At 39.8% G+C, this 101,632-nt stretch overlaps 4 protein-coding genes across 15 annotated transcripts; 2 read left to right on the top strand and 2 right to left on the bottom strand.

The window, feature by feature from the left end:
• Positions 1 to 5,936: 5,936 nt before the first annotated feature.
• Positions 5,937 to 42,107, top strand: IRAG2 (inositol 1,4,5-triphosphate receptor associated 2). Of its 3 annotated transcripts, XM_062008870.1 has the most exons (40): positions 5,958 to 6,540; positions 7,155 to 7,265; positions 7,974 to 8,154; positions 8,374 to 8,435; positions 8,515 to 8,593; positions 9,544 to 9,702; positions 10,863 to 10,980; positions 12,189 to 12,239; positions 12,987 to 13,064; positions 13,472 to 13,528; positions 15,577 to 15,636; positions 15,743 to 15,807; positions 15,890 to 15,989; positions 17,576 to 17,716; positions 18,025 to 18,126; positions 20,380 to 20,543; positions 21,438 to 21,552; positions 21,979 to 22,141; positions 24,156 to 24,217; positions 25,163 to 25,228; positions 25,635 to 25,637; positions 26,151 to 26,256; positions 27,552 to 27,684; positions 28,519 to 28,600; positions 31,965 to 32,011; positions 32,094 to 32,158; positions 32,280 to 32,396; positions 34,260 to 34,342; positions 34,482 to 34,554; positions 35,314 to 35,368; positions 35,455 to 35,482; positions 36,139 to 36,279; positions 36,706 to 36,840; positions 37,674 to 37,821; positions 38,648 to 38,685; positions 39,400 to 39,477; positions 39,583 to 39,647; positions 39,961 to 40,062; positions 40,244 to 40,348; positions 41,415 to 42,107. In XM_062008870.1, exons 1-40 carry the CDS (start codon positions 5,958 to 5,960, stop codon positions 41,656 to 41,658), a joined length of 4,365 nt encoding a protein of 1,454 aa, XP_061864854.1. In that variant the 3' UTR covers positions 41,659 to 42,107. The 3 variants fall into 3 exon arrangements, with proteins under 3 accessions (XP_061864864.1, XP_061864854.1, XP_061864871.1); XM_062008880.1 differs by lacking the exon at positions 25,635 to 25,637 and having other exon boundaries at positions 5,937 to 6,540; positions 17,576 to 17,689; positions 26,127 to 26,256; positions 38,648 to 38,691; XM_062008887.1 differs by lacking the exons at positions 5,958 to 6,540; positions 7,155 to 7,265; positions 7,974 to 8,154; ... (12 more) ...; positions 20,380 to 20,543; positions 25,635 to 25,637 and having other exon boundaries at positions 21,450 to 21,552.
• On the bottom strand, positions 41,985 to 63,080 carry DNAI7 (dynein axonemal intermediate chain 7). 6 transcript variants are annotated; one of them, XM_062008911.1, is made up of 15 exons: positions 62,670 to 62,805; positions 61,326 to 61,346; positions 57,854 to 57,945; positions 56,515 to 56,616; positions 53,486 to 53,623; positions 51,723 to 51,869; positions 50,473 to 50,576; positions 49,864 to 50,149; positions 47,988 to 48,090; positions 46,232 to 46,398; positions 45,147 to 45,288; positions 44,165 to 44,379; positions 43,357 to 43,524; positions 43,147 to 43,260; positions 41,985 to 42,391 (listed from the first exon to the last, which is right to left on the bottom strand). In XM_062008911.1, exons 3-15 carry the CDS (start codon positions 57,872 to 57,874, stop codon positions 42,116 to 42,118), a joined length of 1,983 nt encoding a protein of 660 aa, XP_061864895.1. In that variant the 5' UTR covers positions 57,875 to 57,945; positions 61,326 to 61,346; positions 62,670 to 62,805; the 3' UTR covers positions 41,985 to 42,115. The 6 variants fall into 6 exon arrangements, with proteins under 6 accessions (XP_061864895.1, XP_061864884.1, XP_061864903.1 ...); XM_062008900.1 differs by lacking the exons at positions 61,326 to 61,346; positions 62,670 to 62,805 and adding an exon at positions 62,963 to 63,079; XM_062008919.1 differs by lacking the exon at positions 61,326 to 61,346.
• Positions 63,077 to 64,342, top strand: ETFRF1 (electron transfer flavoprotein regulatory factor 1). Its single transcript, XM_062008960.1, has 3 exons — positions 63,077 to 63,148; positions 63,866 to 63,961; positions 64,070 to 64,342. Exons 2-3 carry the CDS (start codon positions 63,917 to 63,919, stop codon positions 64,283 to 64,285), a joined length of 261 nt encoding a protein of 86 aa, XP_061864944.1. The 5' UTR covers positions 63,077 to 63,148; positions 63,866 to 63,916; the 3' UTR covers positions 64,286 to 64,342.
• A 1,768-nt stretch (positions 64,343 to 66,110) lies between these two features.
• KRAS (KRAS proto-oncogene, GTPase) lies at positions 66,111 to 92,048 on the bottom strand. 5 transcript variants are annotated; one of them, XM_062008854.1, is made up of 7 exons: positions 91,919 to 92,048; positions 90,640 to 90,882; positions 84,432 to 84,610; positions 82,393 to 82,552; positions 75,820 to 75,935; position 73,324; positions 66,111 to 69,802 (listed from the first exon to the last, which is right to left on the bottom strand). In XM_062008854.1, exons 2-7 carry the CDS (start codon positions 90,748 to 90,750, stop codon positions 69,686 to 69,688), a joined length of 684 nt encoding a protein of 227 aa, XP_061864838.1. In that variant the 5' UTR covers positions 90,751 to 90,882; positions 91,919 to 92,048; the 3' UTR covers positions 66,111 to 69,685. The 5 variants fall into 5 exon arrangements, with proteins under 5 accessions (XP_061864838.1, XP_061864831.1, XP_061864815.1 ...); XM_062008831.1 differs by lacking the exon at position 73,324 and having other exon boundaries at positions 69,731 to 69,802; positions 75,812 to 75,935; positions 90,640 to 90,762; positions 90,865 to 90,882; positions 91,919 to 92,046; XM_062008821.1 differs by lacking the exon at position 73,324 and having other exon boundaries at positions 69,731 to 69,802; positions 75,812 to 75,935; positions 90,640 to 90,762; positions 91,919 to 92,046.
• Positions 92,049 to 101,632: the final 9,584 nt, after the last annotated feature.

Raw genomic sequence — 101,632 nt, 5'->3', positions numbered from 1 at the left:
CTAGGAGACTGACAAGAACAAGGTCTCTGGGGCACGAGTGCAGGTGGTTGAGACCAAGCAGCATGCAGGGGCAGCAGAAAGTGTTTTGCCATGGAGTGACAGCACCTTCTTTCAGAGAGAGAGAACACTGGTGGGGGGGCAAAGGACAAGGGCTTTGCCACGGAAAGCACAAAGTACAAGAAAAACTGAGAACAACTGCCAAACACAAGCAGCTTGTGAGGTACTCTGTGCAGGAGAGGAGGCATGGTAATTCTTGGGAGAGAAAACACAAACAGGGAGAGAAACTCACAATAACTATTTTTATTACATTACAATAAATAGGAGCAGTACAGTTTGACAAAAAAAATGACAAATTCCAGATCACCTCACGGCACATACTCCTAAAAACATTAAAAACTTTAAAACAAACAGTGGTCTCTTTTTTTTTGCCTTTTTTAAAACTTAATGTCTGGTATGACCAACATTCCCAGGTCACGCAACCAAATGATGGAAAAAACTGGATCACACTGCATATATTCCACATCCAATAAAGCACAATGTACAAAATGTGCATGTTTCAGTTTACACTATACAAAAATAGTTAAAATACATTCCAGGTAAACATATTACATTAAGAAGTCATTCTAGAAAGAAGTTGGCACTCAAGAGGAAAAAGCAGAAGTATTTTCAACATGAAAACACAAGACAGTGGAATAAAGAAACGTTAGGAAAGATTTACCATCTATGTAGCTTTATGTAAACTTGAGACAAAATGATTTGTTTACAGTTTGATGGTCTTTGAAGGTAATCATTGTATTGCTTCATAGCACAGACAAGAGCAGAAGATTGTGTATCAGCATTCACCCATTACAGAGATCCCGTTATTGTAGCAACGTCTAGATGGTGCAAAAACTTTGGGGCAATGAGACTTGGTGAAAAGGAGTAAATGTCAAGTTTGAGAAAACCAGTGATAAAAGTTGTTTACCAGAGTTACATAAAGCTACTGTAAGAAGGTGTTGCTCCCTGACACATGGCAATTTCATGTATTAACGTGGGAAGTGATTCACATGTTCATTTAGTAGTTGCTATCAGAACAGACAGCAGCCAGGTATGTTCTTTGAAAGCATTTCAAATAGGAAAAGACAGAATAATTACAAGATCAACTTGTGCAAGTTGCAATCCAACATGCTTCACCAAATCTCAACAAATACCGAGACGAAACTGCACAACAGTGGCAAGGATGTGAGTTTTTTTTTTAAAAAAAAAAAGAAATAAAGGCAATTGTACTAATTTAATTGGATTGGTAGCTATAGATCACATGAACTGAAAAATAGAACTGTTATATACAGCTTTATATTAGAGCTATATAAACCCATATTTGATTATTAAGACATTTCAGCTAAAACGTCTCCAAAGAGTGTTCAGTTAAATTAATGTAAGAATTTTAGACCAGCCCTAATTTTACATGCAGTGTGACTCAGTTACCAAAAATCTTAAAAGTAACCTTAAGATTACCTCCATTTGCATATATTTTAATCCCACCATGCAGAAAACAGGAATCATGCTAAAATAAGAGTAGTTAATTGTTTTACACTGTTGTAACCATAATCATAATAATTTGAAACAAATCTTGCTTCTAGAGGCAAAAGTCCAATTGAGGGAAAAATAAATATCCCTACTTGATGTACCAGACCATCAGAACTGACAGATACTTCAGATGTTCCTAAAATGGGTGGTAAACCACCTCAACTGTGTCTGTCAGTGCTTACCTGTCTCAGCCCACAGTGAAGCTCTAAGCAAAACACAGTGTTGCCCAGCAAAGATGGGCCATAAGCCACATGTACTTGAACTGCACACCAGGAAAATGGAAAGAGTGCAAATTTCCTGCTGCTGGATCCCTCCCACACCACTGAAGTTCCACCTTGTTTTTCCAGAGACCAGTAAAATAGCACAATATCCAAGCTGATGCACTTTTTGCATGACTCTCTGATTCCACCTATGCTGATCAAATAGAGAGGAAAGGAAACTTTGTTGTGAATTTTATATGACAAGAGTTTGTATCCAAGCAGCTTAACAGCTTAACTGTTACATGGTTAGACCCTGTTCACAAGGTTCTGTGTCATTTGTCATGTGAAGCAATGCAAAGAGAAGGCAATCTACGTTTGATGACACTTCTGGGAGTGTATCAGACAGTTTAGATGTCAGACACTGTTGAATGCAACATTCCTTTCTGTTTTTCTCTCCATCTTCCTCAGTTTAGACTGCAAAGCCTATAGACACAGGCCGTTTGCTCTTGCCCCTGCACACTGCCTACCCTGCCAGCTGTACAGTAGCACATCACCCTGAGGGATGTCCCTGACTAGACGTCATTAATCCTTTCGAGAGTATAGGGGCACTGTTTTAACATGGGAGGTTTTAACTTCAAACCAGTAAATTAAAAATCTTCCCATACACATAAACCTCTCAAAGATAAGAGAAGAACAGAGATCCTGGATTCATCTCAGAATCATTACCTCTACATTATTATCAGCTTTACTCCTGGAAGAGAGTGTCTAGCCAGAAACAGCCATCTGCTAATAAACCTAGAACGAATTGCATCAGCTCCATGGTCTTTGGTAATGCTGCTAGATAACAGTGCCAGGTTTTCACTTTTATTTAAATTTTTCCCCAAAAAACAGAACAACAATATCAGATCACTTCCACATTTTGAGTTTTAATCAAAAAGCTTCTGTGAGGGCACTTATTCCTTTTATTTCTAGGACTGCTGAAATATCCTGTACTAGATCAGGTGTCATTTCTCCAAGTGTTTGGAGAAGTCTGGTGAGCTGTGCAGTACTGGACAGGGAGCAGCATTCCCTCAACAACTATATTTCCAGGTTTTTTTACAGTCTATACCTAAGGATCCACACTGTTCAAATGAAAATCTTGTTTGACAAGACTAATACTAATACTGAGGTTAACAGTCCTAAGGACAACTTTTTTTTTTTTTTTCTCATAGAACCAAGTGCAGAGCAGACAGTAACACAGAGGCTCTTTAATACACCATCAGCCCAAGAGAATTCAACATTTGCTTTCCTTAAAAAAGTGGCAATAGCTATCAAATTTATACAGTTTCTGAATTCTCTGTTCTGTCACAGAAGAAACTAGGAGAGGTCTTCTGCTGCCTAAACTTTTGTTTTGTAGTAAGTGGGAAAAGTAAGAAAGAACTGCTAATAGAGGTGAGAAACATCTCAGATACCTAAGTTATATCAGTATTTTCCTCATTGTTAAAAAAAAAAAACAACATAGAAAAGGGTAAGATATCAGGGAGACTTCAGGATGTATTAAAATTCCAGATAATTCATTTAACAGCTGCAGTGGAGATACAAAAAAAGAGAAAAAAAGTAGAAGGGCTAGAAAGCTAGAGAGTGATGCTTGATTTGCACCTTCTTGCAGCTCATTGCCCCTCTCCACCTTAGAGAAGGATGGTAGGCAGCAACAAGTGTACCTCGTAAAGCTGATTTTTTAGTAATTGGAGTACCAAAGTTTATCCAGTTGGCCCTCTTCAGAGGAACAGCTAAAAGAGCTTTTGTTGTGGTATGCTCTCTCTGGTGCAGAGGAAGTAAAGGTGCTTTTCCATGTGCTAGTGTAAGTATAAGGTCTTGGATTATTGGCCCGTTTGGGGTTTTTTTGGATGGGGAATTACAAGCAATACTTAAAAATGTATTGTAATTAAAAAGACTAATATTTGAGGGTTGCTTATATCTCCTTAAAGGCTCTTGTGTCCTTCTGCAAATTGCAATGTTTTAAAGTTTTTCTTTAAAGAGACAATCTACATCTCTAATATATGAAGCTGCTTCAATTCCTTGGCACTTAGTTTTAAGGAATAAATCTTTTTAAACAGCTGTAGCAGTAAAAAGCAGCCTCTTTACAAGATTATGCAAGTGTCAACTACTGTTAAATGCTGGTAAAGTATGTTGCTATTTTTCAGAAAATCACTGAGGTTTTTACCATCTAAAAGAAGGGAGCTAACTTCTTGGGGAGGTTGCTTCATTTTGTTTCTGGGTGCACAGTTTGAGTAGAAAGGTATAGTTGACTAAAGTCTATATCCTTCTGGGGTCAAGTTGGTGTTTCTATCATACATGGGGAAATCCCTTCAGGGTACAAGGAGGTGTATTCAGCTTTTGCAGGCAACTGAACTCACATGAACATCCTGTCTCTTAAGCTCTAGTTATAAAGCAATGATTTAATTTTCCTCTCTTCTAACCTGAAGAGAAGGTTGGCCTGTGATAGTGCTATTTGCGGGCTTGGCTATGAGTAAAACCCACTCTTGGAGCACCTGAGGAAGGTTCTTGCCAGTCATGTAGTTTATACAGTTGACATAAACTGGACTCCTCCCTGCTTCTCTGCTTCTTTCTTTAAAGCAAGTGTTGTGTTTTGTGAATAGTTTGGGTTTTTTAACATTGTATGTAATCGTGTGGAGAGAAGCAATACAGTGTATTTTCAGAGCTGAGAACTTGAAAGTGACCGAGTGGGAAGATATGTACGTAACTGAAATATTGAGTGCGAATGGTCACTGAAAATCTGATTCTTGGGATCTTTAGCTATCTTTATCTGGTACTCTCATTTTTAAAAGTAATATGTCTCTTATAATGATCTAGATGACATATCTAATTTCTAATAGTATTGCTTGTTTTGCTTTTACTTCTTTCCAATGACAAAAATTCAGTTAAGCTGCTAATGCCCATCACAGAGCTTTGATAAGTCCAACTGCACTCACTGGGTTGCACTGGCTGGTGGATAGTCTTTCTCACTGCTGGTGAGATAGCAGATACTTTTTGAAGGTGAGAAACTGCAACAGAAGTCCACAGGAGGATTGTGTTAGGTGAAAACTTACAACTACTCAGTTTAGAGAAAATGATTGCAAATTGCATGCTAGAGATGCCTGTCTCACTTGAAATGTGGCTCTGTTCTCGCAAACTGTACCTTCCATGACTTGGTCATACACACACAAGCTCATCTTATTGGAAATACCTGTTCTCCCAGGCAATGTTTTAAAAGACACAAACACAAGTAGAACTGAAGAGCATGTTTCTTGGAATTCCCTGTGTGATAGCATGACCCACTGTAGTTGTGGTTAAGTAGTAAAAGAAAGAACTGGATTTTGGGTTTTTGTTCTTGTAGGCTCACTGAAATTCTGAAACCCTTGTGCTTGCTTTTCCTGCCTCCTCACACCCACCAACCCAGTACCAACAAAGAGCAAACACAAAAAGACACTAATATTTTCCTGAAAGAAAATGTCATGTGAATCTTGGCTTCTGAAACCTGTCATCATGCAGCTCCAGAAAAGCTGCTGGCTCAGTACTTCAACTGATTTGTGTAACTGTGGCTGCAGGGTCACTTGGCAGCTACCAGAAGAGATCAGAAACTGACAGTGTCTAGAGCTGTTGGAGATAACTGTCCAGCTATTTACTGAAGATATTGCTGTTAGATGTGAGCAAAATGCCATGGAACCAGGGAAGGAAATATGTGCTACAAATGTCATCAGAGATAATAGTCACAACAATTGTGTGAGGCTTCTATTTCTTTTTAACACTTTTTACGCCAAAAAAAAAAAAACCACCAAAAAAAACCAAAACCAAAAGTCAACTCAAGGAATCCTCAGTAAAATTCAATTTGGGATAAATTGTTCTGCGCGGCAGTGCTTCGTCCTTCCTTTAATCTGAAAAGATAGCTGCTAGGCTGCAGGGAGTTCAGGATTATTTTTTGTTTCCTCTCCGCTCCCTGATGTAGTTATTGTGTTTAAGAATAAACAGTGAGATTTCTGAAAGTATTTCCTCTGGCATGTGGACCAAAGTTTTTGAATCCCCTTGGTACCAAAACTCTAAGTTGCTTGTTGAACGGAAAAACTGCTGCAAAGAACAAGTGTATGTTGATCCTGCTGACTCATATATTGCTGCTGTTCTTTCCAGGTACTGTGCAAGAGAGGGGAATTTATAATGTCTTCAGAACATGGAGCTACCAAACGGCATCATAACCCAGTGAATAGTATATGCAGAAAGATCAAATCTATCCAAATGATGGACCAAGTCTCTAACTCTGCTTTTCAGATACCAAAATTTCAGTCCCGCAACTTTGACCACCCACAGTGCAACACCAAAAAAGATCTAGAAGAAATACTGAAGAAAAGAATTTTTAGAAGTAACAATAGTACTACTACGTCCTTAATCAGTCTCAGCAGTGACAATGTTTTCTCTGCAGACTTGCCATTGTCGCCTTGCCTTGGGCGCCTCTCTGACGTCTCTTCTGCGAATGATACCTATTCAGTCATTAAAAGCGAAGAGAGATCCGGCAACTTGTCGATGCATGTATGCCCCACAGAGAACTGTTCTTCATCTTACCTCATATGCAGAGAGGCCAACAACCAGAAGAAACTGCATGCTTTATCAAATATAGAATCTAAAGATTTGCCTCATGAACAGAAGTACCTTACATCAACTCCAAATTTATGTTTCTTTACATCTGATAAAAAGTCAGAAAGTGCTGTGATCCAATCTCCTGTGTCAAAGAGATTATCTTTTGGTACATTTTTTTTTGTTTCTTTTTCTCTTTTTTGTGGTGGCTTTTTGGTTCTGTTTTGTTGGGGTGGGATTTTTCTTGTTTTGGTTTTTTGTTGGGTTTTGGGTTTTTTGTGTTTTGGTGTGTTGTATTTTTTTTTTTTCCTTAAAGGATTGTTTTCTTAAGAACTTGATCTGTCTGTGGTGATTCCTCTGCAACGTATCTGGAGAGGGAAGGAAAAAATAGCTAGCTGCTTAAAATGTTCTGATTTTACTTTTACTTCATGCAAGAGAATAGCTGGCCTTGCCAAACACGCATGTCTGAAGTAGATGTATAAACCAGGTCTCAACTTGGAGACTCCAACTAAGACTAGTTGTTGGTGTTATTTGGCACTAAAAGTGCTGGTTTTATTGGCAGTGGTGGAGATCTGTTTGGTTGGTTTGGGTTTTTAATAACTTTTTATTAAAAAAAAAAAAACCAAAACAAAACAGCCCTAAGCAAAGTATCCTTCAAGCTGTGGTATGCTATGTGGATGCTGTGCTTGGAATAGCACAAGCTATTCCACAATAGTTAGAAGCTGTAGCGCATGACAGTTACTATGACCAAATAAAGATGGGCAATAAACTTCCTCTTCATAGGATGGAAGCAGTTCCTGCGTTACAAAGCTGACAGCATGGCGAATGTGAGCTGGATCTGTGAACAAGACCTACTGACCAGTATCTTCTGTGCATGTGATACAGACCATACAGGTTTACCAGTGGCTCTTCCTTACTCTGTTTTATTCTCCCCTCAACAAATTTTCAAGGCTGAGATTTTATTACAATTCCTGTGTCACGTCAGTCTAAGCATATCACAGTCTGGCTGGCTCCCTTAGCTACATGGCTGTTTGTGTGGCAGACGTAGAATAAATGTCTGTGCCTCTTTTGTGTGATGCCTGCCTCTTCCCTTCTCCTTCCCCTTCCACCTATTGATGATCTTTGCTGTACTTTAGTGAAGTAGTGGAGAGTTGTGCTTCAACAAGCCATCAACCTCATTGGAGATGACTGTTTGTTTCTTTTAGGCTTTTACCTATTAGAAAAGAGAACTTTGGGAACATCCTCTGAATTCTGCCTGAAACATGACTAAAAGTGGTCGATAATGGAATCCATTTAGCAGAGTAAGATCATGTCAGTCACAGGATTTGTCCAACTTGATAAGAGATCCGGAACTGATAACATAGCAAATGTGTCACTTCTTAAACTGAACTTTTGCCCTTCTGTCTTAGAAAAATTGAACAAAAGCTCCTAACTATTCCTTTGCAGGTAGCCTTAGGTCTGCAGGGATCAGTTGTTTGTCTACAGTTTTCAAAGGCAATTGAATAAATGTTAGTGCAGCCCAGTAACATGCCTTTTTACAGCTCTTTACAATGGCCTACAAGACTTCAGAGTCTGGCACGTCAAGACCTGTATCTATTTTAGGAAAAGTAGCAGTTTCCAAGATAGCTGATTGCCTGAGACAAACAATTAGTTGGGAATCAGAAGACAGTGGTCTTGAAGAACTATGCAACATGCTTGACCCAGAGCAGAAAGATGTCTCCGTGGATCTGGAAACTTATCATGCCATTATGAAGGAGTGGATCGAAGACTATAAAAAAAAATGGTAATAGCATTATGTCAATCTATCTCATAAAGGCTTTGATGAAGACAGGAGAGTAGAAAGTTCTTTTGTGGCTTGTGATTCTGTAGTCTGGAACAAAGATGATATCGGGACATTGTGACATCAACATGGATTTTGACTGAAAGCTTTTAGATGTTATAAAGTTGGTAAGCAATCCAGTGTCGTAGTGATCTTGTGACTCTTGATGCTTCCTTGTTTCAGGGAGGAACCGGCAGCAAGCATGGAAGGTCTAGAACTGAAAGTGCCTCAAAACACGCCTGAAGGTGCAGACCATTTTATTCTGTTTTTATTCAGGAAAACTCCAATTTCTTACTCTAAAACAGAAAACCTTACCTGTTTCAGAGAAAGAGACACATGTCTGGATGAATATTACGTCAGGAAGCTTAGAAGCCTTTGGGGGTGACGTGTCTAAAGGAGACATGTAAGTCCATTTAAGCAACTCTTTCTCAAACTCTAGTGCTCTCAACTTTGAATTACTTGAAAGCAACTCACAAGACCACTGTTTCAGCAATCTTGGCAGAATTTCTAATGCTGACCTCAATCTGCACTAGTTCTTGATACTATCATGATCTTCCTCACAACTTTTGCACAAACTTTAAAGACACACCAATATCTTTTTCCTGCTGGTTATTTTGTGTCCATTTCCTTTCTTAATTCGCTGTCATTAGACTTTTGCCACGGGGTTTTGTTTCTGTTTTTACTTTTTAAACTGATTCCTTTCCTTCACAAAGTTATTAGGTGTGTGGCAATAGTATCACCTGAAGATGTGGTCCTTGCTTTTGGGTTTTTGAGTTTTTTATTTTTTCTTAGTCACAGCTCTGACTTGGATTCTGTTTAATAGGAAAGCACTTAAACACTGGAAGTTTCAAAGAGAAGTTTTGCATTTTCTATGTAGTCAAAAAAACCTTATGCCCCTCTTTCTGATGCTTCCCTGTCATTTCTCAGGATTTCAAAAGGGCAATCCATGTTCAAGTTGCAGTTGGAAACCTGAGGAGAGATGGATTAGGGGAAAAGAGAGGATTCAGAAATTGTGGAGTTAATAAAGGAAGTATTAGTAGTGGCCTAAGGGGTGATCAGGAAAAGCTTAAGATACTGTCCTACAGACATACAGATGTGGCACTTGTGTGGTGGCATAGTGCAATTGCAGGGAGCATAAAAATCCCTAAGTAATTAAAACAGCTCCTGGTGTCCATAGAACTAGAGAATTGATTTGAAGATCATCTCTGTGCAGAGCAAAGACACTGTACACTGCAGTCTTAACAATCCTCTGTGGGCTCAACTCTTGCCTCCTTGAGTGCAACATCAGGACACAAATCTAAATATAAATCAAAACACATTTCTTAATCTTTTCTGGTTTTGTTATTGGAACAGGGAGACTTCTGACTTGATAACCTGTATTGCGGACCTGCAGTACAACAATCAGAAGCTTCAGGAGGAGAACAACAAGCTGAAGCTCACCCTGGAAGCTGTGGATGAGACCAACACCAAGACACTGGCAGATAACGAGCATCTGCTTCAACAAATAAAAAGGTAGAACCCTGATGACACCAGTGTTATGGCCCTTGGCAGATCTGTCTTCTTCCATGTGGTTCAGTCTTGCTTTATACTCATAAATGTTTCGTGACAGCAGCTTTCTTGGTTTTCATGTAGTATCTGTGAGGCTTAACTCCTTCACCTGATTATTCTGCTCTGTACCTCCTGGTCCTTACCATATTAGTCATCTTACAGCCCAGCTCTTGCAGCATAAGGTGCTGTGGGTGCACGAAGGCAAAATCTTAGAGTAAAACAAAATCAAACGAAAAACAGTGGTTTTTGGATGTGTGGCTTATGGTTTTAGGGCTTTTTTTTTTAATAAAGCTTAATATTACCAAGAGAGTAGTCAAGCACTAGAAGATTTCTAGTCCTACACCCCTACGCCACTCACTCGCTGCCAAGCAGAGGGAAAATTAGCTCATAAGCTCTTCAAGGGACTAGAAAAATATATCTTAAAGTGAGCTTTCTCACCAGTTTAGTATTACTGCAGCTTAGAGACCTATCTAATACTATAATTTTACAGTGAGTTCATAATCCTCGTGTGGCCTAATTAATTCAAATTTGATATGGTTATGTTTCTGTGGAAATTAAGGGAAGAGTCCTGGAATGTAGCTATCATGGGATATGTGCCCTCATATTTTGACCTCATGCTTTGGAGTGCTCTGTAGCCTAGAGCTATCCAGGAAAAGAGCCTTGCCCTGTGGGTTAAATATACATGGTTTAGAATATCAGGTCAGGATAAGAAAATGATGTTGAGTTTATCCTTGAAAACTGAACACTAATGGTTTCCATAACTACTGACAATGAAGTATTGTGAAGATGAGTTTCTGTGCTCAGGTAACCTGATATATTTGACTGTAACAAGCTAGGTTTTTAGGTGGTTGCAAACACAAGTGTGCTATCTTGGATGTTATGTTTGCCCAGGGTTTCATCATTTACTAAGAGCGGCAGTGAGTAATACATACAGGGTAAATCTGTGAACCTCTACTTACTGGGCAAAAATGCTGGACTTAATCTTGATTGTTGTTCTTCTATCTGTGCCAAAGAATAAATCTCTTGTGGCTTCTAAAAATACCTTTTCTTGGTATTTCAAGCCTATTTAATGTCCAATGGTAACTTGCTGAAGTTTCTCTGGATTTACTTCTCCCCAAACACAGCATCCAGCATTCTGTGCTGAAAGCCAAATCACTGGAAGAAGAACTAGAAGAAGCAAAAAGCAACCTGAACCTGTCGGAAGAGAAGAGACAGCAGATTCTCTGCCAAAATAAACAGCTAGTAGGTGCTTTTGTTTCTTAGTTGTGTTGTACAGCATTTTGTACCCTGCTGTAACAAGTGTGACCGCTCAGACTAAAAATCAGTAGTATGACCTTCTCTGTACCAGGAGGTACTGAGACGTTTTGAGGATGTTTGAAGTGTGATTCTTTAGTGTTACCACAACATTGTGAAGTTTTTGCATGGAAGTTTCTTTAAGCTATTGTCAGTTACAATTAAGAATACCATTTAAAGGAACAATTTGATGTGTATTTATGCTTAAAGGCAGCAATTGTTATGCTGCCATAACTGAGCTGTAACTGTTCTGCTATTGGTGTTGTCCTGACAAAAATTCACGTGATTTTCCGGAACCAGCCGGGACAGGAAACTAGGTTCAGATGCCCACACAAAAGGGCCATTTTGGAAAACAATTCTAGATTATTGTCAACGTCCATAGGGGCTGGCAGTTATGACAAAGGCCTGTCAGAAACTTGTCCATTCTGGCTGACTGATGGAAGCCAAGCAGTGCACACACGTTGGTGTGTCTCAAACAGCACGAGTTGCCTACATGAGATCATCTGAATGGCACCCCAGGTGTCTGAGAGGCAAAGTCTGTCAGAGGCAGAAAACAGATGGGTAATGAGGCTGATGTGGCTGTGGATTTAGCAGGTGCTGCCAGACACCAGAGCGCAGGCTCTCCAGAGAACATATGTTTGTGTTGCTGCCATGCATGTTGCTCACACTACAGTGGCAGTGCTGTGTCTGGCTGTGTGGGCATTTCTGTAAATTGGTGGTCCTTTAGTTTAGTTCCCCATGCAGTGAAGACCCAGAGTGAAATGTGTCTTCCTTCATGGCTGATATTAAAAAAAGTGTAGTGTGGCACATATGCTTAATGCAAACTTAGAAAGCACAACTAGACTGGCTCACGCTGGCCTTAAATACCTCCCTCCTGTCATCTAGTGGTCCAAGTTTTACTCTGATTCGAAATGCCTGCATCGAACGCTTCAGTTAGGGTTCATGAGCTGGATCAGTCTCAGCACTCACCTTTTTGTCCTCCTTTCTGAAGCAAAGGTTGTGCATTGCCACTGCTGCTTATTGGGATCTAGATATTTTCGTGGTCTGTTGTTTCTTTGGCTTAGCTTGGCTTTGAATGTTGAACTTGATGTGCTAAAAACTGATTTTTTTTTTTTCTTCTCTCTCTCTTTTTTAAATTTTTTTATAAACCCGATCAGGAAAAAGAAAATCGGTCTCTCATCGTCAAAATTGCTTCTCTCCAGGAAGAGGTAAAATAAATAATGGAAATACATGTTTGTGTTTAGCTAAAAGCTCATCATGAAGAAACTAAATGTCAGGCTTTGAATTCTGATGTGCTAATTTAGGTTTTCAAAATATCTTGCGTTTTACAAGGGTGACTTGGGGGTTCCGCTCACAGCTGGATCCATTGACTTTGGCCAAGGACCTATAGGAGGCTTTAGGGAATGTACTGCTAATGAAGGTGTACCTCTGGGCTACTTTATTTCATTAAGTTGCTATTAGGTGACAAAATGTTTAATACTTGTTTACAGCCTGTGTTTTAGACTATTTAGGATGAAATAGAGAAACAGGTTAAATCATACGAAGAAGCACCTCATGGATTCAGGACTCTATTACCTAACAACATGGCAGTAATCGTTCTCTGCACGTTTACCATGCTCAAGATTAGTCTTTCCAAACAGCTGTTAAACTCCATGTTTCCAAATAAAATTCTCATGCTACAGGCCTTAAAAACTTTTCTTTAGATTTGCAGGTGTAGTAGCGCCTATAAATTACATTTCAAGGTTTTCTCTTTTAACAGTGCACTGGAGAAAACAGGGGAGGAAACAGCAGAAACAGTTTCAATGGGGCATGCACATACAATGTGTGTGCATAAATGCTGGTAGTGCTTTAGAGTAGGCAGCATGTAGGGGGTGGAGATGTCATCTTGCCTGGTTTCTTCAAGGAAAAGCTGTCAATCCATTCAGCTGTGCCGAAATACTCTGTATCTTGTTCAGGATATTAGGAGTAGCATGGACACCGATGGACTTGAAAAGAAGATTTTGGAGCTGTCTGAAAACGTAGCAGAACTTCAAGTAAGTGTTTCAGCTCTAGGAGGAATAAAAAGTCAGCCTCTACTTTACTTGGATCTAGTGATGGGAATATCTGCTTCTGGAAGACAGATGTCTCTGAACCTGTCTGTATTAAAGAACCACAGTGCAATCGCAGCTTGGACAATGTGACAAGCTTTACTAAGAAAGTTGCTTCTGGAGGGTGTAAACTAGACTAATTAAACAAACCCCATTTTCATCCTTTCCAGTAAGTTAATTGGATGTGAGGTTGGACATTCAAAACACATTATCAGGTATCCAAAGGAGGAATCCCTTTTTTTCTAAGCAAAGAGTGCTGGTACCCTTTTCCTCTTCCAAGTAGGAGACAGGAATAGACTTGTGTTATAGTACATACTGGTGACTGGAATGATATTTGACTTTTTGTTCTTTAGATGCAGGCACATATCTATGAGAACACCATGGTAAAGAAAGAGGCAAGTTTGATCCAGGTTAGTTGCTTTACTTTGTTACTGTCTTGACTGAAAATACGGACTACGAGATGATTTGTGAAAAGATGATGCTTCACTGTGGTGCTTTTATTTCTACTGTTCTCACACTACAGGACCTGATCCTATAAATGGCTTAAAGTAGGCGAGGTTTGCTTTAGGACCTGGTTATGAGTCAGCATGATTAAAGGTTTCAGGATTCTGCCTTTTATTTTAAAAAAAAATTAAAACCACACTATATTAAAACAAAATAAATTTGCAAACTTCAGAAAAATATACAGAAACTTTTAATGGCTGCTTCCTTCAACAGTGGGCAAAAGACTACCTGCAGAAGATCCTTTCTTCACCTTCACGTCTTTGACACAAAATTGAACAACCAGTGCAACTAGAAATAGTTATGCAGAACCCACTGCAAAAGCAAATTTCTTCTTTCTCATTACTGAGGTGTAATTATCTAGGCTTTGCTGAGGAAACGTTTCTGATGGTGTTTTTAAACTCTTGTTTTGTATTATAAAACAGAGACGTAAGACTACACAAGGGTATTGACATTGTCTGGATTCATGACCTATGCAAATAGGTTCTAGACTAATTGAGTTTTTATTCAGAGGAACATGTTCTAAATCTGCTCATTAAATATTTGACTATGAGTCTGTCTGCAAAAAAAGGAGTGCAGCTGAATTCAAATAGTGACAAGAGAATCTAATTTCAATGTGATGTAGCTAGGGGGCTTTAATAGGTGGTTTGGGGTTTTTACAAGAAGCAGTTAAAGGGCACAGATTAACTAGCTTAAACCCAAACCAACCTGCAGCTTCCACTTTCTTCTCCTTTAATGATACAACGCTTATGTGGTCTCTTGTAGTATCTTTTTATTTTGAAAAAGCATTTTTATTCCATTGACTAAACATGAATACTGAAAGCAGACTGCTAGATTGCACGTTCTTGTAGATAAAGGTGACTGATTTGTATAATCTTGAAGAAATTGGCGTGGAAAACTGACTTTGCTTGTTAACAAGCCTTTGGGAGAAGAAAAAACCTCTCTCATAGTTCTTTATCCAAAGATAGATTGGATAAGATTGATGGTAGCTGAAAATTATTATGGCAACTTTTTTAGGCCTGCAGAAGGTACATGAAGATAGAGTAACAATTTTAATTTTCTTTTTAAGGAAAAAAACCTTTCTCACCATCCTTCAGTTGTCTCTGCTGAGGCTGGAAACCTGACTCTATAACCTCACTTTTAGTGCTTTACTTTATGTATGTTTCATCTCTTTAAAAAACTTCAGTTATTTTTAGAGAGAAAGAGTAGGAAAAAGTCATAAAAGGGATGAGAGGATCAGAGTTCCCACCTGAAGTTCCGGTTTCCTCTAAGAAAGGCTCTGTTTGTCTGTGCAGCCTGTTGTGACAGTGTAATGTGACTGAATCACAGAAGCCCATTGCTAGTCTGTGATGCTAAGAAAGCTAATACTTCTGCTAACCCCTCAGTCTTACCACAAAGGTTGGTACGTTTCCTATCAGCCCTTCCATTAGGTGGTGTTTAATCTGCAGAGCCTTGCACTCTGTGCCTTTAGTCGTGAAACTTAGAGCAGTCTCTGAACACTGCAACTTGTTTTAAGGGTCAGCTGGGACTAAAACTCATTCTAGGCATACTATAGTCCAGGTTTTTCAGCCAAAACCAGAGTGCCTCTATCTAGCTTTATCTACTAGTGCTGGTACAGTACAGAAACCAGGTAAGTCATAATTTTAGACACAGTACCTAGAAAGAGTTTTTCTGTCTCTTAATTTAAGGAGTTGCATAGAAAAGGCCTTACGAGTGCTCTCTGTTAGCCAGTATGTAAGGCAGTTGACTGTGTTCTTTTATATTTGCAATTGTCTTTAGGTTAAGTAATCAAGTTGCTGCTCAGACCTAAGTTGTACAGCTTACTGCTGTGACGTAGGATAGGGAACAGTGTTATTTTGGTTACAAAGTATCATAATACCTGTATTACAAATGCACTTCAACGCGCCAGTTGTCAGGTTCTGTATCTTAAAGGTTCTTTTCTCGACGATCTCTGCAGAAGGAGCAGGACATCAAAGAATTGAAGTTAACCATTGCAGAATATTCCTCAATAATAGAGGTACAGGACTGAGTTTAGTTTTTTACTCTAAGCAGAAAGCATTAATATCCTGTGCGGATTCTGCACGACAAACTAACATTCTGACCACATCTGATGTATGTTTTAGACTCTGCGGGCAGAAAAAAATAAGCTACTGGAGAACATGCACTACATGCAGCAAGAGCTGATCTCGTGAGTATTGTGAACAAGTCCCAAAAAATGCAGTTCATCAAAAATAAAAAAGGGCTGATATGTTTTTTTCTGTTTCTTTTAGAAATGAGTTGAGTTTCCCATTGCTGTGTAAATTTACCAGTAATGTCCCTGAAGGCATGAATTCGCTGCACTGTGAACTGGAACTTGCTCAGTCTTCTGAGGTATGAATCAAATGTTTATTGAATCTCATTCCAGTTGTCTTGCATGAGTAAAGGAATAACAAAGCTCACTTACTGCAGATCCTTGGTCACTCTGGAACTCAAAGCCATTAATGCCAGCACACAAGCATATACTGTGAAGATTACAATACTCTTCCAAGTATGTTGGAGAACGTCCAAAGAAAAGCAAGCAAAACACTCAAATGTAAAAAAAGAGACCTACAAAGTAAATCTATCATGCGTTTAGCTGGCAGAAGAACAGACTGATAGAAGATAGGAGTTTTCAAATATATAAGGACTATTATGCCAATAGTAGAAGAAAGAGTGACCTCTGTGTGGACATAAACAATGATTTTTTCAGTTTCAAGTGATGAGAATTCTTTTTCCTTGAAGTTTAATATAGTGAAAAAGAGAATGATGCTTTAGAGTAGGCATCCTGACAAGCTTTTAGAGCTTGTAGAACTTTGAAATTTATTCTTTAGAAACTCAGATTCTGTAGATACCATTCCCTTGTCCCTCAGCAACTACAATGGAGATTGATCTTTAGAAAGTCCTGTCCCTTTCTTCCCCTTCTTTCTCCTCCTCTCATGAGGTCTTTGGATAATGACTTTAAGGACAACAGGAGAGGTGTGCTTCTGAGTCTGACATAGCCTGCAAAAATCTTAGAACTGCAGTGAAGCCTGTTGGTTTGGAGTTTTAGTGTCTTCCATGTCCTCTGCAGAACAGGTGGTTTGGTGACTCTTGGGAACGACTTCTTTTTTATTAGACATACTTCACACAACACTGGAAGTGTGGTCTCTAATTTACTGTTGTCAGCTTTTCAGCACTCTAATGGAGAACTACTGGGGGGAAAAACTGTTTACGTTATGGTTTTGGTTCAGATTTCTATCTGGACTATCTGTGCCCATTTCCCTAAAGACAATTCCATGAAGTCCCATCCTTCCTTACTGTCCTATGTTTCCTTCAGATGTAAGCTGTACAGCAGAGATGATGATAAATATATGCTATTGCAGTGATGTATTGATTTATAGCATTGTAAGACTTCACTGTGCTGCTACTTGCTTTTGTATGTGTGGTGCATTTGCAAAGAGTTTGGATTTTGCAGCTGAAAACATCTACTAACAGACTAAAAGTACAGGCCTAGAAATGAGGTATATTTGGCTAGGCAGCTCTGTTTGAAAAATAATGTGTTCTCTGCTACTACAGCTCCCTACAGCCACAGTGAATCGTCATGTTTAACTCTCAAATGAGACCAAATTCCAACAAATCACCTGTAAAGTAAGTAAGGGCTCTGCTTATTCAGAAGAGACCTTACCAAGTGATGAAGAAAGATAACTAATTATTTACTTCCTCTTGCCTACTCTTGATGTGAACATTTGCATTGGATCACTCAGAAGCTTGGCTGGCTTTTCTTAAATCCCCATGACATGATGGTTTTGAAAAGCTTTTACAAATTTCAAGTTTCAGTAGCTCTGACCTTCTGGTAAATACGATGCAGGGATACTTCAGAAAAGTCTAAATGTCACCGATGCTGGTTTGTAATAAGGAGATGTCAAAATAAACTAGCTGGCTCTTCTCTCTCTTCAAAGATAACCAAGACCGAGTGGACATCCCTGGATGAAACATTGGACCGTGAAGTGCTGATTTTACTTCAGGGACCTGAGCATGTGGGAGAAAAATTTAAGGCTGTCATGCAAAACCTGGTCAGTGGCAGAGCTTACTTGAATAAAGTTGGGATCTTCTATCAGCCTTTTAATTAGGATTTCTCCAGGCACCGATAATCGGATCATATTTATTCTTTTTGAAAAAATAAGAATAGCTTATTGAGGGGTGAGAGCAGATGGGCAAATATACTATAACAACATTACTTGACATCTACTGTAACTTATGAGCTGAGTAATTCTAGACAGTGTTCTGTCAGACTAGTACTGGAAGTGCTAGAGTTTGGGGTGTTTTGTTTTTTTTAAAGGAAAGAGGTGGTTGTTTTATTTTGAGGTATTTGGTTTTGTTTTTTGTGGGACTTGTTCTTGTTTTTCAGCAAGAGGAAGTCTCTGAAGCAAAGGAGCTTGTCATTACTTATTTACAATGGGTAAAAGATACGGATGGGAACATGCAAAAGGCTTGGGAAAGAAAACTTATGGTAAGTAACTGTTCTCTGAAGCTTTTTTATGAAGTAGTGAGGATTTCACAAAACTCAAGGTGAGTTATCGTACAGCTTCAAGTTTTATAAACTAATTGCTTGACCATAGCAGTCCATTTAAGAGTCAGGGGGTTGTATAGAGAGAAACATCTTGTGTGGATTTTTTGAGGAGGAAGGGGATGATTAGTTTTCACTGAAAATGCTGTACCTTTCATGACTTCTCTTTGCAAGATCTCACTTGTCTAAAGCTATCCTTGCAAGAAATGGTAGGTGAAGCAAATCAATTTGAAGAGGAAAAAGAGGTCTGATGACAACCTTATATTGTGTGAAATATGAAGCTTTTCTGCCTGCTGCATGTTTCTGTGTACCAAGAGCCCGCATTTTTCCTTGTGTTCTGAATGTGACTGGTAGTAGATGCTAAAGAGATTAGCTTCATAACTGATTTTCTAAATCAAAAGCTTCAGAGGGTTTGCTCCCTTCTAAAAGGCAAAGCGTTCTCTTTTGCTAGACGTGCTCCACAGGAAAAGTTTCTGCAGAAATATATTTTACAACTTAATCATGCATGATCCAGCTCTAGTGCTGAAAAATGTTGTAGCTTGCCCTCTTCATCTTTCCTGGGCAGGTGGGAGCAATGATTGGAACCAAGCAATCCTGCAGTCAGCATTGGTTAGTTTATTGCCAAACAGGACTCCTAGGTCTCTCTCTGCAGAGCTGCTCTCCAGCAGGTTAATCCCCAGCCTGTACTGGTGCATGGAGTTGTTCCTTCCCAGGTGCAGGACTCTGCACTTGCTTTTGTTGAACCTCATGAGGTCGAAGCTGGTCTCTCAAGATGGTTGAGATCCTGCTGAATGGCAGCACAGCCTTCTGGGGAATCGGCCAGTCCTCCTAGTTTGGTGTCATCAGCGAACTTGCTGAGGGTACACTCTGTCCCCACATCCAGATCGTTGACAAAGATGTTGAACAAGACTGGTCCCAGAACTGATCCCTGTGGAACTCCACTGGCCACAGACCTCCAACTCGATTCTGTGCCATTGATCACCACCCTCTGGGCTCTGTCATTCAGCCAGCTCTTGATCCACCTCACTGTTACCTCATCCAATCCACATCGCCTGAGCTTTCTGATGAGGATGTTATGGGAGACAGTGTCAAAAGCCTTGCTGGAGAAAAATAGATGACATCTGCTGCTCTCCCCTCATCTAGCCAGCCAGTTATGCACTCATAGAAGGCTATCAGGTTGGTCAAACAGGATTTCCCCTTGGTGAATCCATGTTGACTCCCCCTGATAACCACCTTCTTCGTATGTTTAGTGACTACTTTCAGAATGAGTTCTGCCATCACCTTTCCAGGGATGGAGGTGAGGCTGACCAGCATGTAGTTTCCAGGGTCATCCTTCTTGCCCTTTTTGAAGACTGGCGTGACACTGGCCTTTCTCCAGTCCTTGGGCACCTCGCCTGTCTTCCGTGATTGTTCAAAAATGACTCAGAGCATCATCAACTGCATCAGCCAGCTCCCTCAGCACTCTTGGAGGCATCTCCTCAGGACCCATTGACTTATGATATGAAACATAGTTGTTGTTGCTGTATCTGGGCATCTTGAGGTGGAGTTTTTGTGGGGGTAAGTTGTAAAGGTTCTGTCCTGCTCTCTGTGATCTCATAAATACTTGCTAATGACATGTTTCCTTTACAAGAGATAAGGAGAAAGAGGGCTATCTGTGTACCCTAGATATGCCCAGAAAGAAAGACTGAGTGGCTTTTGGCTTAGAAGTAACCTTTTGAAAAAAGTGGGAGCCATTTGTCAAACTGAACTAGCATAGGTGAGGTTTACATTTGCTTATGCAAACCATTATGTATTTCCTCATCTGAAAAAGAAAACAAAGTCTCAAAGCATTAACATTGGGCAAGAGTCTAGCCTGTTAGATTCAGGAGTTAGAGGGCATAGGTATGAAGTTTAGGAGCTTTTTTTACCTATTAGACTAAACAAAACTTGGTTTTGTACAAAACAACCACGTTGTAATTTCTTCCTTATTAAAACTTACTTTTTCCTCATTTTTTTTCTCTCTCCCCTTCCCCACTCTAGTGCAAAATATTGTCAATTGGCCAGCTTTTTAATTGCTGATAGTGTTGGATGCAAGAGATGGTACTAAAACAATGGAATAGGGAAATCAATTCTCATTGTGTAGATTGGGGCTTTGTTTTAGTTTCTGGCTCTGCTCCTCATCCAACCACATGACAACTCAGTTTCAAAATTCCCTAGGCTCTCAAGCAAGAACTTGGAGAAAAGATACACCTTTGGACCCAGAAACTTCATCTCCTGGAAAAATATAAGGAATCCCTAGATAAGGATTTTATTCAAATGGCAAGCAACCTGAGGACAGCCAAGACACAGAAACTTCACCTAAGGAAAGAGCTCTCTGCCAGGTACCTCTTCAAAGCCCATGTGGTATTCTTTTGTTCATTTGGGTTTCTTGTTTGCTTAGTTTTGGGGGAGTGGGTATGCCAGAGCTAGTGCATAGCAACTGTATTGCACTTTTGCCTGGCGTATCTTCCACTTAATGTTGTTAATGTAGGCCTCCCATAGGCTCTCCCTTCACTTTGAAAAGAGTTGACAAAAATACTGATGGCTTGGTTTCTTAAAGCTGCCTCTCTATCAGTATTGTTTTGTGGTGGTAACAAGAAAAAAACATATACAAAGGTGAGTTAGATAAGAAACAGGCAAAAAGTTTCTGCTGTGGAAAAATAAGGGGTTCCTTGAAAGCCGTCACCTTCAGCACTGGTTCTAATGGCATCTGCTTGCTGATAAATGAAATGCCTTCTGAAACACTAGTAAGTCAATCGGATGAAGCTATGTATCTGCAGTAATAGCTCCAGCCTATCTTTTCCAGAATTATTGACTTTGGGAGAAACAGTAATTGGATACAAGCCATGAGACAATACATTCTTTTGAGCAAATCGCAAAAGCTTGCCCCTCCAAGCTCTTGCCCTGATTGTCCTCTGCATATTCCACAAGCTTCCACTAGGCTCCCCAGCTGACCAGAGCTGGCATAGCCACTGCTCAGCTGCGGAGAAAGCAGGGTAAAGCTCCATCTGCTTCCTAATTGTGGAGCTGTTATAGAAATGCTTCTTTTGCCTACTAGGTTGAACTGTGCTTGTCAAGAACCAAGTCCCTGAAGCTGGATCCTGGGGAGCTGCAATATGTAGCAGCTGAATGTGGTTCTCGATTCATGTCTTAACAATTAGTATGTGTCATCTCCTGGGCACGCCTGCTCTAAAATGTCAGTAAAGGATTGTGGTTTGTGCTCTCTCACTCTGCAGGCAAGATGAGATAGAAACTGTCAAACAGTTACAAGAAGAAACTGCTGGCCAGGTGGAAGCCCTTGGTTTAGAGCTACAAAAAGCTACAAAGCGGCTTGAGGATGCCAACAAACAGGTAAGTGAGGGTCTAGTCCTTCCACGCAGGAAACAAGCAGATGCAAAAGGCTGGACACAATGCATCGCTGCTGTTGGGAAAGGAAATTGCATGTTCAGAATGAAGTGCCTCGCTGCAAAAGTGGAACCAGCAGAGGAAGTAAAATTTGAGGGGGTGGTGACAACAGTTTGCTGATGAAAGAGGCAGCATTGCATATTTGTGGTGGCTTAAAAAAAAGAAAACAGAAAACCCCAAAAATAGCTTCCATACACAGTCCACTCCAACGTAAAAATGCAGAAGTTCAGAGGGAGCTTTATCACTTCCTGAGAAAGAACAGATGCAGTTTGGTTTCATTTAGATGAACTGTAGAGGCTCATCGCGTTAGCCAGGCTGCTTTCTTTTTTTCCTTCCTTTCTTTTTTTCCTTTAAATATTGTTTTGTGCTTAGGCAGAAGATCAAGTGGAAGCCTTTCGCTCTGCTTGTGAGGAAGCTGCATTCTTGAAATGCAAGTTAGAGGAAGCCATTTCTGAGCAGCAGAAGCTCAAGGATGTGAATACAGATTTAACAAGAGCTTGCCAGTTGCTTGAAGAAAAAGTAGAAGACCAGAAAAGTGAGTAACTACTGGCAGTGTGCCAGCATTCAGTCTTGCATGGGCAAATCCTTTACAGCAAGGGAAGAATAGGACCGATCTGTATGTCATCCAGTAAATTGGCTCGTGGAGTCTTCTGGTATTTTCAGTCTTTCTGTTTTCCTTCTCTTTTAAGTGATCTGCGACCATGGCATCTGGGCTAAGAATCAGGTGGGATCCTGAGGAGTGGGTGTTGGGCTGGCCCGAAGCTGTAGAACCTCCTAACAAAATCCTCCAGTCCTAGGAGGAAGGGTAGTGCCATGGGTGGAACTGCTACACCTTTACCAAATAACTGCACGATATTAGGCTGCTCTTCTTAAGAGAAAGCAATTGTGTCATTCTGTCATACAAGTGCAACGTCTGCTCCAGAACTATAGAAAGTTCATACCACCACTTGTTCACTTGCTAACAAGAGCACTCCAAATCTTGGGCAATTTAAAGAATACAGGAGACCTGATTCTAGCACATGGGGCTTTTTCTTTCCAAATTCTGGAGTGTTTCTAAGTTCCTTATAGGAAAAAACCTTGACTGACTTAAGCCCACTGAATGTTTGGCCTCAGGCATGCATTTCCCAGGGAAATGTGACTGATGCTCAACATAAAGTTGTTTACAATGCACAAATATATGAAACTATGATTTGTCTTATACGGAAAATTACAGCCCCCCCCGCGCTTTAGCTCTAAGGCACAACTGTTGTGTGTTGATGTGACAGAAACATCTCCAGACTGTGCTTCCTGACTTCTGAGCAGTATTTTGGCAATGTTTGTGTGTATATACTCATGCTTCTTTCATGCTTACTCCTTACTTCAAACTCTGGAGTCGTTTTGGTTTTTTAGCAAGCGGCATAACGACAGAATTAGTGTGTCATTTTCCACCTCTGAATAGACCAAACTCTTCTGCAAAGTGAGCTTGGAGTAAATGTAAGAAGAACCCCAGATATGTGGAAGAGACCAGTGCCACTGTGACCCAAAGAAGAAAAAAAGTAAACTCCTAAAGAAGTCCCCTCAAAACCACACCACCCTGAAATTGGCAGAGACCTTGGCTTTAAATGAGCCCAGGGAGTTTGCAGAAATATCTTTCTGTAGATAGAGGCAAATGGGTAGATGTGTAGAGAAAAGGCAACAGGTTATGAAGGACTGAGACAAGGTTAGGGAATGGGGAAGGACAATGCTTTGTGTTGGTTCCTGCAGAAAGCCAGGCAAGTGCAGTGCCCCTTCTGACTCAAGTGCTAGGCTCTTGTCTCTTCCCTACCCACTCCTTTCTTCTGCCTCCTTCCACCTGCATGGTAAGAGATGAGAAATCAGGGAACCTGTTGGCTACTGAAGCTACTAAACCCAAGACAGCCTGGCACAGCTCTTTGTGTTTCATGCTATGCCACTAATTGCTACAGTCATCACCTAGTGAAAATGGTGAACAAGCTCCTGAGAGCTGCCTTTGGTTTTTGCTTGGGCCCTGAAGTGGGAATGTTACTGAAATCTCTTGTCATCATCTCCCAACCAATATTGCCTATGGCATAAAAGCTACGATAGACTTTTTCCAACGTAGAAGTCACCAGAAGCAGGCCTTGCCGTTACCAAACTTGAACAAATATGTTTTGAAGTATGACATAAAGCCCATTGACTTTAAAACTTCTGTGCTTGATGTCGAAGTGGAAGAACAAATGCTTCTCTTCTGTTAAGTCGTAATGGAGTTGTCCATTTCCACAGGGAGCTGTGTCACCTTAATGCTGATGATGTGGAGAAGCATTGCTGCCTGTTCCCCCTTCCTTGTCATAGCAAAACAAAATGTAACCACAGGGAAGAAAAGTGCCCAGTGTTTTCTGTGGGCCTGCAAAACAAAATGCACTTGAACCCTGGTAGGTTCTAGTAACTAGGCTAAAGCAAAGTACAATGAATTTGTGATAGGCAATGGTCAGGTTTAAAGACTCTATAACAACTGACTACTTGTTATCAAAGTCTGAGAAACCCCGTTAAGACTTGTAAATGTCTCTTCTTAGCAACTGCTAATACACTGAGATGGGAACTGCTTCAAAGGCGACTCTGTGAATTGCTGTGTCAGGTATGAAGCTTATTTGGTGGGAGACAAAAAGGTAGGCTGGCACAAGAGGTGCTCTGGTGGAAGGGGATCTACCCGCTGAGAGGGTCTACCAGTAACTCGGCAGCATCTGATTTCCTCTTTCCTAATGTGTATGTGCCTGGAAGCAGCAAACTGTATGTACTGATCTGCACACTGGTATTTTTCCTCTTCAGCCTTCTGGAAGAAATGGGCTAGAACTTGCAGGTGTGGTGTCGGTCTTCACTGTAAACAGTTGTTGGTCGTTGTATGAAATGGGGCTGAGTGGAGCTTCCCTGATGCATTGGTTTGATTTGTCCCCCACAGTCAGCCCTTTCTTCAGACAACAGTCCTAAAAGCAAATGTTTAAAATCTAGTAGACTTTTCAGCATCCCAACATTGGAATAGGCAGTGAAACAGTTATTACCTTTGTGCCCTTTGGTGGAAATACGTTTGAAGTTATATAACTCTGGAGTGCTTTGCTTGGAATAAAAATACTTTCTTCAAGTTTGGATGGGGGTGGAGGGGGAGACATTATGGGAACACTTTTTTTCCAACCAGCCGTAGTAAGAAACGCTATAGCTCAGGATCTGAACGGTCTGGTTTTCACACGGAATAACAAGGCATTTATAAAGACAAACAGAAGATCTTAAAACACATCCTAGGCTGTAGCAGGGGCTTCAGAAGAGCAGAATCAAAACTGAACCAGCTGCATGCAACTAAAACTTGTATTTGTGCATGAAGGTTGGCAGAATTAAAGGCTGAATGAACAAAGGGGAAATTAAAAACTGCATGAATTTCCTGATATACTTCAATATCAGGAAATACTTCAGTGAATATACCTCAATTGGATAAAACTGTTTTGTTTGTAATTGATAGCAGTGCTTCTCTTTTTACCTATTTTCTTCTACGTCTTCCTGCCTGCCTTAAACTATTTCTCTATTGCAACAGTGCTGTGCAGAGTTAGAATCTGACCACAGTCTGCTGCCCACATCAGCTGAGCCGTTAAAAGGGAAGGTAAGTGCTTGCGATGACTGTTGCTGAGCCTATGAAAACATGACACTAGCTTTGTTCGTATTTTTTTTAATGAACTGAGGGAAAGAGCTTGCTGGGAACTTTGCTGAGTTAAACAATCAACAAAAAGAATTAGATATGCACACATGTATACAAGTGTGCATACACACGTGAGGTGTATTCAAAACCAGTTTCCTGTTGCTTTTAAACAGCCACTGTAAAAAAATGCAGACATTTGATAAATTGTACTTTGAGAAGGATCAGATGCTGAAGATAGGGCCACCTCTTCCAGTTTCTTTTGCTGTTCATCACTTAAAGGACGTTAGGTCCAGGAGAGCTGCATAAGTGTCACTTCAGAAGTTTCCTCTAGCTATCTTCAGATGATACCTCTTCAACACTCAACAGCAAGCAAGTGGTCTGCATCCAGGGGCAGGGGATGGCAGGGGCTGTGCTTTGTCTCCATGCAGCTGAGATGGAGCTGTGCTCCTGCTGAGGATAGTCTGACCTTTGTAGCAGGTGTTGGACATTGGATGAATGTTCTGCTTTTCAGCCTGTCTAATTGGTTTGGCTGAAAGGGTTGAGGGTTGGTTTTTTTGGTATTTTTCTCATAAGGGTAGGGGGGGAGGGGGTTGGTTCCCCTGTACTGCTCATCTTGCCTAGTTTTGTAGTATCTAGTCCCAGACCTAGCTGAAACAAACCCATCTTTTGCAAATGTAAAGTTGAATTATTCTCCCTCTTCGTGTATCTGTTCTGACCATCAGAGATGTGAGCTTTTCTAGACACAAAAGCAACAGATGACGTATTTGTAAAACTGTTAGTCTTACATTATGCAGATGCAACCATGTGGGTGTGTGGAGAGCTGGTGGCATTAATGTATTCAGAGTGATCTGAACAACAGCAGCGCTTTCTATTTCTCAATTGGCAGCTCTGTTGCTCTAAACGACTGTGGAGTGAAGGACTCTTCTTGCACACCGAGCTTCCCAGGACACTGCCCTCGGATATTTCACACTGGCATGGTACACGTCTGCTAGGTAAGACTTAGCGGTATCAGCCATTTTTCTGTCTCCCTCCTGAAACATAGAGATGATAAAACAGCATCAAGGATGCCAAACATGCTGGTAGAGAGTAAAATCTATTGTTGCCTTTGGCCTATTTCTGCATGAGATCCAGGAGGCTGAATCCTGTTTACAACACTTGCAATGAAAAGACAACTGCCTGTCAGCACAACAGCAGTCTCCAACACCTTAACAGGGTATTGATATAAATCACACATCCCAAGTATATTTCTGATGAGATGCTTGCTACTCTGAATTAAGAGGGCTTAATTTATGTCCTTCCCATTCCCTCTGGTTGACACACACTAAGAAAGCAAGCAGTGTCCTCCTACTTTGCTGCTGAGATCAGTTCTGGCTTAAGAGCTTGAGCAGGTAACATAGCTACTCAGAAACAATTACTTTTATGAAGTATTAGAAGCAATCCCTGATGGAAATGCATTTTTCTATAGTGGCTAGCAATAGGACAAGGAGTAATGGGATGAAGCTGGAACACAAAACGTTCCACGTAAATACAAGAGAAAACTATTTCACTGTGAGGGTGAGGGAGCAGTGGCACAGGCTGCCCAGAGGGGTTGTGGAGTCTCCTTCCTTGGAGGTCTTCAAGACCTGCCTGGACATGTTCCAATGTGACCTGATCTAAGTGAAGCTGCTTCTGCAGGGGGGTTGGACTAGATGATCTCTAAAAGTCCCTTTCAATCCCCACCATTCTATGATTCTATGATTTATTGACAAAACACTGGTAATCTGGTGCAGCACGGTGTCAAATCTTGGTGCATGCCATATTAGAGCAAATGGAAGCTGATTTTGCTTGATTGCACAGGTTGCTTAGGGAAGGACTCTGCTGCTTTGAAAGGATTATTTCAATGGGCCAGCTCAAAGTGTTCTTGCATCTTACTGTTCTGTCACAAAAAAAGGCAGGTGTTCTCAGCCTGCACCAGTTAAGTATTGATACAGCAAAAAGATGATCTAATTCCCAGCCCTCTCTGCCACTCAAAACGATTCCCTGTGACAAAGCTGTCTTACGTGGAAGTTTCTGTAACCTGATTGATGGAGAAATCCCCATTCACAGTTGCTGTGGACTCTGAATCTACAAAATACATTAAGACCACGTAACCTAATCTTTTCATACCAAGATGGAAGCTGTCTCGTTATAAATCCATGGTTGGTTGTTCGGCTTCTTGATTATCTTAGACTTAGTAAAACACTGACACATGACTAAATCCAACTTTTCTGATAACTGCCGCTCTTGACGCTTGTCTCTCTCTTAACAGATGCTCTGACCTTGGAAACTTCATGCCCAAATAACTCTTCTGTGCACAGCTGGGACCGAGCTTGTAGCCAGAGCTCTGACAGCTGTCATCTGGGACATGTGTCCATTTCAAATGTGACATCAGTGGAGTGCAAGTAAGATGGTCAAATACCCTCTTTGGGGTGAAAGGGTCCCTGGGATCTAGCAGGTTCCAGGGGAAAGCTGTATCCTCAGGATATGCTGAGTTTAACAGCAGCTTATCTTATCCAGAAGATTTTGGACACTAAGTGGTCAGCTAATAGTGTTATGGCATCAGCTAATAGTCTTATGGGGTGACGCTTTGCTTTTGTCACAAAAGTAGTAGTAAACTTTTTACTGAAGCTATTGATATGTCCACCAGCCAAACACAGTAATCGTGTCTCCGTCTCATCCTGGTGAAATTGAGGTATGGCATAGGTGTTATTCTTGTGTTTGTTTTGCAGTATTTAATTAACAACTGACACTCCCGTTTAGGACCCAAAATCCTGCTGGCTTTGAGCAGTCACTCTTTTTTTACTAGAATTTAGAGCAGGAGTTCTGAGGTCTTTGCTTATCAAACTGCCTCCTTTAGATCTTTAAAATAGAGATTGATCTGCTTATGATTATGAAAGCTAGCTAACAATTGTCAGTGAATATTTTAAAAGATAGGGATATTCCTAAAGCTGCAGAGGCAAGCAGTCTGCAGCAAAAGACTCAGCAGCTCTTGAAGCTTTTGCCACTGGTTTTCTGTAGAATTGTGCAGTGTGGAGGAGGTTGGGAGAAGGACTGGTGGTGGTTCTTGCTGTTCGGGGGAGGAGAGATCGATGTTAGTGATGAATTTGTCTTTCTCTGAGAGACCAGCTGGCTGACTGTGCAGATACTGGTGACTTCAGTTGTTGTGTGCTTAAGGAAAGTCGACAATATATCTCACTGTTGTTCGGGCAGTATGCAAATAAAACGTGTATTGCCAGGTGGAAACTACGCACTGCTGGCAACTATACTGATGCAGACCTTCCTGTTTCCATTACAATGATGGACTCTTCACTTACTGAGGTGAGTGCTGTCTCTGATGCCAGAGGTGTGGTTATGAATGGGTTCAAGTCCCTTAGATCCAGACTGAGCAGCTATTAATCAGCACTGCTCCAAGGAGAATGGAGCTGGCAACAGTCACCAGGGTGCTGTGACTTCTTGTCCTGTGTGGGGTAGTCTTTTATATGGGGGCATGTTTTGAAATGCTGTAGTTACAGACTTAGATGCCTTGATGTTCACACGTAGCTAGCTCATGCTTTTAGCCGAGGAGCATTTTAAATGTGGGTTTAAGGCCTGAAGCAGTGTTGCTTCTGCAGGAATGCTCAGTTCTGCCAGCTAAGTCTGAGTGATCTTTTTTTGCTCTTTTTATCCACCTGCAAGAAGCCACAAGATGTTTTAGTCGCGAATGCTGCCTCTCTCTGTACTTTCTCCCACGGCTACTGTGTAACAGCTGAAAAATGACACCTTTTGCTGTGTGAAAACTTTCCTTCAGCTGGTGTGCTCACATAAGCCTTTGATGCTGCAATGAACCCTGCATCTAAAGCTCAAGCTGTCAGTTGGCTTTCTCATGACAACAGCAAGATGTGCTGCAGCTCAGCACCCCCCCATGTACTCTGTGCTACAATGCCAACTACTGAAGTCTAGACCTGTAATTACTTTTACAAGCTCCAGTATTATTGCTAGTAATGGTGCTGATGATGGAAGAATGTTAGTCAGTGGTTTCTGTGAACCTGGAAATAACCTTTTCAAGGCTGATGAGGAGCCCAGCTGCTGTGCAATGCCCGCAAGTGCAGCAAGTAGTTTGTAGCAGCAAATCAACACAGAAAGTGCAGTGAGGGTAAAAAGTAAGAGTGGTGAGAACTGTTTGTAGCTTCAGTACGCTGCCTGGTTGGGATAAAGTGGGCAAGGAGCTTCTAGCTTGTGCTGCTACTACTTAAGCTACCTTGAAGAGAAGAATCTCCAGGGCTTTTGCTTTATCCAGTCCTTCTGAAAGGCCACAGCCTTGCAAAGTTGTTTGAAACACCTGTGCTTCACTGCTCTGGAGCTTTCTGTAACTGTGATTGAGCTCAGAAATGTCACGTTCCATTTTTGCCCTTTTATCTTTAATATAAAATTTCCATGTGAGTGTTCTAGAGGGGGGAAATGAGAATGCTAAAGCTTGCCCCAGAGTAAAGGAAATCAGACTGTGTCCAGTATCCGTTCTAAAAATGGTGATGTGTAGCAAAATTTGAATATCCTTTAATAGGAAAAGTCTCTCTAGGTTTTTTTCAATTATACTGTAGCTGCAGATGTGTATGAGCAGATCAAGCCCTTCAGCATGTAAGTAACTCAAATTATTTTGTCAAAGTGTTGTCACCACAGGAGTTCAGGGATAGTCTGTTTGAAGGAGCTCCTGTAATAAACAGGTCAAGCTTGGGATTTTTATACTTGTTTAGATGTATAACGTGAGAGCTTTATCCCAGTCTAACCCCAACTGATAGGCCTTCCAAATGTTAATGCTTGTTTGGCAGGAGTTGTTATACAAGACTGGGGACAGAGATTGTCTGTGATAGAGACGCTCATCAAAGGGATGGAAGGGGCCCAAGTAATAAGAATGGTTCTTCATGATCTTTGATTCCATACCTTTATTATTAAGAACCACCATTCTTTAATTACCCATGAAACAGACTTTATTAGGAAACTTAGAATGTGAGGAGTTTTGTTGTTGTTATTTCCCTTTACATGTACTTTGTGCAATCCATGGGAGCCCACAGTCAAAAGTGTCAGTTGGGTTTTAAAAACTGAACTGAGGATTTTGCATCATAACCAGATGTGATTACCTGAGGCGGGCGAGGACATGTAGAATAACATATTGCTTTAGTCAGTTCTAGGTGATACAAGAGTTTTCTTGCTTGCTTGGGTGATGTGTGGAGGGAGGTAGGGGGTTGTGGAGGGGTATGTTAAAAGATCTTTCAATTTATTTTGTTTTATTACACTATGCTGTTCACTTTCACCTCCTCTTTTTCCCAGTGCTCCTATAAGCCTAATGGCCTGAACAAGGCAATTGCAATACTGTACTTCCTTAAGCTTAAAAAAGAATTCAAATAAGAATAAAAATAGCCTGGATTTGCATCAGAGGAAACATCCGGCTGGCCGGGGAAAGGCCCTGAGAGTGCAGGCGGGCCCTGATGGGTGGCTGACTGGAGAGGAGAGAGAAAGGGCTTACTAATGCTGGGAAGCAGTCAGTTGTTCTCAGAAGGTGGTCGGGAGGGCTTGGTCACCTCCTTTTCTACTTGACAAGATTTCTTGGGTCCTCTGAGGTCACTTGAAGGAGAAAGGAAGATATGACAAGATAGGGGATACGTTTTTCTGTTGACACCCCAATTTAGTAGTGCTCTTTGGACACTCGATTTCTAGAGAGCTATCCAAAGCTGACTAGCCTTATACCCTCTCTGTTTGGAGACAAGTTTGAGTTTGGATTCTGTTCAGCACTCCTCTTCAGTGGTTGGAGATCATCACAAGCCATGACTGACTTTTAACCCTTTAAACCTCTGCTTCACCATGTATTTCTTTAACCCATCCAGACAGGCTGATCTATTAATTGAATAAGCAAGCTGGAGTTTTTCAGAGTGAAATGAGAAACAGGAATATTTCCCATTCAGGGTCTCTCTTGCTATATTAAAAGACTTAAGAGGATGTTGGTTTTGCCTGTGATGTGATAAGACTCGGGTCCAGAGCAGCACTCTAGCGGCTAGAGGAACATGACCAAAATGATAGATCAGCCTTTAACTGCTGAATTCCTCTCTGCTGTTTGCATACAAAGGAAGAGGCCTGAAGTATAATTGTTAAATACAACGATGAAAACTAGAAAACTGCTGTCATTCAAAGTCAGATGCTAAAATATACTCTATAGTGTGCAAGTCTTCTGATTTCTGAATCATCTGCTTGGTTGAGCTGTTAATAGTAATGCTTTTATTGACTCAGATGAGTCTGAAATCTCTACCGAAGTAAAACTCGGTGGCTCTCCCTTGTAGGATTCGAGGTAAAGATCTTGCAACTTAAGATATATTAATGAGCAGCATCAAGACAGAACAGTGGTGTAGTAACACATATGTTGGCCCTTTGAAAATGTGCATTAAAGCAAAACATTAAATTGGAAACCAAAATATATCCCTAAGTATGAAATTACTGAGATACTGCTCTTAATGATGATAACGTGCTAACCTATACGCTGTATGCATGGGTGGCTTTAGGCTAGCAGGTGAAGTTACAGGCACTTACCATCTAGTTCTTCACCACTGAAATCATTTAAATGTGGTTGGGGGAATTATTAAAACTTTGACATACAAATTTTCTGCTCATGTGACAACTCATTCCCTGGTACTAACTCTTCTCTCTTTCCCTTAAGATCGACTGTGCAGAGACAACACTAACAGGCAGTCTCATCCCATCCAGGTCAGGTTTTGTGTGAGCTTTTAAAAGCCTTTATCAAGATTATAAAATATAGATGAGTGTTAAAGAAATTTTGTTTTGGCAGTGATCGTTCAAAGCCACACCAAGAAGTTCTCACATCCTCCTTGGAAAGCGCTGCTCCAGCATCTGGTAAGCCCTTAATATGGGGCAGATGTGTGAAATCTATCAGTGCTTCAAAGTCTTGGATATGATATACTCAAGTCTGCACGTTTACAAAAGAGTAAGAACTCTTTGTTGTCTGACATTGTAGGCTGCCTTGTTATGGAGGAAAAATCACTCAAACTCTCACGTGAAAAAGAGGAAGATGTGCCGACTTCCGTAGCAATGGAGAAAAATGACGATAAGGATCTGCCTGGTCCCATATCAGGTACGGTAACTGCTGCGGCACACAGTGAGGAAACAGCTTGCTCCCAGTACATCTGTGAAGTGAGGAAACTGAATGAGAAAAGTAACTTACGATTTTGGGTTGTTGACCACACTTCTACCAATAAGCCCTCTCAACCCTCCCTGAGACTCGGAGGCGGAATAAGGCTTTACCTACTTGCAGGAAGCTGGTAGCCTACAGTACTGCAGGAAGTAAACATGAAATAACTTGATGAAATCTTTGTATCTGCTAGACTGGCAAAATGTTGTGAGGGTTTAGACTCTAGGCAATTTTGGGAGGAAACAATGTTTTCATCATTTAAAAAGTTTAGCGACACACCCTAAACCACTTTTTTCTCTCTCTCAAAACTGCTCAGCACACAATAAGCTAGGATGGAGTCAAGAGAAGAGATGGGGATAGAGATCTTTGTGTATGGCTTTGTCTTTTTGCTATAGCCATAAACAACCCAAGGAATTATTATTACCAGATCTGATGGTGCTTTTTCACCAAGCAAAACAAAGCTGGAGTAATTTGCACAGTGTATTTAAGCTATTTTTTAAGAAGCTGACGTAAATAAGCAGCACTAAATATGTGTGCATGCGTGTTTAACTTTTTAACCTTTACCTAAAGAGAAGCCTGTTGTTGGCAGTTCCTTTTTGGTTTTGCTGCTTTCTTTAGTAGTGTCTTCCTGAAACCTAATTCTGTTCATTACTTAAATGCATTTTCTTTCTACTAATTTGCCTCTGCTATTAATTTTCATATGTGCTCTAGGTGTCTTTGGCAAGGAGGAAACAGATATGCAAAACAGATCAGAGAGTCCAAATAGCTTTAGAGTCTGAGTCCTATTGCCTGTTGTGTACCTCAGAATAGAAAGTGTTTCTAGTATTGGAACAGAGACCCTGATGAATCTCTTCAAATTTAAGGCTAGTTGTTGTGCCATTCCTTTGGTTTGTGTCTTTGGTTGAGTCTATGACCATGTAAATGGCCCGGGAAAAAAAAAAAAAACATTCTAGATGCTTTGAAAGGTATAAATAGCTACCAGAGTTACTGCTACATAAAAAGCTAGTGAGACTGTCAGACTTTCTTCAGTTTCTTATACATTTTCGTTTTAGAAATATATTACTTATTTTTTTTTCCTAGTTTCTGTCTTTCTGGAGATTATTTGTACTGCCTTTAAAACTTTTCTAAATTGAGGCACTTGGAAGTTTGGGCTTCATTTGAAGTGGCATCATCAGTTCCTGAACTTGATAGTTCATTACCACTTCTTTTCTGACAAAGAAAGTACCTTTTTTTTTTTAATTCTGTCATCACCCTGATGGTTATGCTCAGGCTCATCTGTAACAGCAGCTGAAGTAGCGTCTGTCCCTTGACTTCATCTGATATTCTGTAACATGAAAGAATATACTTACAGATACTCACTACTACTGTTGGTTTGTGTATGGAATTTTTTACATATTCCTGTGCTTATAGAATTGCAAATAACAATGATAAACTGTATCTTTAAATGGCAAACAAACAAAATGAGCCCCATGCTGATATCAAAAGAAGGAAACTCATCTATTGAAAGGACTATTACTGTAACTCATGCAACTTCAACTAGAGCAATTATAACCAGGAGTAATAATCTCACCTGTAGACTTGTATCACTTCTCACTGGGATTTCTTTTTTCAAGCTGAACACAATTATTTTCCCCCTTTTTCCTTTATGTCTTCATCTCATTCTTTGCTGCTGCTGCCTCTCCTTCTCACATGCCTTCTCCTGGCATTTGCTGCAATTTCTTTTATCCTTGTCAGTCCACAGCCTGACTGTTGAGGATTGGCTTTGTTTTTACCACTACCTTCGATTTCTCCAATGTTTCTTCCCAGGAGCAGATTTAACCAAGAAGGAATTCTGCCCTGTGATGGAGGAACACAAAACCACGTTTCAAAATGTCTTGAAGCAAGACTCGGTAAGAGACAGAGTGACAGTGAAACACAGAAGTAGTTTGGCTGAGCAGAGACAAAGAAAAATACCACAGGAGAGGACAGGCCCCTCTGGGGGTAGTGTGTCTCTTCCCTTGCTATAATTGCTCTCTGATATGTTTTTAGAGTGTGGACCTGGAAAAGAAACATCATAAAGAGCAGAGTGAGGAAGCATCAGCTGTAGTTCCCAGTAGGAAAGGTAAGATGTTTTGCTGAACACAGCCACGTAACTCACTGGAGCCTCATGTGTTGGTCACCTGAGCTAAGAGCTGTGCAAAGAGATGCACAGAGCTACTTGACCCATGCCAGTTACTGGGGGAAGAGGGGTATCTTATGGAATAGTAACTGTAGTTAAGAGACCAAAATAGATCAGCAGTGGAGAGAAGGAAGATGTTACCATGCAAAATCTACTGCTCTGATTTCTACAGATACCGATACAACCAGCTCTATCTAGACAGGAGGGAAAATGCCTTCAAAGTTGCAAAGGACTGGCAGTATGTGAAACAATTTGGATGCGCCTACCCTCCTCAGAGGCTCGTAAAGCAGCATCTTCTATGCTAGCCAGAGTTGAGGGCAATAGGACAGAGATAAGCAGCGTGATGGTTTCTACTGAACTGTTTTAGTCATCTCTAGTTTTCTAACCATCTCCCCTTCTGCCTTTGGAGCTCATTAAAAGATAGTGAGGTACTAATATCTTGAGTCTGCTGGCTGAGATAATTAATCATTCCTGTACTAATTAAATAACCCAATAACTAACTCTTGGGGCCTTGTATGAGTGTCAGTGCTATGCAATGCTAACCCTAATGTACTCTGAGGTACACAAATCAGTTTTATCGGCAAGAGCTTAGCACTGGAAATCTTTAACAGCAGCTTCTATTGGAGCTTAAGAGACTTTCCCAAGCTGTTTTGAGGAGGCAGGTTGTTTTCACTTCTGAGAACTACTTTTCTTTCTTTTCAGGGAGTTCACCCACCGTAGGTGGCATTAAGGTGGATAAAACAAAGCAAAGTGAGCCGTAAGTGTTTTTACTGTCAACAATTACTTGCAAGTATGAGTTTAAAGCTGCAGTCTGTTACATGATTGCTGCTTCTTATCCTACAGTGACTCTCCCAATGAGAAAGAAGTGGAGGTAAGTCTCAACTGCTTGTATCCCTGACTGTCTTGTACAATAGAAAGATCTTGTCAATAAGCCCTGATTAGTATCTTGTCCTATGTAAAAGAATGTCTCTGAATAGCTTAAACCAGAGGTATTCCTGTAAGTTCTGTAAGTCTTTCCAAGCCCAATCAAAACTTGGAAGGGATGGGATGGGAAAAGGTGAAACTGAACTAAAGGTTTGTCACTACTAAAACTTTTGTTTGGAAGCTTGAAGGAACATAGCTGTGACCATCTCAGAGGCAGATTGTGCTGGTTTAAGGTAGTTTTGCTGAAAGACACGGATGGTGCACTGTGTGCTGCCAGGGTCACAGAATCATAAAAAATGTCTTTTCCAACCAAAGAGTTCTAAGGTCGTAGAGTCCAATGACTAACCTAACACTGCCAGGTGGACTGCCAAGGATATTGTCTATTGTGGCTGCAGAGTATTTTCCCCCCCCTCGCTGCAGATGCATAGACTGGCTTTAGGGAAGTGGGCTTTTGTTCACCTTCTCTTTTTTCTCTCTCCTATAACTTTGTTCATGAGGTGTAGTCCCAAATGTATCCAAATACAGTAGATTAGTATCCAAATCTACTTTAAAAACTTCTGCATTGTTTGAGTTATTCTGAAATCTTCTCCTCTCCCATAACAGGCTGAATTCCTGAGATTATCTTTAGGTTTTAAATGTGACTTGTTTACTTTGGACAAGAGAGTGAGGCTTGAAGAAAGATCCCGAGACTTGGCTGAGGAAAACTTGAAAAAGGAGATCACAAATGCTCTAAAGATGCTGGAGGTTGGTATTGTCCAAGGCTGGTAGGGATGAATGGATGGAATGAACTGTTGTCAAAGTGTCTGTCTTAATACATCTGGGTTTAGGATGAATATGAGAAATACATAAGCAAATCTAGAAAAAACTGATGCAGTTTGAAATATTGAGAGAGCATTTGAGGGGTAACCTTCATCTTGAGTATCTTGTGCACTCCGGCAGTAGTTGCACAAACATCTGGCAAGAACTCCCGTCTTCCTCTGATTTCTATACTAGGTAAGCTGAAGCCTCTGCCCACTGGAGATCCATATCCAAGTTACGGTGATCGAGAATGTAGATGATGACCTATGACTCTTTGGGTCTGAACACAAATCACTAGCGTCGTCAGCTGCGTTCACCCTTCTTTTCTTTACTAATAGCTCACACTGGTTTTCTTGCCAATATGCCTCTTAGGCTTTAGTTCCTTTGTGTGAAGAAGATAACCAAGCACAGGAGATCATTAAGAAGCTGCAGAAAAGCTTGCAGTTCCTTAGCCAGTACGCAGCCCGAGTCGCCAGTAGAGCAGAGATGTTGGGAGCTATTAATCAGGTAACTCTTTCTATGTAAATGTGCCTTGTACCAAGTTTTAAAAGCTTTTAGGTGTAGAGAGACAGCAGTATCTGTTTGCTAGGCTTCTGATTCCAGAATTCAATTTGGGAGTCTTGTGCATGTAATATAGACTTGACTGGTACAACTCTGGGCTTTCTCTTCTTAGATCATTGTTTGTGTCGTTACAAGGACAGGCCCAGGCCCTGTGAGAGCACCTACATTGCACTGACACTGTGCAAAAACACAAATCAGGACCATATTTCTGTTTTAAAACAAACCAAAAAGCCCAAGTGAAGAAAAACTCAGAAGAAACTTTACATCAGAGGGATGTATACAGTAGGGAGCACAGAATGCAATGTGGTAACAATAGTCTTGCTGCTGTAATGGTAATTCTGTGCCTTATGAAAAGGACAGTTAATAAACTAAATCTGTGGAAATTTACAAAGACCTGCTGTGTGTAATTGTGCATAATGCCAAAGAACAGCATGAAAATATGACTTGGCAATACTAGCAAATGCGTGGTGACAGCTGAGACTGTAGATGAGAGAAAGAGATGAGGAGGAGTTGTAAGGGCTCAGAAAATGAAGGCTAATTTATTTTAGGATAAGAGTAATCACTGGAGAAATGAGACTTGTGTCACTTGGGCATGTGTTGGGAGATGGGTCGTAGTGAAACTTTGAAAGGTGGACAAAAAATGAGAGGATGTTTCATCACTCATGTAAGATGACAGCATATGGCTAAAGGGAAGACAAAATGCCTCAAAACTCTAAACACGATACCATTTATCACAGAGATGCTTCTTTTTCTTATTCTTGATGCGCTTGCTCTGCTAGGAGAGCCGTGTCAGCAAGGCTGTGGAAGTGATGATTCAACATGTGGAAAACCTGAAGCGCATGTATGCTAAAGAACATGCAGAACTTGAAGAGCTGAAGCAGGTTCTGATCCAGAATGAGAGGTCCTTCAGTACCCTTGGAGATCGAGGTAACGAAGAAGAGCTGCTTTAACTGTCCTCGTTCTAGCACCGGCCGGATAGACCCTTAAAGCTGAAGCACAATTTCTTGGGTAGAGGGGTTATGTGACCTTTAGAAACAACTCTCTGAAATTAAACTTGTGTGGAAACTGTCACGAATCTCAGGGCGTGGAGAAGCATTACAAGTGTGCAGGAACACTGGCTTTTAGAAAAGTGTGTTGCGTGTGGTGGGTGATAATCTTATTCCTTGTGAGCAGTAAATTTGGTTGCTCGTTCACACTGGAGCATTCCCAGTAGCTATTTCTAGGTAGGTGAGCTTTGACTGATCTCTACAGATGCTCTTTGCTCTCTTCTCTGCATAAGTAACGGACTCCTTAAGTGCAGGTGCTCTGAATTGCCCCCTCTAAGCAGATGGTACAGTGGTCAAGGCTTGCGGATGGCACTGTGCCCTTGTGGTTTGCCAGAGAAGTATTAAGTTCTTCTGAAGAAAGAAAAAAAACAAACACGTGTTTTAAAAACAGAAGGGTGGCTCTACTAGCTCCCAGGAGCCCTCTCAATCCCAAGTTATTAGCTCCTGGCTAAAAGACTATCCTGTAACAGGATGCTGGACAATAGAAGAATACATTTACTGATAGCAACAGAAATGGATGCTTGCAGAGGGTGTAAAATCTGTGAATGTTATGAACTTACATCATGAAATAGAAAGCTTAATCCCAAAATCTTATTTCTGCTTTCTGAGAGGACTCCGATACATTCTTTGCTGCAAAGAGTTAGACCTTTAGTTGCAAATAAAGCTCACTGCAGTCCTGTAAGCCTTTCTGTTTGATTTCTTCACAGATGAATCTGCAAACAAGAAGCTACCAAATTCTTCTAAGGTAGTGGTCTTTGCAGCCTGACAAAATATGAATTCTCATATTCAAGTGTTTGTTTTGAGTCTCTGTGTGTTCTATGTGTTTTTTTCTCTTTGCTTTGTCATGTGCCGGTGCTCTGCTGCATGTTTAACTTGCTGTTTTTTCGTCTCAAAGACGGGCTGATGTCATCAAGCACAAGGACATATTTTTCAGTTGTTCCTACCTCTCTTCACCAACCCATGGGAACTGCATGTGCTCCCTCTTCAAAGATGAAGCATTTATAGAAGCTGAAATGGCTGTGCTCTCACGCAGTTGTTAAGAAATATTCTTCACATGTGGCTCTCTCCTTGGCTTTACAGAGGAAGGGTTTAGCACTGAAGGATGAAACACAAAATAAAATAGATGGGAGCAATTTAAATTGGCTGGAGGAATGCCTGTGAGCACCATTAGGGAAAATGAGGCACATTCAGCTTTGGTATTCTGTCAGAAGCTCTGCAGCCAGTCTCACTTCAGATGTTTGCATGGGGAAAGCAGTCACTGTGAGAAAGATTGTTGCTTTAAAGAACAGATTTGGGCTGTTCGTATTACTTGGTGTAGTTCTTTGTGTGTCACCTCAAGCAAAGTACCAACATCTGTTTTTCTGTATACCGTTTGTATAAAAATAGATGGTATTTCATGTGATCAGTGAGTAATCCAGTCATTCCTTGGTAGAGTCAGTAATACCTCTTATTTGTGTAGCCATCATCATCCCTACGAAGAGTTAGCATTGCCACACTGCCTAGGAGTGCTGGAAATGCAGGTATTGGGTTGCCACTGGTAAGTAAGGGTTCCCAGGTGGTGAGGTGCTTGACCTTCTCACAACTGGCTGGGCTGAAGCCTGAAAAATGTGAGTGCAGTAACTGTGTCAAACTTCTTCTCTAGGCCCAACTCCAGGAACCTGATGGAGATGAAAGGAGTGAAAAATTCAACAGGAGATCAAGCAGTTGGTAAAGTTACTTGGGCTTGTCTTCTGAATGGGATTAAATATTTAACTCAAATGTGCCTTTATTAAGTGGTTTATGGAGAATCTTGAGGTGGAATATCGTTTAGGCTGCGTGTTTCATACAGACTTTACGTGCCTTGGTAGGTAAATGAGCCTTCATGACTAAATGTTACAGGCTTGTTGTTTGTCTGCTTGTTTCAATTACATTGTTGTGCTTTGTAACTAGACTATAAAAACTAGGCAACTGGCCTTGATGGATTTGGGGTGGTTTATATCTGAAGAGGAAATCAAGGGAAACTTTCTTGAATATATGACAGGGGGCAACTAGGAGCAAAGCAAAATGAGAAGCGTCCTTCACTACAGCGGTTCATCAGCACCTATTCCTGGGCAGAGTATGAAGATCAACATGCTGAAGCAAAGTAAGCTCAAGAGCAACCTCCTCCAAAATGCATGTGCAGGGTGGGTTGGTTGGTTTGTTTTAAGTGTGCTCTTGAGTGCCCAACACCTGAACAAGGCTATGAAGACAGCTTCTTGTGGGTTCTCTCAAACTGAATGCTTGATTGGAAAAGAAGCTTAAGAACTGCTGATTCTTGCTTTCAGAAATGAGCAGTCAGAATTGCCCGCTGAGGTACAGGGAGCACCATCCAGGAAAGAAAGTATCGCTGAAAAAGGAAAACATTCATCAAAATGGAGCCTAGAATCAGTGTAAGTTTTTCTCGCATCATTGGGCAGCAGACACGGCAAGTAGAAGTAAAGCTGTAGTTTTGGTTTGGTTGTTAATGCCCACTGTTTAAACCAACCAGGAATGAGTAATTTCAGGTGCCAGAGACTGATTCCTTACTAACTCTAGCTGGTGAGGTAAAGAGGAGCCTTATGCTATGATCTCACCTCTCCTGTTTCCTCTGCCAGCTGTTACAGCTAGGCTACTAGGTCATGCTAACACGTACTCTTGTGAAAATGATTAAGAATTTGAGGTCTGTGCAGAACTTGGCAGCAGCTTGGCACACCCAGAGATGGATGTGACACGTTAATATACACATCCACTACTAAGGAACTCTGGACTATTCCAGATAATTTCTCTGACTATCTCAGGTCAAGGAAGAGATTGCTCTCCTAAACAAGTATCCCTCGGAAGCCCTTGTCTTACAGGAAAGGTCACTTGCTGTCTCTGCAGAGAAGCTGTTTATTCCACGTGAATATACAATGCTCCACTGTGAGCATTCCTGATCAAGGGGGGAGACAAGATAAATATGCTGGTGTGTAAAACTGAGAAGATAGCAAGAATAAACACAACCCTTTTCTATTGTTTGATAAAGGGTGGAGGCACCCAGGATCTTAACAGCTCTAGGATTTGGATAGTTAGTGAGGCTCAGACTTCTCCCCAACCTCAAAGGCGGCACCAAAGCCCTAGAAAACAATAGAACACAGGCCAGTACTCTCAATGTTTGCTGCAAGCCAGACTTACTGATGATCTGAAAATCAGCTTTTCTGGATCCTCTTCAGAAACAGGGTTGTGGTGAGGGAGCAGGGGTGGGCTCACGAGTTCAGTCAGTCACCTAAACAGCTTATCAAGCACTTGCTTACTGAAGCATAAGCTACCACCCTGTATAGCTCCCAATACAGCACCAACCTTGCCACCTCTGATGGTTAAGGATCTGAACGTTTGTTTGTGAGGTCTGGTTTTCTTGAGGGTTTTTTGGGGTGGGGGAGTGAAGAGTTCCCAGGTGTTGAAGAAAAACTAAACCACTCTCTGGCTTATTCTTCTGTGCAGGTGCAATTTAATATCATCGTGGGCATCCCATTTCAAGGCTTCCTTTTCCAATGCTAACAAAACTCTGTGGGTTTCTGTTTCTATCCTGGTGCTGCTTGCTGCTCTCACAAGCTTCCTCACTGGGCTCTCTCTTCAACGGCCAGCAGACGCAGCACCTGTAGGAACTGGGGACGCGTGGACTTCACTACAGCAACTGTTGTGGCCATATACAGGACTTCAACACCATGGGCCACCCCCAGTATAACAAAGGCTCTGACTTCTGTAGTTCCACTTCCAAGTTCTGGATGACAACGTGAGAAACTGAGAATAGCGTATTTAAGGTTACATGTTTGGGGTGGTTTTGTTGAGTTGAAGGTGTGTTTTTTGGTGGGGAGATGACTTTTTTCTTTCTAAAGCATGACTTGAATATTTGTTTTCTCTCCCCATTCTGACAAAAGTAATCCTTACAAGTACCTAAAAAGGTCTCAGTTTTGTTAAGGTGTACAGTAAAACAGCAGTTTTTGAACATAGCTAACAATAAATACGACTGTGGTCTAGCCACAAGAGAATAAAGAATTTATTTTGCTTTAACAAAAATGAAATGTTTGCATTTTAGTCATTGAAGCTGTTCCAATGATTTGAACAGAAAAGAATTCAAGACTTGAACTGTAACTTTATTGAAAGCTTTTGATAATAAAGGTCTCAAGGCAAGCATGCGGTATTTAAGAGTATGTTAAAACTCGTGTGGCAAGGAGCAGCTGATACACACTATCAATAAACAGGAAGTTAGCTGCCTCTACTTTAGCAATTGCATCTTTGCTGGCAAAATCCTTCAGCATATGGTAGAGAGTGGAGTGAAATTCGGCACCTTCTTCTAGCTCATCTGAAAAAGCTTCACTCGTTTCACTGATCTTGAGCTTTTGTGCTTTCTGACCATTAAACATACAGAGGCACCAATCTTTGTCTTTCACAGAATCGGCTGTAAGATGCTCACTTACCTATTGAAGAAAAGATGGCGCTGTAAGGTGAAGCTCGTGATAGAATATACATTCTAGTATAAAGTTCTAAATTCTAGTATACTCCTGTGTGTAGCACCCAAACAAAATCAAGGTGCAGCTTTGAACTCTTAAAACAATATTATGTCTCTGCCTAAGAGAACTAGATACTGGATCAACACAAAAATCTTCCATCCAGTTGGCCCCTAAAATGCAAGGTTTGACCACTCCAGATGCAGCTGGAAACAGTAAATAAGTGCAACAGGCAACATTTCTTTTAATTCTTGCTCCTGGCATTAAAGTGTTAGGATAAGGATTTGTTCCCTCCTTAGGAGCAGAATACAAATGAAACCTCCTAGGGTCAAGGATGAAATTTTGACATATTAGTTTTAAAACTTTGCTATGGGTAGGGCTCCTCTGATTAGCAGACTTCATGAAAATCACCTCTGCTTCTATCATCCCAGCTTTGCCTAAAACCTCCCTAGGTGAACTATCACTTATGCAGTGCTTGTGTTATGGAGATGTGCGCCCCAGGAGAGAGATCACAAATGCATGAGCTGTGAAGCAGGGGAGAAGCAGGCTCTCAGGCTTTAATGACACACACTGAATGCTGTTAAGTAGTCAATCCAAAATCTGAAAACTGCCTCACTATGAGCTTGAAGACAATGACTGTAACTTGCAGAAGTTAACTGCTTCTGTTTCTAATGGTGGTAGGCTTCTGTGTTGTTCTCTAGAAGTTTTGGTTTAAATCCACAAACCTTGAATACTACTTGCTCATGACCTGCTTCTGTGTTCCACTTGCTCCAAGCAAAAGCAAAAGCCGATGCAACCAGTGCCATCTGTTGATAGGCCCTAACTTCTGCTAGGGCAGCCTGTAGTGCAACAGCAAAAGTTAGAAAATACAGAGAGCTAGAAGTGAAAAAATGGTGGAAAAAACCAAGAAGAAAAACATCCACTCTTGCACTTACTTTCTTGTTCATGGAGACATACTTGTGAGAATACTCTCCTGGGAAAATATTCACACCAGCTTTTTTTAAAAGTGCTCTTAGGCCCACAGGACTTGTCCATTTCCCTGTGATGGAGGAAAGCACATCCTTCTCTTCTACCATTACTGAAGACAACATACACTGATGATCCTGTTGTACAAACCGGGGACAGCAACTTACTGGTCCTGAAAACTCCTTATTCTGCTTCAGGCATCAAATGTTAGTGTCTTTGCTATTCTGGATATTGTATGCATTAGTGACTAGGCTGGGCTGCAAACTTGCATTCACACATCCTGAAGAAAGGGACACTGGTCTACCGGTGCAAGCTTATGCACATCCTGGCTCTTAAAACCATGCTACTGCCTTATAACTCAGTTCAATGAGACACGTGAGGATCCACGTGAACTTGAAGCTTTAGAAGAAATGAGTAGCGTTAGGAGCAGGTTGCTTGAAATGCTTTTATTTCTCTTGGCGTAGGGGGGAAGAGAGAGGAACAATGTTTAAGTTTCAGCTGGGTGAAAGACTCTTGAATTCAGCAAGGTGTATCAATATCAAAGCACTTACTGGAGCTTTACAGACAATCAGACAGATGCTTGCTTCGGGACAGATCAGAGGAAAGAAAGAATAGAAATTAAACCACCTGTCCTGTTCCTTACACTGCTTGGAAAGGAAGAGATCCTCCCTCATTTGCTGCTGTGGAAGCATCCCAAGTTCTTAACAAAGGACACTGTCATAATTCTTCTTTAAAAAAAATCTGCAACTATTATCTTTAAAGAATAATTTACAGTACCTTAATTTGTATCTGAATCACTGCAAAGCTTGTAGACACTGTAAGAAGGGCTTCATCAGTACCAGTAGGTTGCAGCTCCCAGGCCTGATAAGGCACGTTGAGATGAGCATTCTGGAAAAGTGCTACTGTGTAAAAAGCACCCATCTCAAAGGTGATGCTCTTCTCTTGCCTTGCATATGTTATGTTGCTGATACCATCAGTTCTCCACTGTTGGCCTATACCAAGAGGATGAAATAATACAAAATTGTGTAGGTAAAGCTTCTGCTGTGCAAGAATTAGTTAGTAAAGACAGCCTAGGTTGAGTAATATTCACAGTTAAGGTAAACAATCAGGCACAAAACAAAGGTAACTGATTTAGGGCAGAAACTAACCTCATTTTAATTATCCTTAGGTATGAGACTGGGCTAATTTTGCCAGGAGAGCTTCTCCTTATCCTCAAAAGAAAGAAATACAAATACTAATGTAGCTATCATTTCTTACTGACCATATAGCAGTCAATAAGCTCATTTTCAAAAGCAAAATCAAACTGTTTTAATAGGTTTATACTCTCAGAAAAGAAAAGTCAGGTTGTATTTAATAACTAAAATTCCACATTTTGTTTTTAGCACTGAACGTTCACGTTTTAACTTAATAATACTGATACATGTAGTCAAGAGCTAATTTGACTCAGTGGACTTTACATGGCTTCACCCTAGCACAACTTGTTCTGTCGTACACAGTTGTACTATCACCCATTAAAAACTGCATATTTTATTCCACTCATGTTGAAAAAAACTATAGTCCAAAGCCTCAACAAGCACTATTAGGTAAGATGCAGAAGCAAAACCAGGAAAACCCAAAGGAATTAACATTGAAGTCCCCAAATTATTTCTGGGCTCCAAATCAGCTTTATGTTTCTACAGCTGGATTCTGGAAACAGTCAAGCTCAGATATAAATTCCACTATTCCACTTAAGACATAAATTTATGTCTGAGGTACCTACCTGCAGCATCCCATCGGGCTATCACAGGATCCTCAAAATACATCACGTTGTCAGGAAGCCTAAGGGTGATCTGTAGTGGTGGACATGTGGCATCTTCAGCAGCTTCTGGGGGGTATGAGTATGACTCCAATCCATCCTGTAACTTTACAAAGATGGGAAAAGGCCAGATGATATTTCTATTAGGGAGTGCAGTACCCTACTTCTGTTTTTCTTTCAGTCTACCTAATCACTTGCAGAATTTAACAACGCATCAGTTAAAATTTGTTAGTACTAATGGTTTGCTAATGTTGCACAGTGCCAACTACAATGTTGAAGATGGTAGAAGGGTGACTACCACCAGGCCTTTGAACCCTTCATGTCCTGTCAATAATACCCTGAATACAGTGCCACACGGTAAGCACAGTCGTTTTTCACAGATCCACAGTCTCTACAAAATAACCTAAGAGGCAAAAGCAGATTAATTCTGCTTTGTCCACACAATGTCAAAGGGACTGAAAGAGGTTGCATCTGGCTGATAAGGTAGGTCTGTACGTGTGAGTGGGAATGAAGATCCCATGTCTCTTGATCTACCCACAGTCTCCCTTTTCTTAGTTTGCACGGGAATTTCACTTACCATAGACTTTCAACTTCAAATTAAAAACTATGATGCAAGTTAGCGCTGCACCAGGCTCAATGAGTGGAAAAACTAGACCACATTGGCTATAGTCCCCAAATATCTTGCAGAGGCTGGAATTGAACTGGTGGTAGTTTTGTTACCATCCTTCTTTAAGTCTACCTTTTGCATAGGAAAAACCTAAGAAATTCTTCCGTTGCTTGTACTTTGGCCAAGAATCTTTTCCAGCACAATAATCTGTGCAGCCATGCTGATGAGCACTACCTGAGCACATACCTCTCAGCGCACCCCCCAGCTGCTCCAGAAATTGGCCAAGTGCAATTGAAAAGTTCTTTGAAAACTTGGTCCTTTAAGTCTGCTGCTCAAGAAATCATCTACACTGCATACCTTCAGTGGTGGCACACCTCAGGAACAGCTCTTCAAGGATGACAGGGAAGAGGACTGCATGGGGTGAGTTTCTTTCATCACTTACCTCCACCATACTCCAGTCCTTGATTTCTTTGACCTGAGGTGGAAGCTGCAGTGCATCAATATGGTACACACCACCCACTGGTACAAACTGCTGCAAATCAACTATGCTTTCACCAGTTATTGCCTCTCTTTTTTCACTTCTCTCTTCCTTCACCAGCGGATCCTGAGCTAAAAAATAAAATGATGTGAGTCAACTTCGTGGTTAAACCAAGACTCTGAAATTTCCCACTTGCCTGATTTTTCACTTTGGCACAAAACACCTGCGTGCTGGAAGCACTTTATGCTCTGCAGCATTTCAGCACCACCTACTGGTGTTCCCCAAATCTTTCAACAATTAATTGAAATGTGGGAACAGACAGACAGATGGATAATGAAAAGCATTTCTTGTTTTGGTACTGAGCATTTTAAACAATTGGTTAATCTCTGCTCTGACTTTGTAGTCAATTCAATTTTTTTTATATAGGAATAAAGGTTTACTGGCAAAAGATATCACACAAGAATTTCACAAATATATAGTACAGTAGATTTTGGGCAGGTTTGGTAAGATTGTATTGCTATGAAAACAAATGAGGCAAATAAAAAGACAGGGCAGGTGCTGAAGGTGAAAGATTGTATTTGTAGCAGTCACAGCTGTAGCTTCCACTTTAACTTGCATTTTAAAGTAATCATACAAAGCCATTAAAGTCTCTTGTAAACAAAAACCATTTTTCCAAGCTAAATGAATTTCCTGTCAGTGGTGAAATTTAGTACAAGGAACTGCAGTACTTTTCATCCTCTTCCCTCTTTTCACCTATCTGCCTTCCTGTTTTCACTGCATTTGTGGGAACTAAATATCCTTTCAAACTCTATTCTGAAAAGTGGTGGAATGGGTTGAAAATCATTAGCATGCCAGCAAAAGCATCATTACATAATTGTTCTCTTCTTAGTAGGCAGATAAAAACATTCAGGTGTAATTAGGACACTTCTGTGCACATGCATTGCACTCAACACTACGGTAGGGATTTTCAAGGTCCTACCAAAAGAAATAATGCCCAACTTCTTTATATTCTCTTGAAATCCATCTTGTTTGGGTGACAACTGGTTTCTTGGACTGTGCTCAGCAGAAAGTGTTGTGGGGTGGGGTTTGGTGGTTTTTCTTACACGGGAAAGCCTGTACAGTGCAGTTAAACTGCGCAGAACAGTTTGCAGTTCTATTTAAGAGTACTACAAGAAAACTCACTCTTATTATAAACTGTAGGACACCACAACGCTTAAGAAAGTTGTAACTTAGCTCATGTGGGACAGAAAAACAGGTTTAGTTCCTGGAATCAAGGCCCTCTTTTTTTAGCAAAGTGTGTCAGCATGTCTCTCACTTTATGCATACATTTCAGTAATACCCACACTACCTGAGTGTCTATGGCTACTTGCATTTGAACCTTTTTTCCCTGAGGAAGTCAGTCTCACCAGAAAGTCTGTCAGATTCATAAAGACTGTGTCTCATCCAGAAACATACACAAACATATGCAGAATCATACACAAATGTACACAATCATTAACCCCCCCCAACAACGTGGGAACAAAATCCATTCTCCTCTCTTACTTTCTCCCTGTATTTAACAATTATTAATAGCAATGCCAATAAAGTTTGGATGTAATAATCATCACTGTAGAGACTTTGTTTCATTTGCACAGAGATCTAGATCACAAGTTTCCATACATAAAATAAAAACAGAATAGGTAGTTTTGTAACGCTGCAGAAAAAAAGCCTAACCAAATACCTTGTGATGGTATGTCCAAGATTTCTGATTTCTTCTCAGTTTCCTCCTCTGTCTCGTTTATATCAGCTATGCTATTGCTATTTTCTTCGAACAAGATGTTACTCTATATAAAAAGCAGAAGACTTCATTACTTAGAGATAGATACAATAAAGAAGAGGGTATCACCCCCCTTGAGGAGGCCCAAGAAGAAAGTGTGGAGTCCCACTCCTCCAGCAACATTTGTACCAATCTTGCTATAGGGTCAAGGTTTTCAGAGAAATCTTTTCTACCTAGCTAGCAAAAACAGTTTTGGTTAAAGGTACTCTCCTACTTTAGGAACAGATCTACAAATAGAGTTAAACATAAAATAATTACTTTGTTCCCACAGTAAATTCCATCTTGAGCTCCCCAAGTACCACACGAGGATGTCACCTTTTTAGCAGTATGTGCACGCAAAAGTCATGTGTATGCTGGCTTTACAGCTACAAGAGAACACAACACTTAAGCCAACGTTGAATCCAAAGTCATACTGAACCCTTACTTTCAGTCTCAGCCTACACCTTGCCCATGATATTTATTCCCTTTCTCAGTGGTTGCTTTGTTTTCAAAACATTACCCGAGGTTTCCATCCAAATTTACAACCCAGATACAAATTAATTCGCATCATAGCAGGCTTCTCTGGAAGCCCAGAAGTAGCCAAAGGGCAGGTCAGAGCACGAGCCATCCATTTGGAGGCACAAGCACCTCCCATGCCCTGTGCTGTGCATACCACAGCATGGGAAGAACACGCATCTCCTGAAACAGGACAGAAGAAGGTGAAGGGAAAGAAGTATTTGCATACATCAGTGTGGGCGAACGCCCGGCAGAGCCAGACAGGAGGAGAGACTGCAGGAGCCGAGAGAAGTGAAGTCTTAAGAGGGAATACGAAAATTCACAAAAGTGGACTGAGAGAGTGAGCCCTGGGAAAGAAAAAGAGAAGGAATGAAAGGAAGAGCTTGAAGAAAAATCTGAAAATCTGAAAAAATGTAGGTGAAAATTGGCAAAAGACAAAATTTAGCCTATAAAAAAGCAAAAAAGCAAACCAAGAAAAATGGAATTCACTGATTCACTACACAAGCATCGGGGACTGGAAAGGAACAAGGCAAAGATCGTTGCTCCAAACATATTAAGTAGACATAAAACAGGATGAGTTACAATTATTTGTGCAGAAAGTTTTGATAGAAAACACGAGTCACTTATCTGCAAGTCACAGATTACATTAGAAGTGAAAAACCCAAACCCAGTAACAAGATTACAGAACCAAGCAAGCTCCACAACCCCAACAGCCAACGTATTTCACTGAGGAGTGCTCATGAGGGGAAGTCAGCAAGCAGCAGCACTATTGGGAAAGCTCTCCAGTGGCAAAACCATCAGCACACAGACATCGAGCAACCATGAAACTGCATGACCAAAACCTGCTGAACTCTGAATCCTATTCAGCATGCTGTGAACTTTATTAATATTGGATTCCCATAGTGATTTTATGTAGCTGTCGCTTTCCCAGAATCAGAATCCATTCATCTGCATCCATGTCACAGACTTATGGAACTATCTTACAGCAGCCCCTGACATTCTTCACGGCTTCATCCTACTGTCAAGCACCAACTCACAAACGCCAACTGCACGGTGACTACCACACCTCATCCAAACCTTCCCTGGTCCTTGGCCATCCATCTTTCCATTCCCTTGAGAAGATCTGCAACACAGTACTAACACAAGTTGCCTTTTCTAGAAAACATTTAAGAACACAGTGCTCTCAGGCCCAGGACACACTAGGAAGCTATCACACTGTGACTGGGCCTCAAGTAACAGCAACACTGTCGAGTATCCTTTTATGAGGGACTTTTGTTTTACTTACCTTTCTCCCATCAGAACACACTTCTTCCATTTCTTCCTCAGCAGACATGTTGGGCTCTCTGGATTTCTCTTCATCCTCTTCTGGTACTTCTATGTTGTCTTTTGAATCCAGAGTCAACTCTTTGCCATCTGAGACCTCCAATTTTGGCACACCCTGATGCTGCAGCCAAAGTGGAGACACGTGGTCATAATGAGTGTGCAATATGCGAACAGCAACACTGCTGACAGCCAGTGGCTTTGGAAGATCAAATCCATGCTGCACATCGCTAAACGTGTGATTTTTCAACCTGTAAATGACAGTTAAAAAAAACACCAAATGAAACAAAAACATTCCCTGGTAAGTTTGGCAGTGCTTATTTTTATTTCTTCACAAGTATTCTTCAAGTTGAAGTTCTATATTAAAAGTCATCTAAATTTTCTTTTGTTACATGGCACAGTCTAAGAAACAGCGGGATGTCATGATGTACTGCCTTTCTTGTACTGACAGCTGTCTGAGTTTCTCCAGTAGAGCTGTAACTGCATTAAAGGGATCAGGAGCTGCAAAAAGAATGGTCCTGATAGGATGACTTTGAGACGGAATCAAACAGCAGCTCATTTCAGTATACTGCACCTTACTTTCTTCTTCAGGTTGGCCCAAATACAGAAAGTAACATTTTTGTCCTTTATGACAGCCTGCATGTTTCCAGGGTCAGAATCTTCGTGCACATGAGCTGTCTACCATGCAAAAAAAAAAAAAAAAAAAAGATTCAATCACGTTTTCTTCTTATTTACTTATTTTCTTCTTACTTTACTTACATTTACCCTGGAATAAATAAAAAAAGGCACGTAGGAATAAAAATACACCAGACCAAGCTCAGGCATGTTGCATTTATGGACTAAACCATGACAGTTAAACTCAAATCCCTATGTTAAAATTCCAACTACTCTCTTTTTCTGACTTCATCAACTCTGTCAGTCAAAATGCTGCCAAATAATTATCCCTTTCAATGGTACCACCTCTCTCCCTTAATCATTGGCCCTCAAAAATGCTTCTCAGGACAAGTCAAAAAATAAACCCCTCAAAAAGTTCCTGAGCAATAAAGCACAGCCCACAGCCACAGCACAGATTAGGTTATATTTTTGTCAATATAAAACTTGTGAAATTATAACTACATTAGGAGTTTCAGCCCAAATTTAGCAAAGACAATCAAGAATTTAAAACTCCTTTATTTACAAAGGGTTTTGACTGTGAACAAACATACAACTGGTTTCCCTTTCCTTCACTCCTTTCCCTTCTTAGCTTCCTCTAGCAGTATTTACAGATATTGTTCATATACTTGAAATAACAAGCAAGATCACTATACATGCAACCCAGAAAACAGATTCCCAAGTACATTTTCATTTTCTTGATTAAGTACTCTTTACTCTTCCCAAGATCTTTGTTTAAAAGTATTTTAATATTTTAATTTTCAGAAGAACTTGTATTAAAAACTCTGTACAAGCCAATCATATGACCTACTTTTAAGATTGGCGCTTTTCTGTAGAGCCAACTAGCTTTAACTTAAATCACCAGGACAAACTAGGAAACAAGTTTCATACAGCACCCCTTGTTTTCCACATCTCCAAATCAAACAAGACCTCACCGTGACTTGTTATTAAACGTCTTCACAATGGTAATTTCCACTATACAGCTAAGATTTGCAGTTTTGATGAAATACAAGTCTGGCATCTGCTAGAAACGTGATTTGAAAACTCAAATATTAAATTTGGAAAACAAAACACTAACCTCTGACAATTTCAGAACAAACAAAAGCAACCATCCCAAGATACTTGGCAGCTAACCTTATGTGCATATAACAACTTTGAAATAGTAGATCTTACTTTAAGCAGCTTCTCTGTTGCTCTATTGTACTTCTGATGAAGCAGATTCTGCAATTCCAGAATAGATTCCTGGTACTGGACTGTTTCTTTTTCTGTTATCTCATTGGGTGGTGTGTCCAACAAAAGAAGATGCAACTTCTCAATTAACTAGAAGACATTATACGTGGAAAAAGTATCTCTGTTTTGACATCACCCTTAATATAACGTGTCATCAAAAAATCAGGCAGATTTGCATCCTTTACACCTAAACATCTTAATCACAGAAGTAATCCTTTTCTATTACATCTCTAGAAACTGTGCTAAGCCAGCATCAGCAGACAGAAAACCATGTAAAGTGCTGGAACTTCCAGGAACAACTCTGCCTGTCTTCATTCCTGTAGTCAAATTCCTTCATTCCTTAACCTATGGGCTGGGAAGTCTTAGCTTATGAAACTGACCAGCATGAAGTTTGGAATTCTGTCAAAACATTGTTCTCTTCCGTGCTAATATCCTAAAATGCTTGCATTGAACTAAAATATTCTTAGCTGGCCAAAAGGCCTGCAGCACTGAAATGAAGTGACCATCACACTACATTTTATGCCTTCCTCCCAGACTTGCCAGACTCTTCTTCCTGGCTGTGGAATGGCAGAGCTACTGCTCATTAAAGGTGTGGCACAGTAGCAAAAGAATTGTTAACTACTACTGTCTTTCTCGCACTGCACCTTTAACATGGTCTGCCTCAACTCCGAGCTGCTGTTCTACACGATTTCACAGTTCAGAGTGTTTAACAGTTTCCTCTAAGAACTTGTAGAACAGGAAAGAAATGCTCAAGTGTGGTAGAACAAGAGAAAACAGACAATGTTTTTGATATCACCTTGCATTTGTAGTAGGGGCCTGTCTCCCAGTATGACATAATATTCCACTGAGGATACAGTGCAAGGCAGTATATGTTTACAGGACCTGAAGTAGCTGTAACAGCTTCAGTGTTGAATAGGAAACACACCACAGCTGGAAGAAGTGTGTGGGAAAGAAGTGGGCAATTGCCAGGCTTTTGGCCTGGGCTGCAGCAAAGGAGGGAAACAGAGGAGTTACCTCTGGAAATTCTTAGGCAGGACTAGCACATTCTGCGCTGTCTTGGAAAAAGGCAGTATGTGGAAGGTGAAAACTGCGGCACCCAGCAAGCATTGTAAGACAGGAAATTTAACGCTCAGAACCAAACCAAAGCAAAGACATTTGTATGACACATCTGACTTTCACGCCCAGTTTCTGGAAAACATTGTTTAACTTTCTGAAAAAAAACTATAAAGTTAGCATAAATGAAAATAAAACCTTCAATTTACAGAGCAGCCACAAATTGCTTAAAATGGCTTCACAAAGCCATCAATGGTTGGTGGACTGCATTTGGGGAACTCCTGTTCTTGCACGACGCTTTACTGGCTCTAAGCATTACACAATGAGGCTGATGTTCACCAAAGCATTTCTATATGATGTGAGCTTTTATGTTTTGGCTCAAGACTGTTTTAAATGTACATAGCAGGGAAGATGGATGTTGGCAGAGTAGAGCTTAGTGTAGAAATATTACACACAAATCCCTCAAACGCACTGCATATTTAAAGTCAATAGTAACCTTCCCCAGAGTTAACAATAAAGCTGCAGTTGTAAAAATGGAAGAAAAACATCTGTGTTTTTCAGTCACTTTGCTGTGAAAAGAGAGAGAAGAGAAGGAGGCTGCTAAGGATATGTTCTGGTACGCTTAAACCAAAAAATACCACTTTAACACGTACATTTAGCACCTGTCCTCCCTTCTCCATCACAAGCTGAATGTCCTCATTTTGATCTTCACGCCATAAGCTCATGAAAGTATTTATTTCCTGCAGTACAGTTGGGTCAGGTCTGCCATCACAACGGAGGTAATGCTCCCACTACAGAAAAGTAGATATGGGTAGTAATAGTTCAAAGAAAAGTAGATACGGGTAGTAGTAGTTCAAAGAAAAGTAGATATGGACATGTGGTGCAGATTAATACAAGAAAAAGGAGGATTCTGAAATACAAATCTATGATAGTGATACATTCACACCTGCATCTAAACAGGCCTGTAACACCACCTGACATATCACTATTTCAGGAAAAAAAACCCAACAGATTACTTTGATATTAATGTATTAAGATACTTCTGCCCACATAACATTTGCTGTTTATGCTTCTTCATTTCCAAGTGGTTTCTGTTCTGCTCAGGAGGAGCTTGTGTGCCTACAAAAGCAATCAATTGAGTACCTGCTACAAATGAGGGTCTGAAAGAATAAATGACTAAGAACACAAATGAGAAACTGGTGCAAGTGGAAAAGGCAGATGGTTCTCAAACTGGATACTGCCAACAGAACTGAAAATTCCTACACTGGCAGTTTACGCTTAAGAGCGTTCTATCCCATCATGTTTCTTCCTCCTTTCTCTGTCCCTGAAAGAGATTTCCCCCTCCTTACCAGCAACAGTTTAGCTGTTACAGAAGCCTCTGGGCGGAATATGAAATCTTAGCTTTTTCGTTACTATTATTTTCAAATCAATTATTGCCATTCTTAAATGTGGCAGAAGAAAAAACAAAAACTAGCAACAGGCTAAACTCACTTAACTCTTCACACGAGCCTAATATTAGCTCATGGGATCAATCTATCATGTATTGTGACTTTTTTCATCCATACAGTAAGGTATTAAGGAAATGTTGTCTCCATGTTTACTGTGAAGACAACATCATGTTACTGAAGATTGCATTACCGTGTAAAACAGACCTTCCCAATCCTTTCAATATCCATTTCCACTGACTGGAGCGCTGGAAACTCCCACATAAAAGACCAATCAGTCTTTAGTAATTCAAACATCTGACTTCTTTCTTGTACATCTGTGCTCTTAAAACAGAGCTTAAGTCTCACCATCAAGAAAACACATCCCTAAAAATAACAGCACTCATTCTATGAGAAAAAAGATAATTCTCGTGATAATTTGTAAACGTATCTGTTAATCAGAGCTGATATTGCTCAGAAATGGATGTCGAAATTCAGCACTTGGAATTATATTTCTCTTGCCCTAAACACTCTTAACCACAGACTAATACAAACTCTAGTACTTCCGGTAATCTACTGCTCTTTTATTTGAAGAATTATTTTTAAAATAATAGTTCTATTTTGTCATTACTTTTCAAAACAGACAAAACTCTTACGTTTCTCCTTCCAAGAAATACTCTTCAGAAACATCCATAAGCAGCAACTGTCCACTTTCAAAATGACCAACAGAATCTCTTGTTTGCCAGGATAATAAAGTCCAAGCTTGTCATCAACTGAACAAGGCAATAAACACCACCCAAAGGTGTCAAGAGGTAACCATGAAGTTATCATGCTGCACACCTGTGGTCACACTGGATAAGGGCACAGTGGGCCATGCCAGGAAGAATGTGACCAGTGAGCCCAGGACTTTCCCCTCTGCAGGTTCCTGAAGCCACATCTGCAGTGCTACAGCCAGTTTTGGGTCCCTCAGTACAAGAGAGTCCAGAGGAGGGAAATGAAGACAGTTAGGATAACAGAGTTTTGAAGTGACACATGAGGATAGGCCAAGCTTGGTTAGTCTGGAGAGAAGACAGAGGCAAACTTTCTTCAGAAGAGCCCATGGATGATGTGTCATGACAATCGGGTAACAATCACAAGCTCTAACAAGGGAAACACCAATTGCTTTTAAAGAAAAATTGTTACACTAAGAGTGATAAAGCAGTCAAAAAGGTTGCTCAGATATACTGTGGTGTCTTCATACTACGAAATTTTCAAAACCTGACTACCTTGATCCAAATTCAGAGTTTGCCCTACTTTGTGCAAGAGGCTGAACTAGGTGAATTTCACAAGTCCCTCCAAACATGATTTATCCCATGGTTCTAAGTTGGTTCCACAGAGGCTTTATAAAGGATTAGGTGATGCATAAGAAAAGAGAAAATCCTTGTGTCCGTAAGTCTATTTAACCCTATCTGGAACTAAAGTGACCAAATCTCATATCAGACCATTACTGATATGAGTACAGAATATATATATACTCATATATTAATTTTGTAACACTTCATTATTTTACATTTCATACAGCATAGGCAACATGTTTATATATTGTCTATATTTATAGTTTATAATAATGTTGTTAGAAAGTTACTTATTACTTTATTATTCTCATACTTATACAATACTTTTACCATTTAAAATTTTTCTTTACAGGTATACAGTACTACTGGGTGATGATTCAACCACCATGCATGTCACCCTAAACTGCAGACATTAACTCTCAGCTGCATTCTGATGTATTTCCAGGCCTGATATCAGATTTGTGCCATGTCCTTCAAAGTTTTGGCCAGCCTCTCTCTGAAAGATGACCTCTGATATCCACAAAGGACTGGGACAAATACTGTCTCTCGTCTCAAATGATACAAAAATATTTTTAAGCCCTGCTAGAGCTTTATTTGTGGAATGCTTAAAAGCAGAATGACTTAAATAAATAGAAAAGACAAATACCAGAACATTTGAAATTACAGTTTCTCTTGACTGCTGAGGGAAGCTCTGGAGCCCGAATACCTTAATCACCCAACAGGCTCCTCCTTGTCCATGTTTCTTCTCTTTAGTGTACACCAAAGGACAGATGACAGGGCGCATGCCCAGTTATTGAAATGCAGTCATAGCACACACCTAAATTCAATAAATGCAAACTCCTGGATCTGTAATGAAGGCATAGCCTTAGTCTGTTCATTGTTGAATCTCTGTAACATTGGGCAGATTTTGGAAAGACAGCTTACCTTTTCATGTGCTCTATAATCCATTTTCCACTGCTGTGCAGATAGAAACTTCTGTTCCAGTGAATGAAGTTCTGCTAATTCAAACTCCTTTCGTTCTTTATTCTGATTACACACACACACATACATATATATATATAAAACACAGGAGTTAAATATTGAGTTTACTTCTCACAGTTAATTTTATATCAAAGGAAAAAAAGGGGGGGATTTGTGAATGAGTTATCATTTAAACAAATCCAAACACTGGTAACTTGCTTTTTTATGAAACATTTAATGGAAAAGACTGCAGTACTTCACAATATGTTATTGTCATCACATTAGTTGCTGAGCCATATGACAAACATTATGTGTCATATGATTGTTAAACTCTCACTTGAACAATTTCCACATCATCACCCTGGAACTAGCTCTAATGAGAGCTGCTAAAAAATGTAACCATATGTTAGAAGAATGTGTACAAGATTTTTTTTTCCTTATAATCTTTAGTATTTAAAATTCCTCTTCTCTCTAGGGGAAATTATCTGTTCTGTAAAGAACAAGATGCACAGGTAAGAGGGACTTTTTCGGGAAAGAGGAAAGAAGGAAAGGGGAAAAGAGGAAATGAGAAAAGGGAAAGAAAGGAAAATGGAAAGTAGAAAACGAAAAAAATGAAAAAAATTAGTAACTCTCCTTTTTATTTGGAAACACAAAAAATATTTAGATCCTACCAATCAGTTTTTGTTCTGAATTTCAGTCTTCTCCAAAAAATACACTTACATACATGCACACACACAACTCAGTGCATCTGCCCTAACACTGGTATAGAACTTATATAAAAATTTTCTTGCCACAGCTTTCCGAAATTTCATTATGGGGAATGAAAAAATACAGCCAACTAAAAGTATGGTAAAAACGGAACAAGAGAGGTATTTATTCAAACCAGAGTATCACAGTTAATGTATTTAACTACAGCATTTTAGGTATCAAAATCAGGCAAGACTATCTTGTCTTGGGGAATTTTTGAGAATCAAAGCAACACTAACCCAAATATTTGCTTAGTGAAAGAATACTATAGAAAAAAAAAAATAGCACCATTTCCCTTGACTTTACATGCATTTGTTTTACTACCAATCCAGCTCGCCACCTTCTCAATTTGTGGGAGCTTATATAAGAGTACCTTGGCGAGATTTTTCATTATTCATTTTAATATAGTGATGCTAGAAAATTTCCTCTATATAGTTCCCAACACTAAGGTCATAAGGAAATTAATTTCTACTCTCACACTAAATTACTAATGTTTTACAGACCTTCTCATGAGTTCAGAAATAAGATTAGATTTTTTCAGTGAATACAAACTAACTTTTGCCTCGAGTGCTTCCATCTGCTCTTTTTCAATTCTCTCCTTTTCAAGTCTTGCTGCTTCTTCTTGTTGAGCTTGAAATTTGGCTTCCTCTGGATATTGGGAAATATATCAAGAGCATAATTATATTTTGCTTAATAAACCCAAACAAATTATTTTCTTATTAGCTGTAATAACAATCACAATAATGAACAATGTAAACATGTATCTTTCATTGTGCAGGAATCTTCCAAATGTGCCAAATTAATTGAAACTGTAGTGCTAAGACACACTACCTGTGGGGATATCCCTCTCAGCCTGTGACAATACAAGTGTAGACAAGGATAAGGAAGCCCTTCTTTTCCCTTCAGAAACACCAGCAGAAGTGTACTCCCCATTAATCTACAGCTTCAACACCCAGGTTCTTAATCCAAAATCCATGGTGAAACCACCTGAGCAGTTCAGTCACAAATTACTCTTTTCCTTTCCTACAACCTTTGGTTTCCCACAACTTCAATATTATAGCTGTTTGTTCCTTGAAATCCTCTTCAGGATTACTTACTCCTATTCAGAGTTTTAGCTTTTCTTTGCTGCCATAGGGGCTAGAAAATTAGAGAGAATGTGAAAACTAAAATGGATTTTGACCTCAAAGCCTTCAGCCTAAGTTAGCAAAACTTATGCATCAATCCAGATGTTCTCAGACCACGGCTTAAATGTCACCATCTGCACATAAACCACTTCAAGTAGATCTGTGTTGCCCAGAAGTGTGAGCAACAGTAGTTCCCAAATCTACCTGTGCTCACCTGAGCTGCCAGACCCAGCCACAAAGGCTACTAGCGATTAGTAGTCGTTTAGTATTACTAGAAGTCATAGCATGCCAAGCCCCCAGGAAAAACTATTTTACTGTAACGGTGAGGGAACTTTGGCACAGGCTGCCCAGGGAGGGTGTGGAGTCTCCTTCTCTGGAGGTTTTCAAAACCCACCTGGACACATTCCTGTGTGACCTGATCTAGGTGGACCTGCTTGAGCAGGGCTTTTGGACTAGATGATCTCTAAAGGTCCCTTCCAACCCCTACCATTCTGGGATCCTGTGAAGAGGTGGATCTGATATTCAGAGAGGAGGACTGGGTTGGGATACTGAACTGCAGAAGCAGACATTCAGATGGTGAGAAGTGGAAAGTCAAGCAACTGGGATTGCGTTTTAAGGGACATGGTGATACTCAACAGAAAGCTCTTGAAGAAGTCACTTGGGGGAGACAGGAGCCCAAGCAAATCATCCTTTCATCTATCCTAGTTTGTAGTCGCCTTCACTGCTACTCCTTCAGAACATGAGCTAGCCCCCTGCCAACAGAAGTATTCTCTGGCCTTTCCTTGAAAAAGTCCTTTCCAGACAATTTCTCCCAGCTACCAAATACTGGGTGGGCTTTTGTGGTTTTCAAATGTGCTGAGAATTTTCCTACAGATAATGGCAAAACATAAAAAACCCCAACCAACTCAACACTAATTATTACAAAGATCCTCTGCCCCAAGTTCCTAATTGCAGTAGAAACAACTAAAGAATGTGGCTGTAATAGGGAAGCGGGATGTGGTAACAAGTAATGTAGCATTTGGTCCACACAGAAAAAGGGACAAATCACTTATGTTCATGAAATAGAGATCAATATCGATGCATCTACAGTTTAGGAAATTACTTTCTGTCCATTTATTTGAAGTCAATTATTTGTCCTACCACATTCCCTACAAATGAAGTGCACAGTACCTTCCTCTTTCAGTCTCCTTTCTTCTTCTCTTTCTTTCTGTAATCTCAGTTGTTCAGCTTTGCTAACTTTCTTTTTGACACTGGACTTAACGTTTGCAATAAATTAAAAGAAAATGAATGTCAATACTATTTTAATACATGTTGGGAAGTATTTGTTCTTCCTAACTTTGCCTTTCTAACATGATCCCTCAATTAAGACTTCCTAAACACTCAATGAAGCCTCCAAAATGGCAATATACATCCTGAACTCATTTTTCTTCTCACTTTTATCATACAACATATGCTCTTAGAATTAATACATTTTTCTGTGCTAGGCAGTCCTAAACAAAGCCACAATAGGAGGATATGAAAATATTTTGATTCAATGTAGAAACTGAATAACAGGTAGACCTGCTAAAAAGTGGATGTTACAACTTAGTGGATTTTAGAACACTGAGAAATGCATTTCGGGATATATGCAAGTCTGGTGTCTAAGAAGTATCTACTTCACAAGACAACTTCCCACCTACTCCACCTGAGCATTCTTAATAATTTGGTAAATATTGTTACAAGTAACCCAATTGATAGAGAACTTTAAAAGAATCAAGGAGAACCTTTGTCATTCATCACACAAAAAAAGTACTGTTATCTCACATTTTGATTCTGACTAGATTATTTTCAGACACAGATAAACAACTACTTGGAAGTCTATTCACTTTGCTTTGTATGGCAACAAATATATATATAAATGTAACTGAATACAAGGGTTATCATAAAGCTTGAACAAAAGCAATGGTGAAAATTTAGTGCCAATCACAAAAAAATACACTCCCCAGAGTTGGCATGCATCTTATTACATTTGTTACCAAGGCATTTATTTGCAAAATTCTCCTACAGCAGTATCGGTAAAAATTTTACCCATTAAGATTCCAGGGAAGAATCAGTTCCTTCCAGTTTTGGTTTGTTTGGGCTTTTTTTTTTTTTTAATTAAATAAAATTAAACCTTTTATTACATTCCTTGCAGTGAAAATGGAAAATCTGCTTATTTCAATCACTTTTTAGTCAACTTCTTTTCACATTCTTAAGACTGAACACAGTAGTGACTAAACTGAGGTCTACAGATCTCCAAGGAATGTATGTGAATGTGTTCTTTCTGGGGAGAAGCGGTGGATAATTTAATTATCATCAAAGTAAGAATAACTCACAGAATTAATTTATGAAATCCAGCTTCCTGGGGTTCTGTTTGCTGTCCCCCCTATCCATCACTTTCTGTGTCCAGCCTGTGGCTTAAAGCCAACACACTGGCTCTCTGCACAGACACTCGTCGCCAAGGAAAACACACAGTGGCTGCACTCACCAATTTCTGTCTAGGAGCTCTGCAGGAACACAACTCAGCTTCCTTGCAAAAGGCACGTAAGCTTAGTGTCCTGGAGACACCTGCTCCTCTTATGTGTTTTGATTGAGCAGCTCAGAACACAGGTTAAATTTTTTTTAAATCCCACTTTTTAAAAACCACATTTGCTCACCGTGAAGGTGTCACAACACTTCTATTATGACAGATCCTCTTAAAAATACTGTTTCGTAGACATTACGTTCAGAAGGAATTCATCCTTACATACATTTCAGCATGAAGTGTTTTGTAATTTTAACCATATAATTGCCAAAATAACATAATTGTGTGGGCACACTGTCTAAATGAACACTGCAAGGGTCAAAATGCTGGATGTGACTTACAGTATTTTTCTATCTACCTACCTTTTTTTTCTTTTTGGGACCCTAGAAAGTCAAGGAGAAAAAAAAAGGAAAGTGAGTATCAGAGAATAGTGTATCAAGTATAGAGAAGTAATTAGAAAATAAAAGTATTCTGTAAAATTTGTAATGACAATGATTTCGATATTGCAGAAAATCAGCCACTGACATGTGATGCCAGACCATCACGATTTATCAGGCTAAGTCCCACTTGCAGTTATAGAAGTATATCTACTTATTTCCACTGTTAAAAGCTTAACATACATCAAATACATAATTTGGTCTGAGATATAACAGTAAAAAAAATGTTTTCAGTCTTTTTTGAACTAATCAGCTGATACTGTGGGCTATTCCCAATAACACTGAATGACATCATGCAATGACTTGGAAAAACACAGAAATGCCAACGACTCTTTTTTTCACTCATGAAGAAACTGCACAAGAATTAAAGAAATGTAATTGGGGGACTTCTCCAACGACTATTTGAACAGATTCTAGAAAGCCAAATATCTAACACTGAATCCCTTATTTGATTTACCACACAATTACATTTTCTGTGCAACACCTACATAGCGCTATGTGAATTTACGTTAACTTCCATGTGATTAATTACCTACAAGAGAATATCCCCTGGGAGGTGGGGAAAGGGGAAGGAGGAGAGGACAGGAGGGCACAGGAACACAGTGATATTCACTATGGTAGAGAAATTCTTACAACAAAGCTTTAGAATCATACAATCATTTTGGTTGAAAAGGGCCTTTATGATCACTTGAGTCCAACCACTAATGTAACACTGCCACTAATCCATGTCCCTCAGCAACTCATCTACACATCTTTTCAATGTCGCCAGGGATGGTGACTCCACCATCTCCCTGGGCAGCCTGTTCAAATGCTTAACAACCCTCTCAGTAAAAAGGTTCTTCCCAATGCCCAATCTGAACCTCCCCTGGTGCAACTTGAACCGATTTCCTCTTGTTCTGTCATTCCTTACTGGGGAGAAGAGACTGACTCCCACCTCACGAAAACCTCCTTTGAGGCAGTTGTGGAGAGTGATCCTGTCTCTCTTCAGCCCCCTTTTCTCCACACTAAACAGCCCCAGCTCCCTCAGCTGCTCTTTATAAGACTTGTTCTCTAGACCCTTCACCAGCTTCGCTGCCCATCTCTGGACACGAGCTTAGCTACCTCCAAGCAGTGTTTCCCACTAAGTAGCCATGGTAACAAACTATAGTATAAGGTCAGGGGACTGCAGAAAAGCTAACGTGTCCTTTAGAGGACTTTTTCTGTCTTAAACCCTGTCTTCCCTACCGGTACTTCAGTAGCCGATGTGGAATACTTCAGCCCAATCCTTACCCGCTTCGCCACCTCAGCAGCGTCTGTTAGCGTTGCTCTTGCCGCCTTCTTGTCTCTTCACCTACAAGAGCTCAAAGCCCTGAGACTACACTGGCACCAGCAAACCTCTCGGGCCTGGCCCAGGCCAATCCCTCCCGCCTCCTCGCCGCGCGCGCCCGGCTAGTGCCATCAGCTGGGACGCGGCGGCGACAGCAGCAGCAGCGGCCACCCCGGTGCAAGCCTCCGGAACCGACGACCGCAACGTAAAGACGCCCCAAGACCGCCCGCCACGACTCCCCACGCCCCGCTCTCACCATGACGCCGCCGCCGCGTTGCCCAGGCGACCGGCCCCTCCTGCCACGCTCTGCCCGCCACCAACGGCACCCTCCAGTCCGTCCTTCCTGCCGGCGCCCCGCCCCCGGCCGGCCGGGAGGAGGGCGCAGCCTCCCGTTACGGCTGTGCCGTAAAGCGCTGCCGGCAGAGCTTACTGCGTGAAGTCGGTGAGACGTTGGCCTTCCTCTTCTCTCCTGCCCCCTTCCCTGAGGAACCCGGGCGGGGGGCACCAGAGGCAACCGATGCTGGCCTCCGTTAGCAACTCAGGGAAAGCAGCAGCCCGAGGGGCAGGCCCAGGCCTATCCCTACACGATTCCCGGAGCGCCGGGAGTGCTGTCGGAGGGGGGGCGGGGAGGACATTGGACTGGTTCTGTTTGCTGTTATTTACAAAACTAGGAACGGGTTTACGTCGTTACCAACGCTGCTTTTTTTATATTATGTTTTGTCAGTATGCACTGGCCTCCAATCGTGGTGCAGTGTAACAACGTGGTGCAGTGAAATTCCTAGTTCTTCTTCTATATATTTATCATAGTATGTATATATACACATATGTATATACATGTTTCTCCAGACCACAGGCCGAAGACTTTAAGCACATAACCAAGCAGCCAACACACAGCACAAAGATAAGCGAGTGTTACAGCAGCTGAGATTCTTGAAGTTTCTTGTTGTCTGAGGTGAGGACAGATGGAAGAGGAGGAGAAGCCAAATGGAAAGAAAGATTAAATGGGATGGAGAGTAGGACTAGAAGATAGCAGAGTTAGAATGAACAGGACTCAGTAAGATCAAGGAGGCTAGTTAGGGACCTTGCAGTTCCTGTGGAGGATGAGGCTGTGATTGATGGGCTCCTGTGGAAGGCTAATGTCAAACTGGTTATTCTTCAGGTTAAAAAAAAAAAAAAAAGACGAGAATAAAGAGATCACTGAAATGTGAGAATGGCCAATTCTTTAAGAGGCGAAGTGGTGACTCTATACAAAAATGTAAGTGTCTTAAATGCTGTGAGTGCTTTCCTTAACCAGACAAAACTCCTTCACAGCATGTTAACCAATTAAACCTTTTTTTTTTTTTCCTTTTTTCTTTCCTTCAAGCTGCTGCATCTTGGAAAGGAGTATCCCAAAGGTGCAGACTATTTTAGAAGCCGTTTGAAAGCAGCTTTTCTAAAAAATAAAGATGTGAAAGATCCTGAAAAAATTAGGGAGCTAATTGCACGAGGAGAATTTGTTATAAAAGAGTTGGAGGCTTTGTACTTCCTCAGGAAATACAGAGCTCTGAAGCAGCGCTACTACAGTGACGACGATCTGTAGCTGGTGCTGAAGGCTTTGCATGTAACAATACAAACTCATAAAAACAATAAATGAGCTGTAACCTCAGAAGAAATGAAATGTACATCCTTTCAACCCATCTAAGGTACAAATTAAGACACTGTTTCCCCATAAGTAGCTGCTTGAAGGGTTTGGGATTTGTATTATAGGGGTAATGGGGTTTTCTCAACTACGTTTGACCTTCCTGACCTGAACATTCGTGTATGAAACAACTTTGCGGAAATAGCAGTGATATGATTCGGTTCCATTTCACTTCAACAGTGACGTGTTGGACAGGTAGCCCTACTTACCCCATAGCTGTGTGTCTGAGTGCTGATTCAAGGTGCTGCACTTTTCTTGTTACTTAGGTCAATCTGATTTTGAAAGTCTTCCACCACAATTTAGTGATTCATTTCCACTGTAAATGTGCACCTTCTCAAAAAGTAAAGTAAATTCTCAAAGATGTTAACTGCATTGGCTTACTGTGAGAGACTTGTATTGGCAGAGGTGCTTGCTGGGTTAGGAAAAACACTATGGGGTCAGAAAAGCAGTGAATTTGAACAGGAATTGTTTCAGCATTTAGAAGTAATTTCTGCTGCTGCTGATTCCTGAGGTTGTGAAACTCCTGTAGCAAGGATACAGAACTTGATCCTTTCCCCGGGAAGGGACGTCTGAGTGTGGCTGTTTGCCCTGTGGCTAACTGTAGACTTTGTCTCAACTGGCACAAACTTGTGCCAGAACTGGTATTCTGTGCATACCAGGGTTGGCTGGTGTTCCCACACCCCTTCCCCCTGAAAAAAAACCCCAAACAAACTAAATGACACTGAAGACAGAACAGAAATAGTCTTTGAAATCCAGGTAAAGAATCACTGCAGTAGAACTGTTGGCAATGGCAAGTCTTCATGCACATCAATTCCAGAATAGAATGGAAAACATGAAGACGAATGAGACAGTAGTTACCTTGGGATGAAACATACGTGCTTCAGGTTCTAGCACCGCACTGATGTGACAAACAGTCCTTCCACATCAACAGAACTCCTCTACAAGATGTTGCAGTTACATCTATCCTGAATTAATACTTCTGTATACAAAATTTAACCTACCCTTCCTGATAGCTGATAAAAGATCATCCCAACATGGTAACCAAGGGCCAGTGCCTAGGTTTATACAACAGTAGCAGTTGCACACTTCTTCCTACAGGACACAATCAGTGCTAAAGAACGTCCTTCGTATTTCCTGTAAGCTTATGGAAGGCCTTGTATAGAAGAAAACAGCTGCATGCCTGGGATGGACACAAGAGGAGCTATTCAGAGCATTCTAAACTCATAGATCCATTCATAGAGTCATAGAATCATTTTGGTTGGGAAAGACCTTTAAGGTGATTGAGTTCAACTGCTAACGCAACACCGCCAAGCCCTGCACTAAACTAAGCCCCGTCCCTCAGCACCTCATCTATGCGGTCTTTGAAGTATCTCTGGGTATGGTGACTCAACCGCCTCCCTGGGCAGCCCGTTTACCAGACTAGATTCACATCAAGCCTGCTAGGAGACTGACAAGAACAAGGTCTCTGGGGCACGAGTGCAGGTGGTTGAGACCAAGCAGCATGCAGGGGCAGCAGAAAGTGTTTTGCCATGGGGTGACAGCACCTTCTTTCAGAGAGAGAGAGAACACTGGTGGGGGGGCAAAGGACAAGGGCTTTGCCACGGAAAGCACAAAGTACAAGAAAAACTGAGAACAACTGCCAAACACAAGCAGCTTGTGAGGTACTCTGTGCAGGAGAGGAGGCATGGTAATTCTTGGGAGAGAAAACACAAACAGGGAGAGAAACTCACAATAACTATTTTTATTACATTACAATAAATAGGAGCAGTACAGTTTGACAAAAAAAATGACAAATTCCAGATCACCTCACGGCACATACTCCTAAAAACATTAAAAACTTTAAAACAAACAGTGGTCTCTTTTTTTTTGCCTTTTTTAAAACTTAATGTCTGGTATGACCAACATTCCCAGGTCACGCAACCAAATGATGGAAAAAACTGGATCACACTGCATATATTCCACATCCAATAAAGCACAATGTACAAAATGTGCATGTTTCAGTTTACACTATACAAAAATAGTTAAAATACATTCCAGGTAAACATATTACATTAAGAAGTCATTCTAGAAAGAAGTTGGCACTCAAGAGGAAAAAGCAGAAGTATTTTCAACATGAAAACACAAGACAGTGGAATAAAGAAACGTTAGGAAAGATTTACCATCTATGTAGCTTTATGTAAACTTGAGACAAAATGATTTGTTTACAGTTTGATGGTCTTTGAAGGTAATCATTGTATTGCTTCATAGCACAGACAAGAGCAGAAGATTGTGTATCAGCATTCACCCATTACAGAGATCCCGTTATTGTAGCAACGTCTAGATGGTGCAAAAACTTTGGGGCAATGAGACTTGGTGAAAAGGAGTAAATGTCAAGTTTGAGAAAACCAGTGATAAAAGTTGTTTACCAGAGTTACATAAAGCTACTGTAAGAAGGTGTTGCTCCCTGACACATGGCAATTTCATGTATTAACGTGGGAAGTGATTCACATGTTCATTTAGTAGTTGCTATCAGAACAGACAGCAGCCAGGTATGTTCTTTGAAAGCATTTCAAATAGGAAAAGACAGAATAATTACAAGATCAACTTGTGCAAGCTGCAATCCAACATGCTTCACCAAATCTCAACAAATACCGAGACAAAACTGCACAACAGTGGCAAGGATGGGTATTTTTTTTAAAAAAAAAAAAAAAAGGAAATAAGGGCAAATCTAAATAGATTTTGTACTAATTTAATTGGATTGGTAGCTACAGATCACATGAACTGAAAAAAAATAACTTATATATAGCTTTATATTAGAGCTATATAAACCCATATTTGATTATTAAGACATTTCAGCTAAAACGTCTCAAAGAGTGTTCAGTTAAATTAATGTAAGAATTTTAGACCAGCCCTAATTTTACATGCAGTGTGACTCAGTTATCAAAAATCTTAAAAGTAACCTTAATATTGCCTCCATTTGCTCAAAATATACTATCTGCTTTTGCTACGTTCTTCATATATAATCAAGAGTATACAAAATGGGTAAATATCTGTCTCCAAAGTATTTTAACCTTGGAAGCTGTAAAATGTTTTGCAACATTAAGAATCTGTTCTTATTCCTTCTTGGTCCTTACAATACAATGAAAGGCCCTCCTATGACTACTTTTCAGAATATTTCATCATTTTTTAAAATGTAACTCACATGGAGGCTGAAAGGAGGAAGGGAGGGGGTCTGTGTCTTGGTGGAGGGTGGTGAAAGGGGAGTGCAGGCAAGGAAAGGCATTATTTCTCTCAGCCACATTGAAGTTAAAGGCAGCAGTCCAGATAGTGTGTATGTCCCCTACCAGCTTTGCAGATCTCCACCGTTGAGAGCCACTGAGGATCCTGATATAGGTGATCCTGCTTCTGCAGGGGGGTTGGACTAGATCTCTAAAGGTACCTCCCAACCCTACCATACTATGATTCTACGATTCTTTTTTTTTTTTAGAAGCAAAAGAATACTTTCCTCATGCAGTTGCACCTTTGACATCATCTAACAGTCTAAGTGAAAACTGTGTTTTGTAAATTTTTCACATAATTGCTTAGGTTTACCTCAGGTTAGATCAATGCTGCTAATACCCTGTTCCAAATATTCCAGTGTCCTGAACTATCTATCCTACTTCAATGTCTCGTGTTTGATTTCTTTTTCGGGTATGCCAGAGTCACGTTTCCAAGTTTTACTCTGCAGCTGAGTTAGGTACTACAAAGAAGAGTACCTTCAGGAACCCAGGCCCCCATGAAACAACCAATGCAACATTTACAGTAAGACAAAAGGAACTGGCCACACTGGAATTACTGGCTCTTACTTTAATGCACAAGAACTAGACTACTGCAGTACCAAAAGAAAGCTGCTGCAAATATTCTGCATTAATTCCAATCAGAAAAAAAAAAAAGGCGGGAAGGAAAAAAAAGTCACAAGAGAACTTAATGACAGAGAAAGACAACATTAAAGTCTTAGTCTAGCTTCATGACAGTCTAGACATTGGAATGCCACTCACCAACCATTTAATCTGTGCAACAAAACTAGTACTTCACAAACATCACACAAACAACATTGAGTCTGGAAACCACGTTCTACGCTGAAGGTTTGTGCAAATTCCACACCATTTTAATGGCATAGTGGATTTCCAAATTATTTGCATGAAGCAGATAAATTCTCATCTGATGTTACTAGAATTTAAAATTCCTCCCCTATTTTGCACAAAAGAGGCATCTGGAAATATTGAATGCCACACTTGGGAGGAGTGGGGAGAAGAATGGTTCTACTTTGCTACGTAATTTAGGATTCTTTCTGATTTAATTCTTATGATAAATTCTGGATCCATGCATGAATTAACAGATAAGTTGATTCAAATTCTTAGATTAAATTAAGGCTTTCTAGTATTTCCTAGAGACAGTAAGAGTGAAGTCCTGCACCTACTGAACAAAGCTACTTAAAGATTTGAGAGAACTCTGCAGCTCAGGAGAGCTAGGATTTCACCTTGGTCTTCAGACACAAAAAGTTAGTGAAAGTCTTAAAGCAAATCATTAACAATAGCATATCAACCTAATTAGAACTTTTACTTTTTCCATTGCCAGATGTGCATTGTTGTCTTTTTTTGATTTTTCTTTTTTTTTTTTTATAGAAAAAATAGAGTATTTAAGGAGTGGCTGTGACAAACTGCAGTGAAAAAATTTTTTGTGAAAGGTTTCTCTTTACATTCATTAAAGTTGATCTGAAATGCTACAAGACTAGATGCCTAGAAGCAAAATCTACAGGAAGACTATAAAGGCTTCTGGTCTCTCTATATTGCAGTCAGTCTAAAAATCAAAGAAAGTCTGAAATGAAAGTCTCTTTTGCTAACTAGTCCTTTTTCCCCCAACCAGATTTCAAAAACAAACAAAAATATAGGGGTTGTTAGAATATGTAGAGCATCATTTAACTGTTTGGTTTGCACACAGAACAGAAATTCACAATTAGTAAGAAAAATAGGAAGTTAGCAACTGTGCATGCACCAAAGAGTCCCAAGATAGTTCTCAGGATTTTGTGTGGGGTGTTTTTTTTTGTTTGTTTTTATGGTTTATTTTGTTTTTCACAGGCATTGCTAGTTCAAGAACCAACAGTCAAAGAATACTGGCACTTTAAGAGGAATGAAGTTTCCACTGTCATTTAAAACAAGCATTCAGGTAAAGCTAACAGGATCTTGAAGCAGAAAGTAAAGTAATGCTAAAACAAATGCTAATAATTTAGTGTAATGTACAAAAATTACTTAAGTACTTCTTGAGAATAAGGATAAATTGTATTTACATAATTATACACTTTGTCTTTGTCTTCTTTTTCTTCTTTTTACCATCTTTGCTCATCTTCTCTTTGTGTTTTCTGATTTCTCGAACTAATGTATAGAAGGCATCATCAACACCCTGCAAAGACACACACATGCACACGTTAAAATGGCATTAACAGACTTCCATGCCTAAGTAGGCAACAGCCTGTGTCCATCTGACCTGATCTGGTAAAGCGTGTTCAGTCAGCAGTCTGTTTTACTGCCTGCCAGGAAGGGGTTACACTGGCTTCTTTCTAGGGCTTTTGTCATGTCCCCTGAAGCAACTGTGGATTGGAGGAACTGCTGGGGCAACACTCCTCTCAAGCATTCCTGTTCCTTGGGAAGGGGTATGCTGGGAAAAACATGTTCAGATGGGAGGGGAAACTATGGTTGTCCCCTCTCACACAAGAGGAACACACCATTACTGGGCACATGCAGATGGGCCTGCAGGAAAGCAGCTTTGGGAAGTGGGCTGCCAATGTTGGAATAATTAACCTATAGGTTGTTCCTCTCCCAAGTTCTGAGGAGCACTGAAATAACCACCTGAACAAACTGCCAACAACAGCCAGCACCTGCCTGTCTTCTTTCTCAGCTGTTCCCCAAACTGGGCTTACAGCAGTCTCCAGGTGACATACTGCTCAGGGGCTGACCACCGGTATCCCACAGGTCCCATTCTGTTATTAACACACTAAGGAAATTAATTTAGCACACTGTCCTCTTCTCCATCTCAAAGAGGGCACGTGCCCCACCTCAAAACTAGAAAAGTATATAATCTAAGTGTGTGGTACTTATGTTTGTATATTATTACCACAGAATAAAGTTGTGAAGTGTTAGCTAGCTTGTTTATGCCTTAATCTATATGCAGCTTTAAAAACTTAATACAAATATCTGTAGCAAGAATTCAATACCCAGGACAGAGTTATGATTCATTTACATACTCAGGTCATTTCTCAGGCACACTGACACAGTAAATCACCCCATAGTTTTATAAATATTATCAAATCAATCCCAATGGTAAATTATTATTTGATAAATCATTCTATGCAATTAACATAGCTAAAGACATGTGGAATGCATTACCTGTGGTGCTGTGTTATATATGGTCACTAAAAATCTCCACAGCTCTAATAGTTAATCTACAGACACAAAAGCTAATGTTTCTTCATATGGAGTAGTTTTTCTTTTTTTAGGGGGTAGGAAGGGTGGGGAGAGTAATTATAGCTGACAAAAATTAATTCTGGTCAAAAGACACCAGCATATCTAAAAGCCTGACATGAACCATTATCATTCTACATGTTACATGGTATACTTTGTAACAACCTATTCATGCAAAACAACTTACTGCCAAGCTTTCAGGTTGCTCCGAATTTCAATCAAGTACGCATGTTGTCAGTCAACCCTTACATTTAAGAGTTTGAATATGGACAGTTATCAAATTGTTAAAATAAATTATCTTGATTCTTCAGTTGCTCTTTATACTATCTTTCATAGATCAGAAATAGTTGTATGATGTGAACGTATTGCAGCAGACAACCATACCACTGGGTCTAAAAACTTATCCCTACAACTGGCAGGCAGCTTCCTACCTCGTCAGCTACAGGGTTTGCCTTCAAACTGCCAATGAAAATTAACAAGTCTCTGTTTACTCCTGTATGCCTGCTTCAGTGAAAGAACCAAAAGTGAACTCTGAAAAAAGCACAACAAAAAACCCAAGTCACTGAATCCATTACTGTTTCAAATACCAAATGGTGACAAAACTTCATAGGGAAAGTCCAAACAACGAGGTGTTAAATAACTTGAACTAAAAAACAATGTTCCCAGTATACCTGAATTTATTAAAAGACTTCACATTCAGGTTCATGAAGCATTTACTTACAGATAACTGATGTTTGATCAAACTTTGGCAACCTATCTCCTAATAGTAACAGCACACTTTTGCAAGGTCTTGATATAGAAAATACACTTGCAAATAACTCACTCCACATCTTAAAATATTATTGATCAATATAAAATTGCTGTAGCATGCCTAATGGAAGAGTAGCCTTAGTTCTGGTAAAGGTCACATCCCCCGTGAGTCTTTGGAGAATTAGAAATGCTTGCTATTATTTTACAGAGAGATATGAGTGTTTTGTTTATAACTTCAGTATCAATGCACAAAGTGCATATTTATCAATATCCATGTAGGGACATGATTTAGAAGTACTGATGGTTCAAAGTGTATCTACTGCAGTTCTCACCTCAGCCAGCTAGTTTGGAGGACAGTATTAAGAATCAGTTGCAACAGAGGAACAGTTTGATTCTTGGAACACAAAAATGGTATGAGAAAAACCTCTGCACAATATTTTTCTACAAGACTATTCACGTTTCCTTAGAAAACTACCTTTCAGTATTTCATAGTTGTCATTAATGTGTTAGAAAACTACTCATTATCAGGACAGTTATTGGCTTTCAGCCAAGATGCATTAAACAAAAATCACTACTGAATTCTTCAAATAGGCAAGCCTCTCTCATTAAACTGGTTTTCAAATAAAGTAACTTGTAAACCGTAATATTCAGAGACTATTACAAACCTTCAAACACCTAACTTCAACCATTAAGGCTGAAATTCTATTCTACCGTTCTATGAAATCTTTATTCTTTCTAGTAAGGTAACAATCTTTTAAATATGGCACAAATACTAAGGAACTGACTTTGCCTTCATCGTTGCATTTACACCTCTGTAGATCAAGCCATTAAAATTAATGTGTTTAGTAGTTTGGTCCTGCCACACTTCCTCTTAAATTCAGATAATGAATAGAACATGACCTACAAAACCACATTTAGAACATTTGTGACTTACAAGTGCGTGAACTCAAGATAAACTGAGCTGTTTCACTTTTCAGTCTGTGGATTAGTTTAAGTGTAAGTAGCAGATACTCTGTTTACAGAAAGTCCCTAAAAGCTTCAATACCATAAGATCAAAGGCACTCAACCTTTCTGGTTATTTTTTTCAGTAAGAAGGGACTGCATGCAGCTGACCTTCCTCCCTGTAACAATGGAGTTATGAGCAAGCATTTTGGAAAGTGTGAGATGTACTAAACAAGGGCTTTAAACCCAGGCCCAGGATTAGAGACTCAAAATTCACTCTGCATGCTCAGAACTACACCACATTGCCTCAACCAAGATGCACTGACAGAGCTTCCTCCTGGCACTTGTTTTTCTAAAGGGCAACTACAAAAAGCAAAAGAAACATGAACATCAGAATGATTCTCACAGAATCAGCCTGCTCCTGGCTACAGCTTTTCTTTGGAGCACTGCACAGTCCCATGACCACACAGAAGTTTGGATACATGGTTGCATAGTTACAAGCATTAATCAGACCTGACAACTAACCTGGTTCTCAATATGAAACCCTAAATGCATACAGAATTGTGAATTAAATAGAACTTTAAACAAGTTTTAAATTGTTTAAATTGTCGGGGGAAATTATTTGTATACCTCTGGAAAAAAATCACTAATTATAGTTTTAATTAAGAATCTAGAAATCTTAAAATTCAAATGTAGAACTTCTGTGATTCCAACTTTTTACTATTAACCCAGCTCAATTTGAATTACATTATCTAGATGTCTAATTTATACCCTTGAGAAACTTCTTATAGTATACCATTTATGTAAAAACTTTAATGTTTTCAAGAAAGAAAGCTTTTGAAATCTTTACCTTGTGTTTTACAAATTACTTCTTGCTAGCTGTAAATTACAAATAAAGCAACAGATATTATGTACTTCCTGCTTTACTGTGTAACTGCTTGGAAAGCATCTGTAGCTAACGGTAATCTGAGTAGTAAAAGTTTTCAGCTATCTTGAACGAGATTAATAACTAAGACAACATAAGGTGCAAGAAGCTAAATTGAATATTCCAAGAGGTAGCAAAGCACTTTGAACTATCAAATCTTATTATCCACAGAGAAAAAAAGGAAACTGAACATTGTAATTGGAAATGTTATAATGAGCATTTTAAAAGTCTAAAATTTGATCTGAAAGACTTGCATCATTAGGTGCTGTTCTCCTTCTTTAAACGCCAGATTTCTTATTCCACTGGAACCACTAATTTTGGAATATGCTTTTTCCAGCTTAATCTCCTAAAAAAAAAGTTGTTGAAATGACCATCAATATTATGTAGAACTCACTTCTTCCTTCCCTGAGCAGACACTTGAAGTTCTAGAGCCTTATATCCAAGACTATTTTGTAAATAAGGTATGAGTGAAAAAAAAACCCAAACCAAAACCACCAAACAAAAATAATAATAATAAAGCAACACAATGAAAAATCCCAACAGTATCCATTGTTGATGAAAGATTCCCAGTATCTGGGGGAAAAAAAACCAAACCCACAATACTCCAAAAACACACTTCTCTTGGACATGGGTAGAAAGAAAGTAGGAAGCTGTCAGAAAGTAAGCATTTGCTCACTGAACCATCAAAAAGAATCTTTAAATCTGATATGATGCTTCCACTGGGAGAAAAAAAAACCACTACAATTCCCACCGTCCTGTTCTCTCACAAAGGAAAAGCAGACGGAATTCAGGCTCTTTAAAGTCCCAGGATACAAAACAAAATTCTACTTTGAGGTATGGTTACATTAATAAGATCACAAGAAACAGCAAAGTTTGTTTTCAGATGGCTACAGTTAGTAGGCTTAAGATGTTTAATTCATTTTGCTCTCATCAAAAGTAATCTTGCCAAGTTGCTGTGAGTTGTTTTGTGATAACTAGCAAAGAACAAAACAAGGAATTTCAATGGTATCAATTTTATTGATTTTTGGATGCAAGACTAGAGAGCTTTGTAACCAAGTGTCCAGTTTCTTGCAAAGAGAACTTTTGATAAACAGTATCACAAAGCATATCTCTTAAGGAAATATCTAAAGAAGTCTCTCAGAGCAGTTGTTCATCACTTAAAAACTGAGAATAGAATAAGCCTGAGCAGATCTAGTAAAAAATAACAGAAAATAAAATCCCTCCCTCTGGAAAGAGCAGTAAGACTCCCTTATTGAAGGGAATATTCCTACAGTTGTGACAGCCTCTTCAGGATACAAGTCAAATTCCAAGACCTCTCTGCAAGATGTTCTGAAGTGTGAAAAAATACCTTGAAAGAGTTTTTATTTTACATAATGCTAAATTCCAGTTCATCCTGCTGTTGGACAAGTATATAAGGAGTAACAACCCATTCTCTAGTAGTGCAATAAAAGCTAAAGAACAAATGGGATAGTAATATATGAAAGGTGCTATTCTGATGGCTTATTCAAAAAGCACCGGAAATGCTATTTAGACTCATATCTCTTCCGTATCATAGCTTCTTCCCCCCTTTTTATTTTTTAGTATACATCTCAAAATATATTTTATATTTCTGGTGCTTTTTTGTTGTTGTTTTTTGTTTTGTCCTGTTCCCTCCCACTCCAGTTCTACTTCACTGTTGCTTTATCCCTTCATCCCTTGTAAAGGCTCTCAGAACAAATGAAACCTTATCATTTTGTTTGGATCAGTCATGGCATTATAGTTGACAAAAAAAGAAAACTAATGTATTTCTGGAAATAGCAAGAGTAAATTTTTTAAGCTGTGGGAAAGCAAGGGAAAAATGGCATGGCAATAAGGAAGGGCCTAAGAAAAAGAAAACCTGTATACTTGGTGCTAGACAAATACTGCTTTGCTGGATTAGGAACCTCCTGCTTCTGCACACTTGAGAAGGACTATAAATATGATCCTTTCCTGTCAGTTCATCAACCTGAAGACTTAACCAATATTCACTTCAACAATCTGCAATATATCCATAATAAAACTTCCATCTTGACTTAACACTCAAAACTAGGTCTCAACATGTTTCACAGATTAACTCAATACACAGTAAAGACTTCCTGTTAATCTATTTATCAAAACCCAGGAAACAAAGCATACATAGTACTTGGGTGTTTGCTAGGAATATTATCCAGAACCACTACACTGAAATCCGATTGGTTTTGTCTCTTACATTATGTCATCAATTAATCATAAAATGTCTGATTTGTAAGACACTGTCAATCATTTTTATTTGGCAAGTGATTTGTAAATCTTACCCTGTTACATTACAAAACTTACCCTGTTACATTACAAGGCATTTTTTTATTTTCACGCACCCTGGAGTCTTTTCTTCTTTGCTGATTTTTTTCACTCTGTACTGTCGAATCTCTCGCACCAATGTATAAAAAGCATCCTCCACTCTCTGCATTGTAAAACACAACTCCTTAAAATCTGCTTCGTTAACAGTTGTGACACATTGGGACACCCACGGCAACGGAAAGAAAACCAACACAACAAAACCACTGACATTATGAGCTTTACTTGTGAGAAATATGTGGATCTCCATTTATATTTTTAAAATGATGGGTTTGCATATTTGCTGCTTGATAAATACCTTTTAACGCAAGCAAGAGACTCAAAGAATTTATTGATTACCAGTTAGAGTATTTATGCTTCAAGCCCACCATGTTGAAAATAGTATCACTTGTGTTACTGAATCTTTTCACACATTTTTATGGGTGTGTCTGTATTTAGCAGGTACAAAACCTTATGAGACTGGTAACTTGGGGTTAACCACCTATTTTCACTTCTTAGCCAAGGTGAAAAACTGTTAACTGTTTGGGCAGACAAGGAAAAGTAAGCTCGTTTATGCTCTGTTCTTTATCCAATGATTTTGCATCGTTACAAGAAGAACATCCTCACAGATATAGCTAAAGTTTCAAGTTCATAGCATAATCAATTTTAAATAACAAATGTTAAATATACTTTCTTTTCAAAAATCTGTAGAAGAAACTAAGAATGTGTATGAGAAGTCTGAACAGGTCATTTCCTTAAGAGGTTACAAAGAAATAAAATCTTCTTAATACTACTGAATTTTGGGAAATATTGTTCTTAGAGCTACTTAATATACAGAGCAAGCACTACAGTATTAGATTTAGGAAAAGGGATGCTTGAGTCATGGGAAAATGCTTGTAAGAAGCATTTTAAGTATATCATATTTCAGAATAACTTCTATAATTACAATAAGTAGTTACTTCTGGAAGTTAATTCTTTTGTGCAGAAAAAGCAACAAGTTCAGTATCATCATGTTTTAAGAGGTTGTTTCTTGTATATATAACACACACCTGATCTGCTCTCTGGGGGCCAGACTAAGGCAAGCAACAGAGATCTAAGTGCAAACCACCTGTGAAGTTCTGATGCTGCTCAGATTCTTCTCTGGGTGAAGAGAGCCCTTCAACTGCTCCAAGGATGACCCAGAGATAGCTAGCTGGTTTACTTCTCTGGTCTCATACCCTGCCTTTCTGCAGCTTTGTGTTTAGGCTACTTGGAGATGATGATAAAATAAGTATTTTTTTTAAAAAGGTACAAGAACTGAAGATATCTTTAAGCAACTGCAAGATAAAGAGGTACAGCACCAGCTTTAAGTTAACTGTAATTTAAAATTGATTAGATTAACGTAATTGATGAACTTAAAACTTTAGCCACATCTTCAAGGATGTTCTTGTTACAAGATACAAAATATTTAGCTGCAGTTTTTAAAGGAGAGAGGCAAATCTCTCCTCTACCTCACTGTCAATTTCATTCCTTGTCTCCTCCACCAGATCAATGTCACTGTTAATACAAACTCATTATATGAAAATAAAAACAGAACAGGCTGATGATCATTGACAACAGTACAACCATTTATGCCTCAAAACTTTATTACTACCCAACACACCATCTTGACTTATATTTGGCAGATTTTACAGAAATTCTCTCTCCAATCCTTCCCTGTATTATGCAACTAACAACAAAAATTGCTAAAGTTTTACTGCCATATTTACTGGGCATTTTGCACAAACTGTGCCATAGGTTATCACATTTAAGATTCGTTCTTAGCATACGACAGGTTATCTGGGGGTTGTTCTGAACTACAGCTTCTTGAATATAGAGATGAAATTAATTAGATTTATTTCTTGGATTGTATTTCTTCCCTGGTATATACGATGTGCCCTGTTAGGATGTAGGGAGGTATCAATGAGGTGACAAGTCTTACAATCCAGGTCAAAGTTTACAAAATAAGGAAGCCATTAAAAAAACAGCAAAACCCAAGTAAAGCTCATAGTTTCATGTTTTCCTGGAAGGAATGAAAGTTTATTCCTGAAGAGGAAAGAGTAAACATGTGCCAAAGCACAGGATGTACAAGAATCAATGTTTTTGCAAATCTACTGTTTTGCAGTAGAAATATATAATTTGATTATGGAACTTGCACATGAATAATTAGATAATAATTCTTCAGTCAACATTTATTGCCTTCCCATCACCAATAACGAGCTGTAATTTGCTTTAGCAATGCAGAGAGAGGGAGAGACACAGAGAGAAAAGAAATTGCTAATACTGCCACCACCAAGAACAGTCTTATGAATTCCATTGAAAGAAATTATTCTGAAATAAAATCTAGAGACACATTTGCTAATTTCATTAGCACAAGGTAACATTTTTTAAAAAATCAGGTGATAGTCATCTTATAAACTTAAGTTGTCATTTTCATATAAATTTCTTTTCAGATTCTTCAGTATATTTCCCCTGATTACGGATCATGTATCTAAAATATAAGCAACCAGTTCTTCTAGTTGTCAGAAATGGAAAAAAAAAAATATTTGTCAGACATTAAAAACTTTAATATCTAAACAGCCTAAAGAACTCATAACCCTGAGGCATTGTTTTCAATATGCTTTTAAGTCCTAAAAGACAGTTAAAAATTCAATTTAAAATGTGACTATGTGCAAAGAACATCTATTTCAAATACAGACTGGTGAACAAACAGGAATTTTCACATATTCCACTTCTGTGAATAGTACTTAAAAAGGAACTAATGAAAACTAGCCTTGACATCTGAGGAATGCTCTGTGTCCACCTTTATACAATATCAAAGTTGTTGCCTAAAACCAACTGTTACAGATAAAAATACAAATTATTCCTGAGGACACAAATAAAAAGAATGCTACTCCTTGCATAAAAGCACTCCCAACATAAGACATTGTAGTGGTAAAGGCAGCTGCAAAAATCTACTAGCTCTTCTAACACCTGGCTTATAGGCTAGAGGTAATTTTTTGCTGTCTCTGAAACAGACACAATAATTCAAAGTACCATTTGGAAGCAGTTACTAAAGCTTAGACACAAGCAGGATCTCCACTAGTTTGAGGAAGGACGGTGAGTTAAACTGATCATGTTAGTATCTTATGATGGTTCAATACCAGACATTCATTAGTAAATTAATATTAAATACTGCACAAAATTATTAATCGCTCCAAAGTTCAGAAGTGCCAGAACTACAGCTGTCTCTCCTACCTGAATTTCACCCACTGTGCACATTTAAGCTTTGCTTGCTGCACTCATTTACCTTTATGTTAGGTAAATTAAAAACAAAACTGTTTCCTCAGCATCCTGGAATCATTCAGTGCACAAAGCTGCATGCCTGAATTTGTTTCGACATTATCAAAACTTTATATCTTTTTCCTCTTTTTCCTTTTCCTTGTTCTTGGGAAGGAATAAACTACTTGTAACATTAAACTCTTACAAAAGAACAAGTGACACAAAAAACCTGCCCACACCATAAAGTCTCACAATGATATAACTAATAGAAACTAAATTTTTTAAATGGAACCTGGACATGTGAACTACATTAAAAATGGCTTGGAAGGAAACACATACAATAACATTGAATAGATATGACAAATCCTTATGAAAAAAAGCATGCTGGTTTATAACCTGCAAAAGGATTGGGAAAGGATGAGTATAAGCGATGCAACATGCCTTACAAAACCACCAGTACTGACACATGTTTACATCTAGAAATTTTTCATAAATTACATTATATTGATTTTAATCAGCAGTCTAATTACAAAAATTAGTAACCTATACCCAAGTTGTAAAGCCCACTAAGCAAAGATTTCATGGATGAAGTCAATGATTTGTATGAAAATTCAAACAGGGATTTGGCTTAAAACACAACGTTTTTGCAGTAAGTTTACCCCTTTATTGCCTGTTAGGACCAAATAGAAACAAATACACTAACTTTTATAACAACTTATTTCTACACTTAATTTTCTCTCTTTCCTATTTTTGACCTTGCCTATTAGTTTTTGAAAAAAAACTCAGATATCATTCTGCATGAGCATACAGAGCTACCATTTAAAGAAAGCATCTTGGTGATCAAAACAGACTACACAGACAACTCCTTTCCATCTCCATCTCCCCTATCTCCTCTCCCAGAAATCTTTTTTATTCTCTCTGAGCTCCAGCAGAAGCAGAGCACGAGGAAGGGCTAAGCAAGAAGACGGTGAGGGTCTCCCTTCAATAGGACATCAGTGCTGACATTTGAGCGTGGTGGAACATGCATACAGGAAAAGAAGGTTCCTATCACTAAATATTCATGTAAGGCCTTCTGAAGACTCCAGAAGTTACCAGACCACCACTTGGAAGTTCTGCATGTAACCAGAGAGGATTAGATTTTTTATTTATTTATTTATTTTTAGCAAAGGACTACATTCTGCCCAATATAGTCCCTGGACCATGTGCAGCTTTCAAAATGGTTTGAAACCTCTAATTTTAAAAGTTAATTTGAAAGAAACTGTGTGTGTATATGTACATATTTTAAATACAGGACAATGTGACTGAAAAATAATATGTAAATGTATATGTATATACATATCTATATATACATGTATATTTAGATGATCTTGCTGTAATTAAAGATCAGGTTCTTCCTCAATTTCTCTTTTGTCTTCTCAAAAATATTTCATTAACACCGCATCTTATGAAGTAGTTTAATAACACATGAACAGCACTGCACAAGAATTAGTTGCCACACCTAGTGGCTCCAACTTCTAGATGTCAACATTCTCAAAAGAGTCTACTGGGTATCTTTATTTTAAAATCCATGAGATACATTTAGGGGCTCTTTATCTGTAGAGAGTGTAAAGCTCAGCTTTAAAAAACACAAACCAACAGTCTTCTGTAACATCTCAGTTGTCACCTCCAGAAAAAGCCACAGATAAAAGCTGTCAAATTACAGAATGATAGTTCATATAAAACTGGTCTGTAGTCCTCTGAAACAAGTATAAACCTCCAGCAGACCTCTTAAAGGTCTGGAAAGTAAAAAAGCAGATACAACTTTCTGTAAACAAAGATTATAAAACTGGTGATTTTTGAGTATGTGATTTTGAATTGCTGGAGCTGCTTGTAGGAGTAAGCTACAGGTGGGGTGGGGAGAAGAAATCTTTGAAAATACACCATTGTATCAACATACTTTTGTTAAGAGTGGCTGTACAAAAGGAGTATTTCCTCAACAATGTCTGACTCTCTCTAAAACAAGCTGAAACAAAACAAAATCCAGACGTTAGTATGGAACTTCTGTTATCTCAAACCTCAAACGTTACTTCAGAGTTCCTTTTTTATTCTAACATCTCAATGACAACCACTAATACGGCACCTTACAGAAAGAACACCGCAATTATTCAGTCCGCTTATACACTCTTGTGGCCTAATTTGTTCTCAGCCATTAAAGCTTTTTTAATCCTATCTAATAGAAACTTTCTCTATTGCCAAAAGTTAGCACTCCTTTGATTCCTCTGTAAGGTTTTACTAATTAGTCCAGGTTTCAACTTATCAGAAACTTGGGTGGGTTTAGCAAATTTGCAGTAATAAAATACTAATTTCTTATATAAAAAAATAACTTATGTGTTGTCTATGAGGAAATTCTGCCAAGTGATGCAGCTGAATCTATTTATCAGTTACTCAAATCACAGTATTTTGCCCTTATTTGCCTCCTGGTATTACCTAATGCCCGATTCATAACTTACTCCTAACACTTCTGATTATGCAATGAGTAAGAGTTACTCAGCCTCTAAGGCTTCATGTAATTTGTACTGATATTAATTCTTTACTCTTAAAAAAAACCCCCACACATCAGCATTTTTCAAAAATAATGCTTTCTTCCAGAAATACAGAAACAGTTTCAGTATATCTGTATATCTCCTGAATGTACAGATGGACTGCTATGTGCACCTTTGTCCTAGCAAACCCTGACTGATGCACTGAAAGGACCCCAACGACTGCATCTTTTGCCTATACTAGTGCACTACACTAAACAATCAGCTCCAAAGCCTTAGAAGAGTGTCACTTTACACAAGTAATTAATCTAAGAATTTAAAAACACATGTGGTCAATTGCTTAGCTATAAAAAGGTATATCAAGAATGTCCCACTAACTCTGAATCAATGCCTCAGAAAAACTTCTTTTTGTTATTAATGAAAATAGTTAAGTTTGTCTGCTTAATCTTCTTGCTCAGGAAAAAAAAAAAAAAGCATTTCACTTCCAAGCAGAAGTGCTTTTATTCTGTTAAAACCAATCACATTAAGAATGACGCAACCCTCTGACAGTGGAGAGTAACAGTACATCAGGTCTTATTCTTTGAGTCAATTGAAGGGAATCATTCAGTAACAAACAATTACTACTTGTCAGTGAGCTGACAGAAAGAAGAGACACCACAAGAATTTTTACTTTGGAGATGTGTATCTATTGATATGGGCAAGCAATTGTCAATGCCTAGAATAATTAACCTGATGATAATTCAGTTAAGAGTTCTGCATTCATATCTGGTAAGTTTTGAGCTTTACCTGTCTTGTCTTTGCTGATGTTTCAATGAAAGGAATTCCATAACTTCTTGCTAAATCCTGAGCTTGTTTTGTATCTACTGTTCTGGAAGGCAAATCACATTTGTTTCCTACTAGCACCATTGGAACATCTTCAGAGTCTTTAACTCTCTTTATCTGTTCCCTAAAAAGAAAAAAAAAAAAGACAAGTTGTATTTAACAGGTATTGTTTATGTGGTAATTTTTAAACAATGAAAAAAATAACTGATTCCAATATCATTCTTCACATTACTGCACATTCACTATGAGAAACCATCCAAAAAATAAAAAAAGACTGACCAATTCTGTCACCATTTTATCATATTTTAAAAAAAATTAAGATGAAGCTGACATTTTGCAGACTGCTACAGATTTTGATGTCACTATCCTTTTTTTGCTTTTTTTAGTTTATAACAGCTGATATCAGAACAAGCCTAAGAAGCCCTGGTGTAAATGTTAATTCTTCTCTCATACTCAGCGCTCCTAATACTCCCTTCATTTCCTAAGGTAAGACACCATCGAAAGCACTATGCCTATTGTCTCGATTTTGGTTTGAGTTTAGGGGGTTTTTTTCTGCTTTAATTAAAGACAGCATTAGAAACACTGTAGGTAGAGTTTTTTAAACTTTGAGGATCACTGGTTTGGTTCTCTGTAAGGAAAAATTTGGTAAGAGAGTCTTTTCAAACAGCTTAGAGAACATTTTGAAATACTAGTTAGATGTACTTGTCAAAAATCTCAAGTAACAATCATCAGTTTCATTACTTTGGCCTTCCCAAATAATCTAGCAGTATGTTCTTTAACATAGTCTCTGTTTTCAGATATTTATTTATAAGCCTTCAGCTTCAGTCTGCAAGGTCATCCACAGGTGTGTAAATGCACAGGAGAATCTCCAGCATTCAATTTGCAATGTTCTTTGAAGTAAACTTGTGAAGGCCTTCTTATGCAAAGCTTTAACTCTCTTTAAAAAACAAAATTCCACATAAAACCCTTTATGGTCCTTCTTCCCATTACATCAACATCTATCTTACCGTTTTCCTTTCTTCTTCTACAAGCAGAGAAAACTCATTTGTAATAATATGGTTAGATAATGAAATTCACAGTTTTTCCAAGAACAGAAGATACATTGTTTTTTTTTATTTTGACATGCCTACTGTGCTAACTCTTTAACTGTATTCATAACAAAAATGTGCAACTTCAGCTTATGAGTAACGTGGGGTTTGTGGGTAATACTGATAGTAAAACACTGCACCATCATGGAGTAACATTAAGTGTTTGGCATTAATCTTAAACTAATAGTGCTAAACTTGGTGATCTATGGCAGGATTTGCATAGCCTTCTAACAGAATACCCAAAAATAATTCAGTATAACAGCAAGCTACTAAGTTATAAATGATCTGGTATGGCAGTCATGACAGACTGCTTCTATTCCTGTATTATTGTAGCTGACAAAACTAGCATGAGTTCAAATTTTTAACTAATTATTAAAAATAAGAGAATATGAAGATCAACAGTAACAGGTTGGTTTTTAGCAGTCATTCTGGAGTTCTAATTTTGCTCTGTGTGCTCTTCTTCGGCATCAGGGCTTACAGTGTTACATTCTAGTACCATTCCACAGGTATCTCCCCTCCAGTGTCGGAACAAAAGCAAACAATTGGCATTATTGTCTGTACAATTTCAATTGCCAAAGTTTCTCCATCTTGGCACATAATTTTATCTATAAAATGGGTAGAGTTCACCTTCAGGCAAGTCTTCACTATGAACAGGCAGAAATACTAAGTCAACTAGTTTTAATCAAAAGAGCTTTTAGATATTTTGTCTGCCTAACTTAGGAGTGAGGCAGCAGATTTTCAGATTTTTTTTCAGAAAATTCCAGACCTACAAACACACAAGTAAACTGCAGTATTGCTAATTTGCAAATTTCCCTTTAGATGCTATTTCATAAGGGATCATTTTATTTCTAGTGGAAAAGCAAGCAATTTATCCACCTAATAAAAGAGTTAGTTATCATCTTTCCACATACACACCTATAATGGTGAATATCTTCAAATGACTTTGTATTGTTTATAGCAAATACACACAGGAAGCCTTCTCCTGTTCTCATATACTGGTCCCTCATTGCACTGTATTCCTCTTGACCTGCTGTATCAAGTATATCCAAGAGACAGGTTTCTCCATCAATTACTACTTGCTTCCTGTAGGAATCCTAAAAAAAAAAAATTAAAAAGAAATCATAAACCTTGGTTAAGCAGAAACAAGTAAGATTTTGGACATCTGTAACTTAGCAGATATTCAAGTTTTTTACTAGGAATTGAGTATAACTGAAAACACTTAGAAGAGTTAAAAATCGAACTTTAGAGACTGGTGAATGTCAGTAGGAAAACAGTGTCCCATATAGTAATCCTGAACTGAAATAGCACTGAAAGGACGCATTCTTATCTATATTCTGAATTTTCAGAAAGTGGCAGTGCACACACACAAAGGGCAGTGTTTTTATTTTGCACAAAAGTACAAAAAGTACAGATCTGATCCAGATCAAAAGCATTGCCTCTTTGTCTCTGTTGATAGAAGAGCTGGAGAAACTCATAATCCTGATTTTACAAGGTTTGACTTTTAAGCTTACTCAATTTACCAAATTTATTTTCAAGTGGTAAAATCTGACCTTCATTCAATGGATATTTACAAAAGCGTTGTGCCACAACCATGTAAAAAAAAAAGAAAAAAAAATCACAAAATAGAAAAGAGTACCCAAGTAAGACAACTGCCCTGAAAACTAAATGAAATATAAAAAGCATTTAGTGTTTGGAACAGGGAAACTTTTGTATACCTAAGCAGGTGCATATAATGATATTTGTTATCAATGTCAAGTTGATACGTTTAAAGTTCAATCTTTTTAGCCAAGACAGAACAACAGAGTGTAAAACCTTTGACAGGTGTTGGAACTAATTATTTCAATGTTATCAATTTAAAGTTTTCAGGACACTGATTCAAGTGGCTAAAGTCTGTACAAAGTCCCAAGCAACTAGCATTACTTTCCCAATAACTTCTAAAAAAAAATCTATTATATGAAATAGAACCACTTCAGTAAACTTTAAAAAATAGGTCACTAAGCAGTGCCACGAATTATTCTCAGTAATCAGTACTCATAACAAATAAAAGGTATAAACACAAAATCTTGGTATTACCTTTCAGATTCCTCAGCTAGAGATTAACACAATATTGCTATTGTTTTTTAACACTTTACAGCAGGAAACCTCAGCTACAGGGAAGGGAATTAAAGGACTAACATTGCAATTCTAGACAACTTCAAGATGAAATCAGAACAACTTTCCTTCCTCTGTACTCATTTTGTGGCACAGTATATCTATTCCTGCACACCTTCTATTTGCAGACATGGTTCTCTTCTGTCCTATTGCTCAGGCTAAAAACCAAGATAATTGTATAGAATAAGTATCTTAAACTAAACAAACTGTGTAAATCTCACATTTATCTTGAGCCTGGATGACATTTAACAGTTATCAGTTAAGACAATATTGACTGTTTACCTTAAACATAAAAGTTTACCTCCAACAGGATTTTGGGAATACTTATTTCACAGAAGTGCAAATTCAGTGTTCAAGGGAAAAGTAGATAACTTACTTTAGAAATATATATAAGACATGTTTAAATATTGATTCAGATGAGACAAATACACAAGCTCCAACACGTTTTAAAACAACGCTAATATTCTATATCACACCTTAAGGGAAAAAATATACCACCAAAAACCCCCAAAGGACACATCTTTATTCCAATTTGCTTAAATCCAATAGCAAATCCCCCGTGTCCTATGATACCTTTATCAGAGTTCAGTGATGTACCAGTAGAACTTCTGTCATTATACTAAGCATATTCACAAAGCTTTCATTGCTTTTCTTGCAATTTGACTGCTAGTTAAAAAAAAAAAATCAAAAAGCGGTTCTTGAAAAGCCTGTATTATTCCTTTACATCTTGGCAATTCAAAGAAATTCCCCTCAACTGAGCTTTAAACAAAAGCTTTAAGTAATTCTCATCAAAGAAAATAATTTTTAAGAGAAAATAAAGTCACTTTTAAGAACTGCTGTTTTTTGCATGCCTACCAGGTTAGTAGTAAGAGCAAATATGCACCAGCATAAAGCACAACACAGGTACAAAAACAAGGAATTCTTTGAGATGATAGCTGTTTGGACCACTTCTGGCGTAAAAAAATTGGCACTATCCAGAAATGGGATTTGAAGTGAAAGGAAAAGACAGGCATGGGAGAGAAAACTCAAAGTTATTATTTTCTTTGTACCCTTCCCACTTCCACCTCAAACAGAACACCTGAAATCACATTTGTCACTGTAGGAAATAAAACTGAAGCACCACATTACCACTACTGTGACTCCCACCCCCATCATGGTGAATATCAGTGTAAATATAGCTAAGATACAATTTTTTACATGTTATCAAATTGTAAAAACTCTCGAGTCCTGCAAAACAGAACATAGGATGCAACAAAAAGTTATGCCACTATAGTACTTGTGGCACTCCTACAAAATGCAACTGCAGAAAATAAGTAGCCAGACTCCCCATCAACAACAGAAAGCCCCAAAATTCTAATCTATGACATTTCATCATTTATAAAAATCCAGTAGCTTTACTGCACATCAGAAGATTTGCAGCAATGAATGTGATGAAGAAATAATGAAGAAACATCCACTATGAGGCTATTAAGTAGAAACAAAATGCAAACTAGAAGTTAATTTCGAAGTAGTGCTCGACTCCAAATACAATTTTGCAATTCTCCCCCAGTATACAAACTCAAAATATCTATATAAAAGTTCTAATTTCATGAATCAATTAAGCTGCTTTTATTGGCCTTTCACAAGCCATTAAATAAAATCAGCACAAATTATGCTGATTAATTCCATCTCTTAACAAGCACCAATAAGAACATTGACAGGAAATTTCAACTATGTCCTACATATAGGATTTATCAAAAAATGAGAAACAAATCACTGTTTAAAAAATTTAATCTAAGCAAGTAACTATTATACTGTAAAAATCCATTATATGAGCGATTTAACGTTAATATATCCCAGCTATGAAGACTAAGCTATTACTGAATATTGGTGGAAGTTTCAGAGGTGCATAGGTCATTTCAGCACACAGACTTAAATATCAGTATTCCTAAATTAGCCAGGGGATTCTGCTAATCCCATTGAAAAGCCTCTGACAGGCAACCAGGAAGGCTGTTCTTTCTCTAGGGCCTTGAAAAGATGACGTGTATCTAGCACTAAAACATGCTGAAGCTGTAAGGAAAACAAAATTTTATAAATCTGAAATTATCACATCACTCAAGGAATGAAGCTTCCGCGGAGCTCGGCCGGCAGAGGGCGCGAGCCCAACCGCTCTCCGTACCGGGCCAGACGTACACGGGTTAGTAGCCACACCGGCAAAAAAAAAAACACCCTTCAAATCGCTCGGCTACAGAATTTGCAGGAGATGTCCAAGCGCAGATAAGATATGGAACTGTGAAACGCACAGAAAGCTTGTATATATGAACAACAGTAGTCTCCCAAACACGTAGTCATTGTAACGTCTCCCCTTGCCCTACATCATCTGCCATCCTCCCACATAAGCAAATAAAATACTCAAAGCATGCTGTGAAACATGACATTTTCCAAACAAGTTATTTCTTGAATCATTAAGTCTATTTCACTGAAAATAGCAACAGGATTAACATTATAAATGCATCTGTGATTAAGTAACTTGTGTATTTTTTCATCTTCAACTGCATCATGTCTTCATAACACAGGAATTTTAAAAATGTCGAGTTTAATTTTGTTAATCACAGGAAAGACTTAAAATTAATCAGTAACTGTGTAGTTATGGAATCCATTATAGACAATAAACACTGAACTCTTTTCTCTGTCTAGCCCAAAATATTTCTCTTATTTATTTGCAAGGGAAAATGAGTGTTTTGGCAACAGCAGTATGGAAATGAAAGAAACAGCAGTGAGAAACAATAGTAGCAACACTACTGAACCGTCTGAACTGTTATTACCAGTCAAAGCAACTTCAGCCTTATTTCCTCATAGTGCATAAAAAACACTCTATAGCTATTGTTCTTTGATCAGCCCTTACCACCACAGCCTCACCTACGCAGGAAGCACCATAAAGCCCTTCTCAGCTGAATGGGATCAGGCAAGGACTGAAGCAGCTAAACCAAATTATAAGCCCATTCTCTGCAATCTCCAGTGTTTGCCACCACAAATCACAGACCACTCTTATTATAACTGAATTATTTTTCCCTACAAGCTTAACTATATGATTACAGCACTGGGAGAAGACACAAGGTGATTTACTGTGTGAATGGGAAGATACAGTCTCTGTCCTCAAGGTCTCAGAATTTATGAGACAAAAATGGCAACAAGCACTCAAGACAAGAACTTGTATCAGCTGTAGAAGACTGACATTGATGCATGTGACAAGCTGTGGATGCTGATAAAATCCACTAGGTTAAAAGTTTCCCTCTTTCAGAAGAGCATAATGATTCTGGACCCCACTACCATGTTACAGTCATCCTGCGTACTACCAAATCAAAAGCCACAGTTCTGACATTTCAGATTCTTTCTACAAGGAATCACATTTTCATTATTTTACATTAAAATGTATTTTCTATTCCTCAAAATACTCAGTTTGCTGCTTAGCAAAATCCCTCAAGTGATTTATGAATGCTTCCATTTAAGTTCTGTTCCTGAACTGTTTACACAGTTTGGGCTTTATATGACAACTTCTAATACAGAACTTCCCCAGCACTTTCTGTAACGTCTAAGCACTCCTCTAACCTAAGAGAAACACAGATGATCGTGAACAAGTGTTACAAAGATCAACAGCCTTCAATATTCATTTCACAAAAAAAAAAAGCAAAATCCCATTTTGCTTGTTCCTCTCCATGAGTTTTGTGTACCTTGTGTTTGTGTTTTGGGTGGCTGTTAGTTTTAATATCTTATTAAATGAAAAAGCTGCTCCCCTAGTGCATGTCACACACTCTTCCTCCCTCCATAGGCCTATTCACAAGATCTCCATACATGAAGTTACTTGGCCACACAGCAGAGACATGAAGACACACAGGTACACTCAGGTGAATACAAAGCCAACATGTTTCTATTTGGGGCACAGTAACTCAGACCTGTACTTTACTCAAGTGAGACAGCTTCCTATCATCTTGGGGCACTATCTTCTTTTGTTTATGTCTACCTGAAAAGGATACACAGACATTTTCCAAGTCAGCATTTTAAGCCTAGATTTAAACCCTTGTCATTCCTTCAAGTGAGCTTGGAAAATGCCTCAGTGTATAAACATAAAAATGAAGTCATGGCCTACAGGGCTGCAGTGTTGGAAATATAAAAGTCTTTTGTAAATTATAGTGTCATTTCTCCTTGTATATGGTCTGAGGTTATTAAATCCAACGATCCACAGGAGATTTCAGACAACACTAATATTTTTCTTACATTTAAAAAGCTTGCTTGCTCATTAAAAACCTTTAAAATATCCCAACATTTAAAGTTTAAACACAATTTCAGATTTTGAGAAACTATGCCATGTATCTCAAGGACTCCAACAGAAGAGCCACCTTAGAACATTGTTTTCTAGATATGGAAACAGGCATTGGTGTGTTTTAAAAAATAAACAAATAAATACAGGCTCCACATTTTTTCTTCATTCACTGTAACATTCCAGGATAGTTTGGGGTTTTTTTTCCATGTGGAATGGATCCTAATGATAGGAGCTGAGAAACCTTGCTGCATACGCTTCAGAACTATACTTTTTCCTACTTTATATTAAAAAGGAAAGTCACATTTAAGAGCTTGTATGCAAAGCCATAAAGAGCTTTGACAAGCATTTTCTAGTGAATTTGTCAAATACTTTGTCACAGAGATCCTAAAAACATACATCAAAACTGTCCAATGAAACACGGAAATTAACATCATACTTTAAATGATTAAAATTGTTTGGGTTTTATTTTTTGGGGGGGTTTTTTACTGCAGCTGTTATTCCACAGCGAGATGAAGTACAGCGATTTCCTCTCCAAAGCTGCTCGAATGCTGACCATTATCTTTGGTCTCCTTTTATTACAAAGCCTTGTTGTATGTTTTTGTCCAAAAGCAAGCAACTACCATTATTACCGATAATCTGTCTTCACAAAAAGCATAAGACTAAATTGTTTACCTCTATTGTAGGGTCATATTCATCCACAAAGTGATTCTGAATTAGCTGTATTGTCAAGGCACTCTTGCCTACACCACCAGCTCCAACGACAACAAGTTTATATTCTGTCATTTTTTAGCCAACCTGATGACAAAGAAATGAACATTAAGCAGAAAGAGTCAGGCTCCAACTAATGAGGATGCTGTCGGTGCATTTTCGTTCAGTATCACATTCCTTTACTATTACCGGAAAGCAACTCCCTCCCTGAAAGACAAGACAAAAAGCTATGAGGGAACGCTGTTTCTCGAGAAAAATTGTACATAGGAAACGTAGCAGAGGCACAAAGCTAAGAGGCACGGATTACAAAGAGAGAAGAAAAACAAACAGGGATAAGCTACATTCAGAAAAAGGTCAAAGAGTATTTCTCGCGGAGCAAAGATTTTGTTCTCTGCTGCTTTCTCCCAAAGCCCCGGTGATGCTGGGAGACCTCCTGGATTTTTAGAAAGCCGAGCCAAACCGCTTGCCCCTCAGACTGAGCCACAAACCCGGGAAGGAAGCCGCCTCCTGCGCACGGCGGTGACGGGACGGATACGGGCACAGCTTCACCTGGAGGGTTCACCTCCCCCGTTGTTGTGCTGGGTTTTGAGGTTGTTTTTTTTTCCCCGGGCAAGCACAGCGCGACCGCTCCGAGCTCGGCCGTGGAGCCAGCGGCGGGAGCCCCTCACCTTCCCCTGGGGGCTCGGGGTTGCCGCTGCCCGCCCCGCCCCAGCTCCCCTCAGCCGGGAGCCAGCGACGCGGCTGGGCCGCCAAAAACTTTCCGGCCCGGCGCCTCAGCCCCACGCGCGGGGGACTTCAGGACTGGGGAGGGAAGGGAGGAAGAGAATATATATCTATATGAGGCAAAGGGGAAGGGGTGGGGGCATAAGCGGCCGGGTGCTGGGCTCCCAGAGGGCGTTGGCCACCTGTCCCGCCGCCCCCTCCCGCGGCCGCCGAGCCGCCGCCCGCGCCGCGGGGAAAGACGGTGGAGGGGCAGGCGAAGGCTGCTCCCAAGGATGCCGGCGGAGGGGGAGAGTCGAAGCAAAAGGCGCAGCCCCGCAGGCGGCAGTGGGACAGGCGCCGGGAAGCGGCCGTTCCTGCCCCTCCGCGGAGGAAGAAGGGGGACGGGGGAGGGGATTCCCAGCTCAGGGCAAGCCACACCGCTTCCCCCTGCCCCACCTCGAAGGGAAAAGGGTGGGGGGAAAGAAAGCAAGCGCGGCGGCTCAGTCCCGGTTGAGCGGGGGTATGAGGGAGAGGCGGGTACCTTCCTGGCGCTACAGCGGGCCGCGGGAGCACGCCGGCGCCTCCCTCCCTTTGCCCGCCCCGCCGCGGCGGCCGCTCCGCGTCCCTTTCCGTCCCGGTCCGAAATGGCGGGGGACGGGGGAGGGCTGGGGCTGGAGCTGGTGAGGGAGGCCGAGCGCCGAGAGGGTGGATGAATAGATGGGCGGGCGGGCGGGCGCGATCGATGCGCTCCGAGCTCTCCCGCCCCTTGCGGCAGCCCCGGCCCCTCCCTCCGGCCGCAGAGGCAGCGCGGCGGGAGGAGGTGGAGAAGGCGGTGGCAACCTTCTCTGAGGGAAAGTCCGTCCGGGAAGTGTTCGCTTCAGGGCGGTGAAGGGAAATAAGTACAATTCCAGCGTTTCCTCGTTATTTCTAGTCTTCCCCCCCGCCAGTCGCTGACGAGGAGCTGTCCGGGGAACTGAAGGAACGAGGCTTAAGGGCCGCCCTGAGGCTTTTCTTACCGGTTCATCATGAGGGGAGCGCGTTGGTGGCCCGGCCCGGGGTAGGTGTGAGACGATACCTGGCTAAATATAAAAAGCGAGTTTTTTATCTGTAGCCGGGCATGAAGATGCCAGCTTTGCTGGCTCCAGGCCTTGCAGCACCCGTTAAAGTTGGTCGGCTGAAGCTCGTTGCAAAATAAAATGCAAGGCTTTAATGCTACTTTATATAAAAGTTAGTTAACACAGGAGGTTTTTGGTAGCCAAATAACAATTGCATAATGGAGCCTGATTTGTTTTGTTGTTATTAAAGGGCCAAAAGTGTAATTTCCCGTAACTGATAGTCTCTATTGTGCTGATTAGAATCATAGAATCATTTTGGTTGGAAAAGACTTTTAAGATCATCAAGTCCTAACCCAACAGTGCCCAACCCATCACTAAACTCAGTCCCTCAGCACCTCTTCTGCAGGTCTTTTAAATGTCTCTAGGGATGGGAACTCTACCACCTCCCTGGGCAGCCCATTCCAATGCTTAACAACCCTCTCAGTTAACAAGTTCTTCCTAATCTCCAATCTAAACCTCCCCTTGTGCAACTTGAGCCTGTTTCATTTTGTTCTATCATTCATTACTGGAGAGAAGAGACTGACCCGCACCTCACTACAGGTAGTTGTAGAGAGTGATAAGGTCTCCTCTCAGCCTTATTTAGGTTAAACATCCCCAGCTCCCTCATCCAGTCCTTATAAAACCTGTTCTCCAAGGCCCTTGACCAGCTTTGTTGCCCATCTCTGGACACATCCAGTACCTCAATGCCTTTCTGGGCCCCAGAACTAAACAGTATTCACGACGCAGCCTCACCTGCACAGAGTACAGAAGGACAATCAGTTTCCTGATCCTGCTGGTCACATTTATTCTGATACAAGTCAGAGTGATACACTGTAACATCTTTTATACGCCTGTGTTACATCCCAAGCATTAAGATTTTTTCGGAAACATGTCACCAGGTCTCGGGCAAAGATAGTGAACCCTTATTCCTAAAGCAGCATATTCTGAGGGTAACTGCACTGATATCGACTGGCTAACACAAGGGATTAATTTCGCCAGTTTTGCTTTCTGTCTTTAAATGGGAAGGTCAAAAAATAAATGTGTTGCCTCTACACATCTGGTGTACAAGAGTTTTAATTTCAGAGGCTGGAGCTTTGTTCTCTGCAAGTGTGTGTGACAACTTCCAGCCTCTTTCATTCACAGTGTGCATCTAAGGGGCTCTGCTTTTGGGCCATACCCAGCTGAGCATCCAAGGCATTAACCCTTTGAGACTATGCTGTCTCATTTAGCAAGTGTATTCCTGTGATTAATTCACATAAATAAGCCAAAGCCCCTGTGGTGGTGTTCAGCACTGCTCCCTGATGCTAAGGTGTTAAGTCTCCAGTGGAAAACAAACACATCTTTCAGCTGTTGTGTGAAAAAAGGCGTTTCTTCAGGCAGAGACTGCAAGAGATTAGACAAGCTTTTATTGTGTTCTTGAAACAAGTCTTTTTCTGTCACTGGAAGCAGTGACAAATGGCCAGTGGACTGCTATGGGAGCTTCTGTAAGGATACTCATGCAGAAGGAGGTTAGATCCTGTCATGAACTGCAGAGAAAATTAAATTGAGAAACTCTTTATGATCCCCCATTTCTTTTATTTCAGGGATGTAGATGTTCCATAACTTGCTCCTTTTTGTGTTAAATATTATTAGATGGTTTCCCAACAGTTTCAATTAAAAAGAGTCGCAAAAATACACCAGATGCTGTAACACAAAATGAGTGTTAAACCTGAGTGATTCAGTTTGCTTATTAAGTGGGCCACCTCACGTAAGCAGATATAAAAACCAAGACCTGCTTTCAAAGAACAAGTAGCCCGATGGTAAAACCACAAGTCTGGGATGTGGGAAACCCACGTTCCCATCTGTGGTGTGAAAGAGGCAGAGAAAGGACTCGAATGCAGATGTTTGATAACTGAGGTATCTGCCCTGATCAGCGATTTTAGGATAGCTGGATCTCACTTTTGTATTTTGTGCCTCCCCCCCTGGAAAACTATTTGAGTGTTGTAGTTCTCCCTAACGCGGTGAGTGGGAAAATGCCTGCATAACAGGCAAACTTGCCCAGTTCTGCATATAATGCTGGTGTACCACAAACAGCTTTGATGGTTTGCTGTCATCTACAGGGCTTTACATGAGGAGAAGCTGTTCATCTTTAAATCCACACATTCACAGCTGGGACCAGAAGAGTATCTGGAGAGCAGCTGCCTTTGGTAGAACCTTCTCTGTGAAAACTTCAGGTCCCAATGGCAAATTGAATCATCATCTGTCTCTATGATCTCAATGAAATGTGCAAACAATCATTTTGCGTATCATTAGGAGGGAAAATGAGTTGTTGGGATTCTGGAAAAAAAAGCATCATGCAAAGCTTAATTGGCTTTTTCCTCTTTTTTTCTGTGCTCAGATTTGTTTATAAATTATTATTAAATTGCCATTCACTTTAATTAAAATTTCCTTAGAAATATCTCATGTGTGCAGCGGTTTGAGAACAAGCTGAAATAAACGAGCTGGTCAAAAACATTAAGTGCCAACCCAAATGATGCATTGATATGAAAACTGATGAAAAGTCAACACACACAACACAAAAGCTTCTAGATTCTGTGGAAGGGCTGCTCAATGAGTTCCCAACTTCATTTTAATGGTTGTTTCTACCATGCCATTTGCACAGAAAATTCTGAACATGGGCAAACAAGGTGCACGTCCTCAAATCTCGAAACACCTCAATGTGCTAGAGCTAAATACTTTTGTTAAATTAATGCGTAGTCATTAATTCAAAGGCTTCTTCACATTTGCATTAAAATACTCTGGGCTTCTGGATACTTCACGGATACAGATCTTTGAGCACAAATCAAGTCACCAGCTCCTTACTCTGACAGGAAGCTTCCCTTATGATACCAAGTGCTAGGCTGAGTATAATCCCACCAGCCACATATTTACGCTACTCAAATTTGCCCCATCCTAAACGTTATACAGTAAATTCAGTGATATTTTAACTTTGAGAATATATAAGCTACCAAGGCCCACCAGCAGTTGTGAGGTGGTGGGATCATCCTCAAGGTAAATAGTAAGATTTCCTTATTAGCAGAGAGCATCAAACAAGCTGAGACAAGCTGTGACTTTTCCTGGCATTGAACTTTATGCAAAGCAGATGCAAAGCCAATGCAGAGTTCCTGCAGGAAGATAAGTGTGTTTGTGCAATTTTAAGTTTACCTGCAGTGAATTGGGAATATCAGTAAAGAGAATTTTTGTGTCACACAGATAGGCCAAAGGTCCCTGGCCAGTACAGCCAGTAGTGATGCACATCTCAGGTGACTACCAATACAGATTCAGCCCTGGCAGTGCATAAGCACTCGGTTGTACTTTAGTCGGTTTAGCCAGAGGCCACAATATGGGTTGTCAGCAGTGGTTTCGTGATTGTAGGCCGCCATTATGGCACTTTGCACAAGGACAGACGCTGAACAGCCTGCACATAAGAAGTGTTCATGTGACAAATGTTTTTAAGACATTTGACCTGTCAGCATGAGTTCACATGGGCTGTGTGTTTTGTTTTATGTGGGCATTTCATTTTGCTCTGCTGTAAGATCCCACGTGCCACTCAGAAGTAGTGTTTGTGACATTCCTGTCATTTGAGAATGCACTGGGGGGGCTGAACAGGGTGGGAAGGACCAGCCTTCAGTTTTTACCTTTTCCTCTACTCCTTGCAGGAAAATGAAGACTTTTAAGGAAGTCCTGTTAATGTCATAATGCTGCCCTATTGTTGTTAAGAACACCTACATAAGATTTTTCTTTTTAGGTCCTAGGTGGAGTGGTACAAACTTTTGTCTGCTCATGCAAACAGGATACAATTATCTTCCCCAAGACTTAAAACTCACTAATTCTACTCCAGACAGGATCTACAAGATATGTATAGGACAGCCTATGGTGAACTTATGTAACAGAAATACTTACATCCAAAGATAAATATTGCTCTATATGCAATTTTATACATTTATATTAAAAATAAAGCCTGTAGTTCTCCCGGGATGTACATTTTCATTCCCTATCAAATTTCCTGTAGTGGTATGGACCTCCTAGTAATTTTTCACGTATGGATTGAAGTTTAATATAGATGAACTCACACAGTATATGAACACGGCATATATGGACTCACACTGAATGTGAGTTTTGCCATGTCACTGCAAATCCTTTTCAAATTATCTGATGGAACCCAAGAAATCCACAAATCCTAAACCAAAAGTTACCTTTCAAATGCTCAGCTATATGAAACACAAGTCTAGATTCTGATCCTTCAGCTTCAGTGGCAGCTACGTTTTCCACTGTCTACTTGGAACAGAAGAATAACGCAAGGCCCTGCAAACCTTCCTTCTTTTTTTATATTGTAAGTGCTAAGTAAACACCTTTAATGTATTTTTCTTCAATGATGTTAGATTTGGCTTGAAAGTAACATACTGAGGTATACCACATTACTGGTATTTGTAAATGCCTCGACTTTTGGTATAATTCATCTGTCTCTGACTTTTTGAATATAGTTCTCTGCTAAAAATGGGGTGGGGAGAGGAACAGTTAAACTGAACTGTTCTTTAGAAAACTGAATGCTTTTGCCATCCCACTAAAGTCATCTGGCATTAATTAACATAGCATCTCTCTAATTATATTGTCAGTGTGCAATAAATTGAAACATTGAATTAAAATACAAAGAGAATTGCCAAAATTTCTGAATTTAACTTCGGTATTTCTTTTAAAGCATAATTTTTCAAGTTTTGTGTATATAGGAAACCATCCAAAGCCCACTGAAGTTAACAGGCTTCATTCTGATTAGGCCCAGAAACGTTTGGAAAAATCAATGGAGTATCCAAATCGCCTTTCTTTAAACAACCAATTAGATGCCTCATTTCTATTGTCGGCACCTGCAGCTAAGCACCCAAAACTAACTGAGTATGCAGCACTGCAGATCTAATGAGTCTCTCAAGTGACTCATGACTACCTTGTGGGGAGAAAAACTTTGCCTTTTGGCATGATCTAGAGTTCAATCCTGCTCTCACTGAATAGTAGTTCTTCCACTTGCTTGTGCCTGGGTTTAACTTTGCCTACCCTTCAGCATCCCCAGCCTCCACACATATCCCTTGGTATTATTAAAATCTTTGAGATCTAGGTGTTTTCTAGCTCACCAAGAGTTTTCTGTTCCTGGAGTTTGGTAAAACTATACATCTCCCTGAGATGATCAGAAACATATGAAAAAGTATTAAAATGGTATATAAAGAGGAAAAGAATGAAATATTTTCTTTCCCAGACAGCTACTCCTTTGCTGCAGACATTTTACTTTAGGAAAAAGAAAAAAATCAAAATATTGTCAGCACTTTGGAAACTACATCCCTTTTTCCACCCCAACATTTTGCCTGGACCTCTAAGCTAAGCACATTGCTACAGCTCCAGACCACGTGAGAAGACCTAACATTTTTCAAAGAAGTAAAAAGCATTTCAGTAGCAGTAGCAATTCTCATTTTTTCTTGGACAGGATGTATTTCCCCAGCTCCCCTGGGAAACTGCTAGCAGAATCCCAGGGCAGGCTCTCCTCACAAACTACTGCACTTCAGAGTCAGCTATTCAGGGATATGAGCTAGCATGGGAGACTCAGCCACTGGAGATGATGGTCAATATGCAGATCTGTCTATGAAGGGACACACAAATCTTGCTGCAGTACGTTCATGACCTGTCAATGATTTTCATTCACTGCTGTCCCAAAGGCTAACACAAGGCCCATAGAATAATACTTTTGGCCTGGCCAGATGATGCAAGACTGAACTCCCCATGCACTGTGAGTTCTGCATTCACGCACACCAGTGCCAAGACCTGTATAGGCAGAGCTCATTTACAAGGCCACTAAATGAAAATGGTGAGATTTTACACAGGGAGAGGGGCAAGCACTCACCCATGTTCCAGTCATGAGGCACTTGAAACACATATGGGCTCTGAGCAGATTATTCTGTAAACCAAAAAGCAACCTTACAAGAATACACCAAATGTTGTGCTAATACCTTTTGATTACATGATGCATTAAGTTTGATGATAACATGGTCTGGGAGGCCAGAGCCTCCACTAACATCAAGGAATATAGTGTGTGTGGAGTGATACCAGTATACCAGTATGTAGCCAGTTCTGGGCTTCTCAAGGCTATAGGTGAAACTGAGTTTTGCAGCTCAAATGATACAGTGGCTAGAGGCAGAGAGGGCTTTGCCACTTCTGTGTTGGAAGACAAGGATGCAAGACCAGAACAAAACTTCTGGCAAGCTGAACTGTCCATTCCTGTTGGTGCCAAGGCACGGAGAGGCATGGGGCAGCAGTTGCTACTGCTGAGTAGAGCCAGCCGCAGCCAGCTTCCTTATAAGGGTAGGCTGCGGGAACTGGAGCTGTTTAGTCTAGAGAAGAGAAGACTGAGGGAGGATCTCATTAATATTTACAAGTATATAAACGGTGGATGTCAGGAGGTTGGGACATCCTTTTTTTCTATTGTACCTAGCAACAGGACAAGGGGTAAAAGGATGAAGTTGGAACACAAAAAGTTCCATTTAAACATAAGAAAAAAACATTTTACTGTGAGAGTGGGGGAGCCCTGGCATAGGCTGCCCAGAGGGATTGTGGAGTCTCCTCCCTTGAAGGTCTTCAAGACCTGCCTGGATGCATTCCTGTGTGACCTGATCTAGGTGGACCTGCTTCTGCAGGGGGGTTGGACTAGATGATCTCTAAAAGTCCCTTCCCACCCCTACCATTCTATGATTCTATGATTCTATATTAGTCATCTTTATCCTATATAACTGAGCTCTCCCTCAGCACGGCAGCTTTCACAGGCTGTCACAGCTGTGGACAAAAAAAGACAGCGAGACCACACTGTGCTAGCCTCTTCTCTCACTGTCCTGGTCTGCTGTCCGAACCTCTACATCTAAAGCCAGCCCAAATAAATTATGTATGCTAATAGACATATTTTATAACAACTCACATAATGATTCTTTGATCTCAGTTTAGGCCTTCGGTTGTTACTACGATACAAGCAATAATAAATAAATAAACACGGGAAGAAGCAATAAGTATCTGCAGCAGCACCAGCAGTTTGGTTACCTGCTTCTTCACACAAAACGTGCACTCTGATGCTAGAATTTTGTTTCAAGAAAAGGTCACTCTGCTCAAGATCACAGGTCCTAATTTGCTGCGCTGTAGTTCAGTTTTCATCCCATTTCATTTCAGAGATTACACTGTTCATTTATCAGCTTACAAACTCAGAGTTCTTAGGGAAAGGCTTCATTTACTCCAGACTTGAATTAGAAAAAGTTATAGCAAAATTTGTCTAATAGTGGTTAGTAAGGCAGCATACAGCCCTAGAAAATGCATCTAGAAGCACTGCAAGAATGTAAATAATGGGAAGTATTGCTGAGGTGTAACACGTACACTCAGAGATGGGGCTAAAAATAAAAGAAACTATTGTTTAATCATGATGAAAGGATTTTTAGGATCTCTTGCTCTTACAGAGGCAATTAAGTAGATCCTGACATGGAGTATCAAGGAAGGAAATGTAAGTGTTTATTTTGGAGTGTTTGGATCATTGGACAGAAAGCTTATAGGAAAATGGAAAACACGCAGCAGTAATTTATTTCTTCAGGGAAGGGGGAGAAAAGTCAAGGAAATTCCCTCACAGTCTGCTTGGAGCCCGGTTTTCAGCTGGTGTAAATCTGCAGGCTAGGTTAAAATTATTGGAACCAGCTCTTATTCTCTATCAACAGAATACAGCAATGTTGATTTACATTAACTGGTGATTTGAAGCCCTAAGGAAAGTCACCATTATCAGACTCTCCCATCAGGATCAGACCAGGCTTTGTCCTGGGTCAGATTTAGCTATCATCTGCAGTAGAGCTGTGCAGTGAGGTAGTGGCCTCTGTCCCATGCTTTGTGGCAGTAAATGTCAACCTCTTCCTCTCTTTCTACCACCCTGCTGAGTCGCTCCCTGAACATATTAAAGTAAAACTTTGGTTTTGCAACAGTGATTCCCATTTGCTTGTGCTTAGGTCCCAACCCTCAACGGCTTTGGGGACCGAAAGTGTGTTCTTCGTGACCTCCTCAATATGTTTGCATTTTCAGCTCTTACGTTTCTTTTTGCAAACCATTGAATTTGACACATCAAGATTTTAAGCAGCTTGCTTTCTAGGAATTTCACAAATAAATCACTGACAGGCACTGCAAACTGTCAGAGTTGCTGACATACTCTACAGTAGAAAGGCATTGGATAACTTCCTGCACTAAAATGCTATTTTAAAATGCTTCAATAAAGAACACTACTCTTTTTTAAATTAAATGGCTATAGTGAAAGGAGTTAATGGTTTGCACATGATGCATCACATCCGTGATAAAATTCCTCACAGAAAATTTTAAAATCCCAAGCAATAACCACGCACACAAAATTGTTAAGTGTACTCTGTGGGTTGAAGTTCTGGTCTTTGTCTGAGCATTTAGACCTTTCTGAGCGTCCTTTGTGTAACAGAGTGCAGATATAAAAGCCAGGCTTAATGATGCAGCCACTTTTCCACACCACGGGGTCAGAGCCTTGGGCAAAGGTTTCAGCCATTCAAAGCAGGGACAGAGAGGAGAAAGGGATGCTGGATATGCCTAAACAGCTGCCTCTCGGTTCTTCTAGTGCCTTGAAAAGAAAAGCTACCAAAGCATCTGTTTTTATGGGACAAGGCCATGGTGTTTCTGCAATGGAGAATTGACTGTGTGCTCTTTATAACCACCCGGGTGGTAATCAGCCAATGTCTGTATGTTCTTTAAATAGACTCATTACCCTAAGGAAATACTCAAGTCAGCACCTCTGTATCCTGCTCTTGGAGAGGAAACCTGACCTACAAGGCATCAAAATTTGCTGCTGCTTGGTGAAGGGGCAGAAATATTTTAGCTGAGGCCTGACTGCTGCTTGCTTTTCTTGGAGAGGTAGCTCTATCATGCTTGGCTCACCTCTCACTTATGTCAGTTTTACTCTGGGGTGACTCCAGTTACTTAGAGGAGTTGTTCCATAATTACACAAGTGGCAATGAGAAAAGAACCAAGCCTCAAGGAACTGCTTCTAAGTAAAATAAGAAGGATGTGATAGAGTAATTGATCAGTTTATAGATTCCTCATTTATTCTCTCTAGTTGCTGAGAAATA

The sequence above is a fragment of the Colius striatus genome, chromosome 1 (assembly GCF_028858725.1).
Source record: "Colius striatus isolate bColStr4 chromosome 1, bColStr4.1.hap1, whole genome shotgun sequence".
Classification (NCBI taxonomy): Eukaryota; Metazoa; Chordata; class Aves; order Coliiformes; family Coliidae; genus Colius; species Colius striatus.
The sequence above is the reverse complement of the archived record's forward strand: the minus strand, read 5'-3'. Positions and strand labels throughout refer to the sequence as shown.

Coding starts and splice junctions, on each gene's coding strand:
- IRAG2 (XM_062008880.1), top strand. CDS start 5,958: ATGTCTTCAGAACATGGAGCTACCAAACGGCATCATAACCCAGTGAAT. Junction 7,266..7,973: donor ATGTGATACAGACCATACAG/GTTTACCAGTGG, acceptor TATCTATTTTAG/GAAAAGTAGCAGTTTCCAAG. Junction 24,218..25,162: donor TCTGTGAATTGCTGTGTCAG/GTATGAAGCTTA, acceptor CTATTGCAACAG/TGCTGTGCAGAGTTAGAATC.
- DNAI7 (XM_062008900.1), bottom strand. CDS start 57,874: ATGGAAGCACTCGAGGCAAAA. Junction 50,150..50,472: donor AACCTGAAGAAGAAAGTAAG/GTGCAGTATACT, acceptor TGTCATTTACAG/GTTGAAAAATCACACGTTTA. Junction 45,289..46,231: donor AGGACTGGAGTATGGTGGAG/GTAAGTGATGAA, acceptor ATCTTTGTAAAG/TTACAGGATGGATTGGAGTC.
- ETFRF1 (XM_062008960.1), top strand. CDS start 63,917: ATGGCCAATTCTTTAAGAGGCGAAGTGGTGACTCTATACAAAAAT. Junction 63,962..64,069: donor TGGTGACTCTATACAAAAAT/GTAAGTGTCTTA, acceptor CTTTCCTTCAAG/CTGCTGCATCTTGGAAAGGA.
- KRAS (XM_062008854.1), bottom strand. CDS start 90,750: ATGACAGAATATAAACTTGTTGTCGTTGGAGCTGGTGGTGTAGGCAAG. Junction 84,611..90,639: donor AATATGACCCTACAATAGAG/GTAAACAATTTA, acceptor TTTTTTTTTTAG/GATTCCTACAGGAAGCAAGT. Junction 82,553..84,431: donor GAAGATATTCACCATTATAG/GTGTGTATGTGG, acceptor TTTTCTTTTTAG/GGAACAGATAAAGAGAGTTA.